The 144,179-nt window shown below is 33.9% G+C and overlaps 10 protein-coding genes, 1 long non-coding RNA gene, 1 other non-coding gene and 1 pseudogene across 16 annotated transcripts in view; 7 read left to right on the top strand and 6 right to left on the bottom strand.

Annotated features, from left to right (window-relative positions):
• The first annotated feature begins 15,974 nt into the window (after positions 1 to 15,974).
• Positions 15,975 to 17,745, top strand: LOC105160019 (pentatricopeptide repeat-containing protein At5g66520 pseudogene; annotated as a pseudogene).
• Positions 17,746 to 17,921: 176 nt separating this feature from the next.
• On the bottom strand, positions 17,922 to 21,785 carry LOC105160020 (uncharacterized). The gene is made up of 11 exons (XM_011077275.3): positions 21,529 to 21,785; positions 20,772 to 20,925; positions 20,571 to 20,642; positions 20,242 to 20,313; positions 19,637 to 19,708; positions 19,396 to 19,539; positions 19,236 to 19,316; positions 19,060 to 19,131; positions 18,879 to 18,950; positions 18,315 to 18,386; positions 17,922 to 18,230 (listed from the first exon to the last, which is right to left on the bottom strand). Exons 1-11 carry the CDS (start codon positions 21,629 to 21,631, stop codon positions 18,140 to 18,142), a joined length of 1,005 nt encoding a protein of 334 aa, XP_011075577.1. The 5' UTR covers positions 21,632 to 21,785; the 3' UTR covers positions 17,922 to 18,139.
• A 16,654-nt stretch (positions 21,786 to 38,439) lies between these two features.
• On the top strand, positions 38,440 to 41,491 carry LOC105160021 (putative inactive purple acid phosphatase 2). The gene is made up of 2 exons (XM_011077276.3): positions 38,440 to 39,272; positions 39,935 to 41,491. Exons 1-2 carry the CDS (start codon positions 38,574 to 38,576, stop codon positions 41,216 to 41,218), a joined length of 1,983 nt encoding a protein of 660 aa, XP_011075578.1. The 5' UTR covers positions 38,440 to 38,573; the 3' UTR covers positions 41,219 to 41,491.
• A 275-nt stretch (positions 41,492 to 41,766) lies between these two features.
• SNAP30 (soluble N-ethylmaleimide-sensitive factor adaptor protein 30) lies at positions 41,767 to 43,808 on the bottom strand. Of its 2 annotated transcripts, XM_088879849.1 has the most exons (7): positions 43,720 to 43,805; positions 43,562 to 43,608; positions 42,885 to 43,273; positions 42,656 to 42,749; positions 42,390 to 42,511; positions 42,187 to 42,284; positions 41,767 to 42,080 (listed from the first exon to the last, which is right to left on the bottom strand). In XM_088879849.1, the coding sequence occupies exons 3-7, from the start codon at positions 43,245 to 43,247 to the stop codon at positions 41,981 to 41,983; spliced, it is 777 nt and encodes a 258-aa protein (XP_088735975.1). In that variant the 5' UTR covers positions 43,248 to 43,273; positions 43,562 to 43,608; positions 43,720 to 43,805; the 3' UTR covers positions 41,767 to 41,980. The 2 variants fall into 2 exon arrangements, with proteins under 2 accessions (XP_088735975.1, XP_011075579.1); XM_011077277.3 differs by having other exon boundaries at positions 43,562 to 43,808.
• Positions 43,809 to 45,004: 1,196 nt separating this feature from the next.
• LOC105160024 (alpha-1,4 glucan phosphorylase L-2 isozyme, chloroplastic/amyloplastic) lies at positions 45,005 to 50,662 on the top strand. The gene is made up of 16 exons (XM_011077280.3): positions 45,005 to 45,434; positions 45,847 to 46,079; positions 46,159 to 46,260; positions 46,444 to 46,620; positions 46,791 to 47,066; positions 47,154 to 47,425; positions 47,550 to 47,667; positions 47,846 to 48,283; positions 48,377 to 48,529; positions 48,643 to 48,771; positions 48,943 to 49,179; positions 49,313 to 49,389; positions 49,514 to 49,700; positions 49,778 to 49,978; positions 50,060 to 50,215; positions 50,386 to 50,662. Exons 1-15 carry the CDS (start codon positions 45,209 to 45,211, stop codon positions 50,174 to 50,176), a joined length of 2,943 nt encoding a protein of 980 aa, XP_011075582.1. The 5' UTR covers positions 45,005 to 45,208; the 3' UTR covers positions 50,177 to 50,215; positions 50,386 to 50,662.
• A 10,556-nt stretch (positions 50,663 to 61,218) lies between these two features.
• Positions 61,219 to 66,724, top strand: LOC105160090 (putative WRKY transcription factor 57). Of its 2 annotated transcripts, none has more exons than XM_020693124.2 (4): positions 61,219 to 61,861; positions 64,004 to 64,150; positions 65,125 to 65,501; positions 66,475 to 66,724. In XM_020693124.2, the coding sequence occupies exons 1-3, from the start codon at positions 61,434 to 61,436 to the stop codon at positions 65,480 to 65,482; spliced, it is 933 nt and encodes a 310-aa protein (XP_020548783.2). In that variant the 5' UTR covers positions 61,219 to 61,433; the 3' UTR covers positions 65,483 to 65,501; positions 66,475 to 66,724. The 2 variants fall into 2 exon arrangements, with proteins under 2 accessions (XP_020548783.2, XP_011075656.3); XM_011077354.3 differs by having other exon boundaries at positions 61,222 to 61,861; positions 65,101 to 65,501.
• Positions 66,725 to 67,943: 1,219 nt separating this feature from the next.
• On the top strand, positions 67,944 to 68,015 carry TRNAP-UGG (transfer RNA proline (anticodon UGG)). The gene has a single exon. It is a non-coding gene; the product is annotated as a tRNA-Pro (tRNA).
• A 1,941-nt stretch (positions 68,016 to 69,956) lies between these two features.
• Positions 69,957 to 72,999, bottom strand: LOC105160026 (uncharacterized). Its single transcript, XM_011077283.3, has one exon. It carries the CDS (start codon positions 71,983 to 71,985, stop codon positions 70,324 to 70,326), a length of 1,662 nt encoding a protein of 553 aa, XP_011075585.1. The 5' UTR covers positions 71,986 to 72,999; the 3' UTR covers positions 69,957 to 70,323.
• Positions 73,000 to 83,285: 10,286 nt separating this feature from the next.
• Positions 83,286 to 86,668, bottom strand: LOC105160027 (ELM2 domain-containing protein). 3 transcript variants are annotated; one of them, XM_011077285.3, is made up of 3 exons: positions 86,412 to 86,668; positions 85,036 to 85,183; positions 83,286 to 84,742 (listed from the first exon to the last, which is right to left on the bottom strand). In XM_011077285.3, the coding sequence occupies exons 2-3, from the start codon at positions 85,178 to 85,180 to the stop codon at positions 83,616 to 83,618; spliced, it is 1,272 nt and encodes a 423-aa protein (XP_011075587.2). In that variant the 5' UTR covers positions 85,181 to 85,183; positions 86,412 to 86,668; the 3' UTR covers positions 83,286 to 83,615. The 3 variants fall into 3 exon arrangements, with proteins under 3 accessions (XP_011075587.2, XP_011075586.2, XP_088735423.1); XM_011077284.3 differs by having other exon boundaries at positions 86,253 to 86,668; XM_088879297.1 differs by lacking the exon at positions 86,412 to 86,668 and having other exon boundaries at positions 85,036 to 86,246.
• Positions 86,669 to 90,020: 3,352 nt separating this feature from the next.
• On the bottom strand, positions 90,021 to 91,016 carry LOC105160091 (NAC transcription factor 29-like). Its single transcript, XM_011077355.2, has 3 exons — positions 90,830 to 91,016; positions 90,248 to 90,522; positions 90,021 to 90,122 (listed from the first exon to the last, which is right to left on the bottom strand). Exons 1-3 carry the CDS (start codon positions 91,014 to 91,016, stop codon positions 90,021 to 90,023), a joined length of 564 nt encoding a protein of 187 aa, XP_011075657.2.
• Positions 91,017 to 116,122: 25,106 nt separating this feature from the next.
• Positions 116,123 to 117,566, top strand: LOC148788258 (uncharacterized). Its single transcript, XR_016065382.1, has 3 exons — positions 116,123 to 116,206; positions 117,097 to 117,194; positions 117,270 to 117,566. It is a non-coding gene; the product is annotated as an uncharacterized LOC148788258 (long non-coding RNA).
• A 3,215-nt stretch (positions 117,567 to 120,781) lies between these two features.
• On the bottom strand, positions 120,782 to 125,255 carry BGLU40 (beta glucosidase 40). The gene is made up of 13 exons (XM_011077287.3): positions 124,877 to 125,255; positions 123,402 to 123,468; positions 123,190 to 123,248; positions 122,988 to 123,063; positions 122,826 to 122,897; positions 122,667 to 122,754; positions 122,317 to 122,572; positions 122,120 to 122,235; positions 121,798 to 122,021; positions 121,673 to 121,704; positions 121,379 to 121,481; positions 121,148 to 121,256; positions 120,782 to 121,049 (listed from the first exon to the last, which is right to left on the bottom strand). Exons 1-13 carry the CDS (start codon positions 125,045 to 125,047, stop codon positions 120,878 to 120,880), a joined length of 1,545 nt encoding a protein of 514 aa, XP_011075589.2. The 5' UTR covers positions 125,048 to 125,255; the 3' UTR covers positions 120,782 to 120,877.
• A 16,769-nt stretch (positions 125,256 to 142,024) lies between these two features.
• LOC105160029 (KTI12-like, chromatin associated protein) overlaps positions 142,025 to 144,179 on the top strand; it is a 2,156-nt gene continuing 1 nt past the window's right edge. Inside the window, exons 1-2 of the mRNA XM_011077288.3 lie at positions 142,025 to 142,202; positions 142,927 to 144,179. The exon at positions 142,927 to 144,179 is cut by the window's right edge and continues 1 nt beyond it. Coding sequence (XP_011075590.1) covers positions 142,927 to 143,835 — 909 coding nt within the window. The 5' untranslated portion in view covers positions 142,025 to 142,202 and the 3' untranslated portion in view covers positions 143,836 to 144,179. The remainder of the gene's footprint in view (positions 142,203 to 142,926) is intronic.

Raw genomic sequence — 144,179 nt, forward strand, 5'->3', positions numbered from 1 at the left:
GGCTTTATAATATTATATTGAAAATGATATATACCATTAATGAACCTTATTGTAAGTTTTACTTTTTGAAGGTTCAATAGAGGCTTTATAATATTATATTGAAAATGATATATACCATTAATGAACCTTATTGTCTAAAGGTAACACGATCTTAATCTAGAATTACTTGATAACTAAATATTCAACTTTGTCCATAAATATTTGTAAATATTCTCCTTAAAAAATAAATATTTGTAAATATTTTATGTGTTTTTTTATATGTTAGTGCTTAATAATCTCATTTGATATGCAACTTTTCTTGTATAGAAGTATATGTATCATTTCAGACATGGAAAGTAGAAAATTGTATTGTTAGTATGTTATGAATTCATCCCCCTAAAATAACATATGATTAACAAAACCACTCTCCCATAATGTATGATTACCTACAAGTTCTTTTTCTTTTTCCAATCAGTGCTTAAACCATTAAGAGATAAATCTGCTAGTTATAAACAGATTCAAGTAGTTCAATCAAAGTTAGCATTTCAACAGGTGCATCATATTTTAGAAAATATTGCACGCACTGCAAAAAATAGAACATCGAACTACATCATTCTTCATTAATCATTCGTATCACCCTGTTAGTTTCCAAAAATTGGAAATAGAAACTAAAGAAAAACAACGCCTCCTAGTTCTTTGAGCATGTCGAACCACCAAATATCTATCTTAGATTGGATTGAACAACTAAATTTGTACAACACATAAATTTAGCAGCATTCAATACGCTGAAATCATAACTTCTATTTCGAGTAACAATCCAAAACTCAACACTCTATCAAGTCATTTACGTTCTCATTGTAATCGAAAGGAGAAAAAAGAAAGAAGTAATAGCTTAGCATGTGTAGTTGTATCGTGTTTCATTGGAAATAATGGTGATGGCCATGAAAGTGTAGCGGCAGTCCATCATCTCTGGAATCCAGGCTCAAGAAAGAGGAAGACACGCTATCCATACAACACGCTTTTATAAGTGAAAATGCAGTTTCTTATGCATATGTATTTTTTATGTGTCTAGTTGTTAATTGTTAAGGTTGACAGGTGTCCAAGTTGGTTGGGGTTCAAGGGGCATAGTGGGCTAGGTCGGTTCAAGGCCGACATGAACCAGCCTAAAAAAGTCTACCCTAGGACTGACTCGCTACTATTCATGGCCAGTCTTAAGGCGGTCTTGGAGCTCTAAGTGTGTCCCAATTGTATCCATTTTTAAACCCAAGTTCAATCCATGGACCGGCCCGGTTGAGGTCCGAACCAAGCCCAAACCAAACCCGCATCAAGTACGCATGTGTTTGTTTTATTTTTTTATGATATTGAAGTGTTCTTATAAAGAATTACTTCAATTTATAATTGTCTTATGAAATAAACAAATAATAACTTAAATCACATAAAAATTTATATATAGAAAAATAATAGTTAAGAATATATAATCTTTTTAAAAAAGGCCCAACAAGCCCGGTCTAAGACCAGGTGGTTCTGAGCCACTGGGTTAGGTTGGGTTGGTCCCAAGTATTGATTCCTGGGACTGCCCAAGGACCAGTATGGTCCCAAGTAGGCCTAGGCCGAACCAACCTACTTTTTAAATCGTTAAATCCGGTCTTGGGTTGGGTTAGCCAAGCCCGGCCTACTGTGTATCTTGAGTTGGGAACATATTAGTGCCCCGAGCATTCCGAAACAAGATAAAACACACCCAATGTTTATTTTTGTGTTTTTACACCTTATCTGTGTGTTTTTTATTTTTCAACCTTCTATATAATATATATAAACACACGTTTATATATATATAATATAAAAGAGACATGATTTGACTATAAACAGTGATTTTTGTCTCCCAAAGTTACCACAATAAACATACAATATATATATACACACATATTTATATATATATAAAAATATATATAAAAGAGATATGATTTGACAATGAATAGTAATTTTTGTCTCCCAAATCCCAACATCCAACCTACACCACTTATTTTAAAATATTTTAGATTACCTCAAAACACAAATCCAAACATACTATCTATTTTCAACACACACTTATTTATCTTTATTTTTCTCTCTCTATCTCCAAAACACAAAACAAAACACTCAAAACACAAATCCAAACACTATGTATATGATTTGGTCTCTACCGCTTGCGATGGAAATAAGCCTAGTAAACTTTCATTAGTTCATTCCAGTTATAACTCCAGCCTATCTCAAGCAATATCATGTAATAATGACATTTGGTATAACGGACTAGGCCATTTGTCCAAGAACTCAATGAAGCATATTTCTTCTACTACCCTGGTCTCTACTTCTTAAAATTTCATCTATAATATCTGTCCCTTAGCTAAACTTCATAGATTACCATTTCATTCCAGCAACATTCACTCCAACTCATCTTTGATCTTATCTATGTCGATATTTGGGGACCTTATAGGCAACACACAATCTCTAGGTGTCAATTTGTTCTCACTATTGTTGATGATTTTAGTAGAGCAACTTGGACATTTCTAATGAGATACAAGACTCTATTTCCTACAAAAATTTTGCATCTTGTCCAGACACAATTTGACAAGACAATAAAGTGTGTGAGATCAGATAATGGCTGGAATTTCTCAATGAGCAATGTCAAAATTCTTTCATACCCCCGGGATCATTCATCAAAAGAGTTGCACGTACACACCACAATAAAATAGAGTAGTGGACCATAAGCATAGGCATCTTCTAGAGGTTGCAAGATCCATTATGTTTTAGGTTTAACTTCCTAGGAAATTTTTAGGTGATGCCATTCTTTCAACTACTTATCTCATAAATAGGTTCCACTCTCCTCTTCTTAATTGTAAAACACGTCACATTCTATACACAAGCCAACCACGTATGAACACCTTAAAACATTTAGTTGTCTTTGTTTTGTTGTCAATAAATCCAAATTTGATAGGCTTGCCTCTAAATGTATCTTCCTCAATTGGCCCCTGGTCAGAAAGCATATAAAGTCTATGATCTCGAATCTTACCACACATTTGTGTCTCGCAATGTTAAATTCCATGAATATGTGTTTCTTTTTGCTCATGTTAATCCTACTCTCGCACACTGTCCATTGCCAAAGATTTCACTTGCCACAAATGTTGTTTACCCCATACCTCCGACAAATTTATCCCCACCTAAACCATCTCTCCTACCTTCTTCCCATTCTGATTCTACTATTGCCCCTTGCACACAACCTAGAACGTCATAGAGGGACCATCAACAGCCATCTTCGCTTAATGACTTGTATGTCATATAAATGATCGTGCCTCTACACCAACTCTCACAAATTTTACCCCTGTATCCTTCAAATTTATGGCATCATTATCTGTTTTGTAGGAACCATGGACTTATAAACAGGCTTCTATTAGTACCGCATGGGTGAATGCTATGAACCAAAAGCTTATAGCCTTTGAAAACAATGACATGGACGCTGGTCCTTTATGTAAAGGGAAGAAGACGATTGGTTGTAAGTGTGTTTTAAAGTTGAATTGAAATATGATTATTCTGTTGATCGATACAAAGCCCGACTAGTGGCCGAGGGCTACACCCAGATTGATTACACTGAGAACTTCTCACCAATTGCTAAAAGTTGTTATGGTGCGCTTTGCTTGGCTGTTGCTATAGACTTTCGCCCGTACACCAGATTGATATAAATAATGACTTTCTTGACGGTCATTTGCAAGAAGAAATTTATATGACCGCTCCTAAAGGTTATGTTGTTGATCCAGGCCATGTTTGCCTCCTGAATCGCTCATTGTATGGTTTGAAAGCAGGATTCGCATAAATGGAATTGAGAGTTCTCCAACCGACTGGTTTGTTTGGTTTCATCCTTCTACCGATTATTGTCTTTTCATCAAACGTGTCGACTGATGATTGCATTGGTCTTTTGATCTATGTCGATGACTTTCTCGTTATGGTCCCTACAGAAGAATTGATCTCTCAGGTTAAGGTCTATCTTGATGATATTTTTACTATCAGGGATTTAGGAATTTCCTTGGGCTCCAAATTGTGTGATCTGCTCACGACATCTCCATTACGTTGTCCAAGTATATCTTGGATATTATTACTAATTGTGGACTTCAGCAGGCACTTTCCACCGCTACTCCTTTGCCGCAAGGCATGAAATTACATTCTCATACTGATGCTTACTTGAATGGTCTTAAACCTTATCCTCGTTTAGTGAGGCGTTTGGTCTATTTCAGCTTCACACACACTGATATTTCACATGGCATTCAACTAGCCAATTCCTCCAAAATTCATGTGAGGCACACTGGCATGCAATGCTGCATGTGGTTTGCTATTTGAAAGGGTCGTCTACTAAAGACCTTCTCTTTCCTTCCTATCTTGTAATCTACTATGTTGCGGATTGGCGTTCTTGTGTGGATTCACATCGTTCTCTCACTAGATTTTGTATTTTCTTGGAGATGCCCTTGTATCCTGGAAAATGAACAAGCAGTATATGTTTCTCAATCCTCTACGGAGGCCGAATATCATAGCATGGGGCCTACTATTTGCGAATTCAAGTGGATCTCTTATATCCTTCGTGATTTTGGGACTGCTGTCCTACGCCCATTCCGTTGCATTGCAATAATCCGACTGCATTACTTATCATGGCCAACCAGGTTCCGATGAACGAACCAAGCACTTGGACATTGATGGTCTCTTGTCCGTAATTGTTGCAAAGAAGGGTTTCCTTGCTCTTTTTGTTCGAAGTTGCGAACAACTCGCTGGCATGTATACCAAAATTCTTTTGGGAGCTACCTTCGATTCTTTGCTGTGCAAGTAGGGCTTCATCTGCGGTGATCGACGTTCCACTAGTGGGGAGGGTGTTGGAAATAATTGTGATGGCCATGAAAGTGCAACTACAGTCCAACGTCTCAAGGATCTAGGCTGAAGAAAGTGGAAGACACGCTATCCATACAACATGTTTTTATATCTGAAAACGAATTTCTCATGCATATATATTTTTTATGTCCAACTGTTAATCTTGACAGGTTTTCAAGTTGGTTGGGGTTAGTTAGGTTGTTAGTCAGTTATTCATTTTTTTCGCTGCTTTTGGACCTATAATTACAGACAAGCTCCCTTGAGTTTACTTCTGAGTAGTGATGGTAAAGGGGCGAGTCTGGTGTGGGTTTGCCCAGACCCGAGACCTTCCCCTCTTCGTAAACCCCGAACCCGTATCTTACCTCGCCTGGCAAAACCCCGACCCCGCCCCATCCCCTTAAAAGCCCCACCCCGCCAAACCCATCCCGCAAGCCCACCCCGTTTCATCTTATTTTAATTTTTTATTTATTTAATTAAATTATATCAATTTCAATGTAGTAATTTAACATAGAATTTTTTTCTAAAATGAATCATATAATACAACGAATATATTCAATTAACATTTTTTTTTCAATAAGTAATATTAATTTATATTTAAACAAAACATTTATGTAACATTTTAATTTTCCAATAAGTAATATCCAATTTAATTAACAAAGTTTTAACTATAATGAATTATATAATACAAATAGTATATTCAACTAATTTTTTCTATAAGTAATACTAAATATTATTGTAAAGTTAGGTAATCTAACAAAATTTTTTTATCTAAAATAAATTATATAATACAAATAATACATCCAACTATTTTATTTTTGGTATTTTGCATATAGAGTTGGATATATGCAAAATTATTTAAAAATTTACCTATAACATCATAATTTTCTATTAATAATGTATTATATATAAACAAATAAATAATAAAAAATTTAAAAAATAGACTGGGGTGGATTCAAAATGGATCCAATACAAAACCATAACCAATGCACTCATGAATATGCTATTGGACGCTGGACCAGAAAACTTTTTATTAATATATTTGATAGATATGTTTATTACTAAGATTTTTAAAATTTTTATATACTAAAATTATTTTAGTATAATATTAATTTGCATATTTTCTTAATACAAAATGAAGAGAAGGGTTATTCAGTCTACTTACAAAAACTATTCTTTTCTTATCAATCTGTTTTTCTAGTACCAAACAAGTAGATGTATGTGAAATTTACTCCACCTTCAGTTATACCAAATAATTTAAAAAAAACTATTATTTTTTTCTTTCCCTTCGCCCTTTTACTTTCATTTTTCTCTTATTTGAACCAAACAAACCCTTAATTAATAATAAATCATGTGAAAAAATTTGCAAAAGTCTTAAATGTTGGGCATATGCCTCTAACATGTTTTTAAGTCAGAGCAGACTAATCATGGGTTTTTTATGGAGTTTTCTTTGAAAAACATGATTTGAAGCTTGAATTTCTTGAAATCCTGCGATCGTAAAAAGACACACCATCGATGTACTATAAAAAATGGAGAATTTCATATGAGCATTGACAGGATTAAATAGATGAGTTATAGAGCATGAGATCAACCATTAAAATCATAAATTACAAAAAAATAGATAAATTCCTACATAGATCTAAAAGATTATATATTTGGTCTAAACCTTAACAACACGTGTTTTGATATTTTTTCCCAATTAGGTGGAGTAATTTAGGTTTAAGTTATTTCTATTAATAATAATTTAGCAAATATATAAAGCATTAGTATATTTACATTAAACTAACAACTACATAGAGCTTATTTATTCTTAGTTTTTGCTACATTAAAGGAAAAATAATGAAAGCGGCGAACGTGAAAATTAAATTGAATTTAAAATCCAATTAAGAGAGCATACTTCTTGATTTTTCGGGCATTCGATACTTAAAACACAAATAATAAATAAAAATATGCATAAACGATTTTTGTGGCTTAAGGTAGAAAGAAAACACTAATAAAAATCTAACCACGAAATTTTACCATTTTCATTTTGTCCAAATCTGCTTTGCTCGTTGTTCCTTCTCCAGATCTGCGTTAACGCAAAAGATCAACTTAGACCTCCTCTTCCTTCATCCACATCACACGTCGGAAGCATATTTTTCAATACCACTGTTAGATGACTTGAGATCTGGCAATAGAAACTATTTTTATTGGACAAAAATGGATTCGATTCTCACTCTAAATTAGTGAATTGGATTTAAATAGTTTTTTCTTGAAACTTGTTCAAGAAGAACTTGATGGAGAAGGGAAGAGAGAGTAGTGGATGGATTGTGAGAGATGTAGTGTAGAGAGAAAAAGCTAATTTTTCAAAACACTGAGATGAGAGATGTTGGGAAAAATAATACACTTGGTGTATTATACGTCATCATGGCCGAGTGGGGTCTCTAGAGGAGGAGTCTCAACTCCTCTTTTGACCTAGTCATTGTCAAAATCGGCTAGGACTTTATTTAGGTGGATCGAGTTTGGTTTAATTCCACAATTAAATCAATTCAAGCCCACCAAAGGTTCATCTGATTTTTAAATTGACCTAATTAATTTTAAAGCCCAACAGGATACATTATTACAATGATACGCTTTACAATAAGCTTTATTGTAATTTTAGTCATATAATTATAGATATTTGGCATATTTGTATGATTTAGAATTTGCAATTTGATTCATTAATTTTGTAAATTTTATGATTTGAGGATATATTTTGCCAAAAATTTTAAAATTAGTTGAAAACTACATGTGCAAGTCACGAATATATCCTTAAATTTACATTAACACATGAATTGCACGTGCTAATTTTTGTCAAATTTAGAAATTTCGAGCAAAAAATGTGTTATAAAATTGCAAAACTTTTATGAAGACAATACATGAAATTATAAGTTTCATTTTTTAAAGGTCCAAAAAGCCAATTACCTCTAATTATAGGACAAAAGTTTCAATAGAGCCTTTATAATATGTAGTTCAAAATGATGCCATTAATCAACTTTATTATTTGAAGGTAATACGATTTTAATCTAGAATTACTTGATCACTAAACATTTAGCTTGGTCCACAAATACTTATAAACATTTTATGTGCGTTTTCAAATATAATGCTTAATAATCGCATTTGGTAAGCATTATTCCTTTTAAAGAAGTTTATGTGTCATTTTAGACATAAAAAGTAGAAAATTACAGGATCAAGAATATATTTAAACTTTCAAAAACAGTATTTACACAATAGAGAAGTCACAAAATAAAAAAACTAATGAATCATGCACTGGTTTAGCGAAGTTAATCATTAGAGGCTTCCCGTGAAGGACGTGGTCTTGCACACCCTACCTCGCCAATTCGTGCCCTTGATTTCTTTAAACTAAACAAAGGCGTAGTCATGCAAGGGGAGTGAGTTAACATTGATCACTTCTCCATGATGGGAAAACAGAGATTTTAACTCAAATCTGTCGCTTCTAGTGACAAATTGCCGATCGTAAGTTGTTGATGGATGAATCTCCTGCTACAAATCTTTGACAGTCGGATCGTGGTTCTGTGTAGCTTCCGCCGTTGATTTTACACGTGATGCCATTAAACGGATCAAGTACAGAGAACTAGAAAAATAATGGACTAGAGGAGGTTCCAATGTGAATAAAAAGGTAATAGAAAGAGATTTGTGTGCAATGGGGATGTGGTGGAGTGAGGTTTTGTAAGTGTATGAGCGGGGTGGTTACTGCAATATTTTGTTGAATTTAATGAAATTTAGTGGCTCTTGGTTGTATAGTGCATTATTTGGAAATATAATAACTTTTATCCTGAATTAAATTAAAATTTTAAATTGGTTCTATTACTTAATGTATTTATTAGACTTGTCCTCTATAAACACTAAGAAATATTAGAATGGCATTACATTATAGGGTTCAATGCAATTTCCGTCCCATATTATTGTACTTAAGTAAATTACCCCTCTATGAAAAAAAAGCCAAATTATCTCCCTATATTTTTTAAAAATAAATCAATTTATATCTGTGTCTAAAGAGGTAAATTATTCTATTTTAAAAAATATAAGGAGGTTGCTATTTCTTTTTACAAGGGATAATTTATTCATTTTCTATAATAATTACAGAAGGTTGCTTTCATTTTTTTCTCATTATTATAACCTTTCTTGTGTTTTTAATCTTAAATTGTTGATTTTGTCAAGCAATTTTATCTTGAAATTTCTTTAGACACTAAAGTTAATGCTTTCATTTTTGCACTCTTAGTGTTTAATTTTTTCCTTATCATTATATTTTATAAAATCAAACTTTGAAATTTTAAAATTATTTATTAATTGCATGCTATTCATATGATAAATTTTATATCCATATTTATGATTGTATTATGATAATTTTATTACTCTTTTTACTATTATTATTACTCTTCTTGTTATATATTGCAAGAGCCGATCAATTCTATGCGATTTACTGTTTAAAATCTTTCATTGTTTTATTGATTTTATGCAATTCGCTGTTGAAAAATCCTCCTAAAATCTCTTATTATAGCTAAACTCATGTCAAGTTTTGAATTTCTGACTAACTTCTAAACTTTCGGTCAACGATGTCTTAGCGTATCACTCATAGGTGAGTTAGGTTTCATGAATAAGTGTAAGGTGATGGGTTCGAATCCCACCAAACAAGTGAGTATTTTACTCACTATATGTGATTTATTATAATTTATTTTATTATTTATTATATTAATATATAAATTGAATATCGATATATTATCAAACTAATCAATTTATTAAAATATTGATGTTATCATGTGATTACCATATATATATATATATAATAGATTCATCCCAAAAATTTTCAAAAATATGAATTAATTTCCCATCAATTTTTGCGTTGTTTGACAATTTTTAAATTTCACTAATTGATGGATGGGTTCTTCCTTATAAAGAGATTAGTGTAATTTTAGTTGTTTGGCATTTGGGTCCCTAAAGAATTAGAATTTGTGAATTGACCCATTAGTTTTGCATATTTCATGATTTGAGGACACATTTTGCCATAAAGTTAAAAATTAGCTGGAAAACCACATGTGTAAGTCATGAATATGTTATCAAATTTATGCTAGCACATGACTTGCACGTGCTAATTTTTTATAAATTTAGAAATTTCTAGCAAAAAAACATGTTAGCAAATCGTAAAATTTACTAAGATAAGTTTAACTTTTTGAAGGTCCAAAACGCCAAACACCTTTAATTATTGGACCAAATTTTAATAGACTTTATAATATTCAATTCAAAATGAAGCCATTAATCAAAATTATTATCTAAAGTTAACATGACTTTAATCTAGAATTACTTGATATCTAAACATTCAATGTGCTCCACAAATATTTATAAACATTCTATGTGTGTTTTCAGATATTAGTGCTTAATAATCTCATTCGATATGTAATATTTCTTTTAAAGAAGTTTATATGTCATTTCAGACATGGAAAGTAGAAAAAAATAGAGAAATCAAATAATTAAAAAATTACCAACTAGTTCAGTGAAGTTAATCATTAAAGACTTTTCATGAACAACGTGGCCTTGCAGACCCTGCCTTGCCAACTTCGTGCCCTCGATTTCTTTAAAGTGCACAAAGACATAGTGACGCAAGGGGAATGAGTTAATGCCATCACTTCTCCATGAGTTGCAGACAGAAATTTTAACTCAGAATCTGTCACTTTTGGTGACAAATTGTCGATCTACAAGTTGTTGGATGGATGAATCTCCAGCTGCAAATATTTGACAGTTACATAGTGGTTATGTGTAGTTTTCGCTACTGATTTTACAAGTAGTGCCATTAAATGGGTCAAGTAAAGAGAACAAGAAAAATAATGGATTGTCGGAGGTTCCGATGTGAATGAAATGTTGCATAGAAAGAAATTTGTGTGCAATGGGGATGTGGTGAAGAGAGATTTTGTAAGTGTATGGGCAGGGTGGTTATGTAATACTTTGTTGAATTTGTCTGAATTTAATGGCATTTGGTGTCTCTTAGTTGTACTATATATTATTTTAACATATTATGAATTTCACCTGAATTAAATTAAAATTCTAAATTGGTCCTATTACTTAATAATATTTATTACACTTGTCCTCTATATACACCAAAAAGTATCACTACGGCATTACATTATAGGGTCTAATACAATTTACATGTTGTTATGAAAGTCCAACATGCCGAATACCTCCAATTATAGGACAAAAAATTTCAATAGAGCCATTATAGTACTCAATTCAAAATGATGTTATTAATCAACCTTATTATCTAAAATTAACATAATACTAATTGAGAATTACTTGATAACTAAACATTCAACTTGGACCACGAATATTTGTAAACATTCTTGTGTGTTTTTAGATATTAGTGTTTAATAATATCATTTGATATGCAATATTTATTTCAGAAACGTTTATGTGTCATTTCAGACAAGGAAAGTAGAAAAAATTAGAGAAATCACAAAAGAAGAATTAATAAATTACCAACCAATTTAGCCACATGTGGGCCGAAAAGTGGTCAAGCCACTTTGGCTAGCCAACGAGGTTTTCAACTCCAGGCATACTGGGCCAGCGAGGACTTCCAGCAAGAGTCTTGGAAGAATAAAGCGAACCGAGCAACAAACCCCACGATGCCCTCGACTGTGTACCGCGGGGATCTTCCTCTATCAGCATGCACAAGAAGAAGTTGGTAAGTAAATCACATTATTTTTTAAGGTTTATCATTATTTTATAAATAAGATGTTAACTGTTTTATTCTTCTACAAGAGATAGAGCTCGGTCGATCGCCCAAGCAGATGCAGTTATTTGAAAGATGCTATAAGAAAAATGAGACCACAGCTGGAGCGTTGTTGAGGTGGCGGTAAAAACATTATTACTATTATTTTTAAAAAAAATTAATTATTGATTAAAAAGTACTAATAATTTTATTTGTTTTGCAGGAGATGTTCCAAAAGTTCATAGAGGATCGTTAGCCTCAGCCCACAGCCAAGGACCATGATACCTTGGCAGAATTAGAGGTTTTGATGGCAATGATGGAGCAGCAAATGTGGCTGGTTGTAGTCAGGGGCAAGAAGATTTCGGGTTAACATAATGGCCACCTCCTTCAACCGGACCTTCACATTACCATTGCCACCCCCAACCCCACCGCCACAACCAAACCCCGGGATGGAGGACCGCATCGGCCGCCTTGAAACGATGATCGCTAACATGATGGCCACCTCCTCAACAGACTCCCCGGCCTCGAATCAGGACAATATAGACGTTACTGATAAGGAGGGTATAGATTAGGTTTTATTTTTTTGTTATTTTTGTAATTAGATAAGATTTTATATTAATATAATATTTTTCCTTAATTATTAATATTTCATAATATTTATTACATTTCATTATTTAATATTTATTCAATTAATTAAATTCATAAATATAATTAATTAAAAATTTATTAAATTAATATAATTATATATTAAAATTTATTAAATATATGAATTAAATTATTTATTAAAATATATTACATAAAAATAAAAATTATGAAATCATAATAAATTATACAATCAAAAATTAGGAACAGTTTTTGTAATTATAAAGAAAATATTAAAAATCTAAATAAATGACCGTTCCTAATACCATTACTAAAATAGTTCTAATCACGGAAAATCATTTTAAATACGTGTTCCTAAAAAGTGGCTAACTGTTCCTAATTCCATTGCTAATACAGTTTTAAGTACATGCTCCAAAATAAGAATGATCGTTCCTAATACCATTACTAAAACAGTTTTACATTGACCTTTCATAAAACAGTTACAGAAGATTGTTCCAGACATTGACAAACAAACCATTCCAAAGACCATTCCTATATTTATCACCAATACAAATAAATACAGTTTCAAAATTCAGGCACGAGTAATACAAAGATCTTTCCAAAAGTAACCCGATGTAAATAATATAACCGTTCTAAATTTTCGTCAAGTACATTCCAATTAAAAAAATAAATTTTTTTAGACAAGTTTAATATTAAGAACAATTTCTAACAATGTGTTATAGTGCTTGTCTCAAATTGGAACGGTCAGGCATGAACTGTTCCTAAATACTTGTAATGCCATTTATAAGGATGGATAGCCAACCGTTATCGGTCCAGATTAATTCAGTCATTTTCAAACATTTCCAAAGGAAAAAAAAAACCGTTCATAGATTTATTTCTATCCTCTCTCTCTCTCTCTTGTCAACTTCTATATCACTTTTTATTCTCTCTCTCTCTCTCTCTCTCTCTCTCTCTCTCTCTCTCTCTCTCTCTCTCTCTCTCTCTCTCTCTCTCTCTCGAATTTTCTCATTATATTTATTTTTTATTTTTTATTTATCTAATTAATATATTTTTTAAATAATATTAGTTTTTAAAATCTAAATCAATAGTGCACACACATTTAAGTGTGCTATATATATATATATATATATAGTTGTTTTTAATTTTTGATCTTAAAGTTCTATTTGTCATTAAATTAAAACATAATTCAGATTAGCAGATTGATTATGAACTAAAACTACTTATAATAAATAATAAAAGTTTTTGGGTAAACCCTCAATTTATAAATTGGCATCATTCCAAAACATTTGATGGCATATGTGGTTGAGGTTGATTTACATTAGAAATTAATATAAAGAGTTTGTGTATTTTACAAAAAGAAATTAAAAAGAAAAGGGTGGGGGTGGGGGTGGGGGTGGGGGTGGGGGTGGGGGGGTTAGTGGCAACTTTGGGAATTGTGTGTCTTTCCTAATATATATTGACTCGGCCTTCTAGATTAGGCTTATTTCTAGGCCTTGACAAGTTAGTAAGGCTAATGCAAAGTATAGCATTTGTTACCTTTCTCATGGGCCAGCAAGACTTGACCTGTTGAGCTGCCCTGATGGGAGCCCACTCCCTTATTCATGGGCATTGAGGAATAGCTAAACATCCTCTTACTACAACTAATTAAAGTTTTTTTTCACGTCTTGTAATCTAACAAATAGCTAAGAAAACTGAAATTTTTACACTATTGTTTGAGAGTCAAGTATAAAAGATCAAGTCCAACTAAATAAGAATATATTACCATTGAAGTTTGTATGAATTTCTTAAATTATTAAATTAATTAATGAAACTTGAACTAAATACAATTTCATAAATATTCGTATATATACTTATGTATGTAAATTTATCTCAAATTGTGTTTACATCATAAAATGAAATATGCTTTTGAAATAGACATAAATTCCTCCCCATAGAAGACATAAAATGCAGAAAATAGTGATAATCACATTTGAAAGGCCTCTGTTATAGTCTTTCGATGTCTAAGTTAGATATGTCGTAAGTGATAAATGGTTAAATCTTAAGAAATATTAGAGTAACAAAAGTTGTTATTGGGGCATGGAGGATCATTTCCCTACTTGCATGCTTTCACTTGAACCATAAATTTAGGAATGACCCATTAGTCATAGTAAACCCATACATACTCACATTTGAATTTGATTGAGACAGGTTTGGAACCAATATTTTGAAAATTGAACCAGTGATTGAACCGAATAAATTACTAAGTCATTGGATCATTGATCTGAAATCGAATTGAAAAAATCAATCAACCCAGAATATATTATATACATATCCTATTTTTGTTTTCATATAGTGGATCCGACTATAGAAAGAAGTGTAGTGTTTCCTTTAAATGAGCCACTATCACCTTTGTTGTCCAAATTAGAAATTTCTCTCATATTTAGCTTAAATTTCCATAGATGATGTCAGTGATGTGTACCGGGATCTAGTAGCACCACAAGATTGAAGGATATTATTGAAGATTATCAGAGCACTAACCTGTAAACAATTATCAGTACTCCAATGTTCAAGTCAATAACATATTTAATGGAATAAAATGAGAAAACCTTGAATACATGTGAGATTTGTGGTGAAATAAATTGTATAAACAGGGATTAAGTGTTTGAATACAAAAAAAATGAAGCTGAAGTCTAAGTAGAGTGCAGAAAATAGTAAGACCGTGTTGTTTGAAAAGTATGGTGAGCTTTCTAAATACTTTAGACCTCTATTTATAGGAGGAGTTTGGGAGAGATTTTCATATTTGTTAAGTGCAAATGAGATATCCTATAGATCCTTAGGATATCAGTTTTGTAGTGATGATGTCCATCCGTTATTTGAAGTTATCTCCTAAGAGATATGTTGGTTTGAATGAGTCTTGACCAATCAGTTGGGACTATAGGGGAAATGGTAACCTGCTGCTTCTAACAGTAGATTCAGTCGGATATAAGGTCCTTGCTAGAACCCTTTTAGGGTGATGTGGCTCATGACGTCAAGAAACTACTAATGTGGCAGCTTTGTTGTTTGGTAACTAAGCTTGTTGATTGTGCCATGTTTATGCACTCTATCTCATCAACAGGGCGATAGAACTAGACTGAGGCTCTTGCGCCTTGAAAATTGTGTTGGGCTAGCAGGGTCTTGGCCTGCTGGGTTGTGCGAATAGGTCTGTGACTACTTAGTTTTGATGTGGACTGAATTTCATAATTGGGCTTGAATGTTAATTGTGATAGGCATCATCCTGTAATTTTTTTTCTAGCTAATTTAAGAATTTTAGTTCTTACACATTAAGTAATTAAGTTATATGTATATATATAATTTATTTTCGCCCCAAACTAATAAAATATTTTTTTTATGAATAACTTTAAAATAAAAACATGTAATTAAGTCAAATTCATAATTTGTACTATCTACACTATATATTAATTGGTGACTAATGAATTTGGTGTTATGGTATTGTATAACTACTTTTCCATAATTTTTTTCTTTTTTTTTATTCAATTGCACTTGATTCGTTTCCCTCCATTATTTATATTTTTTATTTTTTTTATAAATCTAATATTTATATTAAATTGTCATTTTATATATACTTTTACGTGATTTTGCCTATCAATAGGTATTTTATTTAAAATAGGATACAACACAAATTACTAGTAATTACATAAAAGATTTGGGCTCCAGCCCAACACCTTCAAATTCTCATACCCAAAGATTTTATTGGACGCATACAAATTGTTTATGCCTATTTTAAGCATATATTTATTGTTTCATGCAAAGTGCAGACCGTTTCTCTATTTGACAAGATTCAAGAAGTGCATTGCATCTGTGCAAATGAGGTTAGGGGTTGGAACAAATGAGCAGCAGATGCCTTCAGCTGTTGGAAAAATGCAAGAACATAAAGCAATTAAAGCAGGCTCATGCATTGGTGATGACAAGTGGGCTTGGGAGCAATGGTTTTGCTCTCAGCAGGATCTTGGCATTCTGCTCAGACCCTTTTCATGGCGGCCTCTCTTATGGCTACAAAATCTTTCGAAACATTGAGAACCCCACAATTTGCATTTGTAACACGATGATCAAGGCTTTTCTGCTCAAAGATGAAAACTTTAGAGGCATGGAGGTATACAAGTTGATGTTGAGGTATGGGATGTGCCCTGATAATTACACTCTTCCTTACGTCTTGAAAGCTTGTGCAAACATGAAAAGTTTGGATCTTGGAGGTTCGGTTCATGGGCATGGTTTGAAGTTGGGTTTTGTGTCTGATAATTTTGTGGGCAACTCTTTGATTGTTATGTACTCTGCTGTTGGTGAAATGGGAGCAGCAAGATGTGTTTTTGAAGAGATTTCTTGCCGTTGTGTTGTCTCTTGGACAGTTTTGGTTTCTGGGTATGCTAAGAAAGGGGAAGTTTGTTCAGCAAGATTGGTTTTTGATGAAGCCCCAGTTAAGGATAGGGGGATTTGGGGTGCTATGATCTCAGGGTATGTGCAAAACAATTGTTTTAAAGAAGGGTTGAGATTGTTTAGGTTGATGCAGTTGAGTGGTATTAAGCCTGATGAGGCAAGTTTTGTTAGCGTACTTTGTGCTTGTGCTCATTTGGGCTCTCTTGAAATTGGGAAATGGATTCATAGATATGTGGAGAAGCACAAAATGCCAGTTACTGTTAAATTGGGCACTGCCCTGATTGACATGTACTCAAAATGTGGGTGCTTGGATTTGGCTGAGAAGGTGTTTGATAAAATGCCTCACAGGGATGTCATTTGCTGGAACACGATGATTTCAGGATATGCTATGAATGGTAATGGAGAAATGGCCCTTAGATTGTTCGATGAGATGCAAAAGTCCAGGGTACGGCCGGATAACGTGACGCTTATATCTTTGCTCACTGCTTGTAGCTACTCAGACATGGCACACGAAGGCCTACATTTGTTGTATATTATGTGTAATGTGTACCATATTGAGCCCAAAAGCGAGCATTATGGATGTATAGTCGATTTGCTCACCCGGGCGAGGCTCATTGAAGAAGCTAATGCCATAATTCAAAAGATGCCCATCTCCGGTTCTTCCTCTGAAGAAGCTATAGCTTGGAGGGCACTACTTAGTGCTGCTTGTAGTCATGGTCAAGTCAATATGGTGGAGGCGGCTGCGGAGAGGGTCATGGCATTAGAACGCCATAGTGGAGCTTATGTTTTGCTAGCTAATGCATATACAGCTGCAGGAAGACACAGTGAAGCACGGAGGATTAGGAATGTGATGAAAAACCGAGGTGTGGAAAAGACACCCGGTTGTAGCTCTATAGAGATTAACGGTATAGTCCACGAGTTTATTGCTGGGGAGAAGATGCACTTTGAAATAGATGAAATACAACAACTTCTGGAGGTCATTAAGAAGCAGTTAGATACTCCACAGTGCAGCTTAAGCTTTGACGTAATTTTGTAGGTATGGGGCTTTTCTTTCTTTATATCAAATATTGCTTGTATTGAACCCCTGCTGTTAGATCAAATACGAGGAGTATAGTGAGCAAAATGTTGGTCCATTCCTACATTAAAACAAGAAATCGTACTGGTCAATCTCCAAACTTCGACACTGTTAATCATCTCAGAAAGAAATACTAACATAGTCCATGAACTCCGGTCGGGGATGAATTATGCTCCCGTATTAGCAATGGTTCATCCGCATATTAGCATCATTAACGAGCAATTTGACAATAAATAAAGGAGAGTAATAATACCAAATATTACTGCAAGATGACATAATATATACAGAGTGCTGGCAACTTAGAAGCCCAAGCTTCAATGATGTTTTAATTGGGAGCTACACGTTACATGAATCTTTTGGCATCAATTGTTCTGAATACTAACTGATTCATATGACCACAAAATAATAACTAACAAAAATCAATACTCAGCGAGGAAAAATGATTCATTCGACTAAACTACAAAGTCTGAATCCGAGAGTTCCAGGACTTTGTGTTCACCAATAGGTTTCACGCCTGGGCGGAATGAATTTCCTTCAATGTACCTGTGAGAGGAATTGAATAAAAAAGATTAAGGGTTAACTGCAAAGATAATAAGTTTGTTAGGTTAACTCTGAAGTGGAACTCACATTTCCTTTAAAAATGGGTGCTTATAGAAGGTATCAGGTATCCTCCCAGAAAATTGATTGTGATCCAAGTACCTGAATAAGAGAAACAGCACAATGGGTCAAACATATCTCTAGCCTGCCACTCATAATAAGCAGTAATTCTTGCTTTTCATTTATCAGAGATCCTTTTCTCAATTAACTTCAAATACCCATTCATTCCAAGGATAAGAAACCTAAAACACAAAACATAACTTTCTGCAGCTGTCTGATGCCAAAAGAATACCGAGCTTTCCTTGAATCCTCATAAGCTTTGGGCTCTTGTTTCAGGTTTAATGCAGACATGAATATAAAAGTGGAGAAATACCAGCAGAGAGAAAAGGTTAAAAGAAGCAACATAATGTGCATAATATAGTCATCAACTTGACCATTTGTCCTATCCTGTTTGCCACATGACTAAACTAGATCATCCAAGCAGGGACATTAGATGCTGCTTTAAACTAATAGAAGATACTTCTCCAACTTTCAGAGCTGATAATGGCATTGTGATATCTGTTTATAAGTATAATACCAATGATGCATACTTACAAGTAGGTCAGTCGAGGAATGTGAGCAAGTCCAAATGGTATAACTCCAGTCATCTTGTTATAGGATAAATATCTGGAGCCGACAGAAGCAGTGTTAGCTAGAAAACAGCAAAATGGAAATGGGAAACAGAACAAGAAGACAGTGTCATGCAGATACTTCCTTTGTACATACAAAAACTTACAGGATCTCCAAGTTCGTCAAATTAGCCAGCTGTGATGGAACACCTCCAGTGAGGTAATTGTTATTAAGGTACCTGCAATATAACATCTTGGGATCCTCAATGACTACTCTTGTTAATAAAACAAACAAAAGCAATCAATTAGCCAATCAACAAACTTTAAAACGAACAATACATACAGATTACGCAGAGCTGGGAAGCATCCTTCAATTCGGATAAGTTCCCTTATGGTTCCGACCAAGTGATTGTTACCGACATCTCTGGAGAATGTTTAAAGCATTGTTGGCTAAAGGAGACAATGTCACACATTACAACAGTAAAGGTTAATGGAAATCTTACAGATGCCGCAGATTTGCCAGAGTTCCCAATTCAGGTGGAATTCTCCCGGTCAAACGATTTTCATGTAGTTGGAGATAACGAAGCTCAGGAAGATTCGCAAGCTCCTTTGGAATTTCACCCTTAAAATTGTTAAAACTCAGATAGCTGCAGAGAATTACAAAGTTATGTATTAATTATGCAAAAAGAAGACTGAAAGAATAAGTTTAATAGAACTGAATAGTTTGAAATCATTATCACTCACAGATGCGTTAGCTGCTTGAGTTCGCCAATTTCAGGAGGAATGGCATCTTGCAGTTTATTCCACCTCAAATTACTGAAGTAACAACGAAAAGTACAAAATCAAGGAAAAAAGAAATCAGCAACAGGCAAAAGTTTTATAATAATGAAAAGAAAGAAGAAACTGAAGTTAGAAAGTACACATTGAGCCGTGGGGATTTCAAATTCGACAGGAACTCAGTAGAGATAAGGTTGGTGTTAAATATGTTATAGTGCTAAGCAATAAGCCCATATTACATGCAGAATCAATGCCTGCAAATCGAGGAACTTCTTGCAGCAGCATACCAGATTTTAACCAGCATATTTGCTTGTGTGCCCATGTATGAGAACAAAATACAAGCAAAAGATCTTAGATACTGGTTGGATTTCTTAACTTTATGCTCGTAATATTCATCTCCTTTTGCTAACTGGCCGGGGACAATCAAAACCCATCCTTGACCCCAATAATCCAGTAACATTTATTACATCCAAGTTCCAACAATCATTACTTATTTAACTAGAGCAATAATATGCCATGCAGCAACCAAAAAAAATTTTATTGTTCATCTATGAGAAAGTGCAGGACTGTACAGAATCTTGAGACGCTTCAACCGTCCAATTTGAGATGGAATTGGACCTGTCAGTTTGTTATTATGCAGATCCCTGCCAAAAGAAACAGCGTAAGTGGATTTAGAAATGGTGCAAGTGAAGGAAAATTGAAGATGACAGAAAATTTGTGGTAATGGCATGATATCTTTGAATCAAGACAGAATTTTCCAAGTACTTATTCAAGTTTGTTTTTATATTCTACCATAAAATGAAGAACCAAAGACAAAAGTAAGTGAAATGACAGCTGCTGCATCAAAACAATGAAAAAGAATTGCTCGTACAACACCAAAGAAAAGAAAGGGGAAACATACAGCCTAGTCAGATCCACCAGATTGGTAACTGCGAGTGGAAAAGGACCAACGATAGAAACTGCATATACTTCTCTGCAAGGCAAATTTAAAGGAAATGAAAAAAATTTGAGAAACTCAAATAGTATAGACAACTTTGTGAAAGAATATGCTTTGCAGTAAGAAATTTGCTTAAATGAAAGAGCAAAAGAGATGGAAACTCACAATTCAGTAACAACTCTATAGTCACTCCCACTCACGGTGGAACATGTTACACCAGACCATGGAGGCAAATCACCATCTCCACAAGGATCATCGCCAACCCATGCGTACACCACTCTCCATCCAAGTGATGCCTTTATTTCGTTTAATGCTTTCACTGTAATTAGCATCAGCCCAGGAAACTTCAGATCTACAAACTCTACAAACTTTATGAAGTATGCAAATCAAATCACATCCAGAACTGCGTGTATTCCATGTCGATGTTAAAATTGGTACTCAACCACTATACAGATTAGGATTAAGTACTACCTATTGGAAAAGAGAAATAGCAATTTAGCTCCAACATCCTAGATACTAATACTAGTAAGACTTCCCCCCATCTCCTGCCACAGAAAGGCATTTGACACAAATCCAATGTACTAAAGCTCTATGACTAAAACTCGCCTCAACTTAATTAAGCAAAATAATGGAACTACCAAGTAAGCCACTAAAACAAAGCATCTAAAAACTACCCGACTTCTCTTACAGATTTCAGTATCAGAAACAAATTCATCCACAAATAAAAATCATATTACAGCTACTAAAAACGAATCCAAACTAATCAATCACAGTAAAACCCATCCATGACCAACAGTCACCCTGGAACTAAACCTAGAATTCTTCCAAAATCAAACCGACAGAAGAACTCAGCTCTTCTGAAGCACAAAGCAAACTCTCCAACACCAAAAACGTGAGAAAAGGAATGGATCCAGGAAGTTACCGTCTCGCTTGAGAGTCTTGCAATGGACGGCGTCGCTCAGGAGCAATTGGACCACGATAAAGAGATGAAAAACTGAGGAAAGAAAACGGAGATGAGGCGCCATTTCTGGATTCGCTTCTCCTCTAGGGATTATTACATACAGTACCCCACTCACTGTGTGTAATGTGCGCGAGGGAGAGATGATCTAATGAAGGTGTTGTTGAGTTGGAGACGACGCGTGAAATCGGCTGATCCCGTCGGTGGATTTTCCTTCTCTTAATCCTTTTATATTTTACAGTTCAAAATAATAACCTGTGTTCATATTTCACATAATTAAAAATACTTTTTATTATTTAAAAATTATTAAAATTTTTAATTTTAACGATTATTTAACAACTACCTCAATTTATTATTTTTTTTAAATTTTCATTCGTTTGTAATAGAATTGACCGAAATATTTTTATAAATTATATATTTTAAAAAAATTTGAACCTTTTTTTATGAAATTGATAATTTTTTTATCCACTTCAACTGATTATTTTAATTTTTTTTAAAAAAAATACAGTAAATACAAAGTCGTTTTCAAATATTCAACCAACAATTATATAATTTCATAAAATATTAAAGAGTGTTCGTAATGTTTCAAACAATGATGGGGTGTTTGTATTTTTTTAAATAACGGGAAGTATTTATAATTATGTCAAATCTTAGGGAGCTCGTTGTTATTTATCCTTTCATTTATTAAGAGGAAAAAAATAAGAAACAGAAGAGAAAAAAAATTAAAAATGATAAAAATAATAAAAATAAGGCTAAATCTAATTACACAAATACCTCAGGGTGCATTTCGAATGATGGGTGTGAATTTAAAGTACGGATTTGAAGAAATAATTTCATACGACTTCAATTTGAAAAAACAAAAATTTGAAATCCAAAGTACATATTTGAAGAAATAATTTCATATGACTTCAATTAAATTTAAAAAAAATAAAATCCATCAATATTCAACAAAACTTACTTCAAATTATAATTGAAAGATTTTTAATCCAATAAATTTAGAATTGCCCAAATATATTAATTAGGTTGATATCAATGATAATTTTGAGCTGAAAACTGAATGTCTTGTCCACTGGACGGCTTTACATCACGAACCAGATTAGTGATTGGAGGGGTTATCGAAAACTGAAACCCTCCGAAGCTTATGATAGATTCGAGGTACAAGACGATGAGGGTCGCAGAGCTGGAATTCGATGTCTTAAATACGTACATACAAATAGAGACAACTTTTATTATAGGAGTCAATTGTTATCTCTGAAACCCTTAGACGAAGACGGTATTAACGGCTACCGTTTTGAGTTGTCGAGTTAGTCAAATCAAGTGAATTTTGCTATATTGTACGCATTGTAATTTGCATAGAAATATTCTTAAAAGCAAAAGCTTATATAAACACTTTTAGAATAAAATTATTTTGACATATCAAAGAATGTGCAGAGTGGATATCAGACAAATCTTAACAACTATTACAATGATTTGGAGTACCAAACTCCTTAATATATACAAACCAATATATTATAGAAATAATGAATGAATGACAGTGATAAGAAAACTAAAAAGGAAAACAAACACTGTTAACAAAAGTCGGCTCAGAATCTACCAGATCCAACAAGAAAGGTACACGGTCACAACAGTTCCGTACCTAGCGAGCACCAAGCCACAGTAACACCACAGATCACCAAAAAACCCGACCACACAAAACCGATCACTCAGATCTGTTTTCTCACACTATCACAAAGGGGCATCACAACTCACGTTTTCACGAAGAAAAAGAGTAAGAGGACTTTTAGGGATTTCAGTATTTCTTGTACAGTAAAGGGGAGGAACACCCCTATTTATATGGACGAGACAAGAGGTGAGAATGGAAGGCCATAGAGGCTTTCCTTAAACCATTGGATTCGTATAGGAAAGGGTTCATGGAAACCGGTGAGAGAGAAGGAAAGAAATAACATAGAGATTTGGAGAAGAAGAAGCAGACGGCGTAAGAGAGAAATGAGGGTTAGGGCAACACTGAGGTATATAAGTACTGGGTAAGTGGGTCGGGTCATGGGCCAGTGCTGGTGTGCTGCCAGGTAGACTTGGGATTGGGTATTTAATTTGGGCCTACCAAACTAGGTCATGGGCCATAATAACACACTCCACCTTGGACCAGACCTTAATAAAGGAACTGAGTCTTGGAGTTTTATTTGGATATGGCGTTCTCATCGTAGCCTTCGGGCCCGCTCCCCAGTACCTGCAGAAAACAAGAGACTTACACACAGCAGAGTTAGTCAGGAGCTAGATTCAAAATTTTTAAACAGTTAATAAATTTCTCGATAGGAAGACACTTTGTACCCATATCAGCTGGGTTTTCCTCTGTTTTTACCTTTTTCTAGTTTGATAACTTCTTTGTTAACAATGTCCCCAATAAAATGAAACCTCACATCAATGTGTTTAGTCCTATAGTGAAACACAGGATTTTTGCAAAGTCGAATTGAAGATTGACTGTTCTGAGAAAACAGTGAGTTTATTTTTGAGAAAACCAATTTCATTAATGAGGCCTTCTAGCCAAATCGCTTCTTTGAATGGTTCAGTTGTAGCAATATATTCGGCTTCCGGAGTAGACAATGCAACAATATGTTGTAATTGGGATTTTCAACTTATGTATGAGTCACACAAAGTGAAAATGTAAGAAGTAGTGGATTTTCTACTATCTTTTTTTTGGCATAATTAGAATCCACATAACCAACAAGATTAATAGAATCAGAGAACTTGGAGAAGTTTATACCTATATTGTCAGTACGACGTAGATACCTTAGAAGCCATTTTAGAGCCTCCCAATGGGGAGGTCCAGGATTTGACATGTACCCGCTTAGACAACTTATAGCATATGCAATATCGGGTCTAGTACATACCATAAGAAATATTATTGACCCAATGACATTTGAATAAGGAATCTTACTCATCTTCTCCTTTTCAGAATCAGTTTTTTGGGATTGGTCTTTACATAGTTAAAAATGAGCAGCTAATGGCACAGAAGTGGGTTTTGAGTTTTCCATTGAAAACTTTTTCAAAATAGAGTGATTGTAAGTCCTTTGATTTAGAAGTATGGAAAACTTTTTCCTATTTCTACTAATGTCCATGCCAAGAATCCTTTTTGTATCACAAAGATTTTTCATTTCAAAATTTTTGGAAAGATCATTTTGTAAAGATTCAACCAGTTTTATGGTAGGACTAGCAATGAGCATGTCATCAACGTATAAAACGAGAAAGACAGGAACATCATTCAAAAATTTGAAATATAAGTAATGATCATAGTCACTTCTTTTGAAGTTAAGGGAAAACATAAACATATCAAACTTTTTATTCCATTGCCTTGGAGATTGCTTTAAGCCATATAAGGATTTCCTCAACAAGCAAACATAATCAGGTTTGTTTTTATCAATAAAAACCGACGGGTTGCTGCATATAAATGCTTTCATCAAGATCACCATGGAAAAAAGCAGTTTTGACATCCATTTGTTTTAACTCCTAATCAAAATGAGCAGTGAGAGCAAGAATTATACGCACAGTGGTATATTTAACAACTGGAGAGAATATCTCATTATAAATAATCCCTTCTTTTTGAGTGAACCCCTTGGCTACTAATCTAACTTTGTATTTTAAGGGGTTTTCTTGTTTGATTTTAAAAATTCATTTGCAATCCACTAAGGAACAATTTTTCGGTTTAGACACTAGATCCCAAGTATGGTTATCCTTTAAGGATTTCATCTCCTCATTCATGGCACTAAGCCATTCTTTAGACTTAAGAGCTTCGTCTATGTTTGAGGGTTCAGAATTTTCAATATTGAGTGCTACTTGGAAATCTTTAAGCCTAGAAGGGATCCTATGTTCTCTTCTCCTTCTATCTTGAGTCAGTTGGTAATTATGTAACAGATTTTCTATAGGTTCTTCTAAGTTTTGTTCATCATTATTCTCTCCTAAAATCTCTCCCTCTTCTTGGTTATTCCCCACCTTATTAAAGGTTATGTCCTTTTGTTCTATTTCAATTTTAGAAAGATAGGGCATCTCATTTTTAAAAATCACGTCTCTACTAATAATGACTTTAAAACAAGGTTGGCTACGCACCCACAACCTGTACCCTTTAACCCCATCAGGATAACCAATAAAAACACATTCATAGATCGAGGTCCAAGTTTATCAGAATTCTGATGAACAAAAGCAGAGCAACCAAAAGTACGTAAAAGAGACACATCAGGTTTCTTGCCACTCCAAACAGTTTCATCAGATTTACCCAATAATTGCACAGAAGAAGACAGATTAACCAAGTAAGCAGCAGTTAAAACTGCTTCACCCCAAGATGATTTTTGTAAGCCAGAGCTGATCAGCAAACATCTAACTTTCTCAAGCAAAGTACGATTCATACGTTCAGCAACACCATTTTGCTGTGGGATGTAGGGATTGGTCCTGTGCCTTTTAATCCCAAATTTATCACAAAGATCATAAAAGTTTTGGTTACAAAACTCAAGTCCGTTATCAGTACGAAGGGATTTAAGCTTTTTTCCAGTTTGGTTTTCAACAAGGGTTTTCCATTTCTCAAATTTTTCGAAAACCTCATATTTGTGTTTTAATAAAAAGACAAACACTTTTTTGGAAAAATTATCAATAATGGAAAGAAAGTACCGATTTCCACCATGGGTGGGTTCTTTAGAAGAACCCCATACATCAGTATGAACGTAATCTAATATGCAAGATGACATAGAAGGGTTTGGGGAAGGTGTAGCAGGAAAATGCACACGATGTTTTTTTCCTATAACACATTCATCACAAAATTGCAATTTGTCAACTTTATCACAAAGAATGCCTTCTTTGTTCAGAAATTCAAGTCTTTTTTGGCTGATATGCCCAAAATATTTATGCCAAAGACAGGTTTTATCATGCATGTTCACAGATGCGACCATAGAATCATAAGTAACTGAACATAAATACAAATTGCGTCTCTTTTCAGCTTTAAAAACAACAAAAGAACCTTTCATGATTTTCATAATTCTCTTACCCCATCTACCCTCTAATCCCTCACCTTCCAATGCAGCACATGAAATGAGATTATGGCTAAGTTCAGGAACATATCTAACATAATTAAGAATCAATTTGTAACCATCATTGAAAATTAGAGAAATATCACCAATGCCTTTAATCTCACAACGTTTTTCATTTGTCATGGAGACAAAACCAGAATTACCAAGTTTGAGATTTGAAAAAATGTCTTTGAAAGGACTTATATGAAAAGTGCAACCAGAATCAATCAGTCATTCATACATGTTCATAGAGTGCACAGAATTCACATCAGAAATGACAAATACTTCACCAGATTCATCAGCAACATTATTCACTCTTTCTTTTTAATCAGCATTGTTATCTTTGTTATCCCTCCTTGGTTTTCTGCAATCTTTTATATAATGTACTTTTATGCCACAATTATAACACCTTCTCTCTCTGGTTTTATCATCTCTATATGAGTTATCCCTAGTTCTAGATTTACTCGTATTGTTGTTTTTATTACGGCTTTTGCTTCTACTGTTGTGCCTATAGGTAGAATTCCTAAATTTTAGACCTCCCTCTCACAGAATTAACCTCATATTGGTCGTTACTATATCTATTCATTTTTAGGTCTATCTCTTTGCTTTGTAATCCATTCACAATAGTATCAAAATTCACGTTATCTCTATCGTATTTAATAGCAGTTTTCACATCAGAATAAGTATCAGGTATAGCATTCAAAAGCACAATAGGAGAATACTCATCAATATTCTTATCACCAGTCAATTTTATGTCCTGAACTAGTTTAGTGAAATCATCCAAATTCTCATCAATATTTCTAGACAAATCAAGCTTGTATCTAAAAAATTTCTCAAGCAAAAACAGTTTACTAGGCAAGGACGTTTCAGTATAAAGTTCTTCTAACTTTTCCCATAAATCTTTTGCAAAATTTTGTTTACCAACCTTTCTCAAAACATTATCAGACAGGTTAAGAATAATGGAAGAATAGGCATACTCATCATTTTCAAGCAGTTTTTCTTCTGAAATGGTGTCAGTGTATCTACCATGTATTGCTTTAAAGACTTTTTGCTAAATTAAAATACCTTTCATTTTTTGCTGCCAAATTAAAAAATCACCCTTTCCATCAAACGGTTGCAAGTTGCATCAGGCCATTTTAGAAAGATTTTCTTTAAAAGCAGGTTTAATAAAAAAATTTCAGAGAAAAGTCTTTGCAGCGAAATTAGACTAAAAATAGTCACAGGTCTTTAGGAGCAAAAAAATCACAATATCAAAGACAGATTAAGAATCACACAGATCACAGTGATAAAATAGTTAGAACAATTTTTAGCAGATTAAGTCACAGATTTTAAAAAAATATATCACAGTCCACAGTTCACACTGTCACAGTATTTCAGAGTATGGATTCAAGAGGGTTCAACCACAGTTTACTAGGAATAGAGATTAAGCACAAAGCAGTTGTAATTTCCAGATCACTCAAGATAATATATGACAGTAGTTAAAGAAGAGAAATAGATCACCAAATCATAAAATCGAGACCTCTCCGGCCTAACACCCAGTCCAGATACCCGACGACCTCAAGGGTCCGGCTAGGAGGATAATTAGGAGGATAAGCACCTCAGAAAAGAACGAGAGATAATGTTACTAGAAAAAAAAACGCAGAAAGTAAAGGAGGGGTTTAAGAGAGTTACCACCATCGGAGCTTTGACGAATCGGAAATGTGGCTTTGATACCAATGTAGAGTAGATATCAGACAAATCCTAACAACTATTACAACGATTTGGAGTGCGAAACTCCTTAATATATATACAAACCAATATATTACAGAAATAATGAATAAATGACAGTGATAAGAAAACTAAAAAGGAAAACAAACATTGTTAACAAAGGTCGGCTCAGAATCTGCCAGATCCAACAAGAAAGGGACACGGTCACAACAGTTCTGTACCTAACGAGCACCAAGCCACAGTAACACCACAGATCACCAGAAAACCCAACCACACAAAATCGATCACTCAGATCTGTTTTCTCACACTATCACAAAGGGGCCTCACAACTGACGTTTTCACGAAGAAAAAGAGTAAGAGGACTTTTAGGGATTTCAGTATTCGTTGTACAGTAAAGGGGAGGAACACCCCTATTTATACGGATGAGAGAAGAGGTGAGAATGGAAGGCCATAGAGGCTTTCGTTAAACCATTGGATTGGTTTAGGAAAAGATCCATGGAAATCGGTGAGAGAGAAGGAAAGAAATAACATAGAGATTTGGAGAAGAAGAAGCAGACGGCGTAAGAGAGAAATGAGGGTTAGGGCAACACTGAGGTATATAAGTACTGGGTAAGTGGGTCGGGTCATGGGCCAGTGCTTGTGTGCTGTCGGGTAGACTTGGGATTGGGTATTTAATTTGGGCCTACCAAACCTAAGGTCATGGGCCATAATAATAACAGAATGTATTTGTAATTTTTTAAAATAAAAATATAAAGTATTTTTTTTTATTGAACCTAATTTCTAATGGAATTTATCCTAAAAAGATAAATGAAAATTTTGAACGTGACATATGTCGATTGAGACTAAAAACTAGGTTTTGAGCCGAGCAAAACTATCTTGTTTTATGTATTTATTTATTTATTTATTTATAAGTTAATTATTTTGCTAGAAGCTTAATTTAAAAGTAATTTTTCAATCATATATGATAGTATAATTACTTTAATTTTATGAAAAATCATCCGCAATCACTGTTACAATTTATAATAGAGATATTTTAATTTAATTGATATTTATTAGGATTATAATGATAAACTCAACTTTTGACGGTAATTATAATTATAATTCATTTGAATTTTATACCACGAGCAACTCCTAAAATCACATTCATATATGGTATGCTAGGGATGGCGATTGGGGTGGGACCCATCCCGATTGAGGCGGGTGTGACATTGATATTAGTGGGTTCGGGATAGGTCCCGATTTAAATTTATTGGACCCTTAGGATTCTGGGTGGGATACGAGTTTTATATCGAATCCTTCCTGATATATTTTATAAATAAATATGTATTATTTATTTGTTCGTATGTAATACACTTTATGGTATTATATGTAAATTTTTAAATGATTATATCCAAATTTATATAAAAAAATAAAAAAATAGTTGAATGTATTATTTGTGTTATATCATTCATTTTAGATAAAAAAAAAATTATATTAAATTATCTAAATTTACAATAATATTTAGTTTAACAGATAGAAAAAATGAGTTGAATGTATTATTTGTATTATATAATTCGTTTTAGATTAAAAAAAAAAAAACACTATGTCAACTTAAATTGATATTACTTATTGAGAAATTAAAAAAAATGAATGTATTATTTATATCGTACAAAAAAATCATCGGAGGTGCGGAGGGGTCTCGGGTCCGGTGTGTTGCCATCCAATGTATGCTAGCATAGTAACTTAGTTGCCTTCCCAGCGAGTTTGTTATTTTTTTAGTATCCAATTCAATTGTCACATTAGATACATTTTAAATTTAAAAACTGATTCAATACAATATGTTAATAATCTGATCGGCGTATAAATTCAAACGAGATAAAAGAATAACAGACTACGATAGAAGTACACATATATCCACATTCATAAAACTCAAACTCATAGTCGTCTAATTGTGATAACTCAATTTTATCAATCGAGTAAGGCCTTATTAGCCCTCTCAGCATCTTTGTTTATCAAGAAATAGTCGATAACCTCTTTCGGGACTTCAACTTCACAATAGAAATGCAACATATTGTTTAAATTTTTTGATCTCATTATGCATAATAAAATAATAATTAAAATTGTTCAACCATCACTATTATTATCATTATTATTATTTTTATATTAATTCATAGGAATCACTAAATTTTGACATAAATTTATAAATAATAAAATAGATTGCATAATGCATAGTATGTATTCTGATATAAATATAAAACTCAAAAATAGATAAAAAGTCATAAGTGAATTACTTGTCAATTTAAAAAAAGTATAACGTAATACAAATATATATTAAAATATAACATAAAGTTTATATATGTCATATTAAAATAATAATTTTAATTACAAAAAATATTATAATTTACTAAGTTGTTGATTAAATTTATTTTTGTATAAAGATTAAATGTATAAATAAAAGTACCATAATTTATTATTATTCAAAATAAATTGTATGATATTGATTAATAATTATAGTATATGGTCAATTTTGATTATAAAATTGATCAAATATTAAATGTAAAATTAAATATATAAAAATTCAAAAATAAAAATATATATATAAAAAAGCTCGCGAGCTTATGAACAATTACAATTGAGCTCGAGCTCAAAATCAAGCCGACTAGCAAAGGTCGCTAGCCGGCTCGTCTGATCTGCCACCCCTAACCTAATGTTTATTTTTGTGTTTTTACATCTTATTTGTATGTTTTTTATTTTTCAACTTTCTATATATATATAATATATATATACGTATATATATAATATAAAAGAGACATGATTTGACAATAAATAATGATTTTTGTCTCCCAAAAGTACAACATTAAACATACAATATTTATATATATATATATATATTTATATATAATAATATATATAAAAGAGATATAATTTGACAACAAACAGTGATTTTTGTCTCCCAAATCCCAACATCAAACCTACACAATTTATTTTAAAATATTTTAAATTACCTCAAAATACAAATCCAAACATACCATCTATCTCCAACACACACTTACTTATCTCTATTTTTCTCTTTTTATCTCCAAAACACAAAACAAAACACAAATTCAAACATTACCACAAGTTTGAAGTAATAAAGAGTGGAATAATAGCCTAGCACTTAGGTGCAAGGTAGACAGCAGTTATTGACTTTAAAGGCAAACCAAGAAATGTCATGGGAAGCATGCCCCTTTCACTACTTCCACACCCCCATTGACTTTTTTTTGTGTGTGCCTTGCAAATTAAAATTTTCACACCCCCCACAAAGGGTCACAAAATATGGTACTGGCTCAATTTTTTTATTTCAAATTCTGTTACATTTTCTATTTTATTTAATTTATATAAATTATATGTATAATTTTTTAAAATAAAATATATAATATTATTTTTATGCACATAATTAATGTGTATATATTAAATAAAATAAAAAATACAATAGAATTTGAAATAGAAAATCGAGCCTGGTACAACATGCATGCATATGCATCAATCAAAATTAGGTGTGCTACTCAAACTGAAATTTGAGGACATATATGTGTGTATATATATATATATAAAGTATATATATACATATTCAAGGCACAATGTACACTATAGATGATCACATTTATTGTATACATGACATATGGAAAGTGAAAAGACCCTTTTGCCCCCCTCAATGTAACTAACTCATTGAATTTTTTGGCTTCATCCCAATTGATGACACTCATGGGATTTTCTTGATTCCTCCAACCCCTCCTCTCAACATTTGAACTCAAGATGAGGGGAAAAAAAATAAAAAATAAAAAATAAAAATACGTGGGACGATAAAAAAAAATGGGGTTTTGAGACGAGAACTTATAATACAATTCTAATTATAGCTGGACTTGATCGGTCGTCAGTTACATGGCAAGTACATATATACTGATTACTTATGCACAAATCAAATTTTGAACTAGAAATCTCCATTTCTATGATGTTGATATACTAATAACTAGGTTAATCATTAGACTATTTCCACGGTTGTTTTTGCTGTTTCCACGCTGCCTAGACTCCATCGTTTCTTCTTGATCAATACTCTCTTGGACCTCCTCTCGAGTGCACATCCAAAAACAAGCTTGGAAATAGTCATTCTGCTGCAAATAATGGCAAACTAAAAACAAATAGCAGAAAGCAATAAAGAAGAACAGCGTCCTTTCTTGCTTACTGCCATGCTGAAAACTCTCAACTCTGTGCCCCAAATCTTGTAATCACAGAAGCAAATTTCACATAGAAAAACGGCTTAATTTCCTCAAGGTCAAATCACCGAAGAAGTTGAAGAAAAAGGGAACCTGAAAAATGCCCAAAAATTTGAAGGGATGCGATCGAGATTGATGAGAAGATTTAGGGTTTCCTTTTTTTTTTTTTTTTTTTTGTTTAACTGAGAGGGAAAAGAGGGGAAGAAAAAAATAAGTTATGATCAAAGGGTGCGTACATGATTCAGTTGTGGAGGGGATTGGGGCCAGAGGGCACTAATCTTTTTTCGACTCCGTATCTGGGATCAATCTCGTCGGCGTCGTCCCGCGGCGGCGGTGGTAATGGAGGGCAGCGGTGGAGTCTTTGGAGGTGGAAGCGGAGGGGCGGCGGCAGATGGGGGGAGATCGGGTGGCAAGAGCTGTGGAGCATGGCGTTATGGGGTTGGGAAATGGTGGATTGAGTGGACGGTGTGGTGAGTAGGAAGAGAAGAAGAGGTATGAGTACTAGAGTTCTGTGGTGATATGGGGTGGTGGAAGTTAGACAACTTCTGCTCATTCTGATGGTTGCCTTTCAGACACAGAGAGAGAGAGAGAGAGAGAGAGAGAGAGAGGATTCTTGTTTGGTTTTGGAGGTATCTATATATGTATGTATGTGTGTGTGCATATATATATGATGTTGTGTGTGTGGGTGAGTGTTAAATGTCAAGAGAAGTATGATGAGTTTACAAGTGAAGTGCAGCGAGGGAGAGGGAAGACTGACAAACAGTGTGTGTTGTGTGGGAGGTGTGGGGTGGGTTTGGGTGGGTGTGGGGGGTGAGTGAGTGGTGGAAATAACCTACAGTTTCACTTGCAATTATGACTCTGAGATGCCTAATCATTTAATCTTGGATAATTACATCTTCCTATATATAGACAATAGATCCATATCTAATTTAAAAATCATATCCTTAAAGTTTACATTCATTCAATAAATAAATTTATTTGTTAATAAAATTTATGATATTTTTTTATATAAGCAAAAAAAAGAAAATTGGTTAAAACTTTATATTTATCCTTCAATTCACTTATTACAGGTTAAATAATTTTTTGATTGACTTATCCTCATACATCTTCACACATTGACGAATGTGATGAGGTACTTATAATTAAATTAAATGCTAATAGACTGGACTGGCTTAGAATCAATGCTTTGACCGCTAATGTCGTCTCCCCTGTAGTAGTGGGGAATAGCCAAGCCAAAGATGCTACTTCCCAGCCCACGGGAAAGCCTCCTCTTTCTGGTCGGAATCAAATATAGCCCCCTCATTTGGGTAAAGAAAAGAACTAAAGGTAAGGAACGGTCGCTAGGGCAGGGCCGTATCCCGATCCGGATGCCACGAAAATTTAAGGAAGCCTGTTTCAACAAAGAGTTTCTGCGACCGGTGAGAAACCGGACGACTTTCGGGGGAACACCTTTCTCTTTCATATTGAGTCCTCAGAGGTGCGGCCCACTTGGTGTCGGATCAGCTTGACAGGTCAGTCAATAGTCTTTCGCAGAGTACCTCCTGTTTTAGTGAACCCTGGGAGTTGTCGGCGGCTCGACGATCTGTACTCCAAAGGTTTACCGAGGTGAAGATTTTGGCAGGTATTCTCTTATTGTAGCTTTCCGATCACCATCAATAAAGAAGAATCTTTCTAAATCACTTAGGGTCAGCGGTAAATTACAACAAATTCTCCTTAGGTTTAGCATAATTAGGAATACTTCTCCGTTGTTTGAAAAATTATTAATACCCCCTGATGTTTGATTATGAAATTATGTACTCCTTGGATGAAGATTGAAAATTACCGGCTTTGCCCTTACTTGTTCTTTTTATTTGTTTAAAGGAACTCAAAAGAGGTAGATGAAAATTTTTAAAAAGAATTATTCAATTAATTCATAAAAAATGTTCAAAGTATAATAAAAATAAAAATAAATAAATGTATAATTCACAATACATTTTAGTTAATTTACCACAATAAAATGTATGGAAAACTAACGGATAGGGACAGATGTTAGACAACCATTAAATCAGGAGGTATTTGTAATTTTTTAAACAATGAGGGTGTATTTGTAATTATGTCAAACCTCACAGGAAATTATTGTAGTTTATCCTAAATTGAATTATAAGGGTAATAATATAATACATCTATCAAATTGACATATGATAAGTCAATCAGGGTAATATGGATTTTCATTTAATTTTTTTGCTAATGTCAGCTAATTCTGTAAATTCAGATCTATTTGTTAGATAGAATCAGATATCAATGATGTTAGATGTAATTTTCAAAATCATAAGAGTATTACGTGTAATTACATCAAATCTTATAGGAGAGCAGCGCAATAATTTTTTTAAGACATACTTTAATAAATTATGGTCCGATACAAAGTCCAACCCCATGTAAAATATTGTTTTGCCTCAATAACTCTAAGTTATTAGGCTTTGGAGTCGATCGGACAAGGCTCACCAAATGACTCTAACGTCCTCAACTTTTCAATTTTTTTGTGATATTGCAAATGACCAAATTATCCTTTATATATATATATATATAAATAGCAATTGACGATTTTGTGTCTTTTAAAATGCAACAATTTATCCCCCTATATTTTTTAAAATGAAGTAATTGACCTTCTTAGATACAGAGGCAAATTGTTTCATTTTAAAAAGGAGTTAAATACAATTTGCTTCCATGAGTTAATGAAAAAGTGCAAAAAAAACCCTATAAAAAAATAAAGTATAATTTACATCCCCTAAAACTCGCGACCCTGCTCGATTCATCTGTGGCTCCTAAATTATGACCCAATTCAACATAAAATCCAGTTTTCATTTCCTTGTTTAATGAAATCATTAAATGTAATGAACCAACTAATTGTTTTGATTCCACATCCAGATGCATACCCCAATTGATGCATCCTACGTCATAAAACCCACCAGTAAATGTGTCGTTTAGGACAATTTGGTCCCTTCTTTGACTTCGAATCATGCCATTTGTCCACCTCACCTTTGACCTAATTGATGTAATAATGGACATACTCAACCTCTCCTAAAATTTAATTCAAGGCCAAATCTCGTTGTTAGCCCTCATCTTTTAAATATATCTTATTAGTCCCTTATCTTTTAAATTTATCCTTTAAAGTCCTTGACCGTCAAACTTACCGAGTTTAAATTATAACGGATGGAATATTCCATTGAAGAGGGGTAAAATTGAAAAATGCCAAATTTCTTATATTATTCTTCGGAAAAAAAATATTTTATTTTGTGTATTACAATTTGATCTGCTTGAAAAATAAAAGACAGAAAGTTTCAAAAGTTATAAGACCATGTATAAAATAAATGTCGTTGCAGTTCTCCACTGAATTAAATATAAAATCACTTGCAAAAAAATAAGTTTCGAACGTCAATATAACGGTATCGCGCCGCGTACTATAATTTGTTTTGCATTAAAGAAATCAAAATCAGTTCGTCACTATTGCTGACAAAAAACTTTATATATTTAACATTATGTACTCTTTCTATGCACCTCCAACTATCTATCTTTTTGTGTCTTCGCAAGTTCTTGTCTCGCAATACTTTGCAAGAATTTTAATGTAACACACCATTTATCCTGCTTACAAAGTCGGCACTAAATGAAAGTCTATAAAGGCTAACGGTAGTTTTTGTTGAGCTTATCTTCCAATTGTACTCTGCAGACTTGGAACTGCCTAAAATAAAGTCCGGTATAAATAAACTAAAAATTGATAAGCATATGCAGTGGCACATTAAAAATAAAATAAAAAAATACTTGCAGGCTCTTGCATCGCCCCACCTATCTCTATAGGAATTTGGCATTTTTATATTTTATCCCTTTTTAATGGACGTTCCATTCTTTATAATTTAGATTCTGTTAAATCTAATAGTCGAGGACCTCGATGCGATAAATTTAAGACATGAGGGATTGCTAAAGTACATTTGAAATATAAGGGACTAAAATGGAATTAAAAAAAGAGATAGGGGGCGAACAACAAGATCTGGTCTAAATATAATTATAATTTTTTTTTTATTTATAGAATTATAATACCCCTAAAATCAACATACGCCCAACAATGGACCCATCCTATAGCTTTCCGTTAGGGTGTAAATCAAGATTTTGTATTGAAACTGCCCAACATATACTCTTTTAAATCCTGAATTGTAATTTCATATATTTCTTAAAATAATTTTTGGACAAAAATACCCTTTTAAAAATATACAAACACAGTGGGGCAAATGGAACATTGCACGACATCATTTTTTAAACCTTTTTATAATAAAAAATTTTTAAAAAAAATTCTTCTAGAAATAAAGTTGACATTTCCATCTTACTGTCCGAATATTATATAATTATATCAAATATTAAAAAAATAATAATTTTTTAAATAATAAAAAAATAATATAATTAATTATATCAAATTTCATAAAAGCTCAGTATAATTTAGCCTTTCAAAGTAATATAAACCTTCTTTTGTTTGGTTGTGGAGGGAAATAAAATAAGAAAAAGAAAAGGAAAAAGAGAGCTTTATCAATCAAAGCCCAACACGTTTTCTTGAATAGCAATAGCAAACTTATTGGGCCAACTTGTGATTTCATTTCTTGTGGGCTTCCATTCAAAACAAATGGGCCTAAGCCCATTTCCGTAGATAAAATTTTTAATTTTTAATTTTTTTTTCGGCCTATTGATAGTTAGGAGAAAAGGCACTAATTATCCAAAAGGAAATATCCAAAGGAATATGCCATATTCTAATTTTTACAACTTTTATTACTACCAAATTTAAATTATTTTCTTCAATGGAAATGTTATAAGAAATTTAAGGGATGCTTTTAGCTGCTTTAATTTTTTAAAAAATAATTTTATTTTGATAACTTTTATTCTCATTTTAGTAATTTTAATTTTAATTTATTTTTGAAATTGCGCGTCTAAAATTGATATTGGACTTTATAAATAATTTGAATAATTTTACAATAATAAAATTTATATTTCTCATAGTTAGTATTCATTTTTTATAATTTGTTTGCTATATTATATAATATCATTCCTATATCGAAGAAAAATATAAATTAATTTTCTTTGATCTATTAATATTTATATATATATATATATATATATTGCAAGCAAGTTTATTTATTGTGATTATAATTCTATTATTTAATGGAAGTATTATTGAATTAAACATTCAAATTTTTTATTAGCTTTAATATTTAATAACATAAATGACAAATATTTTTAAAAATTAAATATGGAACTTACTAATAGAAACGATTTTTTTTATTTTGAGAAAAAATAATTTTTATTAACATAGACAAGTGCAATATTAAGAAAAAATAGTGTATTTTTAATACATTTGGACAAGACAGTATTTAATAATTATGTATATTGTAAAAATATTTTTTTTTCCAATACTATACAATTTAACTTACCTATCTTTTATTTATTTATTTTTTTTACGAACAGTATAACTTTTCACTCTACTATAACTTCTAGCCTTTTTTTATTTATTTATAAAAATATCTTCTCTAAAAATAAAAATTTTCGCACTTTCTAAATATAACGAAATTTATAATTATTTTGAATAATACTTATTTTTTTATATCACTTATGAAAAAAATAAATAATAATAACAATCTTGGTGATCATATGTTACACATTTATGCTCAATCAACTATGGTCTCTCTTAATTTAATTAGGATGATTAAGTGGTTCAATAGCGATACTTTATTCATTTGAAAATGTTCGAAATTTTTGTTTTAATATATATATATATCCAAATTAAATTTACTTAACTTTATTTTTTTGATAGGAATTTATTTAATTTTATAAATATATGTAAGTGTAAATTATAATATTGAGACATGTAAGTCCTCTAAAAATAGGATGTTGAGAATTCTTTTGTTATATAGTGTTGTGCTATTGAGCTGCGAACTCCCCACCAAGATTTTCAGCTCTGATCTCTGAAAATCTTGTTAAGTTGTTGATCAAGATTCAAGAAATCATGATCCCATTAAAGCTTATACCTTTTCTGTGGATTCTCTGTCTGCTCCTCGTTCAGTTCTCCTCCTCATCGCAGGTCTCCATTTCGCTCAGCTCCAGATCCGTTCCCAAATCGGGAGACCCCATAACCATCCGGTGGTCTGGGGTTGACTCCCCGTCGCCGCTGGATTGGCTCGGGATTTACTCACCTGCAAACTCCTCGCACCCGGATTTCATCGGTTACGTTTTCCTTTCAAAGTCGCCGGAATGGAAATCCGGGTCGGGTTCAATCACGATCCCTTTGATCAACCTGCGATCGGATTACCAGTTCCGGATCTTCCACTGGACGGAGTCCGAAATCAACCCGAAAAAGCAAGACCATGATCATAATCCCTTGCCCCGGACAAAGCACCTGTTGGCTGAGTCGGAAACTGTCCTGTTTGAACCGGGGCGGGGCCCCGAGCAGGTTCACTTGGCACTGACGGGTCAGGCGGGGGAGATGCGGGTTATGTTCGTGACCCATGATGGGAAAGAGAGTTTTGTGAGATATGGGTTGACCCGGAGCAAAATGGGTAAGGTTGTGGGTACCCGGGTGTCGAGGTATGAGAGGGAGGATATGTGTGATGCGCCGGCGAACGAGAGCGTTGGGTGGAGGGATCCGGGTTTTATACATGATGGGATCATGGTTGGTTTGGAGGATGGGAAGAGGTATTATTATCAGGTAATTGTTCTTTTTAGTAATTTTTAATGACTTTTGTACTTTGTGTTTTTCGGGTTATTACAGTTTGGTTCTGTTCAGTTTATGTTATCTGATTAGGCAGAAAACAGATTTGATCTCCTATGATTAGTAGATGTTTTGTTCCTTTGTGAAAGACATTATGCTGCATGGCAATCGGCACAAAGTGGACTGAATTAAGAGATATTTCTCTTGAGTTCCTGCGGATTTCTTGGACTATCATTTTATGATAAAATTCCATGCTGTCTAATATGAGTCTTTCAGGTTCCTTCACAACCTTAAGTGGTAGTTGTTGCTTCTCTTAATGTGTCCGTCGATGGCTGAGCCTTCTATCCGTTGGTTTTTAAGTAGCAGAGTTGTTTCTTGTTTAGTGCAGAAATTTTCCTAGTCTATGTCATATCCGTGTGATGAACTAAAGAGGAAGGAGATGATTGTTGTAGGTGGTGTCAGCTTCTCATGGTTCAATCTATTTTGTATTGCTAAGTGAGAAATGAATATTTTCTTTGCTTCATCTCGAGTGTCATGTTTTATCATCTTTCGTCCTGGTTTGAAGAGATGCATTTTTCTTATTTTATCTTGTCCAGTGTTATTTTAGTCCATATGAGTTGAAACATGAGAATAACCATATTTTCAACTAAACATGGCAGGTTGGTAGTGATTCGGGGGGTTGGAGCACAGCTTACAGCTTTGTGTCACCAATTAAAGACTCAAGTGAAACAATAGCTTTCTTATTTGGAGACATGGGAACTGCCACACCCTACTCAACTTTTGTGCGCACGCAGGAAGAAAGCATCTCGACTGTCAAGTGGATAAACAGAGATATCGAAGCTATTGGCAACAAGCCTGCTTTGATCTCCCATATTGGAGACATAAGCTATGCCAGAGGCTATTCTTGGTTATGGGATAACTTTTTCAACCAGATTGAACCAGTTGCATCCAAAGTCCCGTACCATGTATGCATTGGTAATCACGAATATGATTGGCCGTTGCAGCCATGGAGGCCTGACTGGGCTTACTCTGTTTATGGTACAGATGGGGGCGGAGAGTGTGGAGTGCCGTACAGTCTTAGATTCAACATGCCTGGAAATTCCTCGGAGCCTACAGGAACAAGAGCCCCTGCTACGAGAAATCTATTTTACTCGTTTGATCTGGGGGTAGTCCATTTTGTTTACTTCTCTACAGAAACTAACTTCCTTTCTGGAAGTAAACAGTATGAATTCTTGAAAAGCGACCTGGAATCGGTGGATAGAAACAAGACTCCTTACGTGGTTGTCCAAGGTCACAGGCCAATGTACACCACCAGCTACGAAACAAGAGATGTCCCCTTCAAAGAGAGGTTGCAGGAGCACCTGGAACATCTTTTTGTGAAGAACAAGGTGACTTTGGCATTGTGGGGTCATGTACATAGGTATGAGCGCTTTTGCCCTCTTAATAACTACACTTGTGGAAGCTTGGGCGCAAATGGGGAAGAGTGGAAGGCGTTCCCCGTCCATTTGGTGATTGGTATGGCCGGCCAAGATTGGCAACCCATCTGGCAACCAAGGCCAGACCATCTGACCGATCCTGTTTTCCCGCAACCCGTTCGATCAATGTATCGAGCTGGTGAGTTTGGGTACGTCAGGCTTAATGCCAATAAAGAGAAACTTACATTATCATATGTAGGAAACCATGATGGAGAGGTACACGATGTGGTGGAGATAATGGCTTCAGGACAAGTCCTCAACGGTCATGCTGCTAGTGCTGATGGTAGTAATGCTGATGGTATTGCAGTAATGGGCAAGTTAAACTCAAAACTTTCATGGTATGTTATGCTCGCCAGTATACTTGTTCTAGGAGCATTTATTGGGTATGTTTTAGGTTTTATTTCACGTTCTCGAAGGAGTGCTGCTACGGAGGCACAGTGGACTGCTGTCAAGAGCGACGAAACTTGAATTCCTGAGAATTGTAAGAATTCTTCTGGTTTGTAAATGTGTTTTTATGAATGAACAATGTTTGTTCTTTCAAGTCTGCTGTATATGGAATTTTGTCAACCTGGCCTAGATGCAGTGTAAAAGCCATATAGCCATAAAACTCTGTATATCCAACTTATTGTCCTGAGAGTATTTGTTAGTCATTGCTGCACAGTGATTAGTTTGTCATATCTACATTGTATAGATTTTAATGTGAAAATGAGAATATATTTGAATTAGTTGTTGTTTACTCAAGTCACTGTATTTTTTTATTTGATTAAAATAATAGTTTTATTTTTTTATTATTAGTGGTGTCGAATCAAATACGTCTACTGTGATATTAAAGCATTATGGAACAAGGCAAAAATTGCCCAGATATTCTTGTGGCATAGTATAGTAGTTGTGCTTATTACTCATTAATTGAAAAGTTGGCTAAAATGAACTTGGAAAAATTGCAGAGAATTTCTTCTATTGAAAGTAAAACTAAACATTAGCAGAAACAAACATTAAAAGTACTGCTCAATACAACATAAACAGAAGTTCTTCTACTGAAAGCAAACATCAGAAGGTGTAAATTACAACAAACTTGACTTAACTATTTTCTCAAGAAAATGACTGCAAACACATCACTTCTTGGATTCATCCTCAGCTCAAGGTAATCAGTTTCAACCGGAAACGAAACAATCGGTTGGATTGTAACTTTGTTGGTGAGCTATTCAGGTCTCTACGTTCCGAGCTAGAATTTCACTTATCAAGCAACTTCTGTGCACGTCGATTGGCACCCTTAACACGACTGTTTAGTTCGTCAACATCTTCTTGAAGATCATCAAGGGCCTTGTTTTGCCTGTTATAATGCAGAAACAGCTTCTCTTTTACTATATGCAAGGTTACAGGGAATTAGGAGAGCAAGCAAACTCTGACTAGAGAAAATAACATGAGATGTCAATAACCTGTCTAGTTCAGTTCCCATGTCAACTGCCATGCCCTTCAGTTCACCCAATATATCGCTAAGGTCGCCAAGCCCGTCATCCTGTTTTGCCTTCTCCACCTAATAAACAGATCAATGCCAGAAACAAATGAAGTAAAACAGATTCATATATTCATAGCTCCCAACCACTTTACTCGTTGCATCTCATATAACCATAAGACGTACATCGATTTTCTGCAAAGCATTAGTTGGTTCTGGAGGAGGTGTACGGGAGCCTTTTCCCTTGGTACCTAAGCCTAACTTTTCTCGTTCCTCTGCGGTGCCTCGTTTTCCTCTATCATTATCATCTGTGCAACGATAATGTGAAATTGATCATGACGTGAAGATCATAACAAACCTTATTTAGCAGGTGTAATTCTATAATTTTGAGTCTAATACTGATCACAATAATGGACATGTATCGAGTTAACAACCAGGGACGATATAAAAACCTTTTGACGTTTGCGGGCCTGTGATAGTCTTCGTCTTCTTTGGCTTCCAAGGCATTGAAAACATTCCCCCAAGATTGTTCAACAATTTCTCACCCTGAAAGAAAAACTTACAAGCATCAGTTGAAACTAAATGAAGGCATCAAAGTTAAGATAACAATCCATCAACATAATACTCCTCAATTCATGACAACATTCTGAAACAAAGAGATCAATAAGCAAGTGACTGTACCTTGCTCAAATCTTTGTCCATATTGGCAGCCATCACATGTGTCCGGTGGATCTGCTCGCCCTGCTCATGCAGTGTGTCAAGGGTCCTAGTAGCATCCTGTCTAATATCCTCAGCGATCTTCAAACAGTTGTTCACAGATTTCGTCGTCTCTTCAGCCTGATTTACAGCATAGCCCTCCAATTCTTGCTGGGACATGCTGTCGAAGTCCTTCTTCTGCTTGTTCTTGGGAGCTTTTCCAAAATAATCTTCGGGATCATCTGGCAAACCAAGTGATGGTTCAGAGGAAGCTCTTCGTGCAGGAGCAGCGGCATTCTTCTTGTCATCCTCAGGTTGCTCTGCAGGTGATTTCCTAAACCCGAACATCTTTCCAGCCAATTGATCTCTGCAATCTACTAACTCAAAACCAACAGCCTTTTCAAACACCTATCCCCCAAGAATCGGACTAAAACTCAAAATGTGGCAATTCTTGATGGCGTTGGCAATAAATGATATCAATAATATGTTACTGAACTAAAAGAAGCAATCTTGCACCAAAACTTTCTATCTATAAACCACGTACAATTACTTCATGAACATCAGCCAAGAAATCAAGAAAACAAACAAAAAGGGTTTCATCCAAAAACCAACAAAAGATAAAGAAATGAACTGATTCAACCCCAAAATCTACGGAATATTACCTGATGGACTGAACTATTAAAAGGGTCTGAGTTTTTTCAATCAATGGCTGGCAGAGAATTAAGAGAATCCGTTTATGAGAAATGCAGGAGATGAAACAGAAAAATAAAAATAAAAAGCAGAAAATTCCTCTCCCACAAAGCAAAGAGAGAAAAATAACCATCGGGATTTTGGTGTCGGTACTCTGAAAAATAGCGAAGAAAAGATGAGAGGCGCGGCGGAGAACCAGGCGGGAGCCTTCTTGACCGTTAGCCGTTGAGTGTCTTTCGCTCTCACTATTTATTGGGCCGGGCCTAGACTTGGGCTTCCTCACAGCATAAAGTGGACCAAATTGTTATTGAATTGGGCCTAATCCATATTGGGCTTCTATCAAATTTTGGACCATTTAATGGTCCAAGTTGGGCTTCCTCTACTCCCAATTTTATATTTAGAACACATGACATGAAGCACATACTATTTCCTTCGAATTTATAAATTACTAGCCGTTGTAATACGTTAATCCTGTATTCATATAATAAATAATATTTTATATTTTAAAATATATTATCAATAAAAATAAAATGTTAAATCAACACAGTACATTTCACAAAAAGAAAGAAATAAAGGACAGAACAAAAGTATCAGTGTCACCATGTCATAAATGGAAGTTTTATGAGTGAAAAATACTTTTCTTTCTTATATATCAGTAAAAGATAAAGGTAAAACGTCAAATTTTGATATGAAGTTAGTGATGTTACATGCCCGAGTTGTCCTAATAATTGACACTAGAATGCAGAAACAAGAACAAGCAAAGAAAAGGTGGTTGATAATTTTGAGTCCCACTATTTTTGTATTTTTCTTGTTTGTATTTGATGGGTAAAACCCACTTTTTATGTGAAATATTTAAAATACTCTTAATGAAGGGTAATTAAGTTATTACGCGCTTCAAATCTGTATGTCACTAAGAAGACGGGTCGGATAAACTTGGACCTGGACGAATCCTACATGAAGATCCCGACAGGAGAATTGTCCGATCGAGGACGATATTTAACAGGATAATGGCACGTGGCCAATACAACAATATCCACATAAGTTCTATAAATACCCCAAGACGCTATATTTTGTGGTAATTGTAGCATTACTTTTTCGACCTACTTTCTTCTAATCGCACATTTTTACCTCGATCACACTAACTTGAGCATTGGAGGGTCGTTGGCGTCCCCGACGAGCTTCACGTTCTTGTTTCATTCTCAAGAACCTAATACACAATTTCGATGAAGTTAGCATTTAATTGAGAGTTCAACCGTCGAAATTGCGGATTTCGAGCAAGATTTGCTATTTTGGATTTTTGCCTTAAAATTCATCACAACATTTACAGCATGTGATTTTTTTTTCTTTTTGAAAAAATTTGTGATGAAGTGGACTAGTGGGTGGGCAGATATTACCAAAATGCAGAAAAATATCTTAGCACTGCAATAGGGTAGTGGTTGGAAAACAACGAACAGCATTTCCCCTCGTGCTTTTACAATCTTCATCAACTTTCTTGAATCTTGATCACCCCCCACCCCACCTCCCAGAGCAAGGAAAAGGACACACACACACACACAATACAGAGAAGCATTGTGCTGTGTGTGTGTGTGTGTGTGAAGTTTGAGTAATTGAGAAAGAGTATGGAAGCTTCAGCATTGTGGATTTCACATTCAAGTTCAGTTTCGGGAATTGCTCTGTTATCTGCGTGCAGCGGTAACAAGCTCTGCAGATGGCAGTTCTCGTTCAAGAAGCCCTCGACCTGTGTTCATTCTGATTCTGGCAGGCGCTTCCTGGTCAAGAATGTGGCTAGTAGGAAACAGACAAAGAAACTGGAGGACCCTCCTGCTCTTGAACAAGGAAAAAAAGGTTTAATATCTTAACTTGAAGAAATTTTGCATTTTGCCACCCAATTTTGATGCTTTTTTTAGCTGTTGGAATATGGTGAGATTTTTTGTTATTCTGTTCATGTTGTTTTTGGTGTAGTGATGCACTTGTTCTTGTGTGCATCTCATACATTATATGTTCACTTTCTTGCATTTTAGATTTCAGTTATATATATGTGTGTGTGTGTGTGTGTGTGAGAGAGAGAGAGAGAGAGAGAGAGAGAGAGAGAGAGTGAGAGAGAGAGAGAGAGAGATGCCTTAGTCCCTCTTTGATGAAGTACCATGTTTCATACTAGCTCATGAGCCCACAAATTGTCTGTAAAAATTTGAGGGAGGCTATAGTACAATAAACATTGACTGTTAAAAGAGTAGTGAAATCTTGTATTTTGTTCTAGGAGTTGGATTAGATGCTCTGCGGCCTGATTCTGCATCAATTGCATCGAGTATAAAGTATCATGCCGAATTCACACCATCGTTCTCCCCTGAGCTGTTTGAGCTTCCTAAAGCATATTATGCCACGGCTGAGAGTGTTCGTGATATGCTCATTATAAATTGGAACACGACTTATGATTACTACGAAAAAATGAACGTAAAACAGGCCTACTATCTCTCCATGGAATATCTTCAGGTTTGCGTTGATCTCTCCATTGAATCAGCCCTTTTTGTTTATGGTCTATCGGTACATTTTACTGGCCGTGTGTCTACAGGGTAGAGCTTTGTTGAACGCAATTGGTAATTTGGAGCTCACAGGGGCTTATGCTGAGGCACTGAAAAAGCTGGGGCACAACTTGGAAGATGTAGCCGGAAAGGTAGGAGACAGGCAACTTCTTGATTCGACAAACCTCATCTTCATTGTGAAGAGACACTTCCAACTGTTTGAATATGAAAGTCTCATTGTTTTCATTAATGCCGTTAGTTCTTTGCTGCATTTACATAGGAAGTTTGCTTGGTTATAGTACAAAAGATACGACTTGGGTTGATGATGATTGCAGGAACCTGATGCAGCGCTGGGAAACGGAGGATTAGGGAGACTTGCTTCTTGCTTTTTAGACTCCATGGCAACACTTAATTACCCGGCATGGGGTTATGGACTGAGATACAGATACGGTCTATTCAAGCAACTTATTACAAAAGATGGTCAAGAGGAAGTTGCTGAAAATTGGCTTGAGGTATGGCTTGACTATGTTTGTTTTATTCCTGTAAATTGTTCTGCTGAAAATCATAGTCCCTCGAGTGCAGTTTGTTCTTTATTTTATTGAGGGCTACACCAAGACAGAAGAGCCGGTATACATGTTTTTTCATATTATTGACATGACAACTACTTGAATTCTTGGACCAGATGGGCAATCCCTGGGAAATAGTAAGAAATGATATATCCTATCCTGTTAAGTTTTACGGAAAAGTCGTTGAAGGTCCAGACGGAAGGAAACAATGGGTCGGAGGTGAAGACATCATTGCTGTTGCTTATGATGTCCCAATACCAGGATATAAAACTAAAACAACCATTAACCTCCGGCTTTGGTCGACAAAAGTTGCTGCAGACGTTTTCGACTTACGTGCTTTCAACGCTGGAGAGCATGCAAAAGCATATGAAGCCATGAAAAGGGCTGAAAAGGCATGCATCAGATCCAAATATGGACTTGAAGTTTTTTTCCCCTTCTGTTTGTTTTCTTTAACTTATTTCTCTTTAATTTCGGATCAGATTTGCTACATTTTATACCCTGGGGATGAATCATATGAAGGGAAGTCACTTAGACTGAAGCAGCAATACACACTATGCTCAGCTTCCCTCCAGGATATTATAGCAAGATTTGAGAGGAGATCCGGGGAGCCAGTGAACTGGGAGAAATTCCCAGAAAAGGTTGCTGTACAAATGAATGATACCCATCCAACTCTGTGCATACCTGAACTGATACGAATATTAATAGATGTGAAGGGTCTGAGCTGGAAGGAAGCATGGGGTATCACTCAAAGGTACTTTGCTTTGTTCTTTCCTCGTTGGGTTGCATATAAATTTTCAATTAACAGTTCATGTTCTTGTTCTCTTGGGATTACTTGGTAATGCATATTTCTAAGATATGTATCAATGCTCCACCAGAACTGTGGCTTACACTAACCATACTGTTCTACCTGAGGCTTTGGAGAAATGGAGTTTGAGTCTTCTCCAAGAACTTCTTCCTAGACATGTTGAAATCATAAGAATGATTGATGAAGAGGTACATTTTTCTTGCATTTACTCGACGACAAAACCAGCTTTTCGTGCTTATATATGTCAGCTACAGGGATTACATAGTGTGTATTTTATTACTTATATACTTGTATTGTTTTCCTCTATACTCGATTCTGTCCAGGACACATAACTTTCATGTTGAACTTATATGCTTCTCTATGCAGCTTATTAATACTATCATTCAAGAACACGGAACTGAGGACCTGGAGCTGCTGAAGGAAAAGCTGAAGCAAATGAGGATTTTGGATAATATTGAACTACCTTCTGCCGTCCTAGATTCACTTGTCAAGTCACAGGAAACCCTAATTGACAATGCTGTTGAAGTAGAAGAAGAAGAAGCAGAAGATGCTGAATCTGACGAAGTGACAAAACCTGCTGATGAGGAAGAAGCTGAGAGACCTAGTGAAGAAGGTAAGGAAGCTAAAGTGCCTAAGGCAGAGGATCCTGAGAAGAAAGTAAAGTCGACATTTGAACCTGACCCAAACCAACCGCAGTTGGTCCGCATGGCTAATTTATGTGTTGTTGCCGGACATGCTGTGAATGGAGTTGCGGAAATTCATAGTGATATTGTCAAGAAAGAAGTCTTCAATGAATTTTACAAGGTAACATAATGAATTCTTTGGAGTCAGCTTTTTTTGCTTGCTAGATCATGGGCCGTCGTGCAACTGACTTGTGTTTCTTTCACTTGTTGATAGTTGTGGCCTGAGAAGTTCCAGAATAAAACTAACGGCGTGACACCTAGAAGATGGATTGGATTTTGTAATCCAGAGCTCAGTAGTATCATAACCAAGTGGACAGGGTCCGAAGACTGGCTGATAAACACCGAAAAGTTAGCTGAGCTGCGAAAGGTATATGTTTAAATCCAACTTCTTACTAAACCTTTTTCCATTTAAATTGAAAATATATCATTAGGCTGGATTTGAGTTTGCATAACTATTCATTACCCAAAAATTTCTTACAGTTTGCTGATAACGAAGAACTCCAGTCCGAATGGAGGGAGGCAAAGATGAACAATAAGAAGAAAATTGTCTCTTTTCTGAAAGAGAAAACAGGATATGTTGTCAGCCCGGATGCAATGTTCGACGTGCAGGTCCTTCATTATTCGTCTCAACTATATTCATTAAAATTAGGACACTGAATGCTATCTGTTCAGCATGAACTTTCTGTTATAACTACAAATGTTGTTTCTCTGTGCCTTCTGTTTTCGTCCATTTTGCCTTATCTTGAGCATTCAAACTGATACCATCTAAGGTGCTTTTAGATAAAGCGCATCCATGAATACAAGCGACAGCTGCTGAATATCATGGGAATCATATACCGCTACAAGAAGATGAAAGAAATGAGCGCTGAGGAGAGAAAAGCAAAGTTTGTTCCAAGAGTCTGCATATTTGGAGGAAAAGCATTTGCTACATATGTCCAAGCTAAGAGAATAGTAAAATTTATTACTGATGTCGGTGCTACAATAAATCATGATCCTGAGATCGGCGACCTTCTGAAGGTAATACTGAGAAATGTTTCAAAGAACATAACTGTGATGATATATTACACATCTTATTACCATTTTTTCCTCCAATCTTAGCTTCAGAAACATAATAGATGACCACAAAACATGGCGTATTTGGTGTTCTCAGGTCGTTTTCGTCCCAGACTACAATGTCAGTGTAGCAGAAGTTCTTATACCTGGAAGTGAGCTGTCTCAACATATCAGGTACTTCAACCATGCACCTTCTCGATGTTACTCTATTGAATCAGGCTAGCATTTGAGCAAGTACAGAAAAATCATCTGATAATGGGATAAGTTCGTCTAATGTCTCTTTCTCACACTGGAACAGCACTGCTGGAATGGAGGCTAGTGGAACGAGCAACATGAAATTTTCAATGAACGGCTGCCTTCTTATAGGAACGTTAGACGGAGCTAATGTTGAAATCAGGCAAGAAGTCGGAGAAAACAACTTCTTCCTCTTTGGTGCTCGTGCTGATGAAATTGCCGGCCTTCGCAAAGAAAGAGCTGAGGGAAAGGTAACAGTGCAGCTCAGCCCAACAATCTCATTACAACATCTACCTCAGTCTACTCAACTATTCTATCTGGTCTGCAGTTTGTGCCAGATCCTAGGTTTGAAGAAGTCAAAGCATTCGTTAGAGCCGGCGTGTTTGGACCTTACAACTACGACGATCTGATGGGATCCCTGGAAGGAAACGAGGGCTACGGCCGAGCTGATTATTTCCTCGTTGGCAAGGACTTCCCCAGTTACATAGAGTGCCAAGACAACGTCGACGAGGCATACAGGGATCAGAGGGTGAACACTCTTTTATCCTCATGATAAGTATGTTTTTCATTGAATGCATGTTTTCACACGTCGGAACGATGTTGGATGCAGAACTGGACCAAGATGTCGATCCTAAACACGGCCGGTTCTTTCAAGTTCAGCAGCGACCGGACAATCCATCAGTATGCTAGAGACATATGGATGATTGAACCTGTGGTGCTACCATAAATCAAACAACACACTTGAGGATGAAGCCGGCTTTTAAAGGTATTCTCCCACACTATTAGTTAGTCAAATTGTAGCTAAATCAGTACAGTTAAAGTGTTCTCCTGTGGTTCTCTGCATCTTTTTCCAACTCTTTCAATGCCAATTTCCATCAGTGAACTGAAATGGAGAAGAGTGCAATCTCATTTTTGCTTTCTCTCTGTTCTTTTTAGGCCTTAAACTCTCAACATATTGATTGCTGGATTTACACAGGAGAAGAGATAAGCCCAGTTAGCTGAACCATAGAGTTGGCCCAATGGGTTCTCGGCCGGGCCGGGCCGTTATTTAATCTCATTTTAGGCTCGTCTAGAAAGGTTTATTACTAGAATAAATTACAACGAGCTCTTACAGGAATTGACATAATTACAAATACTCCATCGTTGTCTGAAAAATTACCATTATTACTATTGTTATGATGATTTATTTATGTGGATACCATTATTTGAATAAGTCTAACTAGTGCAAATGTGCCGGTATAGTTGCCAGTTCAAGTAGGACGAACTGTACTTCCCTTTAAGGCAGGTCAAAAGACTAAATAAATTTAAATATGAATTCACTTACAATTCTAGACCCGTGACTCGATTACAAGATCTGACTTACCCCACTTTCGAATTTTGACGGGTCTGCAGCAATGAGCTCACATTTTGGTAGTAGCTGCAATTTAACTGGACATTTCACAACAGTGGGGGATTTTTATAGTCACTTCTAAGAACGATTATCGTGTTGGTGGCTCGTCTCATACCATTTTTTAATCGTATAAAAAACAAAAATAAGAAATACAAATATGCTATAAGAATTTATCCTATGATACATACAAGTTCTTGAGTGGGGTCCATCCCTATGAAATCCACACAACATATAGAGTGAAATGACCACTCAAAGTTGAATGATTCTCCAAACCACAATTTTTCAAAAGAACAATTGAAAGTGCACTGAAGTTGGAGCAAAATGTTATAAGTTGGAGCAAAAAAGGACAATTCATCCTACAATTCTTGATTCCCATTGCACTTCCAAATTTGAGTATCATTTCACCCCATCTAAATTACCCTCCTACCCTTTACCTATCCCCCCCCTCCCTTCAAAACTTCAAAAAATAAAAAAATAAAAAAAAACATACGGAGGGAACATATCATTAACTTGGCTTATCGTGCACTGCTGGCTGCCTGCATTTACCACATTTGGAGGGAACGAAATTTGAGACGCTTTGAGCATACGAAGCGACCACTGAATATCATAGCCACCATTATTGTGGAAGATATTAGACAGAGGATTATCAGTGCTAATTTATCTCGTTCTGTTAGTTCATATGTGTTATATAAATTATGGCGTATTCCTTGGCCTGTCGAAGGATAAACTACCAGTTGAGCATTGTTGTACTGTACGATCTTGTTTTATTAATGAAACTTACATTTACCCCCCAAAAAAAAACACATATATTATCAATTAATTATTCACTTTTTTTTAATTAAATTAATTTCGGTGGACCAATAATAGTAATTTATTAGTATCACGTTTCTTTTATGTGTGTCTGTGTGTTTCTACACAAACGTGATGGATTGCGCGGAAATCATGACCTGGCAACCACTTACCATAATGATGGATTCTATTAATTGCAATTCACGAGAACATGATTGTTCGTTGATGGTGGGAAATTTCGTTGAGGATTAACCAGTTTTTGAAATATTCTACTCCATATTTAATTTAATGAAAACAAATTTAAATATATATATATATATCATGTAAAAATATACTTATCATGTGATTAATGAAAAAGACTGCAAGATAGTCTTGTAAGTAACATAGGGATAATTTTAGTCCGATATGAATCCATTTTGATAGTCTTATCCTGTAATTTTAAAAATTTCGCAGGCTGATAATAAAAATGACTGAATTTTGCTAAAATGGATAGAAAAGTGCACGCAATTAAGTCAGTATGAGTTCTTTTCCTAATATTTTAAATGTGCGAATTTTTTAAAATTATGAGAAAATTTCTCCTGTAATTGACATATAATTAAAGGGAAAAAGGCAAACAATCCGCTTGTGATATCATAAATGAGCAAATTATCCATTTATGAAAAAACAAATAGCGATTTACCTCCCTATAATACAACAATTTACCCTCTATGATTTTTAAAATGAAGCAATTTACCTTCCCTGTATTGCTTCATTTTAAAAAGTATAGGAATGTAAATTTCTGTAATTTTTTCGTAAGGGAGTAATATACTCATTTTTAATATCACATAAGATAAATTGCTATTCACCCTATAATTAAAAGAGAATGATATAATGAATAGAATTAACTCAGTCGAATAAAATTTCTCAAAGTGAGCCCAATTTGGTAATTATGTAATATGTGTAGTGTGTGTATATATATATATATATATATACCTATAAAAGGTGATGGATAATGAACCGTTGATTTATTGTCGGCTGGCGGTCATCTATTATTATCATTCTTGTAATTAATGTCAATTATTTTGTTCAAACAAACTTTTCCAGCAAATCAAGTCCATTGTTTTTGTCGGTTACTAGCTTTTTATTTGTGCATATTTTAAGGTGTACGATGGGTCGGATCGACTTAAAATCGGCACAGATCAATTTAAAAAAGTCTGATTTAGTACCGACCCATTACTGTGTATGGCCGATTTTGAGGTGGTTTTAGGTTTTGTTAATGAGTCCTGATTAGGTCTATTCTTAAATCAACCCAGTTCAGGATCGACCCGGTTGAGGGCTGAACCAGGCTGGATGTGCTTTTTAAAAAAAAAAAAATTGAAATTAAGGTTTTCTTTCGAACAATTACTTAAATTATGATTATATTATGAATAAATAAATAATACAAAATTTAGAATTAAAAAAAATATATAATTGTTAAGACTATATTATTAACTTAACTAATAATTTGACTAACAAGCTTACAATATTAATGTTACATACAATAAATTAAAAATAAATTTTAAAAATAATAAATAAAGAGTATTAATGAATTGAAGTACTAAAACTTAGAAGTAGAACCATAAAGATAAATACTTTTATAGTTTAAAAAGTAAAAAAAAAAAAAACTATTAGAATAGTCAACTTAAAAGAATAAAATAAAAATTATATGTCACGTATTATTATAAGAAAAAAAAATGGCTTAGCAGGCTCGGCTAAGGTTCGGCCCACGACCACTTGGGTTGGGCTGGTCCCATGTATCAATGCTTGGGACTAGCTCAGTCCAAGCAGGCTCGGGGCTGAACCAGCCCACTTTATCATAATTGGTTCAATCCAATCCTGAGCTGGCTAACCTACTTTGGCCCACTGCACATCTTGACGCACATCAAACTTCAAATTGAATTTTTTATTTCGAGTCTTGTTGTAATTTTTGTTTTAATTAATTAATATGTAGATAAATTACATTATTTATTTTATACGTGTCATGATATATGAGAATCTGAAATAGAAAATTCAATTTTAATTTCTATTAAATTATCTATACATTTAAATATCAGAATTTAATTTAATGTCGATAATTTTAATTTTAAAGTAAGTACAAAAAGAAGCAAACAACAAAAATCTACCGAAAAAAGATAGAACTCTATTATACATTTATAGGAGTTAAAACACATATTTTACCAACGGGTAATGGTTCGATATCTCAAAGTTACGTTTGGGAGGAATTTAATTCTTTCGCTACCTTTTCAGCATTATTAATTTTATTTCTAATTTAGAATGAGATACTTAGTTAAAAGAACCAATAATAATAATAATTAAAAAGAAAAAAGAAATCATTTGAGGAGTGTTCAAGATAAAAGCAGTAACATGGGGAGTGATATGGATATATGAACCATTGGTGACCAATATAGCTACTGATGTGGATACATTAACGCCTGTTTGGCTTCATTATGAATTTATCTGGACCAGAGCTTTTTAAGGAGGTTGGATTTGGATAAAACTGTAATTTTAATCCTATACGTTAAGGGATTAAGGGAGTGTTGACCGTCGTCCTGTAAGCAAGGTGTTAGCAATTTTTTGGCGGATGGTAAATTTCATAAATCTAATGAATGTACATTATATATTTATAAAGTTTGGCTTTGTACGCCCAATCTAATCGTCATATTTTAAAGACAACGGCTACCTCTAGTGATGATGGATTATAGTATACGAGTAGTTTCTATATGATTTGTTCGATTGTAATTAAGTCTAGTGACAACAACTGATTCTCTTGAGATGCACTAGCAATTCTGGTCCTGCAATGTGATTTTGTGGCAACTTTAGTCCTTTGGATAGAAATCAACTGGAATTTTTTGAAAAATCGGGACTTGTTTGCCAATTGTACGTCGATTCTGGATGTGGCAGCTTTCGCCTCACTAGGCCTAATATTTTGGGGGAAAATTAACACCCCCGTTCCATTCTTTGTGACACGATAGAATGATCGGTGATCATGTACAAATTAAATGTCCAAAATTTTCATCCAAAATGTCTAAGCCTAATGCCACATCCAGAACTAGCGTCCAATCGGCAAAATACGCCAACTTCTCTAAAATTTCTAATTGCTACTGTGAATTGTCAGTTAATTTCTATCAAAATGACTGAAATCGCTACAAAATTATAAATCGTAAGACTAAAATTGACAGTGTATCAACTGCAAAACAACGGTCGGCACCCTCCATAATGTACACGACTAAACTTACAATTTCACCCATAAATCTGCAAGTAATTTCCCATCTGTTTACTCTCCAAAAATTAAAATATCAATTCAATATTTTTTGTTAATATTTTAAATTTAAATTCTTACACAGAACATACGTTGAAGAGGCGTTGTAATTTCTAATAACAAAAAAATTATTTTACAAATAAGTTAATGCCCATATTAATAAAAGTACGTATATATGTGCCGGTCTGAATCCGTAACAGAACGTTTCCTCCAGAGCGCACCACTTGCTAGTCTACCTCAAAGTAAAATAGTTGAAAACCAATGGCTTAAGCCCATCAACCATTGTAAATATTTATACAACTATTGTTATTTTCCGTAATTTAAACGCTTAATTAATTAATTTCTTTTATAATATCGTCATCTTTAAAGATATTATAGACATTCTATATATCATCTGAACGGAAAAATATGAAAAAAATAAAATTTAATTATAAATAAATAGGTTAGGTACATAATAAACCATCCAACAATTCTATTTCTAGACGTAACTAATTAAGTATCGATCATTTTGGAAAACTTTTATCATTAAATATTTTATTTAATTAGGAAAAAAGAAGGTGGGTATATAGACTCCAGCTATACATAAAGGATATATACAAAGCATATAAAGGAATAAATCAATAAATAAATAAATAAAAAAACAAACAAAGAGACGTATGTGGTCGAGCGAATCTTATTTTATACTTGATGAGATTTCAGTACAAATAATCTATTAACAGATAGATTTGTCCTGAAAAAATGACCAAACGGAATCACAACGATCTGCACATATTTACCTGATTGACTTCACACGAATTTTCAGGACGACACGACCCAAAATATCAACCGTTGATTATTTCATCACCCGATGCATGTCACGTGGATATGCAAAAACCACTTGTAGGTATCGCCCACGTCATTTTATACTTTTTCATATTTAGCTTTTCGGCCCCTATACTATCTAAAATTTGATTTGGGTACTGCTTTAAATTATCAAAGATTAATGCAATTGGGATCGTCTCAACAAACGTAGTATGCATATTTTCCGGTCCACTCATAATTTTTCCCAATGTACGCCCCCCTAGAGGAGCTAGCTATAGTTAATTAACTCAATCAATTAAAGGGTAAATTATAATGACCTCCTCTAAAGTTTGATATAATTACGAAAACTCTCTCGTTGTTTGAAAAATTATAAATACCCCCTAATGTTTGATGAAATTATATAATTCTTGATTGGAGGTATGAAATTGTCAACTTTGTCCTTATTGTATTTTTTTTTTTTTAAAGTAAAAGTTTGTAAACGGGGTGGATGGAAAAATTTTAAAAGTTATAGAAAAAATTATCTTAGTTCATTCAAAAATTATAAAATTTTTAAAAAATAAATAAAATTATAATTTATCATCCATAAGGGCGTTTTGGTCAGTTCACCACAAAAATGGATGAAACCTAATGGATTGAGCTAATTGTTAGGTGACCATTAAAATTAAGGGGTATTGATAATTTTTCCAACAATAAGGGGGTGTTCGTAATTATGCTAAACTTTAGGGGAGGTTATTGTAATTTATCCATTAATTTAGTTGACCTCATTTAAATCAAATCAATTACCTATATCATTAATATGTTATACTATTATATAAATAAATTGATGCATGAGGCAGAAAAAAAAAAAGAAAAAAGATGATGATGGCTTTTTAGTTGGCGAAATTAAGAACTCATGACTATATTATATGAGGTTATGAGTTTGAATCCCTCCAACGTATAAATTGCAATTGAACTTTAGTAATAATTACATTTCTACTTTAATAGTATCAATTTACTTAAAAGAAAGAAAGAGGAATAAATAAAAAGAAAGAAAGAGTTAAGGGATAATTACATTGCCCTCCCTTGAGATTTAGTGTAATTATACATAAATGATTTGTGGTTTGAAAAATTATATCTGACACCTCTGAAGTTTACTTTCGTCTAACAGATAAGTCCATTCGTTACTCAAGATTCACTGAAGTTGTTGATATTAATAAAAAAAAAAACTGAATGAAAATTTATATTTACCCTCAATTAACTTATTATCGACTTATTGCAAGTCAAATAATTTTTTTTCCGACTAAATTATCCTTATAACGGTGAAGATGTTTTGATTTGTAATTAATTAGTAATAAGTCAATTTGGGGTAAATATAGATTTTTTTTATGATTTTTTGATTAATATCAATAAATTCGGTTAATTTTGACTAATAGAGGATTTATTTATTAGACGGAAGCAAATGTCATGAGTGTTAAATGTAATTTTTTAAACCACAGAGAATTTATTTATAATACACTACTACAAAAAAGGCGAGGAATTGGCACGGGCAAGGAAACCGTTCCACATTGAAACGGGCTTTGAAACACATGAGGAACTGATATTTATAGATGATATCATGATCCACTTTTTTTTTTGTTATAATTTTGGAACGGTTTGACCGTTTGCAACATGTGTTCCAAACTAACAGTTACAAAGTTCGTTCCAAAATAGTAATGTTAATGTTTGAAACTCTGTTGGAACACATTATTAGAATTAGGGACGGTCTTGCAATGATCGTTTCTATATGTGTGACAATGAATCTCCAAAAGATAACAGTTAGAAAATGTATTCCAAAAGAGATATAATTTGGAATGGTTATAGTACACACTTAATCAATTATGCCAAAAACTATTCCAAATTTTGAGTTTTACTTAAAAAGTAATGTGTTTCAAAAATTGTTCCAAAATCTACTACAAATTAGAATGATTTTTTGGAGCGAATTTTGTGGACAATTTGCAAAATAATGTTCCCACACAAATAAAATTATTTTTTAAAACAAAAAATAATATTTTCCTACTTAGGAACGGTAAGAAAAATCACCTAAATACATTAAAATATTATAAATAAAAAAAGATGGAAAATCAAAATTTAGGAATGGTCAATTTATTCTAACTGTTCCAAAATCAGTTCCACAAAATTTAATTTCTTGCCAAATGAAAGTGAAGGGAAAACAAACTTAGGAAGGATTTTTAAATATTTGAACGTTACTAAAATAAATTCAAATAAAACCATGCTTAAATATATAAACTATCCGTTTCTAAAATGATTAACAAAAAATCGTTTCTAAATTAGTTCAAAATCGTTCCTAAATATGTCTACAAATTTCTTGTTTACTTTTCAATTACAATATGTCAACATCCGGGATCCTGATTAATTTCAAACTTAGACACATAACAATATTATCCATATGTGAACATATCTAGCGGTCCGATCTAAAATCACATGGTCTGATGGACAGTTGCATCTTTCTTAACCTTGTTGATTGTGTATAAGATACGATATCTCAATATTTGAATAGTAAAGATATCCAAAACTTCATCGAATGTAGTATTTTGTAGATTTAGTAACATCCAACAGTCTGATTAAAATTTTAATGGTCTAATTAAGCGATCTAATACAACAGTATAAGATGCTACGTACATCTATGTAAGACTAACAATCTTATGTATACAAATATACTTGATCTTCTGAACATGTATCAATTTAATTCAAAGCATGATATATTTTCAATGGCTTTAATTAATTTATGATCTACTTTTTTCGATCATTAATATGTCTGGAACAGTTTTTTCTATTTTTTTATTTTTTTATTTTTTGAAAAAATAATTTTGGCCCACAATTATGAATGGTTTTTTTTTTTTTTTTTTAAAATAGAAATATTTTTGTTAAAAATTCTCCAAAACGATGTCGTTTTTGGATTAAATAACTGCGTTTTCGTTTTTAGGAACGATTTTAAAAATAGGAATGATTATTGCTAAAAATGCTCGTCAACTGAAATGATGTCGTTTTGGTTATTTGCACCGATTTTTTAAAAAATATTCGTTCCAAAGCTTATTCCAAAAATAAATATATATAAAATACTTAGCAGATTTTTTCTTTCCTTTCTCCTTTTCTCTCCTTCACTGTTTTCCTCTCTCTCTTTCCCCGAATCCCTGACCCCTTGTCTCCCTGCGCCGACTGCCGCCATCAACAGTCGTCACTGGTAGAGGCAAGTGATCGTTTTTTTTTCTTTTTCTCCCTATTTTTGTGAACTCCCCCCTCCCCATTTTCTGAAAATAATTTTCCCCCATTTTCTAAAAATATTTTCATACATGTTTGACAAAAAAAAAATATTTTGAAAATATATTTATGAACATATTGTCAAAAAATAAAATTGAAACTTTTTCTAAAACTTTTTTTTGTAATTTTTAGAAAATTTTCCATATTTTCTATAAATTTATCAATTTTTAATCTTCTGAAAATTTTAATATATTTATGTAATTTTCTTCTAAAATTTTCGGAAATTTTAAATTTTTTCTTAATTTTTTGAGATTTTTAAACTACCCTTATAACGGTGAATATATATCTCTTCACATGTATTAATGTGTGAAGACATGAGGGTAACTTGATTATAAAAAAAATTATTTATCTGCAGTTAATTAGTAATAAGTCAATTTGGGGTAAATATAGATTTCTTTCTATGTAATTTTTTTATTCATATCAACAAATTCGGTGAATCTTGACTAACGAAGAATTTGTTTATCAGACGAAAACAAATGTCATGGGTGCTAAATATAATTTTTCAAACCACAAAAAATTTACGTATAATTATATGCATCAATTCTCAAGGAAAAGAGAGTGTAATTATTCCAAAGAGTAATTATATATAAATAAATAGAGTAATTAATGAATGTGAAGTAGACAATTAATGAATGTGAAGTAGATATGTGCTATTAGTGGTAAAGAACTAAGAAGTATTAATACATAGTGGTATTGGACCATTAGGCGCATGTACACCAAACCTATCTATATACCTACGCACGCATATGCTGTGGTTTTTATTCATCCACATTTCCCTTACCTACTATATATTTATGCATGGGTTAATATATTACACTCAAACTCCCTCTAAAAATATTATATTACCCTTTTCCTTAAATAACTTTTAAAAATATATTTACACCCCTTTCAAAAAATCCCGATTTACACCTGACCTATTTTCGTAAAAATTTGGACGAAAAATGCCGACGTAAGCAAAAAAAAAAAAAAAAATTACATAATTTTTTTATTTTATCTATCATTTGACATTCTCATATATATTTTTTTACTAATAAATATAATATATTATATATATAGTGTGTTTAATATGATTACAATTTTCCTTCATAATTATGAAATTATTAAATAAAAATATTAAATAAGGGATAAAATTAAAAATTTATATAATTCTTTTATTTTTTTTACTAAAATTATTATTTTTTATTCAAATCCTAATAAAAGAGAGTTATATTTAAACAGTGAATTTTTAGACGAGATCTAAATATAATTAATCATATATATATAGTTGCCCCACAAAACCAACCCTAAGTCCTAACCCAACGGAACAATTTGCCAAGAAATTATTATATACATATATATATATATATAGTGCTCATCATTCAAACCCTACCTACTTTTTTTTTTAATTCAAATTCAAAAATTGATTCTATAAAAAATTCAATTCAACAAATACGTTCAAATGTGGAACTTTTTGTATAAGTAGACATATAGCTAGCTGTAAAATTATATATATATATATATGTAAAAACGAGATTATAGGTTCGAATCGTAAGTATGCGAATATCTGAATGTGTTATAATTTTATTTATTTTTTAATTTTTGATAATTATTGAAAACTATAAATCTGAATTATTGATTCATATCTATATATATATATCATGCACTTATATATTACTTTTATTTAAACTATTATAAAAAAAATTATTTCTCGTTCTCTCTCACACCGTTCTTTTATATTTTTGATAAATACACAATTATAATTTATTTTTCCTCTCTCATTTTTTTTAATATACTAATGCGGACTGCGTGCATGCAGCAACAAATAATTAAGAAAACAGAATATAATTTTACGTACTACTCAAAAGTCTATACTATTATAAAAGAAAAATCTTTTTGTCGTACCGATTTTTGAATATCCAGATCTATTCTTTATTTTATTTTTTTCGTTAAAAAAATTTGATCAAATTAATAATTTTAATATATTTTTTTTCTCTTAACGACCCACTATTTCGTATTTATTGTAATTTATTATTATAGTTTTTCTTTTCGTAATTTTATTTCTTCTTATCGTATGAAACTAATTAAGATTCTTTTTAAATGTTTGCGGGAACGGCGTGCGATGAAAAATTAGTATATATAAAATTATTTTTTTTAAATTAATAAAAAGTAAAGATTTAATTGTGATAAATAAAAAAATAATAAAAAAGAAGGAAATATTATTAGTCTGTCTTTCTCTCTCCGCCTATCATTTTCAAACTCTCTCTTTCAGAAAAATGAAAAGAAAATAAATAAATAAAGCAACACCAATCAAATCAAAATGAAATATCAGCTCTACTACGCCTACTTCTCTTTTCTCCTCTTTCGAAAACCCTAACTGGCTTTCTGATTTCTCCGCTTCGTGTATTGGCGATCAGCAATTTTTTGTGAGTTTTGTTGATTGGATGATGAGTTATGGCAGGTAAGGAGATCAAGGCGGATCCGGAGTTCAGGGCTTCATCGAGCTGGGAGTGCGGCCGCCATGGCTCGGAGATGGTGAGTGATCATGGTTACTTATTTGGGATTGATTGTAGAGAGAGTAGCATACTCGGCGAGTTTGGTTGGAATATTCCGGCGGAGTCCACCGGTTTCGTTGATTTGGATCGGATCGAGCCCGATTTGGGTGGAGGCGGCACCGATGGTTTTGTCTCGGTGGATTCATCGGCTCCTGGGAGTCATGATGATATGAGTTGTAATATTATGGAGCCGATGGTGGGGGAGGAGAAAGTGGAGGCGGCTTCTGTTTCGGCTTCCCCGTCGAAGTCTTCGAGCTCGTCCGAGGATCCGCCTGAGAGGCCGACTGATTCCGCCGCCGATGCAGGCAATCCGCCGTCGGACACAGCGTGAGTAGTGTGTTGTAGTACTGTAACTGCATGCATGTGTAGCTAAATCCAGGATTCCCAGAGGGCCGAAATGCTAACAAAAGAATTCATTACTCAGTTCAATTTCTCCAGAAGATAACAGATTCCTAACCGCAGAAAAATGCTCCTTCCCGCGTCCGTACACGTTCTGCAGTGCACGCAAGTTGGAAGGTGGGGTGGGGACATTTGCGGTATTTTAGGAGAATCCAGGGTCTTTTTGGTATATTTATATGAAGCTATTCACGGGCCACGCACAGCCGATATTGCGGCGGCAATGGCGTGCTATAGATTCTCCTTTTAATCGTTCACTTTCCCCAAAAATAATTTTAAAAATATCGATATCTTTCCCTCAACTATTATTACTATTATTATTACTTTATTATACATTTCTTAATACTATTTTGCCTTAAAATTTGACTATAACGGTACATGCATATACAATTTTTTTTTAATAAAATCGTACATTTTTGTCGGAAAACGAAGCTATGAGATTTCGTAGATTGTCTTTACTGGCATTTCATGCGCGACGACATATATATATTGAGTAGAAAAATTAAACAAAAGATTTTGCATAATTAGGTTAGAAAATTACATTGATGAAACAAAATGGACTTCTGTTATATATATGCATATAATATTGCTATTGCATATTAATTCTTAATGCTTCAGTCATATGGTTTTTGAGTGTACGTGTGGTCACTGGCAAAATTACATATGCACGCATTAGTTTGTGTTGGATTGTACTATCTTACATTATATATTAATCGTGCCGTTTAATTTCTGCTATATATTTGAAGCTAAATTTTTGATATTATACCTGTGCATTAGCTAGCATTCTTCAAATTTCCACTCTGTGACATTTTTTTTATCATACTAGTATATGAAGAACCGTGATCTACATTTGGGGACATGGTAAAACATTTACAACTCAAAAAAATTAAAGGGTTTTCTTGTTATAGTCATCATCAGTATAATTAATTACCTGTCGGTTTGTGTTTTATGTTAGGTTGCATTTGGATTAATGGATTTTGAGTTATGGACTTTAAGTCTTTAATAATATAAGTTTTTTGATTTCTTATGGATAAGTATTCTAAATTTAGTCTTGATGAATTTCAAATTCTTACTATATCATTTAAAATTCTTTCTTCAAATCCGTTAATCCAAACTCAGTTTTAATGAAACTTACCATATTTCCTTAGAAATTAAGATTATAGATCAAGCTCCGTTGGTAGCCATACAAGGAGTGTAGTGTTAGCAGTAACATTTTTCTCCGGAGATCTAGTTGGTTGTTAATTTCCTTTTAATGATTGTACAATTTGTTGGCTATTCTGGTTTCTAAGAGTTTGTTAATTATGTTTAAATTATACTGTCTGCTTCCAAAGTTATGCATTCTCTCTCTCTCTATATATATATTTTCAAGGTTATACATTGTTTTATTTGGTTTTTGTGTAAAAATGAAAATGATTTCAAATTAGTGTGTTGATAAATATCGAAACTATATATTAACACATTAATGTATATATGAAAAGGAGGTATATTTTAATATGTTTAAGTATTTTCTTTTCCTTTTCTTTTTACGAAAATATACGAAATTATACATGTCTTTTCTTTTTATACAGTATATACGAAAATATCGAAATTATACATGTCTTTTCTTTTTATACAGTAAATTATACTTAATATGTTTAAGTATTTTAATTAAAATGATTCATCATGTATGTCAACTTTATTGTGAACGACTGGAAATGATAGAAGTAAGAATCAATAACATCTCTGTTTACTAAAAAAGATGATAAACCAAATACATTATTATTGTTTACAATAGTAAAAAGTGAAAATTATTTGGGGTTGAGAAATTAAATGTTAATTCCTAGTGAAGAGTGTTAGTAAGCATACGTTGCTTGCTTGCCAATTTATTTTGGTAATTCGTGTCCATATACTTACATGAAAACTCTTCCATGTTTTCTTCGTACAAATTAACCTGCTATATATGAAAAAGTAATTAAAACCATGACTGCCAACCATGATTGTATGTATTCTTGTTAATTTCAGAGAAACAAAATATATAAATATATATACATATTTATACAGGTGAGTTAGGCTAATTAATTAATTATTGTGCAGGAGCAAGAGTAAGAAGAAGGTGCAAATTAAGCGAATTCGACAGCCACGTTTCGCATTTGTGACTAAAAGTGAAGTTGATCATCTAGAAGATGGGTACCGATGGCGAAAATATGGACAGAAAGCAGTTAAAAACAGCCCATTTCCAAGGTACATATATATAAATATGCCATCAACCACCACGTTTTAATTGAATAACATTATCCTCATGATTGCGAATTTGTTCCTGAATATCATGATGATACCCCCTAGCCTACTGCAGGTGAATTAAAGCAATATATAGTATGCCATGCATGTGCTGATGCCAAATTGATGGTAATGGTATATATATATATAGTTCACTAGAAAGAAAGAGAATAAAATCGCTTTATAACTTTTATTTTGCAGCTACCAATTATAACATGTTCGTACATATAATTGGTAGCTGCAAACTTGATGAATATTCAACTAAATAATTCATATATGTGATGAAAGAAACAATATATATGCAACAGGAAATCTCTCATGCATGTACCTATGCACCAATTTGCTAGTTTTGCATCTTTCACTGTTTATCTCTAGTTTAATTTCCTGACAGAAAGTACGTATAATAATATATAATCTGGACCCTATTGTTCATAATTATGTGCATGCTAAAGGTTGGTCTTTTTCGCCTTGTCTCTCGCATCTAATGTCATGTACTGTCTTCCTCACCATTACAATCATCGAAAAGCAAAATGATGATCATTAATTCAAGATGGGCCTTATGTATACTCTCTAAATATTCATATCTTTTTACATGATCTTGATTTGCTGGGAGTATGAGTCAAAAAAGGGTTGAATACAATTCACCCTTATGTGATATGAGAAATGATCTTGATTTTTCGTCATTTTTTTTTCACATGAGCTTATTCTTTTGGTCATTCTCATGTCAGAAATGTAAATTGCATTTTTCCCATCAAAAAATGCAACTAACCTATCAAACCATAAGTTGGAAACATGCACTGGCTACCAATATATATATATATATATATATATGCGCATGTAAGATGAGTAATTAAATTAGTTTTGCTCACAGCTGGTTCATCATCATAATCTGTAATTAAATTAATTTGTTGAAGGAGCTATTATCGGTGTACAAACAGTAAATGCACGGTAAAGAAAAGAGTGGAGCGCTCATATGAGGACCCCTCAGTTGTGATTACTACATATGAAGGACAGCACTGTCACCACTCAGTTGGATATCCCAGACCCGCTGCTCTCAATCTCATTACACCTCATCAGGTTCAGGACCCTGCATTTGCAAGCTACTTCACACCTTCAACCATCACACTTCAAAATTCTGTGCACAGTACACAATTACGGCCCCACAGTCATCAATTAGGCAAAGCTACTGGAGCATCCCATGGAGTTGATTATCATCAAGGGGCAAGTTCAGAGCCTGATCTGGTCGGCCAAGGACTACTTGGGGACATTGTGTCGCCTGGGATGCGAAAAGGATAGTAGTATATATCACAACGAGGTACATATTCATTGACTGTATGTTCCATTGGTGGGTAGGAAATATATATGCTTTTCATAAATCTTATATATGTTAATTGTTTTGATGCACATACATATATATGGGGTGTTTTTGAGTCATGGGATCAGGGCGGTTATAAATAGTAATCTATACTATTAAGATGGGTTGGCAGAGTTCAAATAAACATATACTCATGTGCTGATAAAAAACCAATCTTTTAGTAATTAATAACTAAGCAATTACACATTTTCACTAGAAGTAATTGAAGAACCGATTATTTGAACCAGTAGACTGAAAAATTATGGTGGAATTCTTTATTTTAAGACGAAATAAAGTCAGTCATGATCATATATATATGTAAATGGTGTTGTACTGTTCTTTATAAATATCCTGTTACCTTAGACAGACTTAGGGCCGGTGCGGCTTTGAACTAGAGAATAGCACCGCGCGGGCGACGTATGATCGATGTTCTAAAGTCGGAAATGTTCTAATTAGGAAATGGAATTTAGATTAGAAGTTGGGTAGAGTTGCAATTATGTGGGGGCATGACGCAGTTTTGCTGTTGGCCTATATGTATATACCTGTGATGAGTTGTTGTGTTATGATGCGCGGAAATTAAAAGCCACTTTCATACAAAAATCAATCAAAATCAAAGCGCATAAATATTGTTTACATGCATAAGATTCACAAATAACAGAGAAGCAATTTTACCTTCAAGTGCTACGTACTTGTGTTTGATCAGTCATAAGTAATTAGTGTGTGTGAATGTGTTACAGTACAGGATTAGCTACGTCCCATGATGATTAATACATATATGTATATATGCATGTGTGGATCCTAATTTGCTGGTGATATATGTACAGCATACATATTAAGCAGTGAGTTGATGTTGGTAGTTGTGTAATTAGTGGTGCATGCTATGATGAATTAATGTTACGTAGAGAGAGAAACACTAATTAACAAGCTGGTGCAGGTTTAATTATGTAGGTACAGTGTTGGGGTTCAAAAGCTGCAAGAATCACTCACAGTCCCACAATAGTACTATAGCCTACTACCATTTCAGCAATATGTCCCATGATGATTAAGTAATTAATGATTACATGGGAATATCCTGTTGTATCCTTAACTGTTATAATTACTTTGTGATGAGGGCTGTAAATAATTCATTGTATCAACGTACCCTACTTGATGGATGTGGGAGGAAATGCCCAATTTCTGATGCATGATTTTAGGTTTGGATGGGTGAATCGATTAATTTCCCGTTTAACCCTAATTACTTTTCAAAGAAACTGCACTAAAACTGTGTCCTCCTCCTTGTGGGTGGGGTGCAGTAGTAAATGTGAAATGATGGGCTGTGCCTGTGCGTCGAAATCGATGTTGCTTCCGCCGCCCCCACACTTTCCAACATCCTCTTTCTCTTTCTCTTTCTCCTCCCCCACCTTTTTTAACCTTTTGCCCTTTTCCCTTTTCCCTTTTCCCAACCATACAGGTTAAATTTAGAGATAACTATATTTACATTTCTGATTTATAATTTATTTATATAAATTATTTTTATTTTTTATATGATTATAAAACTATTTCTACAATAAAAAAAAATTGCGGCAATAATTTTAAAGTTTTTTAGGGGTTTGCGTGTACAATTTTTTTTTTGAAAAAAGGATGATTTGTATAGTAATAATAATATTTTGATAGTTGTATGTATAATTACTTAAAATATAAAGATACTTCGTGTATACAGGCCGTAGATCAAGATATGTAAATGTAATTGTCTCTAAAATTTAATTCTTGAAGTAGCTACGATGATTACAACCTTCTTTCATGAAATTTTATATAATTTTTTTATAATTTAATAAATTATATTTGGGTTAATTATAGTTAGGTTTCTTTTAAAATGTGAAATTACAGTTTCTCCTAATTTTTTTAAAATTATACTTATATTTTTTCTGAAAATTCTCTTTTTATATCCAAATTTCTTCCACTAAGGTTTGAACGAAAAATATTGATGTTATAAAAAAGAACTAGATATAACTATTAATCAAAATTTATAAAATTTGATGATATCAGTAGAAAAAATTAAATAAAAAAATTATATTTGCTTTGATTAACTTATTACAAGTTAAACAAATTTTTTCTAATCAAATTACCTTATACATCTCACATGTTAATGCATGTGAGTAGATACATCTTCATCTTTGCAAGAGTAGTTTGATAAAAAAAAATATATATATGTTTGACGGTTTTTGAGTCAATTAGGGTAAATATGAATTTTCATTGATTTCAGCATATTTTGTGAATTTTATTAAAATATATTTATTTATCAAAATAAGTACACATGTAATTATATCAAGATTTAGGAGATGACAGTGGAATTATCTCCTTTTCTAAAAAAAAATAATTGATTTATTAGTCCATAGAACCAAAAATAAAAGAGGTAGCCAAGGCGGGCGTTTGGTCTAGTGCTATGATTCTCGCTTTGGGTGCGAGAGGTCCCGAGTTCGATTCTCGGAACGCCCCTTTGTGGAGTTTTTATAGGTTTTGGTGGAGGTGGGGCCCAGGACAGGAATGCTTATAGACAGAGAGACACTCACTGTTTGTGGTGACCCATCTCACTTGACTTCACTTTTGGTATTTGGGCCCACATCCCCCACTTGATGGACCCATATTGTAATTTGATGTGGGCCCCTTCTAGCTTTTTGGGTCCAACGGCCCAACTAATTTTGTACAACTATATATCATGTCATATCACCTATATATATGTATATATTATTATATACATATAATTACACACTCTGGTACTAAGATTTGAAAGAATTATACTTAAATAGTTTGAAAATTTATATCTAAGTATACTTGAGGTTTACTTCAATATAACAAATAAGTCTCTTTGTTAGTCAAATTTTCACTGAATTTGCTGGTATTAACAATAAAAAAAGTTATATTTTACCTCTGATTCACTTATTATTGATTTATTATAAGCCAAATAAGCATCTTTATGATCAAATTCCCCTCATAGCTTATCAAAACAACTATTAACATTCTAACTTCAAATGTCCCACAACAATGGAATTATTAATAGAGTTAAATATATTTTCGACTCCTGAATTACGCGTGCCATTGTTATGTTTGACATTGTTATGTTTTATTAGTATTTCTAAAGTATGAAAGGTAACGAAAATACCTGGACAACATAATTTGACATTGTTATGTTTTATTAATATAGGTGGGCTGGTGCCAACTAGCTGCGTGCGCCTGCTCTCATTAAGTCTTTCCAACTCAAAACAAACCAACTTTAAAATACTCAATTTCGGACAAGTAGATCTAAAGGTTTGGTTGAATTAAGAAACAAATTATGTGTAGTTTCAAGTGATAAAACAGTTCTATGTATGATCCCATCAAAATGAAGGGCTGTTGTGTTGTCTTTTCAATTTTGAATCAAGAATGACCGTTGAATTAGTAAACAGTTCGTAGTATTTCTTGTAACATATCAAGATTGGTCAAGTGGTCATACTCCTCCAAATATAAGTTCCATTAGACTAGAGTGGCGTGATCAATCTGTTGAGATTTTGGATCTCGAGAGTAATCCAAAATGGCTCGTTTAATCAGAATAGTCGTTCGTCTTAGTTCTTGGAACATATTATTCTATTACTTTTAGAACGACTTAGAGGTTGAATCGATTACGCTTTTTTATGTACGAATCCTATCAAAGTAAAAAAAGTGTGATCTTCGAGAACTTGAGATACCAAGAGTTGCCGATAGTGGATTTAGGGTAGTGAGTGATTCATCATTGGCTACAATGTGAAGTAGCAGCCAAAAGTCCCACTCTTCCCCTTCTTATTTAGTGACTTCAACTCCAATGCAAGCAACCAAATGTCTAAGACAACGGCTGGTATGACATGACACATTACAAAACTTAGCTTCCTTAACAAGCAGTTGGGGTTCACTTTTATTGTCTCCTCAGCCAACTGAATGGTTACTTAAAGACTTCCCTAATCTATTGCAAAGCACAATGATTTATGATAATAGAGACAATTATAATAGTCCTAAGCTAAATACAACCACCTCAATAAGAACAAACTGTGGCTGAGGAACCAATGGAAGTGTGACTAGGAAGAAAGGATACTAGTTAAGATAAAGATTTTGGCCTCTGATAATGAGTCTGCAAACTTAAAAATGTAATTCCCATCTACCGTAAATCATGTACGAAATTGAAATTTTCGATGCTTAAATCCCTCTCGATTTCTGGTTTATGCTGTAGATAATAAGTTCTTGTTTCAGGAAACGTCGATTGCAGGGCGTCTCTTCAAGTTTGTAGACTTGATGAAAGTTATGAAAGATAGTGACCGGTACATTGTTGGGAGAAGTAATTCATTGGGAGATAAGTAAGAACTCTCAAAAGGGTGGAGAGAATCAAGTCCCAGCATCAAGAGAGTGAGCAAATTGGAGGAAATAAATAAGTGAATAAAATGAAATGATTTGTAAATCTTGGCTGCTAGTCTGCAATCGAAGAACTAAATCACTACAAAAATCCTTTAAGGTATACTTCAAATTAGCAAAAAACAAGTTTAGAGTCTGCAAGAATTGCAGCATATTTTCGGCTAAATGGGATGAAACAGAGGTGATACCGGTAGGCTGCTTACGGTAACATGAGCAGAAAAACTGCAGTGTAGTACCATCTTTGATAGAAGCAAGGAAAAGCATTATGAAGTCTGCTGTCCTCCATTTTTCGAATCACAGACTCTAGCATCTTCCCGGAATTTGCAGCACTGTCCTTTATACTTGTGAAATCACTAAGCAGCAATTTATACCTCTGTTTATCTTGGACCTACCATGGAAAGAACTGGGTACGCTCGTTATCCTCACCTTCCTCAGGGGCAGGAAGATTAAGATCTAGTAAATCAGGAGCCTCAGGCTTAGCTACTGCAATTCGGTTGTTGTTTTCATCATGACCACCAATAAAATGTGATCTCTTATGGCCGCCTAAGGCCTGGCCATTCTTGAAAACCCTGTTGCAGAATGGGCACACATGCCCTTTGTTCTTCTTAGGCTTAGGCATTTTCTCAGCATAACGAGATGAATTCTTGGAACTTGATTTTCTGTTGGTGGAGGACTCGACAATCTTGTTAGTAGTTCTGTAATCAGTAGAATCATCTAAGCTGTTCTCCCCACTCTCATATCTAGATTCATAAAATGTGTTAGTTCGTTTGTGGCACGGCCTGTGGCCTCCAAGAGCCTGATAAGACTTGAAGGTCTTTTTGCAGTTGAAGCATTCATATTTACTTCTCTTTGGAGAATTATTGCACAATTCAGCATTTGGCGTACTCTTTTTCATTATCTTTGCAGATTCATTCCATGGTTCGGGATTTTGAGAACTATACTTTCTCTTTCTTGATTCTATCCCAGCAAAGTTTGAAGCCATACCATCATCATCATACTCATTCTCCTTACTCGATTTGCTTAGTTCAGTCTTGATTACTTTCAAGCTCTTCCTGAATCCAGCACCATACTCCTCATCTCTCTCTTCAACACTCATGGCGGGCTTCTTGCATTCACTGAAACCACCATACCTTCTGAACCCATCAACCGACACATCGGACTCAGCCTTAGCACATTCATCTAAGAAATACCCGGAATCAGAATTCTCCATTTGAGCAATTTCTGCATCTATAGTACTATCTTTCAACTTCTTATTCCCAAATTTTGTTGCGGCAGGGATCACCTCGTCAAGGTTATGTATGCAGTCTAAGCTTTCCTTTTTACCAGTTCTCATTTCAATCGAAGAAGATTTAGTCTCCAGGACAACCGAATTATTGTCCGAAGACTCTACAACTGAATTAACACCGCCCTTGTTCCCAGAATCCCTTGATAACAACATTAAACACATAGCTATTTCCTCTTGTTCTTGTCCATCAATCTCAGAAACAGATGAAGAACCATTATTAGCTAAAGAGAAACAAGGAGACTTGTCAACAATTTTCTTGTACCTCTTACTCTTTGATGATCTGGTTCTCAGCCTCCTCTCCTCAGCTTCTGTATCTGAATGACTATCAAGAACCACTTTCTGACTCTCACTAGTCCAAGAATGATCATCCTTCAAACCCCTATCCTTCTCAGAGTGACAAGCCATATGACCACACAAAGCTTTAAGTGACTGAAACCCTTTTCCACATTGCTTGCAAACTCTCTCCTGTGGCAAGGGCAGCCTTGAATCCACAACCCTCCATGTCTTCTTGGGATTCTCTCTCAGTCCATAACTAGATTGCCCATTTCCAAATTCACCAAGTTTTGACTCTTTCATGATACTCTGAGACTGTCCAGGATCACCAAAAGATGAAAACTTTCTCATGTTAACCTCAAATTTCTCCTCAGATTCAGCTGAATTTGCAACTACATGAGACCTCATGTGACCCCCTAGTGACTTCCCACATGGGTACCTCTTGTAGCACAACTTGCAAACAAACCTTGATTCTTGCCCCTCCTCCATCATTTGACAAGTGATTCTTCAAACCAACAGAGCAAGAAAAAAATCACCCAATTACTTCAAATGAAAATCAGCAAACCAACTTACTGAACTTGAAACTCTGAAACAATGCAGCTTTTCTTGATCTACCACCACCCAAACAGTTCAACAAGCGGATACACCCAAAAACATTGAAGCCCAGATCAGAAAAATTACATTAAAGTACAAGAATGAACTTGAAAAAGCTCAAATCTGGAATGTGGGCCTGGGGCACAGATCACAAGGTCTACAGGAACAGGATCATCGAACTGGTCAGATGTGATAGTTTTGGGGCAAGTGAAAGATCAGACCCACAAAACTAAAGGAAAAACAACACTCTTGAATTCCACATCCATGTAATCAATCGTTCACAACAAGGAAAAGGAAAGGCACAAAAATGACAACTCCGCCCCGTATGTTAATTTTTCCAAGATTGTGAAAAAGAAATTAATTTGGAAAGAATCAAACTTTAGAACAGATGGGTCGCTAATGATGGCCTTGAACTAGCCACAGCCTATCAAGATAAAGAATGAAAACAGAAACCAAAAGACTCTTTCTTCCCTATATCTCTCTCCTCATATAACACATACATACGAATCATCTCTTTCTCTCTCTATATCTACACATTTCCTGTTTGTTGTGTGTTTACTAGGAGGAGAATTCCATGCATGGAAGCAATATATGAGAGCTAGAGATTGAAAAGATGGGCAGAGCACGTGTGCTTATGATGTGGGAAGAGTTCGTTGCTACAAAATCAAACGGCCAAGATCCGTTTGATTGATATGATGCTTTGCCAAAATCAAAAAGGGTATATAAAAAATTTATGATTTTTTTCCATTGATAAAAGTACAGATCTTTTGCGTTTGTGGGTTTTGATTTTCACTCTCAAAAATTGCTCTGAAACTTACGAAACTTCAAGGACTGAGGCCTCGTTTTGTAGGTCCCAATCCTCAGCCGTCATTGTGTAGCTTAATTCCCCTTTTGCCCCTATGAGGATCCACGGTTAATATTTCTTTTGTTTCTTGGCAAAGCTTTAATAAATGGTTGTTTACCTTTTGGGAATTTAGGGGTTGAATGGTAAATAGCCACATAATTTGGTTGTATTGTAGTGATTTGTTTCATTTAAGAGGTTCTTGAAATAAAATATAATATTGCCCATAACCGTCTCACACAATCACAAAAAATTTATTTAAATTTATACCTTTTACGCAATCACAGAAAAAATTTATTACGTAACACGATTCACGTTACAAACATAAAGTTACAAAGTACAATTATACTTACTATATTATATGACGACTACAGTCAAACTTGTTGAACATGGATTCAAAATTTTTCAGAGTTATTGTAATCTTTGAATATCTTTAATTATTAATTTCAGACATAGATAAATAACCACATCATTTGGTTCTTGTAATTTTGTTTCATTTAAGAGGTATTTAAAATGAATTATAGTATTGCGTATAACTGTCTCATACAATCAAAAAATTTTATTTAAATTTATCATGTAATTCATTCATATTACAAATGCAGAATCGCAAAGTACAGTTATACTTACTATATTATATGACGACTATGGTCAAACAAATATGAATTAAAAAATTTCAAAATTATTATAATCTTTGAGTATATTTTATTATTAATTTTAAACAAAGTTAAATATCCACATAATTCGGTTCTAATAATTTGTTTCATTTAAGAAGTATTTCAAAATGTACTATAATATTGAGTATAACTGTTTCATACAATTATAGAAAAAATTGTTTAAATTTATTATGTAATTGGTTCATATTACCGAATTACAAACTACAGTTATACTTACTATATTATATGACGACTGCGGTCAAACGAACATGGATTTAAAATTTTTCAAAGTTATTATAATCTTTGAATATAATTATTAATAAATAATTTTGTCTCACATGAAAATAAGTTTGCATAATAAGTCATTTTAGCTTTTTAGTTACACACTAATACATTTTCAAGAGTAAATGAGTACATGGTGGAGTTGTCCCTTGTGAGAATTATTGGTATGGTATGACATTGAAAACAAATACATAAAATGAATGGTGTTTAATTAGTTCAGTGGCTAAAATTGAGGTTTTATAAATAAATTTGAGATTATGAGACCGATCCCATCAAACGTATATGTATTTATTGTAATATATTTCAATGTTTTTTATTATATTAATGTATCGATAGAGTCGATATTTTGCTGATCAGTTTATCAAGATACTATGTAATTTTGTAATTACCGTTTTTTTTTTATATTTAAAAAAGAGAACACAAACATAAAAACAAACCAAGAAGAAACAAATCAAGAAATTGGTATTCATTATTAGTAGGAAAGATTGTAGATAAGTTTAATATGTTGTGCAGATCTACCCATCACATATTTGAGTCATGAGAGGAAATGAATCCATCATCCCACACTCAACCCCAAAACAACACTAAAATCATTCACATTTTAGATCCAAAGATCTGTCCCATTTTCTATCAATTTATTAATTAATTTGTTACACCCTTTGCAATTATGGCCATTTACATCATCATAATTCTTTACACTCCCATTCTTCTTCTTCTTCTTATTATTATTTTAGTAGGCATCGATTCAACTAATATATCAATATGATTAAGATCGGTAGATAAACTGCATCGATTCAATAAATGAGTACAAAGAAACGAATTTCAATAACTAACATAAAGTGAGACAAATATCCACACATCCGATATGCCTCGAATTCATGAGCCCGAACTTATTCATGAACCTCAATTTCAGCCTTAATTTATACTTTCGTTTCTTGGATGTTTGCGTCATGGTCAATTCGGACTTAATTAGTGGTAAGGTTGAGAGTGCAAAAATTCATAATTCTTACCTGTATATGTGCTCAATAGACTTGCAACATCAATTTTGCTAGTGAATGTTGTCATGCTAATTATACATATTTATATACATAGAAAGTAAATTTTGTATAATGAAAAAACCCTATATTTTCTTGATTAATGATGTGTAGAAAATGCATGTTTTATAAAATGAAGTTTTTATGAAGAAAAAACCCTCTACTTCTTGATCACTAGCGTACAAATATTGGGTGAATAGCAATTTACCCCCGTGATATTAAAAATAAGCACATTACCCCTCTATAAAAAAAATATAGTAATTTACCTTCCCGAAGTAATTTATCTCCTTATATAGGGAGATAAATTGCTTCATTTTGAAATCATTGGGGAAGTAAATTGTTGTATTTTAAAAAATACAGGGAGGTAAATCACTATTTATTTTTCATAAGGGGGTAATTTGCTCATTTGCGATATCAAAAGGGGTTGCTTGCGTTTTTTCCTATAAATATTATCTGAAATACAACTTATTTATGGTGTATTTTTAGAATTTTGGGTTGTGTGAGATCACATATACTTCTATATTATGAGGAGACTTATTAACAAAGAAAATGTAATAACTTCAAAATGTAAAGCTAAAGAATAAAGAGCAAATGGTAAAAGGATTGTGAGACTTGTTTGGAACTCCACCTTTATGATAAAGAAAGAGTACAAAATGGAAGCAACTAATGCTATAAATGTATGCCAAGTCAAACTATTGGTGAGTGGATCTATTTGTCTCATGCACTTAACTTTTTGGATAAATTATATTCAACTTACACAAGCATCTTTTTCTTTTATATAATTATTAATATATTTTTTAAACTTATAATTTCAATTATAAATATATCTTTGTTTAATAGTAAAATTTTACACAAACACCCTTCAAGAGGTGTACCTGTAATTTTTTATAAAGGACAATAAGTATTTATTGAAGGAATCGGTACAAGCTCCGACGTAAAATGAGCAACGGAGCGATAAATAAAATAATAAACGGGATCATATCCCACATCAATCTGGCTATTCGTGCACTTGCACACTAATAAGTAGATACAAGTCAAAAGTAAATAACTCTTTGAGAATAGTAGAGTGTTCTAGTTTCAAAAGCTCTCATTCAATAATAGTTTCTTCATTTGTCTGACAAGAGCTAAGGAAAGCTCTCTCTAGTAAGTCCACACAAAACACAAACTTATGTTTCTTTAACCTGCTAGATACTCAACAGAGTGATACTAGAATAATACTTTTATAAAGTAGAAAGTGTTTTGGGTTTTTCATAAGAAAATTTTGAATAAATTTCAAGTTCTTAAGAGGAGAATAAAAGAAATACGACTCTTTTACGAAGAAGAGAGATATAAGAGACGCAAAGAAATATAGATACACATACTTTTTTTGCTAGCACCCTTGAATAGCTAACCACTGTCTCTCTCTCTGTATATTTATAGAGTGGCTTGCTTCAAGTTAAGAGTAGGTGAGCTCCACCCATGAGGATGTAAGCCCTTAATCAAGGGCTTTTAATGTATAGTACGTTCTTGTGGTGCCCTGAGGGTCCCTTAAGGCTTGACCACAATTTGAATTAAATACACTTTGCCTTTATATTAGTAATTACTAATCGAATCAATTAATTACAAGTCCACATCAAATACTTTATTTAATTTTTTGACCTAAGATTGATTTATCTAATTAATTCTTTCTAAAATTTAAATATCTAAGTAATTAACACTTTGAGTGTTTCTATCCCATAGGACCTCAATTGAATAATTCAATTATTTAAATGATTAATTTAAACTCCTTTAAATTAATCTTCTATCTCTTCCGGATTAATTCTCCAATTAATTTCCACAATATCATTAGTATTTTGTGTGTGAAGTTTATAGGTCCACATTCAGCTAGACTTGAACTTATATCACATATGCAATTTAATCAGTCAACTAACTTGCTCTAGATTACTTGAATTATATTCAATTAATCACTCTTAATCAACTCACTAATCTAAAAGTACCCGTTACCATGGACAGTCGTCTAGAAACGATCCATCAAGCTATCATTTGATCAACGTTTAGGGCACAAAATTCTAAATCAGTTTCCATACTTAACTTTGATAACTATGTATTCTCTCTTTCCTATGTTTCTCATTAATCAATATGAGAAACTCTGTGGTCTTACACTTTAGAAATGAACATAGTCCGAAGGATATAGAAGATCGCCATCTCATGATGGATGATGGATTCCTTTTTGAAACGCACCAACCTCCATGTATGTTCAATTGCACTGGTGTGAGATTTTTGGCAACCACACAATATTGTAGTCACATCAACTAGTACCAAAATATAGCCGCCCGACACACAAGGCTGCTATGGCTCCTCAGGTCGAACGACTAATATCCGTACTATTGTAGCTAAAGAGTTCTACCCGTACCGGTAATGCGACACAGGCTTCTGTATGACAACTCCTGCAAGTCAATTTAGTGAACTCGACAATTCACCTGTCAAGCACCCACTAAAGTACATGGACATGACACGTCTATTTTTGATGAAATACAACACTCATCATATGAATCTATCACTCAGTGCGAGTCTCTATAGAATTCCACAATGCCATTCTTGAGGGTTCTCGATTTGGAATGTTCCAAACCAACCCTTGAAAGTTGGTCTTATAGTCGCCATCAAATGATCCAATTTTATTGGTTTAACTAGTTTGTGGACTTTGTCTGTGAAATTCGGTAATAACATATAATATAACACGATAAAGATGGCCAACGAATAAACTATATTCATGATGTTTAACATTAATCGAATAAGATTATTATTAGTAGTTTACAAACCAACCAATTATTGACTTTCTGGTCGCCTACACTAATAATCTCCCACTTTGACCTTTAAGCCAATCACCCATATACTTCAAACCTATCTTCTCAAGATGCTGAGTATAGGTGAATTGTGAAATAGGCTTGGTCTATAGGTCTATCATGTTTTCTACAAATGCAATGCGATCCACCCTCACGTCCCCTCTTCCTACCATTTCTCGGATCAGATGATAGCATCTGAGGATGTGTTTAGCCTTGTGATGATCTTGGTTTCTTTGCTTTCATGATCACCCCTTGTTATCGCAATACACAATTATATGGTCAACAATATTAGGTACTGCACCCACCCAACTCTTAGATTTAGTTTTCCATTTGAAATGTCTCCTTAGCAGCTTCCGAAGCTATCATGTATTCAGCTTCAGTGTTGGAGTCAGTTATGTGTATGCTCCAATCAAATCAAGATAAATAATTTTACATTTATCTGTTTTAAAAAATACAAATATTAAAGAGATAATGTTAAATTAACCAATCATGTCTTGCCAAATATTTGATGTATGTATCTCTTTAAATTAAATTACAAAAATATAATACAAAAGGTGTTCAAATGCATTACGACTCTACCTCTTTGACACCTATATAAAGGGGTTCCTAGAGCTCATTCAGAACACACAGAGATAGAGAACGAAGAAAAGAAGGCCAAAATAATTCTCCTTACAAAGCTCATCTAGTTCATGAATATTCAAAGTGTTTAAGGCATAGATTAAGTCGTTCGTCGAAGGTGCGCCACAAGTTATAACATGTAATTAGGGATTACAAGCGCTAAGCCCTCAAGAAGATCCAAGTGGCAAATTCACTTCCAAATCTTCAAATCATAAGTTGATACTATAGCAGTTAATTTGGAATTACTGGCGTAAATCCTCGAATTAACGTTACAGAAATTCAAACCAAGTCAAATAGAGATCTATAAGAAGTTTTTACCTTTGAATTTGTCAAATACATTCTTGAAGAGGATTATATAGAGATTGTACCACTTTTACCTACAAATACAAATTTTTATTGTGATAACGTTTTCGTGTTTTGATTTTCAGACACGATAAAAAATTAGCGTTCACATGTACATTGGAGGGAGAAAGAAGCCTTATTATTCCCAGGCAATATAGACAAGAAAGAGTGAATTAAAGAGACATATAAGTCTCATTAAATGCACAATAATAAATAAATCAACCAGTCACATTGGTCTAAGGACTTCATGAGTATCCTTGTTCATTATTCATTACATAAATAACCAACGCATATCATATATGTTACATAATATCTTATATTAAAGCATATATAAAATATATGCCGGTATCCAATATCATACATATTTATTTCATATATCAAAACTCATATAGCCTCAACAACTTGAATTCAAAATAAATTATGGGCATCACAAGTATTGCGAAATTGAAATTAACAATTAAATTTAAAGTTAAAATTTGAAAATAAATTTTCAGAACATATATTTGAACATTCCAAATTAAATACATAATTAAAGAAATATTTTCTAGAATTATGGCCTTACTAACTTTGGATCAAAATCACCATTTTCAAAATACAAAATTAATAATCAAGGTAAAATTTCATAAAAGAAAAATTACGAAAACACCATTCGGAAGGGTCGAAACAGCGATCGGAAGTGATAAGATAGTAGCTGGTGGGCATTGTGCAAGCGCAGAGGATAGTTCTGCACCAGCCTGTGCAAGCGGCCCAAGCGGCAAGGAGGGCCTGCACACGCTGGCACCCCTGCGCACTGGCATTGTGCTCGGCCGACGACGAATCGTCAAACTGTTTTTGTTGTTTTTTGTCCATTTTTCACAAAATACTAAAAATAAAATACCATTTAATATGTAAATCATCCAAAATTTAATTCTCAACAACCACGTAATTTAACATATAAAATAAACATGGAACAATAATAAGAACATACTATTACAGTAAAGTAAAGCACATAAATGCACATAAATCAACTAGCTAAGTGCACGAAGCAGGCTATGATACCACTTGAAGAAATCAGTACAAGTCCAGGACATAAATTGAGCAATGAAAGGGATAAATAAACTATTAAATGGGATCATATCCCATGTCAACCAGGCCATTCATACACTTGCACACCAACTAGTTGATGCAGGTTAAAGAGTAAATACCTCTTTTCAAAAACTCTTCTCCAATAATGATTTCTTGCTTGTCCACATAAGAGCTAAACAGACTCGGTCTAGCAAGTCTATACAAAACACAAACTTGTATCTCTTTAAGCGTTGCAGAAACTCAAGAGAGTGAGATTAGAACATCACTTCTATGTAGTAAAATGTGCTCTAGGTTTCTTAAGAAGGCCTTAAATGAATTTCAAACTTTTAAGAAAAGGATGAAAAAGATACAACTCTTTGTTGAAGAAGAGAGATATATATAAGAGAGTGAGAAAGATAAAGATACACACACCTTTTGCTAGCACCCTCAAATGGCCAACCACTCCCTCTATATATATAGAGTGGGTAACTTGGTTCAATTCAAGATAGGTGAACTCCACTCATGAGGATGCAAACCCTTAATCAAGGACTTTTGATGCATGATAGGTCCTTGTGGTCCCTTAAGGCTTGACCACAATTTGAATTAAACGTACTTTAACTTTTGATTATTTATTAATTGATCCAATCAATTAATTATAAGTCCATTTTAAATCTTTATTTAATTCTTGGACCTAAAATTAATTCCAAATATTTAATTAATTCAATTAATTACCACTTTGGGTATTCTATCACATAGGACCTCAATTGAGTAATTCAATTATTTAAATGATTAGTTTAAAGAAATTTAAATTAATCATCGATCTCTTTTGAAATTGATTCCCATCCTAAATGATTTCTCTAATTAATTCTGCACAATATTGTTAGTGTTTTGTGTGTGACTTGTATAGATCCATCTTTAGTTAGGGTGGGGCATATACCATATATACAATTTAAACGACAACTAACTTGCTAAAAATTAATTGAATCATATTCAATTAATTACTCTTGATAAACTCATTAATTCAAGAGTATCCCTTACCATGGGTGGTCGTTTAGTAATCGTTCATGACTTTAGAGAATATTTAAAATAATCGTGAACCTACCATACAGGTACAGTCCTTCCATTAAGCTATCTTTCGACCTAAATTTTTTGGATACGAAATTCTAAACCGATTCCCATACTTGACTTCGATAACTATGTATTCGCTCTTAAGTCATTAATCAACATTGGGAGACTATTTTTCTATATGATCACCAGTTGTGACCACAAACTTCTAGGGGTTAACACAGTCCAGAGGACATAGGAGATCGTCATCATCTTATGAGGGGCAATAGATTCTTTCTTAGTATGCACCAACCTCCATGTATGCTCTGACCATACTAGTGCAGGACTTTTGAAAACCATCCTAACACTCAGTAACATCAGTCAGGATCAAGATATAGCTGCCTCATACACAAGGCTATTGTGGCTTCTCGGGTGGAAGGACTAATATTCATACTATCATAGTTAAGGAGTTCTAGTCATACCGATCATGCCACACAGGCTTCCACTTGACAACTCTTGCGAGTCAAAAGTAAACTTGATAATCCACCTGTCAATTATCCACTAATTAAGTGCATGGACGTCACACCGTCGTCGATGAAACGCGACACTCATCACATAAATGCATCACTTAATATAAGTTTGTACAGAACTCTTCATTTCCCATTCTTAAGGATTCTCGACTTGGAAGTATCAGACCAACCCTCGAAAGTTGGTCTCATAGTCGCCATCAAATGCGCGACCCAACTTTATCGGTTTAACTGATCTGTGAGTTTTGTCCGTAAAATACAGTAATAACACATAAACACAACAAAAATGGCCAAAGAATAAATTATATGTTATAATATTTAACATTATATCGAATAAGAATATTAACAGCAGATCATAAAACAACCAACTAATTTACTTCTTGTTCAACTACATTAACAATTATTTAATTACACTTGAGGGGATCTTCATATACTTTACGATAACATTACCAAATCATAATTAGACAACAAGGCATTGTGATTTAACTGAATTTAATTGTTGTAAATAAAATAAAGTAATTTCAGCTAGCAGGTCCTTAGCTTCTCAGCAACTACCAAAAAACAGGCTACAGCTACCAGAAACGTAATAATAAAAGCTTGAAAAGCCACTTATTATAATTTATTAATGAATCTGCTCAAGAAAGAAATAAACAAATCAGCTTATTAATTTGCAATGTGAAGGCAACGTGTACAAAGTGTAATTAAGCTGCTTAGTAGGGAGGGTTATTAATTAGTCATGGAATATAACAGCTTATATCAGCCTAACACAAGTCATTATTTTACTTAATGTTTTTGAGTTTGACCAAACAATCCCCAGTACCTTTACCAGCTTTTGCTTTTATTATGAAGAAGGGGGTGTTAGGCAGAGACTGAGAGTGGTCACAATCAGATTATGCATAAGCAGAAGCTGAAAGCTGCTTAAAATTGAATTAGCAAAGAGTCCTGAATGGAATTGATTTTAAAAAGATGAGATTCTCTTTTCTTAACTGAGAAAAACTAAGAAAAGGTCCCCACCAAACACGTACTAAGCTGGCCAAAGAAGAGCTATAAGTTGCTTATGACTTAATAATGATGATAATATATTTCAGTGTCTGGGCCATAAGCTGTTTGGGGAAAGCTTTTTCCCATCACTACTTTGGTTATGAGTCCTCAGCGGAAATTGAATCCATCATCTTATAGTCATTACGATTCCAACTAAATTGAACGTCGCCGACAATTTTTTAATATTTTTTTATGCATTTTCAATTTCAAGAATCCAATTCTATTATGAAAATTTTACATTATCTCTTTGGCTAAAAATTGAGGGATTGGATTTATCCCTTGTGGTTTCTATGTTCTTCATTTATTTATAGGAAATTAAGTACGAAAATAAACTATTTGAAGCTAAAGCTAAATCAAACTTTCAAATTAATTTTGTGTGTATTTCCACTTAAGGTGATGAGTACAAAGTGATGAATATTTGTTATGTTCCTGGGAGAATGGGTATAACAAATTTGGCATCGTAACTAAAAAACAAGAAAACCTCAATCCTACGAAAGTAATCTGAGAATTCGTTGTCTCGGAGCACGACAGATCTCAGAGGTACAAATTCATGGGATAGTACCACAGATTGCATCAACGGGCAAGACATGTGTAAGAAGATTCCAACTTATTTTGACTTGCTCAACTAAACAAATGGCATATTAACACTTATGATTAGGGAGCTTTTCATTTGTCCATTCTAGGCAAGATTTGGGCCGTTTTGGTGACATGATGTTGCCACCAATTCCAGCCCAGCCCAATTACGTTTAGTTTCAAAAGTGTGATGCAGCCATCTATTTATATATGGAAGCAGCCCACCAATCTTAATTGCCATTACATCCTTGTACAAGATGATAACATCTATTACAGTCTGGAGGAACTGATCTTGCATACCTTAAAGTTTAAGCATTCATCATTCTTGCAATTTTATGCAGGAACATCTCCATAAAATCAACATTACAAAGTGAAAATGACCTTAAAGAATAATAATTTATTCATAAACCGGTTCTTAACAAAATTTATACAGCAGGGTGGGGATGGAGGATCAGGTGACCCCATTGAAGCAATGGTAAGATCCCCATGCTTAACCTTAGTGGAGAAACAAAATTCTTCAGAGGGAGGAACTCACCATGTTTTACTCAGAACATTGAGTTTAAGTTCCCCACCAAAGGGAAAAAGAAGAAGAAAAAGGGGGGCTTATCGATCTCAGCAAGAGGTCGTTTCCCTTTTTCACTATCTCTACTTGTACACATTAGTATCAGGGATACGGCAAGCTAAGACATATGAACTGCAGTAGCATGCTAGTTTTTGGTATCTTGACCAGCACCATCCATCTCTACAGCATCTTGCTTATGAACATCGCCATCAGAAGTGTCATGATTGTTGTCGCTGCCCTCATCCCTGCAACAATTTTCAGGCTCGGACCCATAGTCGTCCACCCAGCCTGCATCCAGATCCTGATCACCAAAAGACTCAATTGTAGAGTCTTCATCTTCCCCTCTGACTAGATACAAGTCCCCGTGGGTGTGTCTCAGGTCATCTTCATCATCAGTGTCCTGATCAAGTAAAGAAGATCGGTTCTGAGAGTAATCTCCATGGACACCTTTTGGCTCTTCATCATCGTCACTGTCTATCTGCAACAAGTAAGATCTGTTCTGAACTGCCCGCCTTCGCAGCATAAAGACATTGAAGTAATAACTGATGAGTTCTTTCTTTGTTCGAGTTGGGAACATGACACTGAGGTGCTTCCAAAAATTTCTGCCATGTGATGCAGGATTAGAGAAGATCACATTGTGAAAGATATGTTCATCTTCAGCACTCCACCTCCACGCGACCTCTTCACCCATATCATAGAACCCCAAATTTGCAAAAGCCTCATCGCCGATTGTCTCTCGTAATTTTTCTCTTGCTTCCTTTACATGTTGCTGCACACATCTCATGGATCCCATATCCAGGCAGCTACAATCTGTTCTGCCCCGTCCAACTGTTACTCCATCAACGCTTGAACCATTTAACCCAGGCATAGGGATGACACAAGCACCCATCAATCTTTGCTCCTCATTATCAACGAAGTTGTTGGAACCCGAAGAATCTTTCGCACTAGAGCTTGGATCCCACTCTGGAACTTCAGCTTGATAATCTGGTCCGACAGGAACTTCTTTCCTAGGAGAAGAATTCAACAGGGAAATGTATGGATCCTCATACTGTTGCGGGGGTCGCCACGGTATGCTGAAGTCAATATATCCTGGAAAATTATACAAGATAGATGTGTCCTCGTTTCCAGCATCTTCCTCGCTACTGCTACTGGTGACCAAAGATAAGGGTGCACTTGCCTCCAATTCTTTGTCTGCCAGGGATGCACCATTTGTGTCACCATTTTCAAGCATCCCGTCAGAGTGTATCTTACAAAAGTTGCTCTTTACTTCGCCTATTCATATGAAAGAGCAAAATCAAAATCAATCAGTGATTCATCGCTAATTGAATTGATACTGTGCAATACATAACCAGATGATAAGCGCATAAGTTGTTCAAATCATGCGTAACTAAAATGCGAACAAATGATTATAAATATAAAGGAAACTATCGATAAGAAAACCACATATAAAATCTTCAACTCCACTGCCTCCCCGCCCCCCCCCCCCCCCCCCCCCCCGGAAAAAAATTAAAAAATAAAATAATACAAGTAGATTGACAAATGTGATTCCAAATAGCAAAATTTACCAGGAGAATCAACTTCGAGAGTAGTTCTGTGAGTAGGAAAATCCTCTGCTGTAAATGTCAGCTTTCTGTTATTATCAAGTTGTTTAGGTTGCTTGAAAGAAAGCTCTGGAAGATCTTCCTGTTCTAAAGGACGCTTGACTCCCATCTTCTGTATTGTACAATATAAGCAAAAACCAATCTTAATGAGTCCCATCTTTAAATGGAATGTACAACCGGTCATAAATCATAATTAATAATAAATGAAGTAGTGATCTAGTGCATGAGGAGGTAGCAGAAATATCGATATGATACGTGCGCCAACAAAAACATCCATGTATTTCTGAAAATATTCCAAGTTAGTATAAGTATGTCTATTCTCTAGAGTGCACATCTACAAATTGACAGAAGCAAAGAAACCAAGGTAGCACAAGAAAAAGAATCAGACACTTCTTGCAAGGAAAGAAAGACGCAAATGATAAACCTACACATGGCAAGTGTAATTATAACATTTGTCACGTTTACACGACAAAAGCACCAGAATCAGAATATGCTGGCAACATCAGTCCAGAAAAGAAGGAAACTGAATTATGTCCAAGACCAGAGAGAACATAGAAATTCATAAATCACTATCCGACAAAGAACAAACATAAGCAGTCAACATAAAACCTGCCACGTTAAAGTAAAAGTAGCACAACCAAACAATCAATTATGGCTTTATTTTTACTCTGTAATGGTAAACAGAAACATGGTCAATTAACTAACATATAAGCCAACCGAATCCAGCCAGATGACAGTATCACTTGCTTCAGCAGTGCCACCAATTAAACATAAGGGACACACACCTAAACATCCAAATATTCTTTCCTTTCTACATACTGTATCAAGTTTGACTCATGCAAAACACCAAGTAAGCTCCACGAGCATATACGGGTATTCATGCTAATAAGATAAACACAAACATTTTCTTTCTCTTTTCAGAAAAAAATAATTTATAGTACGTTATTTCAAATATAAAAATTGTTCTATCCGCTTTCTTTAAACTAATAACATAAAATATTCAAAAAAAAGATTTCCAAGACTAAGACGACCTAAGTATGCTCTGCAAACAAATAATTGCAGATACAAACAAAATTAAATAAAACGCCCAATATCACGAAAAACCCTAACCCTAGATTCACAGAATTCACATACAAAACCACAAAAAAGCATATTAAAATTCAATTCATAAACAGACATACCAAACGCGTAAATCAATTTACAGATCCAAGGAACCCTAAGATTAAAGAACCACGACGACGGCCAAACCCTAGATACCAAAAAGTCTCTGGATAAAATTACAAATTCTGGGTCTATTAATAGAGGGGAAATAACGAATATAGACAATTGGTAGACTTTACCCAAAAATTCAACAGATTTCTACAAGAAATCGCACAGATCGAAAAATTCAAAGCGAAAACCTAGAACCAAATGAAATCAACAGATTGGGTCGAAAGACCAATCAATCGGAAGAGAACGAAACGAATTGAATCAAAGGAGTGCTGGATTTGAAGATTGATGCAAGAAATCGACAGAAATTTGGATGATTCAATGATATTGAGATTGGAGGCGGGAATCGTAAGAAATTGGGGGAAAATTTTCGGTGCGGTTCGTGTGGTTTTTGTAGAGTGGAGGAGGATCCGAATAGGATGACCCGGTTACGAGTCCGCACGTGTGGTAGCTACACGTGTCGCCCAGCTGTTTGGGGGGTGTTAGATTTCCCCACTTGGGCTTTGACTTCCCTACCAAACAAGAGAAAATAAAGCCGAAAATGGAAATCAAATATTATATGACGCCCAAACAGTCCTTTAGTCAGTGAACTACTTATCCAATAATAGTTTTTGTCCTTTCTTTTCTTTAATATTCAACACCTATATATAAAAGTGGAACAATTCATCTTTAGTTTAATATTGCATTTAATTCTTTATTTTTATTCTGATTCTTAGTTTTTCATATAATTTTATCATACTAAATCCCTTTTTCCATTTTATAAATATGCACATTATGCAATAGATGACGTAAATTTTATATACATATGCTTCTGCATATGAACTCGTGCCAACTAACATTATAATGTAGAAGGCATGAACATCTTTAGTCGCCTGCTACATGTCCTTTACCGCGTTAACTTGCTTCAGAGCATTCAGGCTAAGAAAATTTAAGAAAAATGGGACGACACAATTCGAATTTTTTTCATCGCAAGATCCTTGTTGATTTGGTTTTCCTATTCCTCGGAATTGTAAGTGCTCACTAATGTTTCCTTACACCGCTAGTATCTAACGCAATTCCCAAAATAGTAGTAGTTTGCAATATTAGGAAAGCCTTTGCAGTCAAGAATATAAATCAGATTCGGAAAGGAAATGCAGTGAAAGTGTGGAAAACTTGGAAGTAAAAACAATAAATTTGATTTCTCTTGATGTTCCCGAGCGTTTGGTATATTATAACGTAGTGATAATAAAAGATCATGCAAAGGCTAATGGAATACAAACAAAAAGGAACACAAAAATAACCACGAAATCGTTTCCTTTTTGTTAGTCTTTACTCGACTACTAACGTTGCCCCTCGTTCAGATCTTGTTCACGGAGCGTTCAAGTATAAAACCCTTCTAAAACAATACATACCATACTAGGCATTAATGGATCCACATACTTTTACTAGAAGGTATAAGATCTAGGAAGAAGAATCAAGAACTACACTATTGACTTAGTGTATTTTTTATTCACTCTTATTCTTGACTTAATTCAAAATCAAGAAAAACCAAGAGGGAGTGGGATTTTTCAGCTAGAGAGAAAGAGAGACGGGGGGAAGAGGAGGGTGTAAGGTGCGTAGTGTGTGTACTGTTAGGAGATGAATGAACTAGTCATATAAAACCTAGATGTTATTTAGGTAGCTTCTGACAATATGACAATTTTTTATCAAGATTGAAGACAATCATAGACCGTTATGACCGAGATGGGACTTTGCTAAAGCCCCACTCGACCAATTTTCCTTCAAGGAGGAGTCAACTCGTCCTTGCCATATAGAGGATCAACTCGGCCAATGGGCTCTATTTTAGTACACCGGGAACTTGTTTAAATAAGTTAGAAAGCATGCCTAAGGTTTAATGCGCTCTAATTTAAATTTAATTTAATTAAAGCCCAACTGAAAATCCAATATCCTTTAATCCAAATTAAAGAGGCAAGATCAATTTTTTTAGTTAATAAATTCAATTTACTAATCAAACCAAACTCAATTAAATTTATTCAATTAATTTAAAAGGTTAAGCCCAAATTTAATTAATCTAATTAGTTGAATGTTGGGTCATCCATCTAATGACACATATAAATGATCTAATTATTTATATTCTCCAAAACTTAATTTAATCTAATTAAATTAATTCACTTCTTTTGAAATTAATTCAGTCACTCCCACGATGATTTGTGTGTGACTCTTTAGGTTCACCCTCAGTTAGGTCTGGGCTTGTGTCGGTCACAGCTGATTGATTAAATTTAATTTACTTAATTTTTTTTATTAACTTTTAATCTGTCACCATGGGTGACGTCTAGCAATGACCCATTGCACAAGAGACTAAGTGAATGTTAGCATGAACATTTAGGCTCTCGAATTTCATACGGGTATGGTCCTTTTGTCTATTGTTTTCTGGCCTTAGTTTATGACATAAAATTGGGTGTCGATTCTCATCTTAGATTAAGCATCTACTCTCAATAATTGAGATTGCGTTTGCTCCATTGATCGACATAGAAAATCATTTTCTATTTAACCAATCACTATGGCCACAAATTATAAGAGCTTGAACGCATCTCAAAGCGTATAGGAGATACTGTTGTCACATACTCAAAGGGGACTGATCCTCTTCTTGGAATCTACCATCCTCACTACATATTCCAACTGCACTGAAAAGGGCTTGTAACAACCATGTCCAAGATATAGTCATCTCTCTCCAAACCCAAAATACAGTCATCATTTATATGTGATTGTCATGCTTCTTTAAGACTAATGACTAATCCCGTACTATCGGAGCCAAGGAATTTTAGTCATACCAACCAAGCCTCCAAGGCTTTCATATAACAATTCCCTATGAGTTAGTCCACTTGGTTCAACAATCTAATCATCAATCAACCCACAAAAATTGCATTGACGTCCAAAATATATCGCCAATGAAACACGACACTCATCCAACGAATGCAACACTTACTGCAAATCTCTATACGATACTCAATACCCTATCTCAAAATCCTCAACTTAGAATGTTTCAAACCCAATCCTTAGAAGTTGGTTTCACAATTGTCATCCAATAACAACCCAAGATTTAGTCTATAAGATTTATTGTGATGTTAAGATATTGACTCAATATAAACAAGTAAGCACAATAGAGTAAATGGCCCGAATGAATACTTACTTTTATTCATTATAATATCACATTACATCAAAAACTATAAAAAAAAATTACATAAAAAAATCAATCTAATTGAGATTCTAGTCTCTTATTCTAACAAAATCTGCACCTAACCAAGAACTAACTGTAATTTCATTGTGTCCGCATAACATGCAAGAACATTCTTGGGTTCAAAAGGGAAGGATCGATATATTGAGATATTGAGTTGACTATCAATAATCAACGCTACTGCAGGTGTTTAACCTCATGAGTCGAATGGATTGATTTCATACAGGTCCTCCAACATTGAGATACATCTCAACACTGTGAATACTCCCAACCATAATGACATATCGAGTACTTAAGTTAAAAGTAAATTCTGACTCCAGTATTTGACTGAAATAAATAATCACATAGCTCTATAGATTAGGACATCTTTCGGTATAAATTACATCATACGGATGTAACAAAAACAAAGGAAAAGCATAAATTACATCGTACGGATGTAACAAAAACAAAGGAAAAAAAAGAAAAACTATGTATCAAAATTTGATCGAATTTCTCCCAAGTTAAATAATATCACATAACTCACTGACTATTTACTGCCGTCAATGAAGCCATTTTCCTCTTCTAACAAAGGTTCATCCTCCTCCGCCCTCATCTTCTGCCTAACTTTGCACACCACATAACGCCCCACCTGAACAAACAAAAACACAGAAAATAAGCTCAAATTAGACAACCCAAGCTAGGTATCTCTGCTGTCATAATCATAATAGTTACACAAATAGCCCCTGAAATATCACAAAAGATGCAAGTACTTACAATAGAAGTGCTAGTAGTAGCAATCCAACTGGGACTGCAGACGTACTCGGTCATCTTCCAGTCAGTTTGGGTTCCATTGGGAACATTTTCACGGTAGAACAAAAGCTTATTCTTGAACCCTATGATTTCTTGGTTATGATGAATGGGAACGTCCTCTCTGTAAGCTTTCCAGTAGCCGGTTGGCGTGGTCCGAACCGGACCCTCTCCTACTGAGTTCTTTATCTCCTCCAGTGTGAAAAAGTATGCTTCTTTCTCTCTTCCATGCTTGAATTGATCTTAAAGCACACGTTTCAAAAAATTTGAGTGTTTAATGTTTAAGAGTACTAAATCTTGGAAACATAGGACATTTTACCAATAGGGTCTTTCACTGAAGTCCTTAAGACAACGTCGAAAGCATCAAAATCAAGTAAAATATCTGGTTTTCTTGAACAACAATAGAATTTAGCTCGAAAACAAAATCTTGTCTGAACTTATCTAAAGGAAGTCGGCCGGGATCATGAAGCATCAAAATCACGTAAAACATATAGGTTTCTTGAACAACAATAAAATTCAGTTCCAGAACAAAATCTTGTCTGAACTTACCTAAAGGAAGTCGGTCGGGATCATGTTGATAGACGCCAAGAAAATCCATGATGAACTCCGACGAAGAAAGATCTTCACCCTTCAACTTGGGAAGTAGATAATACAGCAATAACTCAACATCGGTCGGATGAAACCGGAATCCGAGTGGAAAATCGGCATCTGACAGCAGTCTTTGAATGAAATCCATGTTGCAGAAAATATTGCAAAAACTCAAAAGAATTGGAAGAAGAAGATGTCTATACTAGGTTTTTTAGTTTAGTTTAACCTTCTTGTGTAATAGAGAGCAAAAGAGAGTCACATATATATATATACATTGTTTGTGTTTAACTATAGTACGACTCCAATTTTGGTAACTGAATCGTAGTAAACATTGAGGGATATTGTAAAATTTATGTCCTTAATGTGATTGGGGAATGTTTTATATGGTAATTTGGTACTCTTATTATTAATATTCGTATAATCTTTGCAATCTAGAATTTTTTCAAATTTAATTTAAGTGGGATCCCGTTACTTGAACTTTTTTCCCCAATGAATTATTAATTAATTAAGAGTTCGTTTGGTTCAAGTAAGGAAAAAAAAAAAAAAAAGTGAAAGAGCTAGGGAGAGTGAAAAGGTAAGAAAGACGAAGAGAATAATAGTTTTCCTTCAAGTTGATTAGTATGATTTAAAGTAGAGTAAATCTTAAATACTTTTTCTTGTTTGGTACAAGAAAAATAGATTGAGAAAAAAAAATTTAATTTTTTATAAATTTTTTGACTAAGACTTTCTCTTTATTTTATATTAGAAAATAAATACGATACTATATTAAAATAATTTTTAGTATATAAAAAATTTAAAAATCTTATTAGTAAAAATATTCATCAAACAAGAACAAAATATTTATTATCAATAAAAATATTCATCAAAATGAGTATTCTACATTTATTATAAATTATTTAAATTTAAATAAAATAAAAATTACTACAAACAATCAACGATGTTAGAGTTTTTTCGATAATTTGATTATTTTTTCTCAAAAATTATGTACCGGTATTATCAGTCAAGAAGGAAAAAATAATTTGAGTAAAATTATGTGCATAAGTAATAGAGTAAATAAAAATAAAAAAAATATTTTTATGAAAACGAAACTGAACTCCGAAGGGTTTCATATACATTTAGTTTATTCCCCTCTAATTATTCTCCCCAATCAAATATCAAATTTTTTCTTATACAATTATTTTTACTTCCACTTTTATTATACATCCACTTTTCACTTCAACGAAACAAACCTTGAAAGCTCATTTGGTTTAAGTGAAAGCGGAGGGAAAGAACTTCAAATTATTTGGTATGGTTGAAAGGTAGTAAATCTCATATATTGTTTTCTTTGTTTGATATGAGGAAAATAAATTTAGAATATAAGACTAATTTTTGTAATTTTACTAATTAACAATTTCTTTTTATTTTATATCAGAAAATAAATAAGTTAATATTATATTAAAATAATTTTTATTATATAGATTAACAAAGATTTTATTTGATGGGTATGGCGATTAGCCCAAAAAGAAATGCTAAGCTCGAGTCAGGCCGCCAGCTCAGGAAAAAGTCAGCCCGCCTATTGTCATTGGATTTAGCCCAAGAAGGAAGCACTTGTAACATGATTCGGGCCAAGAGGGAGGCTCACTAGGCTTAGCCCAAGAGGGAGCCCCCCACACCAGAGGGAGCCTCCCTAGCACCAATAGGGGGTCCGGCCCAGCTTTGCCCGCTTCGATGCTACCCCTAGGGTAATGGATCCATTGGTTGACCCTCCAAGGCGAAGCACCTCACTATATCAGGCGAACTTTCTCCAGCCTTGTTGGGCACAATCCAACAAGTAGTTGCAGCGGCCATTCGAGAGTAGATGGCTGTATTAGTTCCTGCAAGCTTAGCCCCTGTGGTGGAAACAGGCACCCCTCAAGGAGGAATAGAAAGGGGCCTACCAGAAGGAGGCGTCGTTGTAATTGGGGCCCTGCCTACGGCGGTACAAGGGCTCCCTCTAATAGCTCCCCAAGAAGTTCCCCAACAATGGCCGGCTTGAGTGAAGTGTCTTCAAAAAGGCCTCCAGGACATGCAACACCAGATAGAAGGAGTCTCAGGAGAAAAACAATAGGATGTCTCCTTCATAGATGCTGTGATGGAGGACGAGCTCTTTGCAAATTGCCGCACCCCTGCTATTGCTAAGTACGATGGGTTGGCTGACCCCCAAGAACACCTTTAGCGTTTCGAGAACGCAGCTTTGTTGCACAGGTATACAAATGGGTTCAAGTGTCGAGTTTTCGTCACTACCTTTGTCAAGGCTACACAACAATGGTTTAACCAGTTGCCTGTCGTAGCAATAGGAAGCTTCCAGGAGTTCGAATTTCTTTTTCTGCATCAGTTCGCCAGTAGCTGGAAGCTTTGGAAGACATAGCTCAGCCTTTTAGCCCATACGCCGAAGGACAATGAGCCGTTGAGGGAGTACCTACAACGGTTCAATACCGCAGCCTTAAAAGTACCCTCTGTCATACAAGAAGTGAAGGCCAACGCCTTCTCGCAAGGACTCTTCGACAGGGACTTCTTCAAGTCCCTGGCCAAGAAACTTGTTTCAAAGTTCGATGCCCTCCTGGCTCGCACAACCAAGTATATTAACATGGAGGATGCCCAAGCCGCCAAGAAAGAAACTTGCAGTGAAAAGAGAAGGGAGGCTAGGGAATACAAGAATGTTGTCCTTGGTGAAAAATGCAAGGAACAAGAGGACGAGGACCTACTCTATCCGGACGCCTTCTAAGAATAAACCCTGTCCCGAAACAGGAATCCCCCTAAAAAACAAATTACTTCACCAAGGGGCCATCTCTCTCAGAATATAAGCCCTTCTCCCAAGGAGGCATCTTTCAAGAGTAGGCCTTGCCCCTAAGTAGACATATCCCCCTCAGCAAATGAATCTTTGTATACATGTTTCCCTCAAGGAATGCTTTTTATTTTAATAATTTTGGAGATTTATTTTACCCCTTTCAATGTGTTAATATAAGTTTGCTCGTAAGGATTTATGAAGAAGAGATCCCTATCATAAAAAGTCTTGTTTTCCACACAAGCACAGATGCCCTCCTCCGTGGAGGCTCCCCAAGCCCTCCTTGAAGCAGGCACTTAGGTCCTTCTTTAGGGGACCGTAAGCTCTGTCCCATACAGGTACCTAAGCCCTCCTCCGCGAAGGCATCTAAGGCTTCTAGTGGACACCTTATTCTTCCTTCGGTGAGGTTCCTAAGTCTTGCTCCAAGAAGGGCCCTATCTCAAATAAGCCCTCCTACAGGAGGCACAATAACTTCGCTTCAAGCAAGATCTATTTGCAATATATACCTGACTTTGTTATTTAACATTCTCTTGCACAAAAATAAAGCCCTACTTCGAAGTAAGCACAAAGACACCCGTTAACCACTCCTTCGAAGAGTTAGGAGACACCTTCCTTCCTTACATACGCCAAACTAATGAAAATGGGTTCCCCCTTCTAGGTGATACAAGGGCTCCTACTCTAAGGCGTTAGGGGGCATCCTTCCTCCTTAGAATTGGGGGAATTGAATGATGGGTATGGCCCAAAAGTGATTGGCCTAAGAAGAAATGCTAAGCCCGAGTCAGTCAGTAGCCCAGGAGAAAGTCAGCCCGCCTAGTGTCGCTGGACTTATTCCAAGAAGGAAGCACCCTGCAACATGGTTTGGCCCAAGAGGGAGGCCCACTAGGCTCAGCCCATGAGGGAATCCCCCAAACCAGAGTCTGTCCAAAGATGAAGCATGCCCCATCAAGCTTGGCCCAAGAAGGAGGTCCAGTACGAAGGCCACTAAATGAGTCTTTATGAAGGAGGAGTCCTTCCTCATCGATAGACTCGCTGCTCAAGAAGCGGATAAGGTGCAACCTTACCCATCAAAATCCTGCCTTCCTTGCCAGACATGCAGCTCCCTAGAGTCCCTACGAAGAGGTGCTCATCCTCTATAAATATGGATGGCACCCTCAACAGATTCCCCCTTCCACCTACAAAAAAACTGCTACTCTCTCATTCCAAAATTCGTGTTCTTGCTTACGAAATTATTATTTTTCATTACAATTTATCTTTATATTTATTTATTTTTAAATTCAGGATTAACTTAAGCATCAGAGTAACGTGTTCTTTTGCAGGTCTTCTTTCCAAGACCTTTCACTCAATTAGCCCAAATCGGATATCAAGATCCAAAGACTTTGGACCGTGCAAAAAATGCATGCATCATTATTAATAAAAAGATTCATAAAACAAGAACAAGAATATGTTTTGATAAAAAATATTTATCAAACAAGAACACGAATATTTTTTATTAATAAAAAAATATTAATTAAAATGAATATTGTTCATTTATTTCAAAATATTCAATTTAAATAAAATATAAATAACTACCAATGCCCTCAAATAAGAAATTAAATTCCAACATTAGCACTTTTTGTCGGTGATTTAATTATTACTTTCAAAGATTATATACCAGCGTTATCAACGGAAAGGATAAAAGAATTAAAGAAAAATTATGTGTATGGTAATAGAGTAAATAAATATAAAATATGTACTTTTTGTCTTTTTATCTTATGCGTTGGAAGAAAACAAAATTGGATGTTGAAGGGGTTTTATATCACTATAAAAAAATGAGTGATTTGTAACGGCCGTAAAACTGTTCTAGTACACATGGTTTTTGACATAAATTTGTAAAGAATAAATTGTGCTGATGTCATATCGGTGATAATATAAATTTTGCTAAGCAAGTTGTAACGGCCAAAATCGTTTAAAAGGCCGTTACAACCTGAATATATTACAAAAGTCGTTACATCACTACATCCGATACAATTTGTTATGATTTTTGTAATTGTTTATTAATTTAGGGACGACCAACATTTTTTTATAATGTTAGCCGTTACAAACAATGTTTGAAAGGCCGCTACAAAGTTTTAAATTAGAAGACCGTTACACAACACGTTAATTATTATAGACTGCAACTATTTTCATATAGTTTTTGGCACGGCTAGTTAATTTTGCAACGGCCAATGAAAAAAATGAGGAGCCGTTGCAAAAGCCATGTAAAAAACCGCGATACCGCTATGTTAGTTTGATCTTACAAAAATGTGGAAAAATGAACGGTTTCTTTTACCCAAGTGTATTACAAAACTCGTTCCAAATCGGGACATTATAACGGCTACTTTTTTTAACGGCTATTCTTTTGTTCTAGCCGTTAGAATGACCGGTACAAAATATCTTATATATATTTGTGTTGCAAGTTGTTTTCTTTCATTTTATTTATTGTTGAATTGCTTATTAACCACACACACTCTCAATATCTCTTGAGTTGGTTGAATGGGTAACAACTAATTTAAGCCTTTTGTGTTAATTAAATTAATTTTAGTTTACTTATTTTAGTTTTATGATTTTTTGATCTTATATATTATGTATTCTTAATTAGTGTAATCTAATATTTATAAATTTATAGGTCAAATTATATAAATATATATGCGTGTGAATGTAGTGATATATATATATATATATATCATCATGTTATGACAAATGAGGAGATGGATATATTATCATAAGAACCTCTCGGGGAGGGCAGGTGTTATACCGGAGTTTGAGAATGGGGTTAAGACTTTCATAAAATGAGCCAAGGGTCAGTATGAACATATGGATGGAGACAAAATTAGGTCTTTTGCCAGAACTGCAAAACACAAAGTTCAGAATACCCGGTGATGTCAGTTATCACTTGTGTATCCAAAGGTTATACCAAAATATTATAATTGAATTTCTCATGGCGACGAGAGGGTGTCGGAGTACTTTGATGCTGTGACTACCCCTCAATTTCTAGAGGAGCACACCTCAGCTGCTCATGAGGAGGGTAATTGTTCATACTAGGGTGATGAACAATTGATGGATTCGGCATAGAGGATGATTTTTAATGTAGTCGGGCTGAGTTATTTTTCTTTTTCTCACGATAGTGTGCCTGATGATGGTACGAGGTCCTGTCCTATTGATTTCTTCCTAGTTCATATTATTATTGTGTAGAAATGATGATATCACGAGCAACGAAGATGAAATCCAATGGTCTATTTTCAACAACCCTGGTTGAGCTGGTGGTGCCTCAAAGAAGAGATGGATCAGTGGATCAGAATGCCACATTATCAAGACGTACATATTGACCAACTGTGAAGTAGTCACGCCATATTATGAGTAAGTTGTTATTTCTGAAATTTGCAAATTCAATATACATGTTAAGTGTCCTTGGGTCGATCTAGTAAGAGGCATGAAGGTACACCCACGCTATCACCTCATTGATGTAAACTTAAAAAAGATGTATCAAAAGGATGAACCATTTATACTGGCACAACAAGTAGTACTAGTGTACGACACTGAGTACTGAAGTATATGAAAAGAGACAAAGCAGATTGGATGACTCTTTGCGAAACCAAGACTCAAAAAGTTGTTGATGAGTCTCGGTGGACTGATATCGCATATCAGCTGAAGGAAGTCATACAGTCCCTGAAGTTGCTACGGACAATCGAACATACGATTTCTATGATCCGATGGTATACAAATCTTTGTTGATGTTTCGATTGCACAACAGCATGGTGCAGGTACATCATGGATGCAACATTTTCAAATTGATAATGAAGAAGACGAGGATGATGAAAATAGCTTTGAGGACCACGAGATTGAAGAATATGAAATATTATATTTAAAATAAAAAAAATTATGTTTTAAAAAATTATTAATTTGAAACAGCAAAAAATAACACGACAGTTACAAAAGCCATGTATAACAACAAACTCTGGAGTTTTTGGGGAGAAAGGAGGGAATTGAAATTTTGTAACAGCTACATATTAACAAGCCATTACAAAAGCCATTCCACTTAAATTATTGGCGGCCAAATGAAAAAGTTTGAGGGTATTTTTCATTTTCATAGCCGTTACAAAAGTTGTCACAAAGGCCGGTACAAAGCTAAAATATTTGAACCATTTAAAAATCCATTACGAATCTTGAACTATTTCAAAAATTTATGTTGGGAATTATGATATTTTAAAATCCGGTCATCCGATTCATACCAAATTTAAATATATAAGAGTATGTGTTCATTAGATCATATCAAAAGGTATGATTTAAAATCACATACCTTGATTCAACAATACACCGTCTTGAATGATACTCTTATGTTACAGGTACGATATTTCGACATCCGTATACCCAATAAAGCTAAAACTTTGCCAAATGTATTCTTTTATAAGTATGATCATATCTAACGGTTTGATCTGAATTTTGACGGCCTGATTAACCCATGCAGTTCAACAATGTAATATGATAGTCAAATCAATGTAATACTAACATTTATAAATATATAAATTTATTGCATACTACGAAAATGTATCAATATCAACTATAATTTTTTTTATGTATTTAAATTATATTGTTCCACATAATAGATACGTTCTACAACATTAAATTGTCCCACTTATTTTTTTTTATGGGTACATTTTGGTAAAGTATAATTAATTATTTGGAATACCATTTGTAATTGCTTTTCTAACAAGGAGGAGCAAAATGGCATCATTTTGGTCCTTTTAGAACATTTTGTAATGCATTTTTCACGGCATCCAATACAATATCGTTCGTGGTAATTCTAATATCATTTCTGGCACTCTTTTTGTAATGATTTTATAAATGACTCTATAATTGTAATTTGGCAATGCCACTTAATTATTATAATACTCCTTGTACCGATTTTTGGAACAGCTAAAAAAAGAATATAAAATCGATACTTAGCATATTTTCCCCCTTCCTCCCTCTCACTCTTTATCCCTTCCAGTACCCTCCCCCCCTCCCCCCGCCCCACGTCTGCCCAACCTTCGCCCCAACCACCTCTCTCTCTCTCTCTCTCTCTCTCTCTCTCTCTCTCTCTCTCTCTCTGTGTGTGTGTGTGTGTGTGTGTGTGTGTGTGTGTGTGTTTGTATCCAACCCACTAGTTCCACCACGCCACCACTAGATATGTCTTATTTTTTCTAATTTTGTTGGATTTTATTTTTGTAAATAAAAAAAAATGTATAATATTTCTGTGATTTTATAAATATTTCTCTGATTTTATAAATTTTTTTAGATATTTTCTATAATTTTTTCAATTTTATGTAATTTTCAGAATTTTTTGTAATTTTAAAAAATTCTAATAAATTTCAAAAATTTTAAAAATTTTAATCATTTTCTGCAATTTTTAATTTTTTTTCATAATTTTCTATTTTTTTAAATTATCTTAAATTTTCGATAATTTTAAAAAAAATCTCCATAAAAAATAATTATCTTATGTATTTCTGTATTTTTAAAAAATTCTAATAAATTTCTATACTTCTAAATTTTTTTGTAATTTTAAAAAAGCTTGATCATTTATAAAACTTGGGAAATATTAATATTTTATAAAATGCTAATATATTTTTCTTTCTAAAAGTTTTGGTTTTTTTCTTAAATAATAGGTATTTTCTTGAGATTTTTCAGAAAAATTCCAAAAACTAATTTTGAAATATTTTTCTGTTTCTTGTTTTCTATTTTCTATTTTTTTTTATTTTTCTGATATATAAATTTTGGTTTATATATATATTTTTCAATAAATATAAATTTCATTAAATAAATAGTTGTACCTCGGTACAATACAACATGAAAGGCTAGGCAGTCACCTCGACAGGCCAAGGGATCCGCCATAAATGAAAAAGTGCACAAGTACTAATAGAAGGAGGTAAATCAACACTAAGTATCCGTTGTCGGACATCTTCAATAATAAGTTTTTCTACAGAAGATGCCCCCATATTCCTCCATCAAATCGTCGAAAATTGCGCTTGCGCCATATGTGGTATACAAGAGAGCCCAATAGTGCACGATAAGAAGTCGAGATACAATGCTTTCCTCGCCACTTTTTTGCAGCCCACAGAACGTCGGTAGTCCAGTCACGGTGGGGCCAGTCAAAACGTAGGGTGGGCCGGATCACCTCAAGCAGTGTCTTGAGTAGAGGCAATGAAAGAAGAGGTGATTGTGTGTTTCAGTAGCCCCTTTGTTACACAAGACATAAGTGGTACCCAAGTGAGATAGGCTTGTCAACTATAAAAAACTTTCCAAGGATGGCGAGTCAGAGGATAAACGTACGGCAAGGAATCTTGAAGGGGCCCAAAAGTAGTGAAGACCAGCCTACCTTGGTACCCGCAATTCTAAAAACCTGGAGTAGCGTAATCGCCAAGAAATACGGTCAATGCCCCCATAGATATGCGGGAGAGTATGGAGGATCTGTGGGCAATGAATATCCGTAATATGGGGCAATTGTCATTGCCCATCCTCAATTACAGCAGCAACTATATCTGTCAATTAAGTACCCGTGAGGTAATGGCCATGTGGAAATTGTTGGATAAGTGGTCCCAGTTCATGCCAAGGATCATGCCATAATAAAAAGGTAGTCGCATCCCCAATTCGGTACTCAACAAAAGGTCAAAGTAGGGGGCGTAGGCGAAGATGTTTATGGCGTCCCCAAGAACCGCCTCGTTCGGGAGTCGTTCATACTGTCATATCCCGTAAACGTGTATAGTATATCTAGTCCACCCATATAGATGATCGATCACCATATATAACTTTTTAAAGTTTGAGACCCATGAGTGCACAATTAAGTGCAAGAATATCCCGAAGCCCCTGACCTCTTTCATTAATGGGTCGACAAACATGCTCCCAAGCTACCTTAGCATATCCATGGTGAGATGTATCCTACCATAAGAATGCCCGTAGTCTTCTCTCTACTTCTCTTATAACCCCTTTTGGTAATATAAAAGCGAAAACCTAATATACACTGAGCGTTATAAGTATGGATTTAATGATCTGAAGATGCCCAGTATAGGACAAGGAGATGCTTTCCCAACCCTTAATACGCTGATCCAACTCTGTAAGGAACAACTTACAGTCAGCAATAGTAAGGCCAGATGAAATAAGTGGTAATCCCAAGTATTTAAGCGGTAAAAAACCCTCGAGAAAGTGAAGTACCTCTAACAGTTGACCCCTGATTCCATGGCCTGCTCGTGAAAGGATTAGGTGACTCTCCTGAGGACTGACCCTGAGGCCAGACATGTCTCCAAAATAATCAAGTCCTCGTTTGAGTAAGTGAATCGAATCCACCTCCGCTCGTGAGAACAATAATAAGTCATCCGCAAATTCAAGCTAAACTAGGTGAAGTGGGGCACACTTCCAGTGAAATGCAAAGTTCATGCCCTGATCTATCAGTTGCTGCAAGATGAGGTTCAAAACTTCCATATTCAGGACAAATGAATATGATGACATCGGATCTCCATGCCGAAGGCCCCTGGCTCCAACAAAGAATCCATGAGGAGTTCCATTAATCCCAATAGAGAACGAAGGTGTAGTAACACACTCTTCAATCCAGCTTATGAATTTATTCGAAAATCCAAACAACTGAAGTATAGCCAGAAGGAAATCCCAATCAACTGTATCATATACCTTACGGATATCCACCTTGAGAGCACAATGATGTGGTAGCGGCTGCTGATTATAGCCTGAAAATAATTCCTGAGCCAGAAGAATATTGTCACTAATAGAGCGACCTAAAACAAAAGCCGTTTAGGATGGGCTAATAATCTTTTCCAACATCAAACTCATACACTACACCATGATCTTGGTAATGACTTTATAAAGAACATTACAGCATGCAATAGGACGAAAATCGGCCACACGAGTAGGATTATGGACTTTAGGCATAAGTGCTAAGTATGTAGTATTTACCTACTTCAATAGTTTCCCAATAGTGAAGAAGTCTATGATAGCATCCGTGACTTTAGCACCCACAATAGGCCAAGCTGCTTTGTAGAAACCTGAGGTGTAACCATCAGGACCAGGGGCTTTATCCTTGGCAATGCCAAAGAGGGCCAGTTTTACCTCAGCTGCCGTGACAGGGCGCACCATCTCCTGAGCCTCCTCATCAGTAAGAATGTGGCGAGCCCAAGGGCGTCGATATTGAATATCAATGAATTGCCTGCTCCTCACCCCTCTCAATAGAGTTCTATAAAAGGCAATGAACTCTCGGATTACATCTTGAGGGTCCGTGTGAGTGTTGCCTTGCTGATCATCAATCTGAAAAATCCGCCGTTTAGTTCGTTTCTGTGCAATTCACGAAAGAACACCCTAGAACATTGGTCTCCCCCTTTCATCCACTGCATCTTGGCCCATTGTTGTAGCATAACCTGCTCAAGTTTCACCACTTTTTTATAGACCAACCTACAACAATGCTCAAGGTGCAGAAGCAAAGTATTATGTCTATCAAGGCTTAGAAGTCATTGTGCCGTATCAAGAAATTCCTTAGCACTTTGGACATTCTGTGATAGATCCCCCTTGTTTCTCCGCTGCTGGTTAAACACTGGTTTAAGAGCTTTAAGCTTACGGGTAATGGAATACTTTAAAATACCCACAAAATTGTGTTGCCAAACAGTTTGCACAGTAGTTCGAAACTGAGGTGAGAGGGTAAGATAGTTATCAAATCAGAACAAACCTCCAATCTTACCCATCAAATCAGAACAAACCTCCGAAGTTATGTTGTGTGTCCCCCTTCAGCACAAAAGGGGATAATGATCAGATGTACGGGGTGGATCGTGTCAGCCAGTGATCATTGATCAGCATTTGATCCAACTGTTTCCATAAGCTACGTGAGTCCATACTACAATTGTGCCAAGTAAACCACTCTCCTTGCATCGGCATAGGGAGTAAACCAGTTTCCATAATGCAGGCATTAAATTCATAGCTGGCTAAGCGAATATCCCTCGAGTTGCCACAAACTTCACTTAAGTCACGGATGGTGTTAAAGTCTCCACCTACAATCCACAACTCCTCAGAACATTGACTTGCCAGTAGATTGAGTGTCTGCCATAGTTCTCGTCGAGCACCCACCTCATTGGCACCATAAACACTAGTAAAAGCATAGGTATCATGGAGGTTCCGTACATGGACATGACAATGAATAAATTGAGCACCAATGTCCAAAATAGTTACATCAAGAGTATCATCATCCCATGCAATCCAAATTTGATTACCAGCACTCACAGGATCAATAAACCATTTCCATCTAGGTAGGGTAGCGAGTTGAATACGTATCGCATTCTGTGTTTGTACTCGCGTTTCTAAGAGACCAATAAAATGCAACCTGAACTCCTTAACTAGATTGGTGACAACTAGTTGATGGTCCCTCCTGTTCAGGGCCCGGACGTTCCAAACAACTGCGTTCAACATGGATTACTCGTACAGGGGCTGCATTTGTTAGGACTCCGGGATATTACCTCTGCATCATCATCAAGGAGCATCAGTGCATCAAAGGTATTATGGACAACAATTTCTTTACCTCGATTTTCTCGTAAGGGGGAAGCGGTGTAATCCGCCACTTCCATCACCAGAGTAGCAACCGTGGAGAATTGCTCCGTGGGTGGTGGAGCAGCAGGTACGGCTAGAGGCCGTACTCATGGTACATAAATATTGACTGGTGGTTTGGAAGGTTTTGTAGTGATAAAATCCTTTGTAGCATGTCCCAAACTCATGCAAGTGGTACATTTAGGAGGTAACCATTCATATTCTACATCAACCTTACACGCAATTTCGCCTCCCTCCACCGTTGGTGACATAATAATCAAGTTCTTTGGGAGTTTAGAATTAACATCCAGCATGAGGCATACACGAGGGAAATCCAGTCTTGTGCATGCTCGAGTGATCGCATCCGGGTAGAGAGGTCTCCGAATACCACTGGCCACCATGCTCAATCCATCATTGGTCTATAGTTCCACCGACAAGTGTCGAAATTTAACCCATACCAGGACCTCTGCATGTTTCAGTTTTCGAAGAACCATGCCTGGCTCCATTTTTTGTAGCACAATTGGTTTTCCTTGAAACAACCACGGTCCTCCCTCGATTACTTCTTCCATCGCCACCACCATCTTAAATCGGAAAAAGAAGAACCCATTTGACGTGGATGTAACTTCACTTAACAATGGCCACAGAGATTTAACATAATCTTTCAAGTGATGAAAATATGGGTGTTTTCCCAAGAAATAACCCACCGCCGTTGCATTCCATCGACGAGATCCCTCTCTAATTGTATCTAATGTGGGACGAACAATGATTTCCCCATTTTACATCGTGGGAGGCACATACGACAATACTTTTCTTGTTGAATTATGGAAAACATCAATAATTTTTTCAACAGAATTCAAAAGATTTAGACCCGATTGTAGAGGCACATTACCCACAAATATTCCGGTGGGCGAGGACGATGGCAGCTGAAACCTATCATCTCCACCTTCAATGTTAGCAGCACCAGCAACAAGTTGTGCCGGCGTTGGCAGCAACGGGCTGGTGGTAGTAGCAATTGCGGCAGCTGGAACAGAAACTGCAGCAACAATTACAGCCGTGGGCTCCTCCGTCCCAGTTTCGGTCCCCGATCCAGCCTTCTCCGACATAGGCACAAAGACAAACTTCTGCATCAGTGCAGCGGGTGCCGCCTTTGATTCCTGATCGCCATCAGCGATCACCCTTTTCGCAAGTGCAAAAAACTCTGCAAGGTTAAACTCTGCTCGAATCCGCGCGGTAATGGAGTCACCAACCCCACCATCGATCAACAGATCACCCTCTCCATGGTGATCGACAACAGCCACCTCGTCATCCGCTTCCTCCGCCGCCGTGGAGCCATCCACGCCACCATGCTGTCCACCGTTGAGTGTGTGTCTGTTTGGATGTGTAGGAGTGTGTGTGAGAGGAGAGTTAGGAGAGTCCATGTTTCTAAGAACCAAACCCTAATTCTTCAAGAATATTTAAATTTTATTGATTGAATATATTTCTGAAATTGTTCATTGTTAGGTATAATGTATTGTATGTTGTACTTTTTCTGAAATTGTGTATGTATGTTCTATGAAGATGATTGTTGATTGTTAGAAATATATTTATGATATTTTCTGAAAATATGTGTGATATTATTTGTATTTATGAAGATGATTGTTGATTGTTGGAAATATATTTATGGGAATTTTCTGAAAATGAGTATGTATCTACATGCAAATTTTATGCAATTTTTTTCTAAAGAATTTATGTAATTTTTTTATTTTACACATTTTAGGCAAATTTTAGGAAAATCATGGAATTTAGAAAAAAAAATGGACCTTAATGCTCTTTTTAGTAAAAAAAAAATAGAACCTTAATGCAATTTTTAGAAAAAATAATAGGACCTTAATGCAATTATTAGAAAATAATTGGATCTTAATGCAATTTTAAGGAAAAAAATGGACCTTAATGCAACTTTTTAGAAAAATTATGCAGTTTAGGATAATAGGAATAAATGGACCTCAATGTAATTTTAGAAAAGTTGGACCTTGATGCAATTTTTAGAAAAATTATGCAGTTTAGGATGATTAGGAATAAATGGACCTCAATGTAATTTTAAAAAAGTTGGAGCTTAATGCATTTTTTAGAAAAATTGTGCAGTTTATGAGAATTAGAAAAAAATGGACCTTAATGTAATTTTAGAAAAAAAAAAAGGAATTTTAATGCATTTTTTTTAGGAAATTAAGGGCTTTACTAGAATCAGAATTTAATGCAGGTTTTAAGAAAATTATGGACTAGAATGCAATTTTTAGGAAAAAAATATGGATTTCAACGCAAATTTTAGGTAAAATATAATTTTATCAATAATAAATTACAATTAATAATTTTTAGTATTAATATTTTTAAAATTGTAAATTCATGACTATCGGTGCTCCGCCTCCTTCAGGATGAGGTCATGGCTTGCTGATGCCCCCACAGTGGGGTCAGATGTGGTATGCGCCCAACAATATAGAGGCCCCGACCTGGCCGTGGGGAGTACCACCACCACCAGCGCCACCACTGCCACCAGTGTCCCAGAGGCATTATATCAGCCTCCGGGAAGCGAGGTACGTATGTAAATTTATTAAATTATTTTATAAAAATTTAATTTGAAATTTTTTATTATTTCTAATATTTAATTATTTTTTAGGTTAGATCAAGATTTTAACACTGCGATCCATGCTACGGTCAAAGAACATTAACCGCATCCCTGGGGGAGCATATCTCATATCCCACAGGAGCACCAGTTATTTTGGTTTCAAAATTTAAAGGTAAAAATAATATTTAATTTTAAGTAATCTTACATTTTGTATCTAACATTTATATTTTTTTAATATGTAAAATTTGCAGCTGTCCTACTTGTGAACTGCGATGACGAGTTAATATTCAATGTCGTCAATTCGCAGGAGGGTAAGTTCCTGGGGAAGCATTCGCCGACGCCCGAAACTAGTCATCAATTCACAGGAGATCTAGCGCTAGCTTCTGGAGAATTTGGTGAGTCTAGAATTCCAGACACAGTTGGCGAAGAATAAGGTCAACCAAGCAGCCATACCTGATCCTAAAAGTTGTCTTTGGGATTGACTCTTTTTCAATCCCCAATTGCCAATACCCTGACCTCAAATCAATTTTAGAGAATACAGTGGCACCCTTTAGCTGATCAAGCAAATCATCAACCCATGGCAAAGGATACTTGTTCTTGATTGTGATTCGGTTCAATTGTCTATAATCGACCCATAATCTCATACTCCCATCCTTCTTCTTTACGAATAATACTGGTGCCCCCTATGGTGAAATACTAGGTCGGACAAACCCCTTCATCTTGTAGATGTCGTGGAAATATTCCTGCTACCTCGACCACCTTTACCTCGTCCTCGACTCATACCTGTTGCTGTGAGTTTTCCTCCACACTGCTCAACTTAGAAGTTTGAGGTCCTCTGGTATTATCCCTCCATGTAGGACAGTTCCTAACAATATGTCCCCGCTGATGGCAACGATAACATACAATTGGCTGAGCTCCCCAACATTCATTAGTGTATCTCCTACCGCAATTAGCACAAGAAGGAATAGATCTTCCACTGAACGATCTGGCTGGACCTTGTCTTCCTCCAAATCCAACTGTAGTAGGCCCACCTTTACTCGAAAACACTGAAGGAGACCTGCTAGTCTGACGCACTCCTCGGCCTCTATACCAACCTCTCTGCAAACCAGAACCCCTAAAGAAAATTGCACCACTTTGTCCTGATGTATGATTCAGGTTACCTGTCAATTTCTTCCGTTTAGCTTCAGTAGGACTCCTTTCAATAGATGTCTCTTCTAGCCTCAGTGCCGCTTCCAGCAGCGCACCATAACTTGGAGGTTTAATTGCTATTTTCTCCCGAATCTCAAGTCTCAACCTTCTTTTAAATCCGTCTCTCCTTAATTCATCGATACTCACCTCTTCTGGAGCATATTTCGACAATCTCACAAATTGCAATTCATACTCAGCAACAGATAAATCATTCTGCTTTAATTCAAGGAATTCAACTTTCTTACGATTTCTGTAGACCGGGTGGAGTATATTTGTCAGCAAACTCATTCAAAAAGTCATTCCATGTCAAAGTGGGAAGTCAATTCTTGATCCCCGGAACTGTTTCCCACCAATCTAAGGCATCTTTCTCCAGTAAGGACATTACATACCTCAATTTTTGCTCAGAAGTGCATTCAATTTTGTCCAACACCCTTTCCACATTTCTCAACCATTCTTTTGCTTCTGTAGGATCAGTTGTACCTGCAAATACCTTCGCCCCCTGTCTCCTCACTATTTCATAATTTTTGTCAATAACTGCATCATGTGGTTGGGATTGTAGCAGTGGAGCCATCCTCTGCATCATTTCCAGAAACTGTTGCATAAAAGGGTTTATTTCTAGTTGTGGGGCATTTATATTTTGGGATTCTAACCCCTGATATTCTGATGCAGAATCATGACCTTGCACAGACTCTAATGACTCAATTGGGCCAGCAACGTTTTCCCTTTACACTTCCATCCTATATGAAATGCACACATGTGAGTAGATTCCTAATATATACCTTATGTATAATATTATATTTCATCTACTATCCCTAGGAAATCTAATCCCTGCTCTGATACCACCTAATGTAGGACTCTCTATCGCTACTAGGGCTATATCCTCCATAAATATCATACTTAAAGTAACCCCTATATTCGTATATATAAATATGCACATAATCATCTAATCAATACGCAGACGTAATCCCAACGTCTAACAGGTATAATCAACCCACAACATTATATATATATATATATATCAAACACCACAAGGTGATTCATCACAAGTAATTCCCATGCTTTTACATTCTCTTTATACAAACAAAATGTGATTTGTATTTTAACTAACAGTAAGGAGAAAATCGAGTACTGGCCTGACCTGCCTGAATATAGCATTTAGACCAAGCCTTCGACAGGCAGACATCTCAAAATCTATTCATGAAAAAATGTCAGCAGAGGAATGAGCTTGCAACTCAGTAACTAAATAACTAGCCCTATCTATATATGTATATCAAGTATAGCCTCAAACAAGATAAGCATGCAACATGCATGGAATATAGCCAATTTAATCCCAATATAATCATCTTTATTATACCACATAGCTATCTCGCAATGAGACAATCAATTAAACTTCTCTTGTTTTCTAGTTTGCTTACCAGAAGGTGATATCATGTTTTTCCATCAACTCAATCTCACCGTTATATAAGTTCAAATGAATCCCCTTGACAACCGGCTCATCAATCTCATTTCGCATCTTAGCTATTTCAATTCGCATTATGGCTCTTTTATATCGCATCATAACTCTTTTATATTGCATCACAACTCTTTTCATATTGCATCATAGTTTTTTATATCGCATCATAGCTCTTTTCATTCATTTCTTTCTCATATGGCATCATAGCTCTTTTCATCTCATTTCACCTTACAGGCTTTTCAACAATATCAAGGGGTATTCACACCACAATTATATTCAATTTCCACCACTCCCTCATTTCCACATATCACCATTCTTGTAAGCAACTAGTAACGTAAAACAAGATATTGATATACTCTCGTTTTCAGACATCCACAACACATCAAACAACAGACATAACATTTCAACGTATTTTCTCATTCCATATACACAATATCGTCAATCAAATTAAATCATTCACCACTCATATATTTCCAGATGAATCAACGTCAGTATGAACCACAAATTTATATAACAGTAATACCACAAATAAAGAAAACATACATAGATAATACTAATTATTTACTTACCTCGAGCTCACAACGCTTCTATCTACTCAATTGATAATTGTCAGTCTTTTCACCTTATCCCCGTATCCTATAATGAGTTATACCACATATAATTAATATATCGAGAATATAATAATTTGTTTTAAATATAATATTAAATATTATTCGTACAATTTCTAATAATTCTCTAACATTTCAATTCTATCAAAATATAAATCTTCGTTATAATTCTTCTTAATAACTAGACACATTAGGCTTCATAAAAATATTTATATAATTCGTAGGGATTCATTTAATCAAACCCCTTATATATTTATAACTATCGTTTTTAATAACATCCCTAAATTTGGTCATCATTAAAATCCTCATTTTTCCTCCTTAATAACATAATATTTCTTAAATATAATTTTCAAAATATTTCTATGAATTTTCTATCAATTTCTCGCTATTATATAATTTAATTAAACAACAATATGTAGAATTGCGTATTTGGTTAATAATTCCGATGGAATTGTATAAATTAACTATAGTAATATTCAAATCTAATAAATTTAATAATCTAATTAACCAATGATATCATTTTTATATCCGATTTGATATGTAATTTGATACTATTTTAAATAGCCAAACTAGTAAAATGTTCCGATTAAATAGTACATCACTCCATATAATCAATATTTAATAAATGAACTAATCAAATAATATAATTATATAAATTAATATAAATTAAAATTTACAATTTTCGTAGCTCTGTTTCTTTTTCTTTTACCGCCGAAGAATTGCAATTTTCACAATTGTGTTTGTGTGTGTGTGTGTTGTATTGTGTATGTGTGTGTATAAAGCAAAAGAGAAGAGAGTGAAGCGGTGGGGGTGGTGGCCCACCAGCCCACTCTGAACTCTCTCTCTCTCTCTAATTCATATATATATATATATATATATATATAAAACCCCCTCCTAATACCCCCTCCTAAAACAGATTTCTCAAAAATTATAAATATTTTTTATTCTTCTAATTCTAAAGTTTCAATATCTGACCTAAAACATGAAGTTAGACAATTAAAAAAGGAAGTTAAAACTTTAAAAGAAAACCATGATCAATTATAACAGGAAATTTTAATCATAAAACTTCAAAATTAAATTTTCAAACAAAATTCTAACAAAATATCCCCATCTAAAGTCTCTGAAAAAGAAGAAACGTTCTTTAATACCATCTCTAGAATTGCTTATAAAAAATGGTATGTAAAAATTAATTTAGTTATTGAAAATTTTAAATTAAATGACATAGCTTTAATGGATTCGGGAGCAGACATGAATTGTACTCAAGAAGGGTTAATCCCCACTAAATATTTTGAAAAAACTAAAGAAAAACTCCCAGCTGCTAATTTAGCTAATTTCAAAATTGATTTCAAACTTTCAAAAGCTCATGTGTGTAATAATGGAATTTGTTTTAAAACTAGTTTTGTACTAGTCAAAGATCTTAATACTCCAATAATTTTAGGTAATTCTTTTCTCCAAATGCTTTACCCAATTAATGTAAGTTTTGAAGGGATTAGGACTAAAGTAATGGAAAAAAATATCATATTTCAATTTCATTTCCCTGTAACCCAAAGAGATATTAAAGTAGTTCAAGATACTTTTATATTCCAAGAAATTAGTAATAAAGAAAAATAAATTCTCTTTTTAAAAGATGAAATTTCTCATAAAAAAAATAGAAGAACAAATTTATGCACCTTCCACTCAAAAGAAAATTCTTCAATTTCAAAATCAAATTCAAAAACAAGTTTGTTCGGAATTACCAAATGCATTTTGAGAAAGGAAAAAACATGTTATCAATCTCCCATATGAAAGAGATTTTGATGAAAGATAAATTCCTACTAAAGCAGATGAATCAAGAATTACTAGAATATTGCAAAAAAAAAAAAAAAAATCAAGATCTTCTTAATAAAAAATTGATTCGCCCTTCAAAGTCTCCTTGGTCTTGTCCAGCTTATTATGTCCAGAAAAATGCAGAATTAGAAAGAGGGACACCCAGGTTAGTTATAAATTACAAATCTTTAAATAAAGCATTAAGATGGATTAGGTATCCCATACCTAATAAAACATATCTTCTTAAAAGACTTTATAATGCAAAAATATTTTCTAAATTTGACATGAAATCAGAATTCTGGCAAATTCAAATTGATGAAAAAGATAGATATAAAACAACTTTTACTCTCCCTTTTAGCCAATTTGAGTGGAATGTTATGTCATTTGGTTTAAAAATGCTCCATCAGAATTTCAAAAAATTATGAAGATATTTTCACTCCATATACTTCTTTCACTATTGTTTATATTGATGATGTTTTAGTCTTCAGCGAAAATATAGAAAAACACTGAAAACATTTACAAATATTTCTTAAACTCATTAAAGATAATGGTTTAGTTGTATCAGCCCCCAAAATAAAACTCTTCCAAACTAATATTAGATTTTTAGGACATCAAATTCATCAGGGAACTATTGTCCCAATTCAAAGATCTCTAACTTTTGGAGAAAATTTTTCAGACCAAATTTTAGACAAAACTCAACTACAAAGATTCTTATGAAGCCTAAATTATGTTTCAGATTTTTATCCAAATTTTAGACAAATATGTAAACCATTATATGAAAGATTAAAAACTCCACCACCACCTTGGACCCAAATTCATACAGATTTAGTGAAAAAATTAAAAATAGAAATTAAAGAAATTCCTTGTCTAAGTATATGACATCTAACTGCACAAAAAATTGTACAAACAAATGCATCCGAACTAGGATATGGAGGTATTCTTAGTCAAATTATTAATAATAAAGAAATAATAGTAAGATATTATTCTGGAGTCCGAAAAACTACAACTCAGAAAAATTATCCTACAACAAAAAAGGAAATATTATCTATTGTATTGTGCATTTCTAAATTCCAAGATGATTTGTTAAATAAAAAATTTCTCTTAAAAATTGATTGTAGAGCTGCAAAAGATGTACTTACAAAAGATGTTAAAAATTTAGTTTCAAAACAAATTTTTGCAAGATTGCAAGCTTTATTATCTGTATTTGATTTTGATATGGAATATATTAAAGGAGCTCAGAATCACATTCCTGGCTATTTGACAAGAGAGTTCTTGCAGGGATGTCGAAATCAGGTGAAGATTTAAAGCTAAAGGTAAGTCCTTTAGCAAAAACAACAACCCAAATTTTCAAATTAGAATACACTTCTCTAATGCCAGAGAAGACCCAATTAAGATCCAAAAATCTTCAAATTTCAAAGCCACAAATTCCACAAAATCCAAAACCATTACGAGTTTTACCCCCATCTCCCCAATCAAAAACACAAAGTCTTACCCAAACAACTCCAAAAACCCCAAAAACACCATCATTATCACAAACTCCCATTCAAATTTTCAACAGATTTACCCCATTGGAAAACCAATTCCTCTTGCCCCTTCCAAACTTACTCAAACTTACAAAGGCATAGCAAGTACTTCTACTGCTAGGCCTACCAGTTCCCAATTCAATCCACCAATTTCCCCATATTTTGAGAAAATAGATTTCCATCTCGATTGTGTAATTGAGGATGAGTGGATAAATAAACAAACTCAAGATAATCCTGTTTTGATGGCGACAATGGTTCTTGATGAAAATCACAACAGGATTTATGAAGATTCTCAAAAGACCCAACAATTCTATGAAGACATTCTTGTCTCTACCAGATCCATTTTCATTCAAAATATGCCTCCCAAAGGAGCCCCAGCCAACTCCTCACAAATTAGCTACAGAAAAATTTTCATAAATTTCATTCTTTCTTTGTCCGATTGGGGAAAAAGTCCCTATGAGCTCAAAAATATACCAAATAAAAAATATCCTTTGATATCCTATTGGGACTATATCAAAGCCTTTCAACATTTCCTTCTCACGCAAAATGAAAAAATTGCATGTCCTTTTATATTCTTTTTGGCACCAAAATCTCTCCCGAGAAAATTACAAACTGGTTCGTCAGATGGTGGTACTATTTTGGTCCGGAACCACATATTCTTCCTAAACCAGTCCAAGATACATTCAAATTGTTCACAGAAAATCTCAAAATCAGTATGTTTCCAGAAAAACATCTTCCCAATTTACTTAAATTCTACATCCAATTTAATGTGACTTGGATTCTGAAAATTGAGCCCCAATTCAAGCCCATCCAAATTGATGAAGATACAATCATATTTTCCTTGGGGAAAAAATGCTTTGTAAAATGGTGGGACAAAATGAATACGGAAATATTTGAATAAACAGCAATATTGGAGTGGTTCAAGCAAAATCCTACAATGTGCAAAACGTCAACAATTCTTGGCAAAGAATTCAATTCAGAGCAAGAACAATTTTTATTGAGGAAAAATAATTTGTCCGCAAGAATTGCCAAAGCAACAATCACTGAAGAAATGCAGAAAATTCTTGAAGAGATTCAAAGTGACAAAGAAGATTCACTATCGCTAATTCATCTCGGAGATGAAAATGAGGATGATTGTTTCGACATTTTTAGTCCAATTTCATAAAAGTTTAGTTTGATGTAAAAAAATTTATCGTTGTAACAAATTTTATTATTGAAACAAATTCATATTAAAAATGATGTTATCATGATGTAATCATGATGTTAAAAAAAATAAATAAATAAATAAAATAAAAAATCCAAAAATTCATTTCAGTTTTGACAGACAACTTGCTGCATTATTGAGGTATGATGGACAGCCACAATCAGCAATAATTCAAATCCATGATGAAGGCCAAGCATTTCTATAAAAAGAAGCATTTGTTGGAAGAAAAAATCACAACTCATTCTTCGAGAGCTTTTCTCACAAACACTCTCTAGCATTTGCTTGCTTCTTTCAAGTTCTTTCTCTTGTTCTTCATCTTTTCTTCCAAAGTTATTTCTCTTGTACTTTATCCTTTCCTCTTCATTCACTTCTTCTGACAGAAATAAGATGTTTTGGATAATCAGTATCTTTGTACATTTAATTTTTCTATAAAATCTTTGTATACAAATTCTCAAAAATTCAAGTAAGTTTTCTTCCACTCATAATTGTCTTTAATTTCTGCTTCATTGAATATTCTTGTTATAATTTTTATAATCTTTATATAATTTATTGCTTTATATAATTGATTGTCATATTCATTCTTTTAGATCTTTATATTTCCTTACATGATTTTAAATATGGTTATTATATTCAAATTATTCTTGGTTTGTGATATCTTGGTACTAAATGGTATCAGAGCCATGCAAATCTTGGATATATCCATATATAGAAGTTCATAATTTGTGAATTGGACTTCGACACGTTATACCATTTAGCCTGGTACACCTGGCTCTGATACCATTTAGTACCAGGATATCACAAACTAAGAATAATTTGAATATAACAACCATATTTGAAATTAATTCTTGAAGTTTATGGAGGTAAATTTCTTTATTTTCAGGATTTTGAATTTTATCGATAAGATCTAAGATTAAGGAAAATTGGTTGGTTAAGGTGGCTATTTATTTATTACAAAGCCATAATTTTGGTGAACAACTGGTACATTCATTATTATTATCTGAATTAGAGTTTTGGGATTCTTCTGGGGAGGAGGAATATCCTTCATATGTTTGGATTTGATCTAGTTGTTCTTCTAAGCTAGAATTTTCAATTTCAAATATTTTTAAATCTTCTTCATCTAGGATTCTTAATAATTGATTTGTTAACTCTTCTCCTAGATTTAATTCATAAATTTTCTTTCGCATTCTACAACTACTAGCATATGACCTGGTTTTTATATTTATGACATATAATGGAATTAGGAATACTAGAATATTTTTTCTTGGAAAACTAGGTTTAGGAGAGGGTTTAGTGGGGGATTTAAAAGAAGTTTTCTTTGATGATATATGTCTATTATTGTTATAGTGTTTTGGCTTTGATGATGATGATGATGGTGACCTTATTTTTTGAAATCCAAATTGTTCACACCAACTTCCTAATTCTTTTCTAGTAGTAAGATTTTGTTTCTTTAATTGGGCTTTTAAAGTAAAATCATTGCACAATTGTAATCCTACTAAATTAACATGATTAATAATTTCTCCATAAGAAAAGGATGCAATATTTTCGTATTTTTCTTCAATTTTTTCACGAACTTTTTCTGCAAATGATTTTGGTAATCTTGAAAAAAAAATTTCTTTCCAAAAATAACTATCTGCATCATTTCTTTCATAAATTTTGGATAAAATGACATCTTTATACCATCTAAAATCATGGAGTTTTCTACATTTTAAATTTTGTAAAAATTCTGTATTCCTTTCTTGGTATATTTGAGGATTTCCTATAAAATGGATAATGATTGTATATATTAAAGAAGATATTGCATTAGATATGGGTCTTCCTTCATCGTTATTAATAATATTTCCTTCTGGATCTCTTTTAACGCTTGAAAGAATTTGAGTTTTTGCTTCCTCATTTATTGTATTATCCCACCAACCTTTTAATTGACCATTGAATCCTAATATAAGATTTTTAGTAGTATCTTCATCTGTTACTCCTGCTCTTTCTTTGTAAATATTTGATACCATAACCATTTGTTTACATAGGCTAAGAATTTGATATTCAGATAATGTATCTAGATTCCATCCATATATTGAATTTCCATTAAAAGACCTAAAATTTTGGATTTCTTCTATCTTTAGGTCAGGAGGAGTTGGTTTATAATAATTTTTATAAAGTGATAAATATTGAACACGGTTAATAGAATTAGGAATGTGTTCATTATCAGAATTTTCATGATTTTGTCCAATTGTATTAATGACTTTGTTTTTACCTAGATCTCTTAATCTCTCTTGAATACCTAAGAGAATAGATTTTTCTGAATTTAATTTTGGTATATAATCAAAAATTTAAAAAGGAAGATTATTAGCAATAATGTGAAGGGTTTGGTCTTTAGACGTTATTAGAGAAGATGATGAGGGCTCTTTCTTTTTTAAAGTTTATTTAATTTTGTTTTCTATCTGATCTAATTGTTTTCCTATGGAATGAAGGATTAAATTTAAAAAATTATTTTGTTTAATCTGAACAGTGCTTACCTCATTGGTGGATGGTTCACTTACTGGAAGACACTTGATGATTTGGCCTTTTATGGAAATACCGGATTTCTCTAAAGGTGGATGTTCGCTGGAGATTATTAACTCATCAAGCTTTGTCCATTTCTTGAGAGTTTTTTGGATAACTGCTAATTTATCATTTCCATATGTTTGGAATAAATAGGAGAAAAAAGGAATATTTTATTTAGTGTATGAAATGTACTCGTACCATTCAGATCTGATGTTTGCTCTTTGGGATTCAGAAAAATTACTCATGAACGATTTTCTATTAAAAATATTTTCTTCAGAAAGAAAGTCTTTTTTAAGAAATTTTTTGTCAATTAGAAATTCTTTGGTAATTGTAAGAATTTGTGATGGTGCAGAATTGGGGGATCCTGTTTCCTCATAGTCTTGATATATTGGTTGTGCAAGATTTTGATCTATTCTTATTCCTTGAAATTTTGAGGTAGTAGGTCTAATTTTTTCTGATGTTGAGTGTCTAGAAGGGGTGATAGGATGAGAGTAGGAAGTCCTATTTGTTTTTAATGAATTTTGTCTACAAAATTTTACTCCTACGGATCCATCAGGATGATGAGTAATTTTGTCAATTTCTGAATTTTCTATGGGCTGAATAAGGGGAATTGATCCGGGTGGTAGATTCCATGTTTCTGGTAAAGTGATATTTTTTCATTATATAGTTATATATATATATATATTATTACTAATTTATTTATATATAATAATATTATTATTATTTTATTTATTTAATTAGAATTTTTTCAAAATACTCATTACGTCCTTCCTGAATTTTCTTAATTAATATAAGTTATCCCCAAATATTATAACGAATTCCAATTTAATTCATTCAAGTTTTATTATATTCAAATTATAACCTATAATTTGTTTACTAATCGCTAAGTTTCATAAAGATTTGTCAATTAATTCTACGATTATGTATTATAATCTTTAGAGCACCACATGTCCCGTCAAACAAATGGAGGTATTCGAGAAGTGCTACAAAAAGAAGGAGGACAGCCAATGGAGCAGCTCGAGGGCAGCGGAGGCGCAGTAAGTATACAAAATAATTTAATTTTGAATTTAAAATTAATTTTTTTAAAATCTAGTCATTTAATCTGTTCGCAGGAGCTATTCGTGAGGATGATAGAGGAACGCCAGAATCGACAAAACAGTGATCAAGACCCTCTATTATCGTCAACAGGCTCGGTGCCCTTGAATGAGCGACATGTGTGGTTGTCAGCAACAAGCGGGCGGAAGAGGGACCGAGTATTCATCTATGTTCTGAGGCCTACCACACGGCTGCTGGACCATCATAGCCCAACAATTCCACTGCCCCATCACCCTCGCCACCACAACTGCTGCTCCCCGACCTTAACGATCGGGTAATGAGGGTCGAGGAGTGGATGCGGCGGATGGATCCCACCTGGCCCGATCCTCTAACGCTCCAATCTCCAGCTGATCCCCAGATACCTGACAGCGATGACGATGAACACGCGGTCGAAGAGGATGCTAATTTAGATTAGGATTTTTCTTTATTTTCAAAATCCAATGTAAAAATAATATTTTTATTTTTATAATTATATTATTTTTATTTTCTTATTATATAATATTTTTTATATATATTATTGCACGTTTAAAAAATTAAAACTATATAGATATAAAAAAATTCAATAATTTATTTTTTTAAAAACTAAATATTAAATTAGATTAAATATAATTAAATATTATAAAAAAAATTGTCATTGCATTTGTAATGGCTTTTGGAATACGAATTACTATCATATAATCATGAAGCCGTTACAAAGACCATGCAAAAGATAGTTATCAATTTTGAAAATGGGAGTCCAAAAAGCCGTTACTAAAGCAGTGTAATAAATAGTAACAAAGGCAGATACAAAACTAAAATCAATATACGCATATGAAGTTACAAAAGCCGTTACAAAAACACTTGCAAAAAGAAATACAAAGCTCTATACAACAACTATTACAGCATAATGCATGGCCGTTTCAAAGAGTATTTCAAAAATTGTGTCAAAATTCAAGCACAACCATACCTATATATGTTATAAAGGCTGTTCTAATAACAATTAAATCAAAATCAAATTAGCCGTTCCAAATGCATTCTATTAGACAACTATCGTAACGGTCTCTCATGACTGTTACAAATTGTAACATACAAAGATTTTATAATGCCCAAAAAAGCCGCGGTAGGGGGTGCTATCACAAAGGCCGTTACAGGTTTCAAAAACTGTTTCGAATAATTAACTTAGTTTTTACAAAAACCGTTACTATAAAATGATTTTTATAGTGTATACTTACAATATTTTTTCTCCTCTATTACTCTCTCTAACCAAACGCCAAACTTATCCTTATACATCTATTTTTACTTCTACCTCTTATATACACACACTTTTTACCTCCAACCAAACAAACTCTACGAGAGTTAAAATAATTTTTTTAATATTGATTTGTTAAGTAAGGAATTCAAAATTAAATTGGTTATGTATGTAATCCTAATATTTGCTCCTTTTTTCTCAAATTTTGGTGAAAAACTCGTATATTTTAGCATGGACCTTACTAATTTATTAATATTCGTCAATTTAGATATAGGGTTTGTTTAGTTCAAGTGACATGAAAGTGAAAGAAAAAAGGCAGGCTTGTTAATGGGTAGGGTAAGACCCTATCCAAATCCAAACTCAAAGAAGGCTCAAAAAAGTTGTTTGATACCCAGAACTTACTCAATCTATTGAACCCAACTCAAAACTCAATTTTCAAGTAGGGTCAAACCTAGACGCTATTTTTTTCTACCTATTTTTTTTTTGCAAATCAAACTAATTAAATTAATTTTTTATTTTTTATTTTTTCATAATTTATCAATAAATTCAAAATTATTGAAACAAACTCACAAATAACTCTTTTTCAATAGATTTTTTAAATATTATATCATTTATTATACTATTTATAAAATAATCTTATGAAAATATCAAATTTATATATTTAATAGTAATCAAATTTAATATTATAAAACTTTAAGATTCAGTTTTATCACTTCAACTCTGCAAACAAATAATATTACTTATTAAGATATTGAAAAATATACCTAGCATGATAATATATTTATATTAACTAATTATTTAAAAAATATACATGGTTAAAGAATTACACGGTAAATTATATTATGGTATTTTGAGTTTCGTATATTTGTTCACTTGAATGTAGATTGTAGGGGTTTCAATTGGGTTAATCAAATCGAAAGTTCAATTTATCGAAATTTTGATACCCCATTACGGCATACCAAATATTGAATCGAAATGTTCGATTTTGTTCGGTAAAAATCAAACTTATTTTGGTTTGATTTGATTTTTGTACCGAATTAATTGAAAATTATTATAAAAATTAATGTTAATTTATTTGTTATAATTATTAACAATTATAATAATTATGTGTCAACTATAAAATTATTATTTTTTATTATAAATACTTATATTGAAATATTTAATATTTATATATATATTATTATATTTATATATACTCATAATATAATATATTCATATATATATATATATATATATATACATAATTCAGTATTCGATTGGGTTCGATTAACCGACATAAAAATTAGATAACCAAAATCTAAAAAAATAACTGACCGAATTTTCGATTTAGTCGGTTTTCGATCGATTAACCGAAATTGTACACGCCTCATAGAGTGATTGACAAAATAATAATCTAACTGAATTGGAAGAAAATAGACATATTTTTTGGATCCAAATTGGTACATTAACCCATGGATACTGATGGATAGAGGCCCAACCCAAATTCAATCTATATTTTCTTAATGGGTTTGAGTCTAGGTGTAATAATATTCATTGGGTTTGGGTATGAATCTTTGAATTAATTTATAAGTTTGGGTAGGGTAAGAACCTACTCGTTGACACCTAAGGAATGAAAGAATATAGTTTTAATTAAAGTTGTTTGGTATGATAAAAAAAAAAGAGTAAATTTTAAATACTTCTACTTATTTGACACAAGAACAATAGATTGAGAAGAAAAGACAGCCAGACAGCTTGTTTGATTTTAATCTCAACGATAATCACCAATACTTGAATCCTTCCTTAGTAAAAGGAAATACATGTTGGATTTATTAATCCAATAATTGTTAGATCCATAATCCGACGTTGGTCTTATATGTAAAATAATTATGTATTATGGACTAGCGATGTTTAGGTCCAATAAAGTGATGAAATAAAGTTTCAGTAATTTGTGTCTTAATGTATCCGATACGATGTAGGGCTTTAATGTGTAGAGACTGAAGCCAATTTCAATATTAGCGATGGGTCCCCAAATCATACGGTACAGTACAGTACGATCTCTTCGATATATCTTTTGACATCCCATTGTGAGAGAGATGAGAGAGAAATGAAACTAAAGGAAACACTGTGAAACCGTGTTGATCTGGAAGACTGTTGACATGATTCAATTTAGTTCCCTATAGCTATGAATTTAGGTACGCTTCCACATTTATGTTTATCGTATTTTTTAATGATTCATGACGATTGATTCTTAGATTAATAGTGATTGTTGTTTCACTACCAAGTATTTATTTGAAATCCAACAATACAAAGAACGAATAGGTGTAATCATATGAAGTGTGGTTTGTTTTTGTATATGGAATCCTTGTTGGTGTCTGTTTTTTCATGTAATATTTTCTTTGTTTCGGACATACAAGTGTATTAAGAAGCTAAGAAATTCTTGAACCATGTCACGGAGTCCTTTGCGTATCTCTTGAGGTTGTCCTTATAGTCCACATAGTACAGACCAAATCGCGAGCTGAATCCAGCTCCCCATTCCCAGTTATCCAGCAACGACCACACGAAGTACCCTCTCACGTTGCAACCGTCTTCTCTGTGAGTGTCGATCGATAAACGTTGACAAACTTGAGTTGGTAAGAATATTACAAGATTTAGAGTATTGGAAACTAAAGATTTTATGCTAGAACGTACTTGATAGCAGCTAACAGGCTCGTCAGATAGTCGTTGTGATACTTGATCCGTTTTTCATCCTTGAGAGCATTCTTGATGGACACAAACGGGCTGTTTCCATCGTCCATTCCTGTTGATCGACGACAGAAAAGAACACGTGTGAAGGGAGAACGAGGGTTGTTATGAAGCCTTCAAACGACGTTATGTATGAACTAAATAAGGAGGATGCATGATTTAAGGTTTGAGATTTACCGTTTTCTGTAATTATTACAAGGGGGTTGTCGTACTTCTGCCTAATGTAGTTCATCAGACTTCTTATCCCATCAGGCACGATGTACAACCATATCGAATTCGCCTGCATTCCAGAAAAGCAAACAAGAGTTTCACTTACGAAGATTCATAGCTTCAATGACTGAAACAGTAAGCATGATCATGTAATAAAATTATGAAATCTCTCGATATCAGTCGACTCCTCTAACATAAAGGGATTTACTCGGATTGTTCGAATACTACAGTGAGGAACATTGTGAAAATCTGCATACATACCCTGTCATGTACAGGCCTTCCTAATGCAATTGCTGCAGACAGTAAGAAAACAGAAACAATTACATAAAAATGGAACAAATGAAGCGAAAGACGAAATCTCAGACTGTAATTAGTCTACAACGTACGTAGGGTGAAAGCACCAGAGTCTGCAAGGGAGTCATTGAGCAGAACGCCGATTATGTTGGTGTTATTTTCATTTGCATACCACGTAGTGTAGTGATTTATGCCGATAAAATCAAAGGCACCCTTCACCTGAGCGGATTGCGCCTGAGAAAATTTAGGCAGTCGGGTTCCAACTCGGGCTCTCATCGACCTCGGATAGTCCCCACGAATCAGAGGTTCAATAAACCTACGTACGTTGAACAAAAAAAGTGTGATCATGAGTATCTATATCTAGAGCTGTACCGTTGCTGTCTGAGGCAAAAGAAACAGAGATCGAGTCCCTACCAACCCAAATTAAAATCGACCGCTCTTTGTGCTGCTTGAATATCAGCTGAGGTGTTTGTTGCCGGTTCATACCAGAAGGAGTCCAACGTTATCCCGATTGATCCTCTTTGTTTTGGCTACAACGGCGAAGATCTTATTTAATATCGCGATGATTTTACACATCAAGCTGTATAATTAAGTAGTTTTGTTTCATCTACCTGGTACTTCCTTTTATAAATGTTGACAACCGTTGCATGTGAAAGAAGGACGTTGTGACCGACTATATAAGGCTCGGTTGCAGAGTTTCCGGCCGTACAAAAGGTACGGAGCAGGATGGAACATCGACCGGGCGCCTGAAGCCCCACATCATAGCCTTGTACAGCAAACGTGTGGGGCTCGTTGAACGTGATCCAATACTTCACTCTGTCGCCAAACGCCTTGAAGCACGTTTCAGCATACGTGGCAAAGTCCTTTCTGTCGAAACGAGTAAAATTTAAGTTTTATTATTTAAATGCTTCGATGCATAAGAAAAGAAAATAATGTTTACGTATGAAGGATGATACTTTACATGCTTTGAGGGCTCAACCATCCCTTATACCCGTCTTCGAGGCTTTGAGGGAGATCCCAGTGGTAGAGCGTCACGTATGGTTGGATTCCTATACACGCGATAAGACATTAATTAGTTTGATGTAACAAAGGTTGTTTGTTACAGTGTAAGATCATCTACCGTTGGCAAGTAAAGCATCGATCAGCTTGTTGTAATGATCGATCCCAGCTTGATTGATTACCCCCGTACCATCTGATAACAGAAACGCAACACAAAATGGCAACTTCATTAGAGAAAAAACATCGAATTCTGTCGTGTTGAGACATAAGCGGATGAGCTTACTAGGATAAATCCTGGACCAGGCAATCGAAAACCTGTATGCATCCATTCCCATGTCTTTCATGAGCTGTATATCTCCCTACATCAACACGAAAACAAATGTTCTTGGTCCAAATTTTAACGACGTTGTCTCATAACAACGCGCATCATAGCGCTCTATATCTCCACAAACGAGCATCATTTTGATCAAGACCCGAAAACTTACAGTGTAGAGGTGATACTGATCATTCGCTACATCGGCATTGCTAAAATCAATCACTTTTCCTGGAGCAAAAAACATCATCAAACACTGTATGATGAGACAGAGAAACAAAAGTTTTTGTAACTTATGAATGTTTGAACAATTATGAAACTGAGAGCAAATTCAAAGGTAGCTTTGTCTGAATTCTGATGAAGGTATTTTGATGTGAAATTTACCAAAAGAATGAGCAAACTTGTCCCAGATTGTCGGACCCCTTCCGTCCTCCTTAACGGCGCCTTCGTACTGAAAATATTATCAAACATAAGTAATAATATTGGCAAAACAGAGAGTTTTGAGTTTCTACAGCCAAGAATAGATGTAAATAACACACGGATTGGATTTTTTATTTCAAAATATATCGCATTATTTTATTTTATTAAATATATATATATCACGTTCAAAACGACTGCGTTATCCATTTTATCTAAGTAACGTAGCGTGTATATATTAAACTGAATAGAAGATTCAGTAAAAAATTTGAAAACAATTTCATATTTAAGGCAAATTACAACTACCACCCTAAAAGTTTGTTATAATTACGAATACCTTCATCGTTAATGAAAATTATAAATACCCGCAAATGAAATATTATGTAGCCTTTCGACAGTCACATGGAAATTACAACTTTTCCCTTGCTGATTTTTTTTTTAAAAAAAAAATACAAAAAAAGTTAAGGATGTGTAGAGCAAATAATCCATAACACATATTAGTGCATAAAATATTTTTATTTTTTTAAAAAAAATATATAAAATATAATTCATAATCCAAAAAAAGGACATTTTGTCCATTCACTACAAAAATTGAATGAAAACCTGACGAGAACTAAAAAAAATCATAGTAAGAAAAGAATCAAACAAACCTTTTGTGAATTACAAGGATAAAGTCCCAAAGTGGGAACACAAGAAACTATGACACCTATAATAAATTAAATTAAAAAAAAAAGAAGTAAAAATAAATAATTAATTAATAAATATTCCCTTAATTAATGAATGAAAATTTCAAGAATGTGTCTCAATTCTTGCAGTCATTTTCTGCGAATCAATAATTGTCTTTTCAATCGAAACAAACAAATCTCACAAGATCCCCAACTTCACCCCTTTTGTATTAATGAATTATTTAAGGAAATGATGAAAGCAATATTTTTTTTAATATTGTAAATAAATAAAATATTTTACTCTTATATTTTTTAAAATAAAGCAATTTATCTATTTAGACAGTAAGGTAAATTGCTTTATTTTAAAAAGCAAAAGAGTACAAACTGCTATTTTTTCTATAAGGGATAATTTGCTCAAATGTAATATCACAAGGGGCTAAATTGCATTCAACCCTTATAATATATAAAAATTTGAATGGAAAAATATTAATTTGTTGGGGTTTAATGCAATTTAACCCCATGTGATATTGCAAATGCGCAAATTATCACCCTATAAAAAGAACAGCAAATTACTTCTTCTATTTTTTAAAATAAAGCTATTTATCCCCTTAATTTTAAAAAATACAGGAAAAGTAAATTGCTAACTTTTTTCAAGTAATATCACAGGGGATAAATTGCAGTGGATGTTATTGGGAAGAAACAACAGATAGGATTGAATGTGTGTGGTGCATATGTCTGCAAAACATATGAAACTGAAGAGGAAAAAGAAAAACAAACCTGAAAAGCTGAAGAAGCAGTTCCGAAAACGAAGCCCTTTGGAAAGCTTCCTCTGCTTATTATATTCTGAGCAAAGCATGTTGGGATTCCGACACCCACAACATACATAAATATTATCAAACCAATAATATTATTATTATTATTGTTATTGCATTTCCTCACCAACATCATTCTATCTATATATGTACTCTTCTTCTCTTTTTCTTGCAGAAGATCACATACACACACGTACGGGTCTCTGTGTGTGTGTGTGTGTTCTATATATATATCTATAGAGAGAGAGAGTGGAGACGGCGGCGGTGGCGGTGGAGGTGGTGGAGAGAGAGAGAGATGGTGGTGGTGGTGGTGGGAGAGAGAGTGTGTGTATTAAGAAATATATATATATATATAAGAGCAGCATGGGGGGCGAGGGGGGGGGGGGGGGGCGAGGGGTATGAAATGGAAGTGATTTAAATAATTGATTGTGAATTTCCCATTAAGTAAAATGGAGTTGATTTTCCTCCACTTCACCGCCTCCTTTTCCTCTCTCTCTCTCTCTCTCTCTCTCTCTCTCAGTCAGTCTCACCCTTTCTCACTCCTCTTTTGACTTGGCTGAGGCTTCGGAGTTCCTCCATCTCTTCTCTCTCTCTCTCTCATTACTTCTCTTACCCTTCAATTTTTTATTGCTAATCAATATCTATATTTTATATAAACCAAACTTGCCTCATTTATTTTTATGAAAATATTTAATACACATAATATGTATGTATTATTTGAAAAATATATATATATATATAATAGAATTTAAATAAAAAATTTTGATTCGTCATTTTACTTGAACTGTACACCAATCATATCGACAAGTGTAGTGCACTTTGCCGTATAATTACTTCAGATCCGACCAAACCTCATCTGTATTAGAATTTCTCTAAGATATTGGAAGTTTGTGAACTCCGGTTCTATTTTCTTTAAATTAATTACAATTTTGTCATTATTAATACATCGAAAGTTTCATAATCTTATTTTATTTTAATAATTCAATAATATTATTTTTTTCTAAGATAGGATCTACCGTTTTGTAAGCTCCAAAAAAAATAGTATAAGATGTCATAAAGTAAGTTTAGCATTATAAGACAAGTTGATGAATTTGGTTTTGTGTTTCTTACAATTGGTTTGTCGTGTTATTTTTAGCATTTCCATAAGTAGAGACGGAGTGAAGGGTTTGTTATGAAGAGTAATTATAATTGGTTTGTATATATATATACATATAGAAAAGGGCTTTTACGTATAGGACTTTTGTGAACTGTAAAGTTAATAGGGATGATTTTACTTCTCTTTTCTTCTTTTGAATTAGATAAAATTATACGTAAATTTTATGTAATTTGAAAAATTACGTCTAATATTTTTTTATGTTTGTTTTCGTCTAACAAATAAGTTTCTCTATTAGTTAAAATTCACCGGGTTTGCTAATATTACCAAAAAACTGAATGGGAATTTATATTTTCTCAAGATTGATTTATTACTGACTTATAGCAGGTTAAATAATCTTTTTATGATCAAATTACCCTCATACGTCTTTTCATGTTGATGCATGGAGGGAGGCATATTTTCTCTGTTATAAGAATTGTTTATTTCGAAAAGAATTGTTTGACCTGCAATAATTCAGACTTAAATCAATCAAGAATAAGTATCAATTTTCATTCAGCTTTTTTGTTAATATCAATATGTTCAGTGAATTTTAACTAATGGGAGAACTTATTTGTTAGATAGAAGCAAACCTCATAAGTGCTAGATGGAATTTCCTAAACCACGGGATTCTAAATGTAATTACACCAAATTTCAGGAGAAGGGAGTGTAATTACCCCAAATTAATATTGACAAGGCCGTAGTAACAAACTTATTCTTTGAGCAGTGTTGTGTCTCAGTCTGAACATTCTGTAACCAATTAAAAGGGGTTAAATGCAATTTACCTCCTTGTCATATTACAAATTACCAAATTACCCCCTATGAAAAAATAACAGCAATTTATCCTCCTGCGTTTTTCAAAATGAATCAATTTACCTCCATACCTAAGGAGGTAACTTGCTTCATTTTGAGAGTTACATGGGGGTAAATTGCTGCACTATTAAAAACACAAGGAGGTAAATTGCGATTTGTTTTTTCATAAAGGGATAATTTGCTCATTTGCACTATCACAAAGAGTTACTTGCATTTTCTTCTAACTAAAAGTGATCAATCGTTTTCTTGAAAATTTAAATATAATTGTATAAGAAAAAAATGCAAGCAATCTCTTGTGGCATTGCAAATGGTCAGTAAATTACTCTCTCTCTCTCTCTCTCTATATATATATATATATATATATATTTTTTTAAAAATGAAATAATTTACCATTTTAAACAATACGATAAATTACTCTATTTTAAAAAATATAAAAAAAATATTTTATATTTTATATTTTTTATAAAAGAATAATTTATTTATTTATAATACAACACAAACAAAAATTGGAGTAGCCCCAATATATAAAGTGGATGTTGATGATTTTAATTAAGTACATGTCCAAAAGTGACAGGGTGGAGAGGAGAGGCCACTAGCACCTGCCCACTTATCATTCATCTTCAAGTCTATGCTTTCATACTATAATAAATATTTATTTATATATATATACCATAAAATAAATAAATGATTAAATGGGGCCAATAGCATGTTCTTGACCTCTGCTTTTCTTTCTGACATTTTCACACACAACACACACACAAAGTTAAAAGTTGGGCTTAAAAATGCATAAAATTTCAATGTATTTTGAAAACTCGGCTAAAAATTTATTTATATTTTAAAATAAGTTCAAAATGCCCTTTTATTTTTTTAAATATGATATAATTGTCTATTTTCGTTAAATGATATTTTACAAAATAACATTTATGTTGTTACTTATTATATATTGTTCCTTACTTATTATATATTATTCCTTAATTAATTCATCTTAAATGTGGGATTTTAAAAAATAAAAGGTTTAAAATTAACACATTTATATATTTACATTATATACAAATCATAAATGATAGAAAAATAAATTATAATTTATGTAATAAAATATTAATCCTACCCCTTTACCCCACCGCCACCGACGGCGACGCCTACCCCTCACAGGGGGCAACGACAATTTAGACGGTGACGTTGTCGATCAGGCCAGTTACTTTGGGCGACGACGATGTCGTTGTCCTTTTCGAAGATCAATTTTCATTTTATCAGATAATTTAAATATTTTTACTGTAAATAGATATATATATTGAGACATTCGTCCTAACATTAATTCCCAAACTTAAGTTGGATCGGCTGGGCGACAGATAACCCCATATTCACCCTAGTCTCGGAAACATTACATACATTCCGTGGACACAATAGTGATGATATCAAGATGTTTCATAGTGGAGTCCACCAAATTCCATGCCCATCAATTATTGTGTTAATTGTAGCAATCAATTGATTTTTGACTTGTAATGTATGAACAAGTGGAGAAAGGGCTGCTGAATGGTCCCACAATTTTAAAATTGCGGCACCACATTGGACATCTCGACTATTGTGAATATGCATCCAAATTTTACATTTATTTTTCGAATGTTGTATTATATTTTATGAATATAAAAAAAGAAAAAAATAATTTATATATTTGGATCTATTTTTAAATTAATTTACAGTAATTTGAGATAAATGTTGTATGTTTAGTTTTATTTCTTGAAAGATAAAATTTATCATTTGTTGTCAAATCGAGAGTTTGTGGTTGTTTATATAGTAATTATAGGATTACATTTGATGCAGGTGTATAAAATTTAAATTTTATTATATTTATTTAGTTATAATAAAGAGAATAGAAAAAAAATAAAGAACTTATTAGATTGATGTTTGTTGTAAGTACTTTTGTTGATTTTTTTATCATGTATGAATAAATTATTATTGACATCGAAGATATTTACGTTAATTCCCTCAAGTTTAAACATTAACAGGTAATTATGGCGCACTCGACAAGTGTAAGATGATCAGATAAAAAAAAAAAGGGGGGGGGGGGGATGAATATATTGACACCTATTGAAGTTAGGTGCAAATAGAGAAATATTTCATGTCTTTTATAAAATTACAGATATACTTTTTAAGAGATGTTAGTGTAGTGTATTAGTATAGTGTAACGCCCATATTCTCGGAAATAGTGGCATTTTATATTATTGTTGTAGTTGATTTATATATATATATATGTATATACACTACCGTGCGTCCCGTGCTATCTATGGAATTAATTAAATCATAATTAAAAAAATATTATTTTATTAGAATTTTAACTATGTGAAAGTCAATCAAAAAGCAATTTTTAAATAAGTTACTTTTTTTAAAGAAATAATATAAAATGAATCAACATCAATGAAATTCATAAAAATTTAAAATTATAAGAACATATATGTGCAAAAAGATATATATATATATATATATATAAATCAAATAAAACTATGTTTTAATTATATAAATCAATTGAAAAACCATCTTCATTATTTGAATAAATGTAAGAAGTTTAAGACAAATGGCTACTTTTCTTAAATTATTGGAAGTGGGGCGTCGACTCACATGTGTAACAACATAAATCTCTTCCATTCTTTTGATCATACTGAAACTAGAACATGTATACTCGTGGAAGATGATTCAAAACAATCGGTTAAAAGAATAGGAAAAATCCTTTGGCCTAAACAAATGTAACTTACACGTATTTTTACATGTCCCTGATTCAAAATACAACATTTTATATGTAAATAGGTTATGTGCTTCCTCATCGGTTGCATTTGTTTTTTCCGACCTATATTGCGTTTTGCAGGACCGTAAGACTAAAAATATTGTGGTAGTAGGAAGAATGATAGGGAGCCTATAAGTCTCGGAAGAAAAGTCATTCAGAGTTGAAACCATTAAATTATATCAAGACTATTTAAGTAATCTTGCACTCAATTTAAATGTGACTGATACTGAAAAGTGGCATAAAAAACTACGCCGCACCCCCCAACTGTACTTAGTCATCTTTCTTGGATAAAATCATGTACCAATACAGTAAATAAATGCAGTGTTTTGGCAAAGCAACACAGGCTCCCTTTTTCTCTAAGTGAGACGACTTCTGATTCTATTTTTGATTTACTTCATATTGATATTTGGGAACCTTATAATCAAGACTTATTATCTTACAGCACTTATATGATGACCATAGTAGATGACTATAGTAGGTGTACGTGGACATTCTTGATGAAGCACAAAACACAGAGACTGTACCTTTGTTGACATTTTTTCACAAAATGTTTCTCACACAATTCAATAAGAAGATGAAAATTATAAAAACTGACAATGAGACTGAAGTTTCAAGTAAACAGTGCCAAGACTTCTTTAAAAATGAAGGTATTTTGCATCACAAAACATGTATCTACACCCTACAAGAGAATGGGGTAGTAGAAAAAAAACACAAACATCTATTGGAAGTAGCTAGAGCATTAATGTTTCAATCTTCTTTACCTAAAAGTTTCTGGACTGATGCTATACTAACTGCCACATACATAATTATTAGACTCACCACACAAACTTTAGATTGGAAAACACCATATGAAATGTTAAATCAAAAGGCCCCAACTTATGATCATATGAGGGTATTTGGATGTTTATGTTTTGCTATTGACACATTCCCTTATAAATCTAAGTTTGATCAGAGAGAAACAAAGTGTGTTTTCTTAGGCTATGTACATGGCCAAAAAGGATACAAACTATATGATTTAGACAAGAATTAAGATTTCCACACCAATTCCTTTTCTTTGTGACAATCATATAACTCTTCATACAGTTAGCAACCCAGTCTTCCATAAAAGAACCACTTGGAAACTGACTGTCATCTTGTTCGTAAACAATATAAAGTTGGTTTTCTTGCTCCCCAACACGTCTCTTCCAAGGAACCACTTGCAGACATTTTTACCAAGTACCTTCCTAGCCCTTCCTTCCATCTTCTTTTGGGTAAGTTGGGCTTGATTGATTTTCTCCCAAACTCAACTTGAGGAGGGAATGTTGAGATGTATGTTCCTCAGCAGCAACATTACAAAGCACCATAGACGGCGCGCTCAAACGACTAGTTCTAGTCGTTTTTTTTTATTTTTTTTATCCGCATCTATTACTCAAACACGCTTTTGTTATGTTTTTAACAACTTAAGCGCATTAGGTGCTTTTACTTTTAAGTTAGCTTAGCATTTTCTAGCTGGGCAGTTTTCTTAAGCCTCAGTTAGTTAGCTTAGTTTGTTACAACAGTTAATTAACTGCTTCTTGATTTCTTGTTTTGCCAGCTCAGAGCGGCTTCTAATTAAAGAGGGGTATGCCTCCTCTGAACGTGTGTATCGAACTTCTATGATAAGTTTTGAATGTTGTGCAAACACTGCAGATTTTCATGGCATTTCTATTTTTTGTTCTTAATATCTACAAAATCACTAAAAAGAATGGCAAAAGTATGTTAATAAAAAATATAAATTATAAGAAATATTATTACACTTTAATGTGCATAAATATAAGCTGGCCCAAATAGATTCAAGTGATTAAAAAAGAAAGAAAGAAACGGGAAGCTCGTAACATCCTAGGAGGCCCAAATCATGAGAGGCCCAAGAACACTTGATAGGCGGCCTTGTAGGTGCCCCCTAGAAAATAGATTGGCAGGCGTTCTTGGGCGGCATCCCTCAGAAAACAGATTGGCAAAGGGAGGAGGCTGAAGGCATCCCCCTACTAGGACCATAATCAAAGCCCGATAAATATTCAACTGAAAAGGCCCACACACGTGACAATCCGCTTTCCTACATGGTGTGACATCAACCCGAAGGTCAGCATCTCCATTAGACTACATTAGCACTAGAAGGACCCCCCCTGGCAACTAGGACAGCCCAAAAAAAGGGAGGCGCCCCTAGAACCCAAGACTCTTAAACCTAGAAGGGACTCCCCTTCAAATAGGAGTTCTCGCATGGAAAGAGCCCTCCCCTAGGCAAAAACAATTGTTGTGGGCCAATTAGATGAAAATAAGACCAAGTCAAGCCTTATCCACTTGAAATTTGACCATTTCTTTAGAGGACAAAGGAGGTGTGCATAGTCCCAGCATAGGGGGATGCGCCATTTATATATACAGGTTCAGTCCCTCTATGGGGATACCCTCCAAAATTTGAAAAACCACTCTCTATAATTGCTTTTTCTCGATTTTTCATTACGATTCATTTTCACGATTATTTATTCTAAAATTCGAAACTAACTTAGGCGTTAGAGTGCTAACGCTATTCTTGCAGGTCCCCCCTTTAGGATTTGCATTCGCTCGGCCTAAGCTTTGGGCATAGTCCATATCCATTAGACCCGTACATATTTTAAAAACACCACACCTAATAAAGATTAAAAACTTATTGCATAAAATATACCAAGAGGATACTATAAATATATGGATATATGTAGCTTATGGGAAAAAAAAAACAGATATTTAAAAATGAAAAATACAAAGTACACATTAATATTGCCAAATACAAAAAGAAATAAGAAAAAATGGTGGAAAAAATATTACAAAAATTCGTAGTCCATAAATATTATTCATTTAGAATTTTAAATATTTAAATAGAAATTTTTATGAATAAAATATTAATGAAGAATTTTAATGCCACGAAAAGAAAAAACTAACCAACTAACTAACTTGAGCAAAAAAAAAAAAACAACCTTAGTCATATGTTGTCACATCTAACAACGTTCTTGGCATTTCAATACAATCATTTCCAGATAAAAGAACTCGGATTATATATAGATCAAGATTAAAATTATCAAAATACACAGATACATAGATGCTAAGTACAGAAAGGTTGTGTGTTTTTACGTAGGCATGCATGTAATAACATTAATTTCACAAATTTATCCTTTATGTTTGTCCAATTTTCCAAATCTGGATCCATAAAGACAGAAAATGAAGCAAACATGACTTCTAAGACACAAGATGTTCATCAAACCGAACATGAGCTCATATTTCAACTGATATGGGAGAAAACAAAGTAAAGATAGAAGTGCTACATACCATTGTGACGCAATATAATAATTGGGTTAAATTCATTTGGACCCCACATGATATATTAAAATATCAAAAATCTCCCTATAAAATTTTTAATATAAAAAATCACCCCTATATTATGAATAAATAATCACACCGCCCCTGGTTAATTTGAGTCTATTTTTTTAGAAATAATGACTAAAGTACGTACCCTTCTAGTTAACCGATCAAACTAAATATATAATCATTTTAATTTATAATATATATAATTTATAACTATTAAAATATATTTATAATATATATATATATATATAATCAAGAATTAAGAACATCGAATATCACAAAATGATATCCCAAGAAAGGACTAATTAAGAATTATGTTAGAATTTGAAAAAAATAAGAAAAAAAGTAAGATATAAGTGTGTTTTTTTATGAAAATACATCATTCTTCTTTATTAAATATTTTAACAATGCATAAATTTTAAAAACTAAATAATGCAAGTTTGTAAAATAAGGAAGGTGGAGTTTGAAAATTAAGGAGGGTTATTAATTTTTTTTTTTAATATTCACCCTAAATATTTGTCAACCAATTAAAATATTTTTACAATTAAGAACAATCAAAGTTTTAAGAATTCATCGTTTGGTCAAAATTAAAAGATTGGGTCAAAGAATCCCTTTCAAATAGGGTGATAATAGCAATTTACCCTCACGTGATATTGAAAATGAGCACATTACCTCCCAATGAAAAAAATATAGCAATTTACCCCCCTATACTTTTTAAAATGAAACAATTTACCTCCTTATAAAGGGAGATAAATTGCTTCATTTTAAAAAATATAGGGAGGTACCTGTTATATTTTAAAAAATACAGGGAGATAAATCGCTATTTATTTTTTCATAAGGGGATAATTTGCTCATTTGGGATATCACAAAGGAATTACTTGCATTTTTCCCCTATCAAATATAATAAACCAGCGTGTACCCCGTACTTTGTAGGAGTTTAATTTATGTATCGAATTTGTAAATTATGTAAAAGTTAGTCACAAATTTCTTTTTTGAATGATTGATATTCTTAATTTTCTTGATCACATATGTTTTGGAAGGAAAATTTTGATTAGATGTACTTTAATGTATTAATGTATATAGTTTTTGCTGCAATAAACCAGTTAGGCTGTAAATGAGTTGAATGTGTTTGTTCAAACTTGTCTGATGTATTGTCGAGTTTGAATATTTGCGTTTGGATTTGATTTGATCAAATCGAACTCGGACAAGTTTTAATTAAATTGTACGAGAGCCGAGCTCAAGGAATTTGATATTTTTAAATATATTTTATTATTATTTTTTATAATAGAATCGAACTGAAGTCGAACTTAAATTTATCAAAGGAAAAATTAAATTCAAATTTGATTTGCTAAATTAACGAATCGGTCTCAAACGAATTTCTGCTGGTCAATCTCAAATTGAACATCGAGTGGTTTTGTTATTTTTGCAAATCCTAAGTAAGGAATTATTGTTTGTGATTATTAGAGGTGAATAATTAAAAATAAATAGGTAAGACAAAGTGTATGGCTTATAGCATTATGTAAAATATGTTATTAGAGGTAATAATAAATTGGGTTAATTATAATTATATTCTCCAAAAATATAAAATTATATTTTAACTCAAACTTTTTTAGAAATTATACTTACACTCCCTTTAAAAAAGTTTTATTTACTATCAACAAAAAAATTATATAAACTTTCAATTTTATCCCTGTAGAGTGGCAATCTCAAGATCCTAATCAACTATTACAAAATTGTGGAGTATGAAACTCCTTAATAGAAACCGATATTACACAAGAATATGAATGATAATGAATATAAAATGAGCAAATCTTAAGATTTTACAGATCTGCAGATTTTGGCTCAGGAATAGCCAGATCCCATTTTAAACCACCAAGGCACCGTTCACACAGAACCTTTCAAGACCATGGTTGCTCCACCTTCGACCCAAACCAAGATTCGATTTCAGACTATCACAGAGACCCACAAAGATTTGTATGTTCACAAAGAACGATTTAGAGAAAGGATGATGAAGCTTTGTATTCGGTTATCTTGTTTTCAAATCAGAGGGGGGAGATCCTCTTTTAAAGGGGATGAGGGAACCCGTAAAAGGAAGCCATTAGATTGGCTATGGAAGGCCTTCATAAAATCCGGTGAGAGGAAGGAAGAATATCAGTGGGATTTGAGAGAGAGAGAAGTGAGATGAGAGGCAGTCAGCGCTCATGAGAGTGAAGAAGGAAAGATGAAGTGTTTAGGGTTGCAGCAAGTAATAAAAGGAGAGGGAAAAACCTGGGTCGGGTTTTGCGTCAATGGGCCTTGCAAGCGGGTTGGAGAGGTGGGCCTCCAAGTGGGCTTTTACTTGGTTTGTGGCTTTGGGCCATAGATTATAATATGCTCCACCTTGGACCAAAGACCCAAAGGTCATAGGTCAGGATTTGGGAATCTGGCATATTCATTATTGCCAAAGAAAGCTTCCAGGTACCTGTAATGACACGAAAACTAACAATTCCACCACAGGTGTTAGTCAGGAAAAAAGATTTAGAATTTTCAAAACAGAAGAAACTTTTCAGTAGGCAAGCATTTTGTATCCATATCAGCTAGGTTATAGTCAGTTTTGATTTTCTCAAGTTTTATAAGTTCTTTGCTAACAATATCACGAATAAAATGATATCTAACATCTATATGCTTAGTCCTATCATGAAACACATGATTTTTGCATAATTGTATAGAAGACTGACTATCAGAAAATATAGTGAGTTTGTTCTTAAGAAAACCAATTTCTTTTATCAAACCTTCCAACCATATTGCCTCTTTAAAGGCTTCAGTAGTAGCTATATACTCAGCTTCAGTTGTGGATAATGCAACTATATGTTGTAATTGAGACTTCCAACTAATGCATGAACCACACAAAGAGAATATGTAAGAAGTAGTAGATTTTCTGCTATCCCTATCATTTGCATAATTCGAATCCACATACCCAATCAAATGAATGTTATCAGAGAATTTAGAGAAAGTAATACCAATATCAATAGAACCACAAAGGTATCTAAGGAGCCATTTTAGGGCCTCCCAATGTGGAGGGCTAGGGTTAGACATATACCTGCTGAGACAACTGATGGCATAAGCAATATCGGGTCGAGAACACATCATAAGAAACATTATGGACCCAATAACATTTGAATGGGGAACTTTGCTCATTTTCTCTTTTTCAAAATCGTTTTTAGGGCATTGATCCTTGCATAGTTGGAAATGAGCAGCAAGTGGGACAGAAACAGGTTTGCATTTTTCCGTAGAATTGTTTTTCAAGATTGACATAATATAGGTCCTTTTGATTAAGAAGAATTTTCGAATCTTTTCTATCTCTAGTAATATCCATTACAAGGATCCTTTTTGCATCACCAAGATTTTTCATTTCAAAAGTCTTACACAGATCCTTTTGTAAAATCTGTTTAAGATTAGGACTAGAGATAAGCATGTCATCCACATATAGCACCAAGAAAATAGGACAATCATCAATATACTTGAAATAGAGACAATAATCATATTCACTTCTTTTTATTCCATTGTCTGGGGGACTATTTCAAACCATAGAGGGATTTTTTCAAGAGGCACATATAATCAGGTTTTGTTTTATCAATGAAGCTAAAAGGTTGATGCATATAGATATTCTCATCTAAGTCCCCATGAAAAAATGCAGTTTTCACATCCATTTGTTTTAACTCCCAATTAAAATGAGCAGTAAGAGAAAGTATAATGCGAACAATAGTGTATTTCACAACGGGAGAAAAAATTTCATTGTAATCTATACCCTCTTTTTGTGTGAATTCTTTAGCTACTAATCTAGCTTTATATTTTATGCGATGCTCTTGTTTAACCTTAAAGATCCATTAACAATATATTATAGAGAATTTAGAAGGTTTGGGTACTAGGATCCATGTTTTATTATCCCTAAGGGATTTTATTTCTTCCTCCGTGGCAGTAAACCAATTTTTTGATTTTATGGTTTCTTCTATGCTCTTAGGTTCAGGGATTTCAGTGTTTGAAGCAACTTGATAATCTCTAAGTTTTGAAGGCATCGTAGGTTGTCTCCTAGTTCTATCTCTAGCTAATTGGTAGTCATCAATATTTGTCTCTATGTTCATGTTTTCAGGGTGTTCTAAGTGTTGTTCTTCTTGGTATTGAAGAATTTGTGCTTCTATCTCCCCCCCTTGTTGGTTACCCTCTATGTTATCCTCCACCTTATTAAATGTGCTGTCGTTTTGGGCTATGTCTAGAGTTTTAAGGCAAGGCATCTCAGTTTTATTGAATATGGCATCTCTACTTATTAAAACCTTAAAACCCAGCTGGCTTCGTACCCATAGCCTATACCCTTTGACACCCTCAAGATAACCAATAAACACACGTTTTACAGATCATGATTCTAATTTATCAGAATTTTGATGCACAAAAGCATAACATCCAAAAACACGTAAAGAAGAAATATCAGGTTGTTTACCATACCACACAATATTAGGAGACTTACCAAGCAAATGTACAGAGGGAGATAGATTAATCAAATGAGCAACAGTTAAGAGGGCTTCACCCCAAAAAGATTTTTGTAAATCAGAACTTACCAAAAGACACCTAACTTTTTCAAGAAGAGTACGATTCATGCGTTTGGCCACGCCGTTTTGCTGTGGGGTATAGGGTTGGTTTTGTGTCTCTTTATGCCAAACTTTTCACACAAATCAGAAAAATTTTGGTTACAAAATTCAAGACTGTTGTCGGTTCTAAGAGATTTGAGATTTCTACCAGTTTGGTTTTCCACCAAAATTTTCCATTTTTCAAACTTTTCAAAAACTTTGGATTTATGTTTTAGTAAGAAAACAAAAACCTTTCTAGAGAAGTTATCAACTATCGATAGAAAATAACGATTACCACCGTAGGTGGGTTCCTTACAGGGACCCCAAACATCAACATGCACATAGTCAAGAATGCAGGATGACATGGAGGGATTTGGGGAAGGTTTAGTAGGAAAATGCACACGATGTTGTTTACCTAATACACAGTCATCACAGAATTTCAAATCATCAAGTTTATCATGGAGAATTCCTTCCCTTTTTAATACCTCAAGTCCTTTATGACTAATGTGACCAAAATGTTTATGCCATAATGATGTCTTATCACATTCATTCACAGAAGCAGCAAGAGAATCATAAGTCACAGAACACAAATAAAGATTTCTCTTATTTTCAGCCTTAAAAACAACCAGGGACCCTTTCATGATTTTCATTTGCCCCTTACCCCATCTTCCTTCTAGACCCTCTTCTCAAGTGCAACATAAGATATGAGATTGTGACTAAGATCAGGCACATACCGAACATTTTACAAAATCAATTTACAACCATCATTAAAATTAAGAGATATGTAACCAAAACCCATTATCTCACATCGTTTTTCATTTGCCATAGAAACAACCACAACTTTCACTTTTGAAATTAGAAAAAATTTCTTTAAAAGGGCTCATATGAAACGTGCAACCAGAGTCAAGTAACCATTCATGTTTGTTCATAGAATGCACAGAGTTCACTTCACATACCACAAAGACTTCACCATTTTCTTCCGAGACATTATTAGCATGTTCTTTTTCATCGAATTGTCTTTCCTTATTATCTCTCTTAGGCTTTCTACAATTTTTTATGTAGTGTCCCTTTAATCCACAATTATAGCAACGTCGTTCTCTAGTCTTGTCATCTCTATAATGATTGTCTCTAGATCTGGACTTACTTCTACTAGAACTTCTGTTTTTACTCCTGCTTCTGTTATTAGACATAGATCCAGAATTTCTGAACTTAGACCTACCTCTTACAAAATTGACCTCATGTTGGTTTTGGTTTGGTTTATTAGTCCTTAGGTCCATTTCCTTGCTTTTTAAGCCATTAACAACAGTTTTTAAGTTAACATTATCCCTACCATATTTTATAGTAGCCTTGACATCATAATAGCAATCAGGAATAGCATTCAGTAAGACAATATGACAATACTCATCAATATTTTTATCTCCTATCAATTTAATATCTTATATCAGTTTAGTGAAATCATCTAGGTTATCTTCTATGTTTTTAGACAAGTCAAATTTATACCTAAAGAACTTTTCAAGCAAAAAGAGTTTACTAGGTTAAAAGGTTTCTGTGTATAGATCTTCTAATTTTTTCCAGAGTTCTTTAGCAGAATTTTGTTTACCAACTTTTCTAAGCACAAAATCAGATAAATTCAGTACAATCGAAGAATACACATACTCATTATTTTCCAACATTTTTTCTTCAAAAATATTATCAGAATATTTGCCATCTATGGCCTTGAAAACCTTTTGTTGGATCAAAATCCCTTTCATTTTCTGTTGCCAAATCAAAAAATCACTTTGAAAGGTTGAAGATTATAACCAGCCATTTAAAAGGATTTTTGAAATCAGTTTTCAAGAAAATCACAGTTGGTTTTTCAGAAAATTTATAAGCACAGATTTCATAAATCAGTTCACAGAAAATAAGGCAGAATGTTTCAAACGAAAAAATCAGCAGATAATAACCAGATTTAATAGTTGATTTTTCTTAGTAATGTCTTCAAGAATTTTTTCACAGAAAAATGAACCCAAAATCGCAGATATCATAGAATGATTTACAGTAATAATAATACTCGGATTTATAGATTAATAATCACAATAATCACAGTTATCACAATAACCACAATAATCACAGTTAAAAATCACAAATTTCATAGATCAACAAATGACAAAGATATGCATAAATCACACAGATTTTTTAGGCGAACAAATCGCAGAAAATAAATATCACGGAGATAATTACAGAGATAAATATCGACAGAATATCAGAGATCAATAGACCGAGGCTTCCAACCTAAGTCCCAACTAGATACCCGACGTCCTCAGGGGACCGGCCAAATGGGAGTTTAGGGGGCTTTACCACGGCTAAAATAGTGATAGTAATATCGACAAAAAAAAATTGTGAAAATAAAATAGGAGGGGTTTGAGAAGAGCTACCACCACCAGGAGCTGGATCTCAAAGACGAGGCTCTAATACCACCCTAAAGTGGCAACCTCAATATCCTAATCAACTATTACAAAATTGTGGAGTACGAAACCCCTTAATACAAACCGATATTATACAAGAATATGATTGATAATGAATATAAAATGAACAAATCTTAAGATTTTACAGATCTGTAGATTTTGGCTCAGGAATAGCCAGATCCATTTTAAACCACCAAGGCACCATTCACACAGAACCTTTCAAGACCACTGTTGCTCCACCTCCAACCCAAACCACCAAGATTCAATTTCAGACTGTCACAAAGACCTACAAAGGTTTGTATGTTCATAAAGAACGATTTAGAGAAAGGAGGATGAAGCTTTGCATTCAGTTATCTTGTGTTCAAATTGGAGGGGGAAGATCCTCTTTTAAAGGGGATTAGGGAACCTGTAAAAGGAAGATTTTCGTTGGCTTTGCAATAGCCATTAGATTGGCTATGAAGGCCTCCATAAAATCCGGTGAGAGGAAGGAAGATTATCAGCGGGATTTGGGAGAGAGAGAAGTGAGATGAGAGGCAGTTGGCACTCATGAGAGTGAAGAAGGAAAGATGAAGTGTTTAGGGTTGCAGCAAGTAATAAAAGGAGAGGAAAAAACCTGGGTCAGGTTTTGGGTCAATGGGCTTTGCAGGCGGGTTGGAGAGGTGGGCCTTCAAGTGGGCTTTTATTTGGTTTGTGGCTTTGGGCGATAGATTATAACAATCTCAAATTCAGCATTCTGTGCATAATTTATTAGCAACAATATCGTAATAATATGTTTACATTAGTATACATATATATATATATATAATATGCATAAAACCAAAATGTGTAATAATAATAAAATATTATTTCTAAATTATTATTATTGGCAAAAACGTCTGGTGGGTATGGCCGAAAAACATTTGGCCCAAGAAGAGATGTCAGGCCCAAATCAGGCCCATAACCCATGATGAGGACGACCCGTCAAAAAACGTCAAGCTCAGCTCAAGAAGGAAGCCCACTAGGCCAAGCCTAATTCAAGAAGTAGGTCCAGTACAGTCCAAAAAGGAGACCCAGTATACTTAACGAGCCCAATACACAAAGTAGGTCCAGTACGGTCCAAGAAGGAGGCCCAGTACTAAGGCTTCATGGACCCTTCCAAAGCCAGCCCAAAAGAAGGGAGGTACCCTTAAGAAACTAGATTCCTTAACCTAGAAGGATTCCTCGCAGAGCAAAAGTCTTCGTATAGAGGGAATCCTTCCAAAGACGTGTTGCTTAAGTTAAGGATGAGATAAGGTTGTACCTTCTTTCTCGGACACGCAGCTTCACCTAGAGTTCCTGCGACGAGGGGCTTTTTCTTTATAAATATAGACAACACCTCTATACAGGACCCCCTTCAAGAATCTGGCAATCTTCCTACTACTTCACTACAACCTACTACTCGTGCTCTCACTATATTTTGCTTACGAAAATCATACTTTTATCTCAATTTCTCATTACGTTTTACTTTCATATTTATATTTCTATATTCGGAACTAACTTAAGCGTCGGAAGCGTCGGAGTGCTAATGCTTTGTTTTGTAGGTCCTATTTCTCAAATTATTTTGCTTAATCAGCCCAAAATCATTGACGAGACCTAAGATCACTGGACCTTGCTAAAATCTCAAGCATTAACATCCAATATGATACAGTTCAAATCAATTATTCTTATTAATAACTTGTGGCACTCCCTACTTGTATGTAAAATTCTTTAAAATTATTTAAAATAAATTATTTATTATTTAATAAAGTATATACACATAGCAAATTATATTAATTTATAACAAAGTGGTGACCAAAAAGCTGCATAAAAATTAAAAAAAAAAATAACTATTGAATGAGAGTAAAAAAAAATGAAAAATTAGATAAATAAACAACATATTTTAGAAAAAAATAGATTGAAAAACAATAGAGACACTATTTTATAGCCGAGTTTTGGTATTCATAGGCCCAATATTTTTATGGGCCTAATCGTGCCCCAACAAAAATGGCGTGTAATTGCTTTGGCATGCCAAGTCGTCTTCTTGGGTCTCTGTTCCAATCTCCTGCAGTTTGAACTAAAATCGCTGTGTGATTCTCTGAACAGAGAAATATTCTCCCTCTCGTCAGTTCCTCGTCCCTGCGTGGGTCATAAGCAGTCCCGTTTTACTGCAGTTCAAGGTAGCTTGAGTGCCCTCTTCTTGTTTGTTTGCTAACAGTAGCTGTTATGGTTTTAGTTTCGGCTTTTTAATGCTGTGCCCAGAGGGTGTTTGATTAAATGTTTGTGAAATAAATCTTGAACATTTGGGTCAAAATCAGATGTTGAGTAATTGGTAGAAAAGGTGTTTTGTGGGTTTCGGATAGAGATATACTGTTTGTCTTGATTCGTGAGGTGGGAGACAAATTAACATCCTTAGGAATGGTACTATGTTTTGTGGCATGGAATTAGTCCTAGGAATTGGAATTCAGGGTATTGTGTTGAAGTGATCGATTAAAAATTTGGAATAAATTGATATTACTCGAACTAAATCTTGAAACATGTTGGCTAGAGTGAAAGTTACCATGTACTTAAATATAATGCTTATAGAAGTTCTTGGACTGGATAGATGGTAGTTTTCTTCAAATCTGATATAGAATGAATGGTTGTCCGTAAATATGTGTATGTTTGTGGCAGCTGTGGTTTCAGTTTGAGGGAAGAAATGTACTAATTGAACCCACGTAATTCGTACACAATTCTTTAAGAGGAGAAGGTTAAGCAAGGAGGCAGTTGCATGCCAAATTCAACTCTAGACTTGTAGATTAATAGAAGAGTATGGCTAAAGATGTGAGAAGTTTGTAATTTCCTGAATAGACTTTAATATAGGTTATGAATAACGCTTAGAATGAAAACATCCAATTTTTGCAGATGGCTTTGGTTGTGATCTGTGGTCAACCTTGTAGTGGGAAATCAACGGCTGCAGCCTGCTTGTCTAAAGCTCTTCAAGAAGTAGAATCTAAGCCATCAGTCAGGATCATCGATGAATCTTTCTTTCACCTCAATCGTAACGAAAGCTATGCTAACATGCCTGCTGAGAAGAATCTAAGGGGGGTTCTGAGATCTGAAGTTGATAGATCATTGTCGAGAGATAATATCATCATAGTGGATTCTTTAAACAACATAAAGGGTTACAGATACGAGCTATGGTGTTTGGCTCGTGCAGCAGGCACTAGATACTGTGTTGTGCACTGTGATGTTGAAGAAGCCTATTGTCAAAAATGGAATGAAGAACGCAGAAACAAGTCGGAGCCTGCTTATGATGATAAAATATTTGATGATCTGGTAAGACGGTTTGAGAGGCCGGATAGCAGAAATCGTTGGGATTCACCATTGTTTGAGTTATGGCCCTCTAGAGATGGGATTGAAAAATCATCTGCTGCTATAGTAGATGCTGTTACATACCTCACGAAAAAGGTAGACTCCAAAACCAGGGATGTCAGAGTTTTACAGCCTACTATTGCAACACAAAGTGCGCGGGTAACAGAGGCCAATTCTCTCTACGAGATGGATAGAGCGACTCTAGAGGTAATGAATATGATTATAGAAGCACAATCCCTTGCTATGGGTGGCCCTCTCAACGGTGTGTCTCTTGGACCTGGCTTACCGAGTATTGATATTTCGAGACCTATTGGTTTGCCCGAGCTGCGGAAGCTCAGACGAACTTTTATTAAATTAACTGGGCAATCAAGCTTGAGTGGCCCACCACCACCTTCAGATGCTGATAGTGCAAAGAGGATGTTTGTGGATTACTTGAACAGAGAATTAGGAAATGGTTAAAATAAGATGTGGACGGCAGGATAATAGTCCAGGGAGAACTTCATTACTATGTCATGTTTTTCAGTTTTTGCGTACACTACCATCCATTCCTCAACTAAGACGTGTTTTAGTTTGAAAGTTATCTGCTGGAGAGATTTTCTTTGTCTTGCCTGGTTTCTGGTAGCAATAGTATGGAGCAACCAGACAAGAAGGGGGAACGAGCTCTCGTTGACTGCCATGGCGGACTTAGATCTTGAAGTTGCTCTGCTTACATGTATCTTTTCCTGCATTTTCTTTCTAGCATTACGGTTTGTGAACTCACGCTCACTGCTTAACAATAAATTGATGCCATTGCTTCCTCCTGC

This window comes from Sesamum indicum, linkage group LG4 (assembly GCF_026168435.1).
Source record: "Sesamum indicum cultivar Baizhima isolate 11 linkage group LG4, ASM2616843v1, whole genome shotgun sequence".
Classification (NCBI taxonomy): Eukaryota; Viridiplantae; Streptophyta; class Magnoliopsida; order Lamiales; family Pedaliaceae; genus Sesamum; species Sesamum indicum.

What these genes read in the sequence shown, in the direction of transcription:
- LOC105160026 (XM_011077283.3), bottom strand. Translation starts at nt 71,985, where the DNA reads ATGATGGAGGAGGGGCAAGAATCAAGGTTTGTTTGCAAGTTGTGCTAC.
- LOC105160020 (XM_011077275.3), bottom strand. Translation starts at nt 21,631, where the DNA reads ATGGCGCCTCATCTCCGTTTTCTTTCCTCAGTTTTTCATCTCTTTATC. An exon ending in CAAGACTCTCAAGCGAGACG is followed by an intron (nt 20,926 to 21,528) that starts GTAACTTCCTGG and finishes TGCTAATTACAG; the next exon opens with TGAAAGCATTAAACGAAATA. An exon ending in TTGAAGCGTCTCAAGATTCT is followed by an intron (nt 19,709 to 20,241) that starts GTACAGTCCTGC and finishes TTGTTACTTCAG; the next exon opens with TAATTTGAGGTGGAATAAAC.
- LOC105160027 (XM_088879297.1), bottom strand. Translation starts at nt 85,255, where the DNA reads ATGACCGGTTGTACATTCCATTTAAAGATGGGACTCATTAAGATTGGT. An exon ending in TCTCGAAGTTGATTCTCCTG is followed by an intron (nt 84,743 to 85,035) that starts GTAAATTTTGCT and finishes TCATATGAATAG; the next exon opens with GCGAAGTAAAGAGCAACTTT.
- SNAP30 (XM_011077277.3), bottom strand. Translation starts at nt 43,247, where the DNA reads ATGTTCGGGTTTAGGAAATCACCTGCAGAGCAACCTGAGGATGACAAG. An exon ending in ATGCTTTGCAGAAAATCGAT is followed by an intron (nt 42,285 to 42,389) that starts GTACGTCTTATG and finishes TCTGTTTATTAG; the next exon opens with GTGGAGAAGGCAAAACAGGA. An exon ending in ATGGGAACTGAACTAGACAG is followed by an intron (nt 42,081 to 42,186) that starts GTTATTGACATC and finishes GCATTATAACAG; the next exon opens with GCAAAACAAGGCCCTTGATG.
- BGLU40 (XM_011077287.3), bottom strand. Translation starts at nt 125,047, where the DNA reads ATGATGTTGGTGAGGAAATGCAATAACAATAATAATAATAATATTATT. An exon ending in ATCAGTATCACCTCTACACT is followed by an intron (nt 123,064 to 123,189) that starts GTAAGTTTTCGG and finishes GTGTTGATGTAG; the next exon opens with GGAGATATACAGCTCATGAA. An exon ending in GAAGGCCTGTACATGACAGG is followed by an intron (nt 121,482 to 121,672) that starts GTATGTATGCAG and finishes TCTGGAATGCAG; the next exon opens with GCGAATTCGATATGGTTGTA.
- LOC105160021 (XM_011077276.3), top strand. Translation starts at nt 38,574, where the DNA reads ATGATCCCATTAAAGCTTATACCTTTTCTGTGGATTCTCTGTCTGCTC. An exon ending in GGAAGAGGTATTATTATCAG is followed by an intron (nt 39,273 to 39,934) that starts GTAATTGTTCTT and finishes TAAACATGGCAG; the next exon opens with GTTGGTAGTGATTCGGGGGG.
- LOC105160091 (XM_011077355.2), bottom strand. Translation starts at nt 91,016, where the DNA reads ATGGATTTCATTCAAAGACTGCTGTCAGATGCCGATTTTCCACTCGGA. An exon ending in TCCCGACCGACTTCCTTTAG is followed by an intron (nt 90,523 to 90,829) that starts GTAAGTTCAGAC and finishes GTGTGCTTTAAG; the next exon opens with ATCAATTCAAGCATGGAAGA. An exon ending in CTACTACTAGCACTTCTATT is followed by an intron (nt 90,123 to 90,247) that starts GTAAGTACTTGC and finishes TTGTTTGTTCAG; the next exon opens with GTGGGGCGTTATGTGGTGTG.
- LOC105160024 (XM_011077280.3), top strand. Translation starts at nt 45,209, where the DNA reads ATGGAAGCTTCAGCATTGTGGATTTCACATTCAAGTTCAGTTTCGGGA. An exon ending in CCATGAAAAGGGCTGAAAAG is followed by an intron (nt 47,067 to 47,153) that starts GCATGCATCAGA and finishes ATTTCGGATCAG; the next exon opens with ATTTGCTACATTTTATACCC. An exon ending in AAGAAAGAGCTGAGGGAAAG is followed by an intron (nt 49,701 to 49,777) that starts GTAACAGTGCAG and finishes TCTGGTCTGCAG; the next exon opens with TTTGTGCCAGATCCTAGGTT.
- LOC105160090 (XM_011077354.3), top strand. Translation starts at nt 61,434, where the DNA reads ATGGCAGGTAAGGAGATCAAGGCGGATCCGGAGTTCAGGGCTTCATCG. An exon ending in AATCCGCCGTCGGACACAGC is followed by an intron (nt 61,862 to 64,003) that starts GTGAGTAGTGTG and finishes ATTATTGTGCAG; the next exon opens with GAGCAAGAGTAAGAAGAAGG. An exon ending in AAAAACAGCCCATTTCCAAG is followed by an intron (nt 64,151 to 65,100) that starts GTACATATATAT and finishes AATTTGTTGAAG; the next exon opens with GAGCTATTATCGGTGTACAA.